The sequence below is a fragment of the Melanerpes formicivorus genome, unplaced genomic scaffold, assembly GCF_026170545.1.
Source record: "Melanerpes formicivorus ecotype bairdi unplaced genomic scaffold, bMelFor1.0.p_v2 SCAF_83, whole genome shotgun sequence".
Taxonomy (NCBI): Eukaryota; Metazoa; Chordata; class Aves; order Piciformes; family Picidae; genus Melanerpes; species Melanerpes formicivorus.
The window spans coordinates 1,886,354-2,021,879 of NW_027142435.1; the positions used below are offsets into that span (position 1 = coordinate 1,886,354).

A 135,526-nucleotide genomic window follows, 5' to 3' on the forward strand; every position below is an offset into this window, starting at 1 on the left:
CGCTGAGGGGCCTGGAGCAGCTCTGTGAGGAGGAGAGGCTGAGAGCCTCCTCCTGGGGCTGCTGAGCCTGGGGAGCAGCATTTTCACCCCTAGCAAACTCCCCACTCTCTGTGCTGCTCCTGCCTTCTGCCAGCCCCTTGGCCACAACCTCTGGAGCTGGAGTGTGCTGGGCAGACCCTGCCCCTGCCCCCAAGGCTGCAGCATCCACCTGACCTCCTGAGGAGAAGAAAAGGGACCACAACAATTGGGGTGCAGGCCTGAGCATCAGGGACACGTTTATTGCTGTTCAGGTGTAGCTGGGAGCTGTGTGCACATGGGGAGGGGGCTTGGTGCTTATCCAGGCTCCTCTCAGGCTGCTGCAGAGCTCCAGAGCAGCTCCATGGCGAGGAGAAGGCGGCCAGGGTGGGCTGGCAGCAGCTGCAGGGAGCAGCCAAGGCAGCAGCTGAAGTTCAGCTCACACCGGGTGGGAGCAGGGGAGGTTAAGACTTGGTTGCTCAGTTGGGTTTGGTTGGGGTCAGCAGGGTGTGAAGCGTGGGCTGTCCCCCAGGGAGGACTCTTTGTGGTTATTTACAGCCAAATCCAGCTCCAGCTTCCTCACTTGGCTCCTGCTGCCTGGATAGGAGACACTGACAGACAGACATGGCCCTGACAGACAACAGCACAGGACAGGAAGGGGGCAGGAGGTGCCACTACACACACACACACACACACACAGAGGCTTTTGACTTGCCATTAGCTACATGGAAGTGCCCCAGCTCCCTCAGTACCCTTGGGAAGGAGTCTCTCATGCCTTGGGACAGCAGATTCTCTGATCTGCAACTGTCCAGGAGACCCCTGGAGGAGCTCACCCCAAATACTGCATCACCAGACAGCAGGAGGACAATCCAAGCTATTTCTGCCCCAGCCTTTATTCACAGAGACATCTCTGCCCCAGGGCTTGGTTTTTGCAGTCCCTACCCCCCTCCTCCTCTGCCCCAGAGGCCACCCCAGCTTGGACCCCCCAGGGCATGGAGATCCAACCCAGCCAGGGCAGAAGCTGCCCCAGCTCAGCCCCGAAGCAGTCACCGCTGCCAGGAGGCTGTGGGAGGAGGTGAGCTGACAGCCAGGGAAAGGTCACCCTGGGCACAGCCAGCCCTGTGCCAGCCTCTCCCTGCTGCTTCCTCAGAGCCTGAGCTGTGCTGCCCTGCCTGGAGCTGGGGGGAAGTGGGCACCTTGCCCACCCTAAGGCACTGCAGTCGCACTCCCTGGCTCCAGGTGCAGCCCTGGGGGCAGCTGCTGCCACCTGCAGCATTGCAGCAGGACAGAGCCAGGACTTTACAGATCCCAGCACCAGCTGCCCTCTGCCTGGGCACCCTGGTGAGGATGGGGATGGCCCATGGGCAGCCTGGGCATCAGAGGGCAATGTGACCAGCTGCTGCTTCCTCAGGGTCCTTTGGTATCTTGAGTTGGCCTGACAGTGCCCTGGGAGCTTTTGTGGATGCACCACCAGGCTGGGAGACACTGGAGCAGGTGGGAACTGTGGTCAGGTAGCCCCAGAGCACAGAGGTGTCACTCCTGGAGCACACAGGTGTCACTCCCAGAGACATGGATGTCACCTGGAGCACACACAGATGTCACCTGGAGCACAGAGGTGTCACTCCCAGGCACAGGGCTGCCCTACTCTGCTGGGAGCAGATGGATGTGCAGCCTGGAGCCCCCTCCCCAGCTGGCTACAGGAGCCTGTCCTGTGCCCCCTGGTACGAATGATTTGGCAGGCTCAGAGCCAGGCCAAGCTGCCTTGGGGGGCTGGAGGAGGGTCAGGTGTTTCTCTTTCTTCCTGGGCACTGCTTGGTTCAGGTTTGGATCACAGTGAAGTCTGAGAAAGTGGGGAAGGAACCCAAACCACCTTCCCTGGAATAAAAATAACAAAGCCTCCTTTGCCCACCTGGCTCAGGCTGGGGAGGAGGGCAGCCCCTGCTAGCCAGGCACACCACCCCAGGGCTGCCCACGGAGGCTTCCACCACTGGGCAGCAGATGTGTGACCTTCACTCTCCAGCCAGTGGAGCAAAGCAGGCAGCCAAGCTCACCCTGCCCCACCACCTGCCCGGGCTCCCCCCAGAGCCCATCCTCAGACACAAGTAAACATAAAAGAGAAGCTAAGAGGCACTAACGACGCACAGCCAGGGGGCTCAGGCTCGTCACCGCCAAGCCCGGCCCCGGCCGGCCCCAGCCAGCCACGGGGGAGCGCAGTCCCAGGCTCAGATCTCCTGCAGCGAGTGCCCAGGGTCGCTGCGCTCTCGCTTCACCCGCGGCTCCACCTCCGCCTCGCTGCCCAGGTCGCTGATGTCATCTGCAAGGGACAGCCCCCAGCGTCAGTGCCGGCTGCGGGGCCAGAGCTGCCTGTCCCCAGCCCCCCCGGCAGCCCTTCCCCCTCCCGCAGCACCGCCCCGCGGAACCTCCCCCCGGGGAGCAGAGCTACCTTTGTCCAGCAGCGCCGGGGACAGGGACGTGAGGTCACCGAACTGCAAGAGAGAGGAGTCACAGTGAGAGAGGCTCCCTGGAGACCCGAGGGCCAGACCTGCACCTTGGCATCTACCTGAAACAGGAGCCAGGCTCTGCCCAGGGGTGCCCAGGGACAGGGCAGGGGGCACAAAGCGGAGCCCAGGAGGCTCCACCTGAGCAGGAGGAGAAAGCTTTGGTGTGAGGCTGCTGCAGGCCTGGGGCAGGCTGCCCAGAGAGGTTGTGGAGCCTCCTCCTGTGGAGAGCTTCCAACCCCCCCTGGGCACTGTGCCCCTGGGCAGGCTGCTGGGGGAGCCCTGCTGGGGCAGGGGGCTTGGGCTGGGGGAGCTCCAGAGGTCCCTTCCAGCCCCCAGCATTCTGTGACTGATTGTGACGGATTGTGATTGATTGTGATTGATTGTGTGATGGATTGTGACTGATTGTCTGTCTGACTGATGGTGTGAGTGTGTGACTGAGTGACTGATTGTGACTGACTGTGTGATTGATTGATTGGTTGTGTGACTGGTTGTGTGATTGTGTGACTGATTCTGTGGCTGTGTGATTGATTCTGTGATTGTGTGACTGATTGGGTGATTGATTGGTTGTGTGATTGATTCTGTATGTGACTGATTGTGTGATTGATTCTGTGACTGTGTGACTGACTGTGTGATTGATTGTGTGATTGATTATGTAATTGTGTGATTGATTCTGTGATTGTGTGACTGACTGTGTGATTGATTGTGTGATTGATTGATTGATTGTGTGATTGATTCTGTGATTGTGTGACTGTGTGATTGATTGAGTGATTGATTGTGTGACTGTGTGATTGATTGATTGTGTGACTGTGATTGATTGTGTGATTGATTGTGTGATTGTGTGATGGACTGTGTGATTGATTGATTGTGTGATTGATTCTGTGATTGTGTGATTGATTCTGATTGTGTGACTGTGATTGATTGTGTGATTGATTGTGTGATTGTGTGATGGACTGTGTGATTGATTGATTGTGTGATTGATTATGTAATTGTGTGATTGATTCTGTGATTGTGTGACTGACTGATTGTGTGATTGATTCTGTGATTGTGTGATTGATTGATTCTGTGGTTGTGTGACTGACTGTGTGATTGATTGATTGATTGTGTGACTGATTGATACCGTGTCTGTGTGCCTGGCCGTGTGGCTGCGAGTGGCGGCGGGCTGGGGCGGGGCTGGGGCGGGGCCCGGGTGGGGCCGGGGCGGGGCGGGGCCGGGGCGGGACCGGGCCGGGGTGGGGCCGGGGCCGGGGCAGGGCCGGGGCGGGGCCGGGGCGGGGCGCTCACCTCGCCCATGACGGCGATGGGGGTCTCGCCGGTGGCGCGCGCCACGCGGTGCTCCACCAGGTAGAACATGTACTCGTCGTAGAGCAGCCGGATGAGGTGGAAGGAGCCGAAGCTGGCGGCGCTGCGCAGGGTCAGGTCCCGGATCACCATCGAGCTGCGGGCGACAGAACCCCTGCGCTGTGGCCCACGCTGAGGGCAGAGCCCGGGGCAGGCCACACAGCCGGCCCAAGGGCTGGAGCCTGGGTCCCGGGGAGCTGGGGCTGTGCAGCCTGCGGAGGAGAAGGCTCCAGGGGCACCTCAGAGCTGCTGCCAGGGCCTGGAGGCGTCCTGCAGGAAGGCTGCTCAGGGACTTCTGCCCAGGGTGTCTGGAGCCAGGCCAAGGGGGGAGGGTTTGAAGCTGAGGCAGGGCAGGGTTGGACTGGAGCTGAGGAAGAAGTTCCTCAGTATGAGGGTGGTGAGACTCTGGCACAGGCTGCCAGGGAGGCTCTGGATGCCTCCTCCCTCCAGGGCCAGGTTGGATGAGGCCTGGAGCAGCTGAGTCTAGTTGAGAGGTGTCCCTGCCCACGGCAGGGGGGTTGGAGTAGCTGAGCTCTGAGGTCTCCTCCAACCTGAGCCATTCTGGGTTCTGATGGGATTTTGTCACCCTGAAGATGCTGTGGAGCTCAGTGCTCTGCTCCTGCCTCTAACCCATGAGTACCAAAGCACTCCAAGAAGCTGATGGAATATCCTCTCCCCATCCTGTAAGGATGCAGGAGACACAGTGCTGCCTTCTCTACCTGGGCACAGCAGCAGTTAACCAGAGCTGCATGTGGGAGTGAAGACCTTGTCCTTGGCTCCTCCAGGAAGCCCTAAGCCCAGTGCAGAAGCACTGCCAGCTGAGAGAGGAGCTGTACCTGTAGAAAGACCACTTCAGCAGGAACTGCCTGGCTGCCTTGGGGAAGCTGGGGCTGCCCTCGTGGTGCTTCAGGACTTGAGTGACGACGTTGTCCAGCCAGCTGGCCCACTGGTCCAGAGAGCTCTGCTGCTGCAGGGTGAGCTTGAAATCCTGCTCCAGCTTCTGCACCATGCCTTCCTCACACTGGCACACCCACGAGGCTTGCTCCTGCTCAGGGAGAAGGGTTGACAGTGACTCCTGCCGAGCCTGCTGCATCCCAGCCCAGCGACTCAACTTCGTTTGAGTCTAGCAGAAGGGCTCCGGACCAGCTCCGAACCACAGAATGCAGCAGGTTGGAAGGGACCCCCCAAGGGCATCTTTGTCCAAGCCCCCTGCAGTCAGCAGGGACAGCTCCAACCACAGCAGGCTGCCCAGGGCCACAGCAAGTTTGACCTTGAATGTCTTCAGGGATGGAGCCTCCACCACAGCCCTGGGCAACCCAACCCTCATGGTGCAGAACTTCCTCCTGATGCCCAACCTAAGCCTGCCCTGCTCCAGTTCCAAACCATTGCCCCTGGCCCTGTCCCCACAGGCCCTTCTGAACAGCCCCTCCCCAGCCTGCCTGCAGCTGCCCCTCAGATACTGAGGTGTGAGGTGCCCCAGGAGCAGGTCCCACAGCTACCTGCACGTTGGCGAAGTCGACGCGGTTGAGGTCGCTGAGCATCTGGTTGATCTGGGAGGTGTTCTGCAGCACGGCACGGGCAGCCTGGGCCAGGTGGTTGAGGGAGGTGTATCTCCTCAGGGTCTGTGCAAAGGCACTCACCACCCCCACCTGCAACACAGGACACCCTCAGCAGGAGGCCACCCAGCTAGAAATGCTCCCTCGGTGCTGGGCTCAGGCGCTCAGGGCTCAGCTCAGCTGGGGACAAACCTTTCAGCTCCTCCAGCCCAACCACTCTGTCTGCCAAGGCTGGGGCTAAGCCATGGCCCTCAGCACCACAGCTCTGCAGCTCTGAAACCCCTTCAGGGATGGGGATTTAACCACCCCCCTGGGCAGCCAGAGCCAGGCTTTGAGAACCCTTTCAGCGAAGAAGTTTCTTTGAATGTCCAACCTAAACCTCCCCTGGGGCAACCTGAGGCCATTTCCTCTCCTTCCTCTCCTCACCTGACACTAGTGAGCAGAGACCAACCTCCACCAGGCTCCAGCCTCCTCTCAGGGAGCTGCAGAGAGCAATGAGGTCTCCCTCAGCCTCCTCCAGGCTGAACACCCCCAGTTCCCAGTTCAGCTGCTCCTCCCCAGCCCTGTTCTCCAGACCCTTCCCCAGCTTTGTTGCCCTTCTCTGGGCCTGCTCCACCTCCTCAATGTCCTCCTTGGAGTGAGGATCCCAAAACTGAACCCAGGATTCCAGGTGTGGCCTCCAGGTGTGTCCAGTCCAGGGGGACAATCCCTGCCCTCCTCCTGCTGCCCACAGCATTGCTGCTCCAGGCCAGGCTGCTGTTGGCCACCTGGGCACCCCCTGGCTCACGTTCAGCTGCTGTCACCCAGCACCCCCAGGTCCTTTCTGCTGGGCAGCTTTCCAGCCACTCTGCCCCAAACCTGGAACACTTCATGGGGCTAAGTTCATCCCACCCCTCAGACTTCTAACCTGCTTTCAGAGCACTCCATCAGCTGCTTCTTCAGCTTACAGGTTTCCAGCTCCATCCCTCTGCCATCACTCCCACCCCTTCTGATGTGGGCTGATGCCACCCCACTAGCCCAGGGGAAGGTGGCCAGAGCCCAGCAGTGACTTCCAGTCCCTCAGGAAAGCTTCTCCATGCACAGACAGAGCCTTCAGATCCCACCCCAGAGGGTGCTGCTGCTGCTGCTTACCTTGATCTGCACGACCTGGGGTGGGAATTCGCTCATGGCATTCATCAGCCACCCCTCCAGGCTCTTGGCGAAGTTCCGGATGGCTTGGGTCAGGGTGCCTGCAACGAGGCTGCAGGTGAGCACAGCCTCTGCCACAGCACCCTGGGGCATCCCCTCCTAGCCTGGGGCTGCTGTGCACAGAGCAGGGCTGGGCTGGCTGGCTCTGAGCAGGGAGGAATCAGCTGGGCCCAGGCCTGTGCTCCAACCTTCCTTCTTTGCTGATGTTGTTACTTAAACTGTCCTTGCTCTTCCTGTTCTTCTCCCAGAAGCCCAGCATGCTGCTGGGGGTGGGAAGGGACCTCTGGAGCTCACCCACTCCAACCCCCCTGCTCCAGCAGGGCCCCCACAGCAGCTTGCCCAGCAGCACAATGCCCAGGGGGGGTTGGAAGCTCTGCAGAGGAGGAGACTCCACAACCTCTGTGGGCAGCCTGCTCCAAGCCCCCAGCAGCCTCACAGCAAAGAAGTTTCTCCTTCTGTTCAGAGGGAACCTCCTGGGTGCCAGTTTGTGCCCATTGCCCCTTGTCCTGTCCCTGGGCACCACTCAGCAGAGTCTGGCCCCAGCCTCCTGCCCCACTCCCCCCAGGCCCTTTAGCTGCAGGAGACTCACTGGGCACCGGCCTGAGCACGTCTGGGATGAGGATCTCCACCAGGGCCTGGTACAAGATGTGATCACAGCTTCTCATCCATTTGAGGATGGGTTCATACTTGCACAGAGCAATCAGCTTGTCTTTTGGGAGGGTCCCTTCGTGTTCTTCACTGCAGGAGGAGGAGGGGGGAGGCAGTGTCAGCAGCAGGTTTGCCCTCAGTGCTTTCACTCTTCCTAACCTCACTTGGCAGCAGAAGTTTCTTTCATTCATGTTTGAAAGAGACATGAAAAGCTTCCTTCCAAAGGAAACATCTGATCCTTTGGACATGTCCTGTCTGACTCTGCAAGCACCTCTCCATCCATGGAGCAGAGGTTTGACCTCTCTGGCTACCATTTTCCCACCTCCAGAAGCCGAAAATGCTTCCTGGAGCTTCAAAATCTCCCCCCCCCAACAACAACAAAGCCTTTGGAGGTGCCCAGGGCACAGCAGCTCACCTGGCTGGCAGGGCTGCAGAGCCATCACTAGATGGTGTTTTGGGATTCCAGAAGGACTGCCACAGCTTCTCAATGTAATGGAACTGGAGATTCATGACAACGTCCAAAGTCGCCTGGCAATAAAGAGCAAGGTCTGGTTAGCTGCCCTGCTGCCACCCTGAGAGAGAGACTCCAGCTGCTGCCACCCTGAGAGAGAGACTCCAGCTGCTGCCACCCTGAGAGAGAGACTCCAGCTGCTGCCACCCTGAGAGACTCCAGCTGCTGCCACCCTGAGAGGGAGACTCCAGCTGCTGCCACCCTGAGAGAGAGACTCCAGCTGCTGCCACCCTGAGAGACTCCAGCTGCTGCCACCCTGAGAGAGAGACTCCAGCTGCTGCCACCCTGAGAGACTCCAGCTGCTGCCACCCTGAGAGAGAGACTCCAGCTGCTGCCACCCTGAGACAGAGACTCCAGCTGCTGCCACCCTGAGAGAGAGACTCCAGCTGCTGCCACCCTGAGAGAGAGACTCCAGCTGCTGCCACCCTGAGAGAGAGACTCCAGCTGCTGCCACCCTGAGAGACTCCAGCTGCTGCCACCCTGAGAGGGAGACTCCAGCTGCTGCCACCCTGAGAGGGAGACTCCAGCTGCTGCCACTCTGATGAAAGAATGGAGCAGAAAGGGCCTGGAATCATGGAAATGTTTCAGTTGGAGAAGCCCTCTGAGATCACCCAGGCCAGCCAGCAACCCAACCCCACCATGGTCACCAAACCATGGCCCCAACTGCCATGGCCACACATTGCTTGAACCCCTCCAGGGCTGGGGACTCCACCACCTCCCTGGGCAGCCTCTGCCAGTCCCTGACCACTCTTGCAGCAAGGAAATTGTTCCTCATGTCCAACCTAAGCCTCCCCTGGCACAATTTCAGGCCATTTCCTCTCCTTCTATCACCTGATCCTAGGCTCCAGCCTCCTCTCAGGGAGCTGTAGAGGGCAATGAGGTCTCCCTCAGCCTCCTCTTCTGCACACTGAACCCCCCCAGCTCCCTCAGCTGCTCCTGCCCAGCCCTGTTCTCCAGACCCTTCCCCAGCTTCCCCACTGGGGACCTTGTCCTTGAAGGGGCTGAAGCACCTCCAGGTGGGCACCAAGCTGTCTCCTCTTTTCCAGGGGACCTGCAACTCCACACCTCTGGTCTGCTTTAGTCTCTAAAACCAATGCAGGAGACTCCTGCAATGTTTTTTGAGGCACAAGATCAGCTCTGTCCAACCTTCCCCTCCCCTGCTGCAACCTGAGGCCATTTCCTCTCCTTCTATCACCTGATCCTGGGGAGAGGAAACCAATCCCCACCCCACTACAAGCTCCTGCTAATCAACAAGGCCTAAAAAGCAGGTCACAGGATGCCCAAGTGGCACTGAGTGCAACCTCTGAGCTGCAGCATGCAGCTGATGGTGCTGGGTGATGGCTCACAGCCAGCCCCAAGGCCAGGAGAGGTCCTCACCTCGCAGTGCCTCCTGTAAAGCAGCTGCAGAGCCTTCACGTCGTTCATGGTGACCCCTTCCTGCACCAGGACATTCCCCAGATCAGGGGCTGGGAACTCAGGGAAGACATGGGTTACATCTGGGCACCAAAACAAAGAAGATGGGGAGAGGTGGTGAGAGTGTGGAGCACTCAGGCAGCACCAGGGGTGGTGCAAGGGGATGCAGTGCACCTCGGGCACAGCCATCCTGGGGCCAGCACTGCAGATGTGGCCTCAGGCTTCAAAAGCTGAGGAGAGCACAGGCAGCAGGATCTAAACCACAGCTCCAGCAGCTATGGATCATGCTGGAGAGCTGTCAGGACAGCCAGGGCTGGCCTGCAGCAGGAATCCTTCCTCCCTCTCAAAGCTCCAAGCCTCGACATGAGCTCCCTGAGCCACCCAAGCAGCCTCCTCACCTATGAACTGCTGGTGGTGCTGACTCTGAGCAGCCACTGATTGCTCAGGGGTAGTGTGCAGGTTGCTGTTGGAGCCACTCTCTGCCACCCCATCCATCTTCTGAGCTGGTCTGTACCTGCATGGAGAGCATGGTTGGGATTTCCCCAGGCACAAGCAAAGCCTGGTGCCCAGCAGGTGCCACGCAGGGGCTGCACTTGGAGGGCTTATTTCTGCCACTTACTCCAGCAGAGGGGGGAAAGGAGAAGCTCCTCTTGCAAAGTGCTCTCCAAGGCAGAACTTAGGGCTGAGAAGTTTGCTCAAGGTGCCAGCACAAAAAGAGAAAATGGGAATCCCAGAATGGTAGAGGTTGGAAGGGACCTCTGGACATCAGTGAGTCCAACCCTCCTGCCAAGGAAGGTCACACAGGAACACATCCAGGTGGGTTTGGAATCACCCCAGAGAGGGAGGCTCCACAGCCTCCCTGGGCAGCCTGCTCCAGGCCTCTGCCACCCTCACAGTGAAGAAGTTTTCCCTTCTGTAGCATTCTTTGGGAAAGGTCCCTTGCCCAAGGCAGCCCTGGGGGCACCAGTAGTGAGCTCCAAGGTGCTGGCAGCACCTACCTCTGCTTCTGGTGGATGGGCTGCTGCCTCATGGCCATGTACTGGGTGTCCTCCTGCAGGCGGTTCAGAGGGGACTCAGGCTTCAGACGGATCCCATAGTAATGGTATTTGGAGTTGCCCCTGGAAGCATCACCACAGAAACTGCTTCAGAGCACATTCCCCAGTGGAAAGGGCTGGGATGTATAGCTTTGCAAGTGCCTCTGGGCTTGCAGTGCACCCTGCTCCTCACAGCACACCTGGGGCTGCTGCCAAGTGCTGCGTGAAGCAAAGCATCACAGAGTGGTGGTGGTTGGAAGGGACCTCCAGAGATCTCCAGGGGCACCTCCCACCAGCCCAGCTTGCTCAAGGCCTCATCCAACCAGGCCTTGAACACCTCCAGGGAGAGGGCATCCACAACCTCCCTGGGCAGCCTCTCCTCCCCACCCTCACTGCTAACAACTTCTTCCTCACATCCCATTCAAACCTCCCCCTCCGCAAGCTTCAATCCTTTCCCTCTCACCTTATCACCTCAAACCCTAGTAAAAAGTCCCTCCCCAGGCTTCCTTGCAGGCCTCTCTCAGGCTCTCAGCAGGTGTGACAGGAGGTGCAGGAGGGGGGGTTTGCTTTGATCCCAACCTGGTTCCCAGGCGGCGAGTCCTCAGCCCCATGAACACCGACCGGATCAGCTTGCCGAAGGAGGCAGCGTTCACCGGGTCCAGTTTGTGCTCCTGGCAGTGCCTCAGGTAATGGTTGTAGAGAGAGCTCCTGGGAAGGCTGACACCTTCTGCTGTCTCATAGTTGTCCAACAACCACTGGAGCTTTAAGGGTGGAAAAAGACAAATAAACAGAGAGGAGAGAAGTCTAAAGGGGCCGGAAGGAGCTGCGGCCGAGCAGGCGGCGATGCTTCCAAGAGCTCATCTGACACTGAGAGGCCCAAGAGAGCTGGAGGCTGGGTAATTAATTGGCAGAAGTTAATTTAGAGAACTCATCTGGGTTGGACTCCAAGCTCCCCCCCAAAACTAATCAGCCAAACACAACCACTCCCAGGTTCTTGCAGGAGCGTTCAAGCAGAGTCCACCTGCTGGCCCCGAGTCCGCCGTGGGTTCAGCTGCAGTCACAGAATCAATCAGGTTGGAAGAGGCCTCAGAGATCAGCAAGTCCAAGCTGTCACCCAGCACCTCCTGACAGCTAACCCATGGCTCCAAGTGCCACATCCAGTCCTTCTTGAACACCCCCAGGGATGGGGACTCCACCACCCCCCTGGGCAGCACATCCCAATGGCCAATTACTCTCTCTGGGAAGAACTTTCTCCTCACCTCCAGCCTAAACCTCCCCTGGCACAGCTTGAGACTGTGTCCTCTTGTTCTGGTGCTTCTTGCCTGGGAGAAGAGACCAACCCCCACCTGGCTCCAACCTCCCTGCAGGGAGATGGAGAGAGAGCAAGAAGGTCTCCCCTGAGCCTCCTCTTCTCCAGGCTAAGCAACCCCAGCTCCCTCAGCCTCTCCTCACAGGGCTGTGCTCCAGACCCCTCCCCAGCTTTGTTGCCCTTCTCTGGACACCTTCCAGCACCTCAACATCTTCCTTACACTGAGGAGCCCAGAAATGGACACAGGACTCAAGGTGTGGCCTAAGCAGTGCTGAGCACAGGGCAGGATGAGCTCCCTGCTCCTGCTGGCCACACTGCTCCTGCTGCAGGCCAGGATGCCCTTGGCCTTCTTGGCCCCCTGGGCACACTGCTCCTGCAGAGCCAAACCCCCAGCTGCAGGAACTTGTGGTTTTCCAGGAAGAAAGATGTTGAGACACTGCCTTAAAGAGGAAGAAAATGGAAAGGAAACCAACCAGGTTGCAAAGTCCTCATGGCTGGGAGGATTGGCATGGCTGCAACCTTTCCCTTCCCAAGCCAGTGAAGGGTTACCAAAGCAACCTGGAAAATCAGAGGGGGTCCTTCTAGCTGTCAGGACTGGCTGCCTGAGCTGCCTCTGACATTTCTGTGGAGGCAGGTTTGCAATTAATATCAATTATTGATCCCCAGCTGGTTGGAAAGGGCAGGCCCAGCACACAACATCAGCACAGGAACTGACAGGCAGAGAGAGCAACCCCCCCAGTAACCTTCTTTTGTTGGCCAAAGGACTTCAGTGTCAATAAAATAAAGACTGAAGTGGATCTTGGAAGGGAGGAGATGGACCACTGGACTCCAACCAGTAGCCTGGGGAAGAGCACTGTGGTTGTTCTTAGGGAGCTTTGGGATGAACATCTTGAAGACCTCCCTCTCCATCCAGCCCTGCATGCACAGGAGGCACAGCTCCAGCAGCAGCAGCAGATCAGTGGCAAGGCAGAAGTGGGGTTATGGATCCCACCAGCCACCAGCCACAGCAGCTCCTCACAGCACAGATCCAAGCACAAACCTGGGCCTAGAAATCAGTGGGACCTAACCAGGCACAAGGATGGAGAGGTTGGGACATGCTTGAGTGTCCTCCACTCCTGCTCCAGGATCTGCCTCTTTTCACAGCCTCACAGATGGCAGCAGGTTGGAAGGGACCCTCCAAGGGCATCTTGTCCAACCTGCCTGCCCTCAGCAGGGACAGCTCCAGCTAGAGCAGGCTGCCCAGGACCACAGCCAGGCCAATCCTGACAGTCTCCAGGGCCTCAACCACAGCCCTGGGCAACCTGTTCCAGTGTCTCACCACCCTCATAGTGCACAGCTTCCTCCTGATGTCCAACCTAAACCTGCCCTGCTCCAGTTTCAAACAGTGCCCCTGGTCCTATCCCCACAGGCCCTTCTGAACAGTCCCTGCTGCAGGCCCCCTTCAGACACTGAAATGCAGCTCTGAGCTCTCCCTGGAGCCTTCTCTTCTGCAGGCTGAACAGCCCCAGCTCTTTCAACCCCAAAGATTCACCACTTGCACTTGGAGAACTTTTGGGGTCCCAAATCCTCCACTTCATTGCTTGTGCTCTGTCTCAGTAACTCTGAAAATACCTCCTGAGCTGTGCAGTGACACAGAACTCCTCCTGACACCTGCAGTGACACAGAACTGCTCCTGACACCTGCAGTGACACAGAACTCCTCCTGACACCTGCAGTGGTACCTCTGGCACCTCTCTCCTTTGAGTCATTGTCAGTGCAGGGATTTCCTCTCTCTCTCAGCCCAAGCCAAGACCAGCCTCACTCCAACCTCCCACTGCTTCAACAGGGCTTGAATGAGACCCTTCAACCCTCCCCCAAGCATGTGCTCACTGTTAAGTGTTACTGCATGGGAGCCACACACCAGGCTGCAGAAGGCTCAGCAGGAGAGTGGGAACTTCACACAGAGCAGGGAAATCAAGGGCAGAGTGAGGAGACAGAGGGCTAGCAAATGGATTCAGCACAGCATTGTACCAGGTGTGGTCCTCCTTGAGGCATGGAAAGAGCAGGAAAGGCTTTCAGAGGAGCAAGGCTGCTGGGATGTGCTACCTGTGGGATCTGTGCCATGGAGTCACAGACTGGGAGGGGGTGGAAGGGACCTCTGGGGATCATTTGGTCCAACCCCCCTGCCAGAGCTGGGTCACTCAGGGCAGGAATGCATCCAGGTGGGGTTGGAATCTCTGCAGGGAAGGAGGCTTCCACCACCTCTCTGGGCAGCCTGCTGCAGGGCTCACACCAAAGAAGTTGCTGCTGCTGCTGCTGCTGCTGAGGGGGAAGCTGCTGCGCTCCAGCCGGCGCCGGCTGCTCCTGGCACTGGGCTCTGGATGCCACTGGGCAAAGCAGGGGGGGGGGGAGTGGAGGGGGGAAAAAAAACCAACCCAAAACTAGAGGAAAGGTTGTAAATGGTGATGGTCACTTACATGGCTGTTGAGCAAACTGCTTTTGTGTGATGTAATGCCTTCAGTTTTTTGGAGGTTTTCAATCGCCATTTCAAGCTACAGAGAAATGTGCAGAGGAGGGGGGAGGGAACCAAAACAACAACCAAAGAGGGGAAAACAAAACAAAAAGAAAGGAAATCAGAGAGTTAGCAACAGCCAGGATTTGTTTGTTTCTTTTATTAATAGTTGAATGATTAAATGCTTTCTGTCAACAGGCAGGGGAGAGAGGCAAACAGAGGAGGCACAGCCCTCGGGGGGCGAAGCTGCGGAGGAGTTATTGGCTGGCATGCAAACATCACAGCAAGGGGCACTGCCAGGGGGCAAGAGCCAGGCCAGGGGGCTTTTGGTCTTCCACTCCATGCAGTGCCCACTTCATAGCACCACAGAATGGCTCAGCTTGGAAGGGACCTCAGAGATCAGCTACGCCAACCTCTCCCTGTCGCAGGCAGGGACAGCTCCCGACTAGACTCAGCTGCTCCAGGTCTCATCCAGCCTGGCCTTGAGCATCCCCAGGGAGGAGGCAGCCACAGCCTCCCTGGGCAGCCTGGGCCAGAGGCTCACCACCCTGGTACTGCAGAACTTCTTCCTCAGCTCCACTCTAACCCTGCTCTGCCTCAGCTTCCAACCATTCCCCCTTGGCCTGGCTCCAGACCCCCTCAGCAAAAGTCTCTCTGCAGCCTTCCTGCAGGATCCCTTCAGGCTCTGAAGGGCAGCTCTGAGGTCCCTCTGGAGCCTTCTCCTCTCCAGGCTGCACAGCTCCCTCAGCCTGTGCTCACAGCAGAGCTGCTCCAGCCCTTGGATCACCCTTGTGGCCTCCTCTGCCCTCTCTCCAACAGCTCTGTGTCCTTATGCTGGGGACAGCAGAGCTGGAGGCAGGATTGGTGCTGAGGTCTCACTGGGTTGAGGAAACAGTTCAAGCAGGAGGTGCTGCACCATGGGGAACCAAAGGCTGCTTGCTGATGCAGCCTTCAGGAAATGAGTCAGGTGGTGGAGGGAGACATCAGCTTCCTTCCTGTGCTCAAGCAGCAGCAGTGCCCCTCGAGCAATGCCCCTTCCACCAGCACAGCAACACTGCCTGGCCTCTGGGCACTTTGGGCAGTGTCCCATGCAGAAGGGACAAAGCAGCCAGCCAGCCTCACACCTCCTGCACCAACACTCCAAGGGAAAGCTTCAGAGCAGCCCCCTGAGGATCCACTCATGGAAGGTCTCCAGAAGGCAGAGCCTAGGCTGGCACTGCCATTGCATGGCTCTGCTCCAGCTGCTGTTTCAGCCCATTGGGAGGAGCAGGACAGGGCCAGCAGAGCTGGGAGCTGAGGTGCCTTAAACACTGGAAGGTTTTATTCTAGGCTTTACCAAACACCTTCAGCCTGCTGAGGCAGCTCTGACACCACTGCTAATCTTGCTTTCAAGGCCTCAGTGGCAGCTCTGCCTCAAGCCTTCCTCAGGGTGTCTGGAGCCAGGCCAAGGGGGAATGGTTTGAAGCTGAGGGAGAGCAGGGTTAGGCTGGAGCTGAGGAAGAAGCTCTTCAGTACAAGGGGGGTGGGACACTGGAACAGACATCCCTGGACTGCCTTCAGGCCCTGCTTCACCCTCCTGAGCCTCTCCACAAGAGCCACAGACATTTTGTGTTACAACCCCTGCAGAAAGTCCCTTCCTGCATGCAAGGGAATGAATTTCTGTCAGAGGCATTCTCCTGCAGGCCACTTCCTGGGATCTTTCCTTGCTCCATCTCCTGTTAAACAGCTACAAACCAAATCTGTCTGTGGGACAAGACACAAACCCTCCTCGAGCTTTTCACCTTGTGCTCATCACCATGGAAACAAAAGCCACACACAAACCACCCAAAGCCCAGAGGCAAGCTGTGCAGCTTGGCAAGGTGCAGTCCCACGTAGGGTGAGAAGATCAGCAGCTCCTTCCTTCAGCAGAACCAGCTGGAGCAGAAACTCAGATGCTCTGATGCCAGTTTCTAGCCCTGGACAGTTCAAACTCCCTCACACACAGCTCTCACAGCAGCAGTGAAGCTCCAGCTGGCATTTTCTCTTCCACCTCAAGCTAAGGACATCTGCCCCACTTCCACCTAAGGCAGAGCACCTCTACTCCAGGACTAAAGGCAACCCCAAGGCACAAAGATGCCCAAACCATCAAGGCAACCTCCTAAAAGTCTGGGGGAAAAGGAAGTCCAACCCAAGCAGCCCAGACCTCACAGCTTCACAGACTGCACTGGGTTGGAAGGGATCCTCAAAGCTCATCTTGTCCAGGCAGCAGGGACAGCTCCAAGGAGAGCAGGCTGCCCAGGGTCACAGCCAGTCTGGCCTTGAATGCCTCCAGGGATGAGGCCTCAACCTGTTCCAGTGTCTCCCCACCCTCACTGTGCAGAGCTTCCTCCTGATGCCCAACCTAAATCTCTCCTGTCCCAAACAGTTTCAAACCACTGCCTCTCATCCTCTTCCCACAGCCCCTTCTGAGCAGCCCCTCCCCAGCCTGCCTGGAGGTCCCCTTCAGATATTGAGATGCAGCTCTAAGCTCTCCCTGGAGCCTTCTCTTCTCCAGGCTGAACAGCTCCAACTCTCCCCAGCCTCTCCCCAGAGCAGAGGTTCTCCAACCCTCTAATCACCTTGGTGGCCTCCTCTGGACACCCTCCAGCAGGTTTCTCTCCCTCTTGTGTTTGGGGCCCCAGAGCTGGACACAGCACTCAGGTTGAGGTCTCACCAGAAGATCTCACCTCCAAGAGTGCTGAGCAGGGGACTTGCCCCTGTTTTTTTCTCCCTGGGTGCTGCTGTTCCCATTTTCCCATCCAGCCACACACCCTGAGTTACACCCACAAGTATCTTTACACACACAAGTCAGCCAGGAAAGGGAGGAGAGCAGGGTCCCAGAGACTGAGCTGCAGGCAGCAGCTGCTCCAAAGGCCTGGTAGGTTCTCAGGTCCAAGCCCTGGTAGGTTCTGAGACCCAAGGCCTGGTAGGTTCTGAGACCCAAGGCCTGGTAGGTTCTGAGACCCAAGCCCTGGTAGGTTCTCAGGTCCAAGCCCTGGTAGGTTCTCAGGTCCAAGCCCTGGTAGGTTCTCAGGTCCAAGGCCTGGTAGGTTCTGAGACCCAAGCCCTAGTAGGTTCTCAGGTCCAAAGCCCTGGTAGGTTCTCAGATCCAAGCCCTGGTAGGTTCTCAGGTCCAAGCCCTGGTAGCTTCTAGCTGCAGAAAGGCTTTTTTGGGTTAAGAGTTGGACCCCTCTACCTCCCCCCTCCCCAACACCCAGAGTTGCACCCTGTGCTTCTGCCAACCTGGCCACCTTGAGTGACAGGATTCAAACAATGGAGAGCTTGGAAACATTTCTGATTTGATCAACATCAGCCCTAAAATCCATTTTCTGTAGCCTGGACAGAAGAGACAATGGTGTAGGAGATGGAGACAAAGGCTCCTTGGTTGCTGTTCACTTGGCACCACCATCCTGGCATAGATTCAGGGAATGGGTTGGGTTGGAAGGGATCATTTCACTCCAACCCCCCCTGCCACACCTTAGGTGCTCATCAGCCACTGTGTCAGTAATGCATTTTGCAGGGCTCTTCCCAATCAAAAAGCTGTTTCTGAGCTTCTTCCTTGCCAAGCCCAGTGCTCAGACCTTGCACTCAGCAGGAAATGGAAGTGCAGACAACTGGGTTGAATTGCAAAAGTCAAAATGTGGCTCTTGGGGGGGATAAAACCCCCCAAAGCGTGGGGGTGGGGGGGAATAAAACCCCCAAAGGCCTGGGGATGGGGGGAATAAAACCCCCCACAGCTTGGGGATGTTCTTATCTCCAGGCTGTGACATCTCAGTGATCCCCCAAAGGAATCCAGAGCATGGGCTGGGTCAGAAGGGAGCTCCAAAGGTCACCCAGCCCAACCCCCCCGCACTCAGCAGGGACATCCTCCACTAGGGCAGGTTGCTCAGAGCCTTGTTGAGCCTCACCTTGACCACCTGGCAGGGATGGGGCCTCAACAGCCTCCCTGGGCAAGCTGCCCCAGCGTTCCACCACCCTCTGATGGTGCAGAGCTCAGCTCATGACAAACCTCTGCCCACCAGCGAGAGCGCAGCGCAGAGTCCCCTGGGCAGAGGCAAGCCAAGCCCCTGCGGTACACCAGTGTCTGTTCTGTCCCTGCTCTTTGCAAGGCAAGTTACACAGAATCACACAGAGATAACAGCCAGGGAGGTTCATTTGGGCAGGGTTTTCCCAGTTCCCTTGGGGCTGAAATGCTCAGCCCCCTGAGCCCCCAGGCCTGCAGGGCTACATACCGTTGCTGGAGAGGAGCGTGAAGTATGTGACAGAGAGTGTCTAGTGTTTTCCATCCCCCCATGAATGAGATAGGCTCCTGAGCTGGAGAGGATCTGACTTCCCCCAATGTCCATGGTGATGCCCACCATGTTGTGAGAGGGAATGGCTGTAGGAGAGGATGTCGCTGTAGTCACCTGAGCTCCTCCACCTCCCTGGGCTTCGAAGTAGGAGGCGGCGCTGCTGGGCGCGTAAAGCTGAGCCTCGCTGCTGTACGCGTAGGTGGCTCGGCTGGGAACAGCAAGAGGGCAGGGTCAGAGCAGCAACCACAGCAGCACAGGCTCATGGAATCACAGGCTCAGAGCAACAGAATCATAGAGTCAGGCAATCATCAAATCATTGAATCACAGAATCACAATCCTAGAATCACAGAGTCCTAGACATGGGATCATGGAATCACAGACTCACAGAGTCAGGGAATCATAGACTCATGGGATCATAGAATCATTGAATCATAGATTCACAGAGTCAGGGAATCAGACTCATGGGATCACAGAATCATTGAATCATAGATTCACAGAGTCATAGACTCATGGAATCATGGAATCATAGACTCACAGAGTCAGGGAATCATAGACTCATGGAATCATTGAATCATAGATTCACAGAGTCATAGACTCATGGAATCATAGATTCACAGAGTCAGGGAATCACAGACTCATGGGATCACAGAATCAGACTCAGAGAGTCATAGCATCATAGAATCATGGGATCATAACCATAGAATCATAATCACAGACTCATGGGATCGTAGAATCACAATCATTGAATCCCAGAATCAGAATCACTGCATCATAGAATCATCAAATCCCAGCATGCTGGGGGTGGGAAGGTCCCCTTCAGATGTGGAAATGCAGCTCTGGACTGGAGTCTGGCTAGAACTGCCCCCCCTGCACACAGCCTAGCCCAGGCAATGGTTGCTCCTCCTCTTCCTCCTGCTAACGTTGGCCAGTGCCAGCTGCAGTGCCAGGATGGAAGGAGCCTGGGAGGAGCAAAGGTCTGGGGTGGGAGCAGGGCCCTGTTACAGCCAACAGGAGACTCTTACATGGTTCCATTGGTATAAACAGCTTCTCCTCCTTCCACATACTGGACCTGGGATGGATAAACGTGCTGCACCGACTGCACCTGCAACGAGCACCACAGCCTGGAGTTACTGCCTCAGAGAGCCATGGAAGGGCTTGGCTTGGAAGGGACCTTCAGGATCATCCAGCTCCAACCCCCTTGCCATGGGCAGGGACACCTCCCACCAGCCCAGCTTGCTCAAGGCCTCACCCAGCCTGGCCTTGAGCACCTCCAGGGAGGAGACATCCACAACCTCCCTGTGCCAGGGTCTCCCCAGAGTCAAGAATTTCTTCCACATCCCCAGTCTCCATCTCCCTTCCTCCAGCTTCAATCCATCCCTCTCATCCTACCACTACAAGCCTCTGTCAAATTAAAAGCATCCATCAAATCCCCCAGACTAGGAAAGCCACAAAGCTCCTTCCTAAGCTTTAAATATCTTGAGAGGTTCTTTTGCCATCAGGCTAAGAAAGGGAGCCAGAGCTGGAGAAAGCTGCTTGCAGTGGTCTCCACTTCTCCAACTGCACAGAAGCCTTCAAGGGCCTGGGCTTCCCTAAGCAGCTCCCTGGCACCCTCTCAACTGCCATGTGGGGCTCCCTGTGAGGTTTCTCACCCTGGAGATATTACCTGTTGTGGAACCTGCTGCACTCTGGGGACAGAGATCTGCTGCATCTGTGCTCCTTTGGGAGCAGAGCCTGCTGCTTGCACCAAAACCCTCTGAAAGAAGAAGAGACAGTGACACACTCACTTCCAGGCTGTGGCACAGGAGGCTTTCTCTCCCAGACTCTCATAGAAACCTTTGACACCTCCAGCAGCAGCAGCTGCAGCCCTGAGCAACCCTGCAGCCCCCATCCTTCCAGTGGGATCTGCACAGGACCCCAGCCTGAGCCCAGCACCCTCTGCTCTTGGTGCCACACTCAGCACTCTGAGGTTGGACTCACATCTTGTAGAGTGCTCAGCACCTTGCAGATCATAGAATCCCAGCATGGCTCAGGTTGGAAGGGACCTCAGAGCTCAGCTATTCCAACCTCCCTGCCATGGGCAGGGACACTTCTCAACCAGACTTGGCTGCTTGAGCCCTCATCCAGCCTGGCCTTGAGCACCCCCAGGCAGGAGGCAGCCACAGCCTCCCTGGGCAGCCTGTGCCAGAGTCTCACCACTCCGATACTGAAGAACTTCTCCCCCAGCTCCAGTCCGACCCTGCTCTCCCTCAGCCTCAAGCCATTGCCCCTTGGCCTGTCTCTAGACACCCTCAGGAAATGACATCTCCTGCTTTGGCCCAGCTCAGCTCCTTGGGTCACCTCCTGCTCCTGCTGCCTCCCAGCCAAAAGAATCCCTCAGCCCCAACCTGTGAGATGAAGCCATCCTGCTCACACAGCCTTTGCTCACACTGGAAGGCAGACCAGTGACCAACACCACCAAAGCCTGCAGCCTCACAGCAGTCATGCTGCCAGCAGCTCATCCCTAGTGCTCTCTTTGTCCTGCTGGTGAGAAGGGAAGGCTCTGGACACTCCTCTTCAGCAATCTTCCACCATATTCTGGCTCTTCCTTAATCCCTGGAGTTCCACCTAAACCTCCACCTCATGCCAACAGCACTGACAATGGCTGGAGGGGGAATTTCAGCATCCAAAGCTGCTGGATCTTCTGAGCTTCTTTCAGGATGTTGTCACAGCCACATTCCCACCAGTGACTGATGGTCCCCAAGCTCCTGGACACCAGTGACCAGCAGGGTCCACACCATTCCACCACAAACAAGAAGAGGCCCCCAGGGAAACTGAAGATGGGAAGGGTGAGAGGTGACAGAGAGCTGGCCAAGCACAGAGCCAATCACACCATGGCCATGGCCACATCTCCTGGAGTGCTCCCACCAAGTCCTGGGGTTTTAACTGTTCCTTTCCCCCAGGCCTCCAATGGCAGCTGCTTCTGCTCCCTTGGGAGCTGGAGCAGGGTGTAGCTGAGTTATCCCCACCCACCCCTCCAGCTTCCTGCAACAGAAACTCCTTCTGCCAGTTCCCCAAAGGGGCTAAAAAGGAACCAGCTTTACTTAACCCTTCCTGTTTTGCACCAGGCAGCTCCCATTCATCAGCTGAAGTTCTCTCCTCTCTCCTATCAGAAGAGCTCCCAAGTGCTTCAGATTGATGTCTATGAATTATGAATCCTCCTCCTCAATTGCAGATGTCAGGATCCACCTACCAAAGGAAGAGGCCAGCACGTGGCTCCTCCAACCCTCTTCTCTGCATTAGTTCTCCCTCCACCTCTTGCTTCTGCAGCTCTCTACCTCCTCTGCAGAGCTGCTTTGCAGGACTCCTTCCTTGCCTCCTGGCTTCTTACTGCCACATCAAATAATGACAAGAGAGGTCTGCAGTGAAGCAAGCATCCCAGTGGCATGGAGGGGCTGCCCTGGGTCACCAAGCTCCAGCCTAAGTCATGTGTCTGCAGGAGATCCCCATGGCCTCCAGCAGCACACAGTCACAGCTTCACAGACTGCAGCAGGTTGCAAGGGACCCTCCAAGGGCATCTTGTTCAACCTCCCTGCACTCAGCAGGGACAGCTCCAGCTAGAGCAGGCTGCCCAAGGCCACAGCAAGTCTGATCTTGAATATCTCCAGGGATGGGACCCCAACCTGTCCCAGTGTCTCCCCAGCCTCACTGTGCAGAACTTCCTCCTGATGCCCAACCTAACTCTGCCCTGCTGCAGTTTCAAACCATTTCCCCTGGCCCTATCCCCACAGGCCCTTCTGAGCAGGCCCTCCCCAGCCTGCCTGTAGGTCCCTTCCAGATACTGAAATGCAGCTCTGAGCCCTCCCTGGAGCCTTCTCTTCTCCAGACTGAACTCTCCCAGCCTGTCCCCATAGCAGAGCTTCTCCAGCCCTCTGATCACCTTTGTGGGTCCCCTGCAGCAGGTCCATCCCAGTCTTGTGCTGGGGATCCCAGAGCTCACTACCTCAATGAGCTGATTAACAGCTCTCTCCCTCACATAAAGGCCTGGATGACAATCCCTCTGGCAGGCAAGCAGGTCCCTTCTCCATGGCAACAGCCTCCCCAGCTGCTGGTCCCTTACCTGCTGCGAGGCTGGCACCGGCTGCACCACCGGCGCCTGGGCTGCTGCTGAAGTGTGAAGTGCCACAGAAGCTGCTGAGTCTGATCCTCCCTCTGAACTCTGCATGCTCACTGCTGGAGGGGAGAGAGCAGAGGGGAGAGATCAGCAGGGGCACAGCAGAGCCACACAGCCCAGAGGATGCCCCAGGAAGCAGAGTTTGACAGGAACAAAATCCCAGTGGAAGATGCAGGGGAAGTGAGAGGAAGGGAGGTAGCTGCCTTCCTACACCCAGGGCTCCTTTTAGGCTCTGGAGCTAATTTTAATACAAGGATTGTGTTAATAAAAAAAGAAAGTTGCACAATTGTTCCCCAGAAAGGAGAGGGAAGGAGCAGAAAATGCACTTCTAAATATAACCAAAAAGTAGGGCTGGAAAACGATGGAGTCAGAGAGGGGACAGCTGGGAGGCTAAGAGCAGGTTTCAGAGGTGATTTGTTTCTCCCCCTCTGCCTTTTCAGAGCACCATGGAACGGCTCAGGTTGGAAGAGACCTCAGAGATCATCTACTCCAACCTCTGTGGAGGTTCAGAGTGGGTTGGGTTGGAAGGCACCTTCAAGATCACAGTCTCACAGTCTCACCAAGGTTGGAACAGACCTCAAAGATCATCGAGTCCAAGCTGTCACCACAGACCTCAGGACTAGACCATGGCACCAAGTGCCACATCCAATCCCCTCTGGAACACCTCCAGGGATGGGGACTCCACCACCTCCCTGGGCAGCACATCCCAATGGCCAATGACTCTCTTGGTGAAGAACTTTCTCCTCACCTCCAGCCTAAACCTCCCCTGGCACAGCTTGAGACTGTGTCCTCTTGTTCTGGTGCTGCTTGCCTGGGAGAAGAGACCAACCTCTGCCTGGCTACAACCTCCCTTCAGGGAGATGGAGAGAGCAAGAAGGTCTCCCCTGAGCCTCCTCTTCTCCAGGCTAAGCAACCCCAGCTCCCTCAGCCTCTCCTCACAGGGCTGTGCTCCAGACCCCTCCCCAGCTTCTCTGGACACCTTCAAGTCTCCCAATGTCCTTCCTAAACTGAGGGCCCCAGAACTGGGCACAGGACTCAAGGTGCAGCCTAACCAATGCAGAGTACAGTTCCAGCCCCCCCTGCCACGGGCAGGGACCCCTCCCACCAGCCCAGGTTGCTCAAGGCCTCATCCAGCCTGGCCTGGAACACCTCCAGGGAGGAGGCAGCCACAGCCTCCTTGAGCAACCTGCTCTGTGGTGAGAAGAGCCCTGATCCAGCTGCTGATGTTTCAGATAGGGCCAAGTTTAAGGCTCTGGTTGCTCCAGGTGGTAGCTGCTGGCACATGGAGCAGCACCTCCGTGGAAGGCCCTGCAGAAATCTGCGTGCCAGGTTGCATCACCACTGAATGAATCAGGCAGATAAGGAGGCTGCTGTGCTCTGGAAACCTTCTGTTTACACACAGCTCTCTTGGTATCCAAGCAAACAGTAGTGACAGGAAAGGAAATACAGAAAAGAGTCAAAAAATAAAGCCCCAAACAACTCCTAACTTCTGGGTGCTATTTCTGGTTCTGCCACCAGCTTGCTCCATGACCTTCAGCAGGATGCTTCCCTCTCCCCCTGCTTCAATTTCCCCACTCCTAAAAAAGCCACAATTGTCCCCCTAGGTGAAGAACTCCCTGCCTGATCTCAGAGGGCTGTCAAAGTCTGAATGCATGTGAGAAAGGCCAGGAGTAATCTTACAAGCCTGCAGGGCTGATAAAAACTCCACTTGTCACCGGTTCATTCAGAAGCCACCTTGCCTGCCATGTAAATAGCCTGGGCTTTGTTCATCCCTCCTGCTCAAACCAGCTCCAAAACGCTGGGGAAACAGAGATAAGAGAGGGTTTGAAAACATCCTCCAGATTCAGGCTCGCAGGGAGAGGGAGGGGGGAGGGCTGGAGAAGAGAAAAGGAGAGGGCAGCACAAGAGCAGCACACAGCCAGCTCCCCGTGAGCAGCATCCTCTGCAAGGGGTCCCTGAGCTGCCAGACAGGGCAGGAGGGATGCAAGGGAGCCCCTGGGAGCCAGAGGGGTGCCCCTGGGTGCTGGGCTCATGCCCACAGAGCTCTGCCATGCAGAGCAGAGGGAGCTGCAAGTGTTTTTCCACAGAATGTTTGAATGTAAACTCTGAGCTCCTGAGAGCTCAAACAGCAAAACGTTTGGGAGCTAAGCACCCAGCCCTCCAGCTGCCAGAGCCCAGCCAGAGCAGGGACCCTGCTTTGTTTGCCAGAAGGTCTAGGGAGCTTCTCCTGCCCCCTCTGCTCTGCCCTGGGGAGACCACCCCTGCAATACTGTGTCCAGTGTGTGGCTCAAGAGAGACAGGGATCTGCTGGAGAGAGTCCAGTGGAGGCTATGAGGATGACTGGGTGCAACTCCCCACTCCTGACCTAAAGGAGGGGTGGGACTGGCACCACCTTGGCTGTCATGGAGCACTGAGGTCTTGCATGTAAGCCTGAGGTCTGGTGTTCACCTCCCTTTACTTTTTTGAAGGTGGAAAGAAGTAAAACAGATTAATTACCTTACCAGGAACAAATTAACTGCTCCCTAGTGCACCAGAACCAGAGGGCTGGAAGCCATCCCCCGTGGGAAGAGGCTGAGAGGGTTGGGGTGGTTCAGCCTGGAGAAGAGAAGGCTCCAGGGAGACCTTAGAGCAGCCTTCAGTACAGGGAGAAGTTGTTCAGGAGGAGGCTGGTGAGACCCTGGCACAGGCTGCCCAGGGAGGCTGTGGCTGTCTCCTCCCTGGAGGTGTTCAAGGCCAGGCTGGGTGAGGCCTTGAGCTGGGCTGGTGGGAGCTGTCCCTGCCCATGGCAGGGAGGTTGGAACTGGCTGATCTTGAAGGTCCCTTCCCAGCCAACCCATCCCATGAAAACAAGCAGGGCTCACAGCCAGCCACATTTCCACCTCCAGTTTGATGACACAGCCATGGATTCTTCACAGGTACCTTGACCTTTCCTGCAATCAGTGGGAAGCCTGGAAGCTGAACTGACCCAAGGAAGCATTTCTGACCCCACAGCATTGCTCTCCAGGGCTCAAAATGCAAACCCAAGCTTTGTCTTTTCTCTCTTTCTCTCCCTTTGTGTGCTTGGGGTTTGTGCATTTCTTGCATGCTTTGGAGAGGAAGGTTTCCATATGCAAAGAGTTATTTGGCTCCTGGAACTTTCATTCAGGTTTAGCTGGCTGGGGGCTTAGATAAATAGCAAAAGCAGAACCAGCACTAAGTGAATTCAGGAGGAAGAAAAATGCAGTTTAAGCAGCACATTTTCTCTGGGCTCTGAGTGGTATTTGCTGCCCTGACTACAGCAAAAAGAACTGGGGAGGGGTTTGGACATTGAATAGATTCACCACTGAGACTCAGCACCCTCCAAAGTGCCTGGAGGTGACAAAAGGAATGCAGGGAAGAGTGGATTTGGGCTTTCTTGGCTAGCTGATGCTCACTATCCACCAGCTTCACCCACCACCCTCTCTGCCACATTTATGTGCCTGAAGAAACCCTCCTGAAATAGTTTCCATCTCATTCAACATTTTTAGCCCAGTGTTTATTTAACAGTTTGCCCTCAGCAGGCATTGGCAGTGCTTGGACCTGCAGTGTTTCATTCATGGAATGGTTTGGGTTGGAAGGGACCTTCAGCATCATCCAGCTCCAACCCCCTGCCGTGCACAGGGACAGCTCCCACCAGCCCAGGCTGCTCAGGGCCTCATCCAGCCTGGCCTTGAACACCTCCAGGGAGGAGGCAGCCACAGCCTCCCTGGGCAGCCTGTGCCAGACTCTCCCCACCCTCACTCTCAAGAGTTTCTTCCTCCTCTCCAGTCTCAATCTGCCTTCTTCCAGCTCAAAGCCACTGTCCCTCCTCCTGGCACTCCTAGCTCTTACCACAAGTCCCTCCCCAGCTCTCCTGGAGCCCCTTTCAGGTACTGGAAGGCTGCTCCGAGGTCTCCCTGGAGCCTTCTCTTCAATCCTCCATTAGCCTTGGATGCTGTCAACCAGAGACAGCTGAGAAGTGAACCTGAGGAGACAACTTCCTCGTGGTGAGGGTGGCAGAGCCCAGGAGCAGGCTGCCCAGAGAAGCTACAGAGTCTCCTCTGGAGACATTCCAAACCCACCTGGATGCATTCCTGGGTGACCCTCGCTCTGGCAGAGGGGGGGATGGCTTGGACTGGATGAGCTCTGGAGGTCCCTTCCCAACCTCTGCCACTCTGTTGATCTTCAAAAGGCAGAGAAGGCCTCACAGAGCCTGCCCCTGATTAGGTTCAATTAATTCCAAGCAGAAGCTTGGCTAAGTGCTCCAGTTACCTGGAAACACAGATAAACCCCAAACACACGTTCCAAGGGCAGCAGCAGAGCTGGGCTTGGGGTTGGTTGGATGCTGATTTATTTATCTTCTTTTATTTATCAGGTTTTTTTTCTCTCCCCTCCCTTCCCCCTGCCCCCCCAGGAACCTGTTCCTCTCATGGAAAAATACCAAATTGGAAATGGCTTTTATTAGCAAGTTAATAATACACCAAAATACAAATAGACACCCAGCCTTGGGTTAGATTTCATGGAATCAAATCAAGTTTATATATAGAGGGAGAGACAAAGGATTGCTGGGGAGCAGCAGCTCACTCATCTTTGTGGGGTCTGTAAAGGTGGCTTTGAGGCAGGCAGGAGTGAGCAGGGAGTGCTCCTGTGCTGCCTGGGACAAGTTGGAGTTTCCTCAGGAGCCAGCTGAGGTGGAAGAGCAGGAGCTAGGCTGGTTGGAATGGTGCTGGCAGCAGCCCCCAGGGGGTAAATCCCAGGTGTGAGGAGGAGCTCAGGTCTTCACCAGGGGCAAATGAACGTAGGGAAGCTCTCCCCTGTTCCCAAACCTGTCCTGGTTTCTTGCAGGGTTAATAATGTGAGTGCTCTCCAGAGTCAAAAGGCAGGGTTGGATCCCTCAGAGCTGGACACACAGTTATGGACTGCTTTGGGTTGGAAGGGACCTTCAGGATCATCCAGTTCCAACCATCTGCCATGCACAGGGACACCTCCACCAGCTCAGCTCAAGGCCTCATCCAGCCTGGCCTTGAACACCTCCAGGGAGGAGGCAGCCACAGCCTCCCTGGGCAGCCTGTGACAGGCTCTCCCCACCCTCACTCTGAAGAATTTCTCCCTCCCCTCCACTCTCAATCTCCCCTCTCCCAGCTCAAAGCCGTTGTCCCTCATCCTGTCACTCCCACCCTTGCCAAAGCCCCTCCCCAGCTCTCCTGGAGCCCCTCTCAGCTACCGGCAGGCTGCTCTGAGCTCTCCCTGGAGCCTTCTCTTCGGCAGCCTGAACTCTCCCATCCTGACCCTGACAGGGGATGTTCCCCACCCCTCCCTGCTCATCTTTGCAGCCTCCTGCGGACCCACTCCATCCTCTCCCCACGCTCCTTTTCGCCGCGGCCAGCCCCGCGGGGGAGCTCCGCGCAGCGCAGCGCAGGGCAGGGCAGGGCTGGGCAGGGCAGGGCCGGGCCGGGCAGGGGAGGGCAGCGCCGGGCAGGGCAGGGCAGTGCCGGGCAGGGGAGGGCAGGGCAGGGCAGGGCAGGGCAGGGCAGGGTAGCACAGCGCAGGGCAGGGCCGGGCAGGGCAGCGCCGGGCAGGGCAGCGCAGGGCAGCGCAGGGCAGCGCAGCGCAGGGCAGCGCAGCGCCGGGCAGGGCAGCGCAGGGCAGCGCAGCGCAGGGCAGGGCAGGGCAGCGCAGGGCAGCACAGCGCCGGGCAGGGCAGTGCAGGGCAGGGCAGCGCCGGGCAGGGCAGCGCAGGGCAGGGCAGCGCCGATCCTCTCTCCCATCCTTTTTCGCCGCATCCCGGGGCAGGGCCGGCGCCGGGGGCTGCGGGCTGCGGGCTGCGGGCGCGGGGCGGCGGGGCCGGGCCGGCGCTGTTTGGGGAGCAGCAGCGGTTGCCGAGGCGACGCCGTGCGGTCCCCTCCCGGGTCCCGGAGCGTTGCCGGGCGACGCGGGGAGCGCTTCCCAAACCAAACAGCCCCATCCCCGCCGCCAGCCAGCACTAAATATGTCAGCGGGTATTTTCAGAAGCCCGGGAGGACTGACAAATAATTTCTTTGCTATAGTAACCAGGGGGAGGCAGGGGAGGGAGCTGTGTGTGGCTGCGGAGGGGAAAGGGGGCGGGGGGGGGGGAGGGCTGCAGGGTTCTGGGGGCTTTGTTTTGGTTTCGAGTTGGGTTTGTTAATTGTTATTGCAGAATAAACGGATTACAGAGGTTGTCTTCAAAGCAGATGCCCAGGAAGGGAGAGTTCTTTGTTGGTGCTGGTGGTGGTTGGGGGTTGAAAAACAAAACATTACGAAGGAGTTGATCTCCGTTTGGAGACGCCAGGAGCTGGCTGGGAGGCAGAGCTCTGCTCCCAGCTCTTCCCAAGTTTGTAGCCCAGTGAAGCAGCACAGAGCTAGCCACAAAGATACTGATCCTCAGCATCCCCAGGCAGGAGGCAGCCACAGCCTCCCTGAGCAGCCTGTGCCGGGCTCTCACCACCCTGCCCATGGCAGGGGGGCTGGAACTGGATGATCCTTGTGGTCCCTTCCAACCCTGACTGATCCTATGATACCCTCAGACTGAAGAACTTCCTCCTCAGCTCCAGTCTAACCTGCTATGCCTCAGCTTCAAACCCTTCCCCCTTGGCCTGGCTCTAGACACCCTCAGCAAAAGTCTCTCTGCAGCCTTCCTGCAGGATCCCTTCAGGTCCTGGCAAGGCAGCTCTGAGGTCTCCCCAGAGCCTTCTCTTCTCCAGGCTGAACGACCCCAGGGGCATTGAGCAACCAAGTCCAGCTGAGAGCTGTCCCTGCCCAAGCCCCATCCCTGGAGGTGTCCAAGGCCAGGCTGGATGAGGCCTTGAGCAACCTGCTCTCTGGTGGAGGTGTCCCTACCCCTGGCAGGGGGTTGGGTTTGGATGATCTTGAAGGTCCCTTCCATCCCAACCCACTCCATGGTTCTGTGAAGAGGAGAAGCACAGCAGAGAGATGTTCCATGGGCATGGGAAACTGCTTCCAACTCTCTGCTTTGCATTTGTTTTTTCCCCATGAAAACTGGAGGCCACTGATCAGAAGCAAAGACTTACAAACACCCAGGAGGATTTTGAGGGAAATAAAAGACTAGAGGGAGGCTTTTGTTGGGCTGGTGGCCACAGATCATTGTCCAGGGCACAGTGGTGTGATCCCAACCAGAAAGGTTCTGCTGTGCTTGCTAATCACCACTAAGGCCACAGGCTGTTGTCACAGGCTCTCCCAATTCAATAGGAGCAGAATTTGGCCAGGATTTGTCCCTCCAGTGCTTAACTCTAAGCTCTGGGGTCCCATCAGTTCACCCCCACAGTGAGCAAGGACAGAGCTGCCCACTGAAGCTGCAGGCTTCCAAGAGTGAGCTGCTTTCAGTGCTTCCTGTGGTGCTCCCCTGGGGTTCATCTACTAATGGCACCAGGAGAGAAGTGCAGCCACACACCCGGGGCATGGCATGCAGAAATCACTCATCCACTGATGAAAAAAGACAGAGGCCAGGCTGGTTTGGGCTCTGAGCAACCTGACCTAGCAGGAGATATCCCTGGGCACTGCAGGGGCCTGGACTAGATGGTCCTGATGATCCTTTCCAACCCAAGCCACAGAATCAGAGCATTGTTTGGGTTGGAGAAGCCCTCTGAGATCCTCCAGTCCAGCCAGCAACCCAACCCCACCATGGCCTCCAAACCATGGCCCCAGCTGCCACGGCCACAGGGTTCTTGAACCCCTCCAGGGCTGGGGACTCCACCACCTCCCTGGGCAGCCTCTGCCAGTCCCTGACCACTCTTGCAGCAAACAAATTGTTCCTAATCTCCAACCTCACCCTCCCCTGGCACAATTTGAGGCCATTTCCTCTCCTTCTATCACCTGAGACTAGGGAGAAGAGACCAAACCCCAGCCTGGCCCCAGCCTCCTCTCAGGGAGCTGCAGAGAGCAATGAGGTCTCCCTCAGCCTCCTCTTCTCCAGGCTGAACCACCCCAGCTCCCTCAGCTGCTCCTCCCCAGCCCTCTTCCCCAACCAGAGATGAGCACAACCAACTTGTTGCTATCTCTGCTCTCCCTCCAATGCCAGCCTGCAGAGAAAGCCAAACTCTCTGGCCCAGACCCTCTCACTCCTTGGTCACTCCACCACATTTCCTCGAGTGCTATCTTTGCTGGCTGTGACCCAAGTCCTATCAGCTCGTTTCAGAGCTGCCCTGAGGCACTGTTCCTTTTGCACTCTCCTTATTGCTTCTTAAAGATGGGCAAATTAAACCCAAGATTCCTCTCATTCCACTCCTCCCTGCTAAGTGCCCCCCACTCCTGCTTTAATATGCTCAAAAATGACTGCTGGGATGGAGGGAAGAGAGGGAAATGGAGAGCTGGCCCCTCCCAAGTGGGGATGCTGGGGGGAGGGATGGGGGGCAGGGGTTCAGGGCTTTGGTTGCTGCAGTCCTGTGCTCCAAAAGAGCTGAGAAAAAGGCTCTCCAGCTTCCCAGCCTCTGCTGAGAACACACTGCAAAGAAGAACCCAGACTCAGGAAGGCCTCCTGGTTTTTAGCTCCCAGGGGTTTCATCCAAGCTGAGGCTTTAGATGCAAGCACTGAGCTGCTCAAACTCCTCCTTCCTTCATTTCTTTTTGCTTTTCCTTTCACTTCTTTCTCCTTTCTCCTCCCTTCCTCCTTTTCCTTCATTTCTTTCTCCTCCCTTCCTCCTTTTCATTCATTTCTTTCTCCTTCCTCCTTTTCCTTCATTTTCCTCCTCCCTTCCTCCTTTTCCTTCATTTCTTTCTCCTCCTTTCCTCCTTTTCCTTCATTTTTTTCTCCTTCCCTCCCCTTCCCCTCCCCAAGACTCCAACACCCATCCACTTGCAGCAGGAGCTAGGTGTGAGTGCAGCAGCTCCTTCCAGCCCCCAGAGCAGCAGAGTGCAGAGGCCCTGCAAGGCTAATGATCTCCAGGCTGTGACAGACAAACTCCTCAAGAGAAGGAAAAAGTTGCTTGGAGAGATTTATTATTTCTTTTCCCTTCCTATTCCATCTCCAGAAATCACACCACAAAAAACCCAACCCCCAACCCAACCAAAAACCCAAACCACCCAACCCCCCCAAAAAAACTTTGAACACCTCCCTGGGGCTACAGCTTTCCAAGCTGCATTTGAAAAGCCGAAGAGGAAAACCAGATGGGGGTTGGGGGTGGGTGGAAATGGCTGGAGATGACCTGACAAGAGCTTAAGTGCCCATTAGTGGGGAAATTCCAACACCTCCTCCCTCCTCTCTCTTCCTCCCCCTGCCTCCTCCCCCCCAGAAAAAGGCCTGCACCGGGTCAGATTCCACCAGCAGCCCAAGAACCCAGCTCCAACCACATTCACGCAGCTCTTTTGATTCTCTTGTCTAACTGGCTGCTAGGCAACCCAGGGAGCAGCACTGCTGCTCATATGCATTAAGTATTAACTATTATTTCATTCCTTGCCCCCCTCCCTCTCCTTCCCCAGAAAGGCAACAACCTCAACCCAGAGCAGCCTCTTCCCTTCCCTCCAGCCGGTGCTGCCTGCGCCCCAGCTGGAAACAGAGAGAGCCCTGCAAGGGTTTGGATACAGCCAGCCCAGCTTCAGGATGCTCTTGATGCAGGTGCTGTGGGATGGAGACATCTCCAGCATGAGCCACCTACCCCAAGTGTCCTCAGTAGGGGCTGGAGATCTCAGCCTGCTGCACCCAGCAGCTGCAGCTGCTCTGAGCCACCCTCCGGAGGTAACTGATCCTGGGCTGCCTGCACAGGGAGCCTCAAATCCTGACTGAAGTTTAGAGCCCAGAGTGAGCAATGGGAACATCAGAACTGCTCCTGCTGCCCCCAGCCCTCCAGCGGTGAGAGCTGTCCCTTCCTAGAATCCCAGCACGGTGGAGGTTGGAAGGGACCTCTGGAGCTCTCCCAGTCCCAGCCCCCTGCTCCAGCAGGGCAGCAGCTTGCCCAGGAGCACAGTGCCCAGGGGGGTTGGAAGCTCTGCAGAGAAGGAGACTCCACAACCTCTCTGGGCAGCCTGCTGCAGGCCTCCAGCAGCCTCACACCAAAGTTTCTCCTCCTGTTCAAGTGGAACCTCCTGGGTTCCACTGTGTGCCCCTTGCCCCTTGGCCTGGCCCTGGGCACCACTCAGCAGAGCCTGGCTCCACCTTGCCCCCCACAGCTCCTTCAGCTCTTGCTGAGCATTGCTCAGCTCCCCTCTGGAGCTCTGCTCCAGGCTCTCAGCCCCAGGGCTCTCAGCCTTTGCTGCTCCCAGAGCTGCTCCAGGCCCCTCAGCAGCTCTGCAGCCTCCCCTGGACTCTCTCCAGCAGTTCTTTATCTCCCTTGAACTGGGGAGCCCAGAACTGGACCCAGCACTGCAGATGTGGCCTCATTAGGTCAGAGCAGAGGATGAGGAAGCTGTGAGCTCTCCTGGGATAGTGATTCTGCCTGGATGAGTCACACAGCTGGTGAGATGGACAGCAGAAAGGCTGCTAAGGGCAAGCTGAGGGCAAGCTAAGGGCAAGCTAAGGTAGAATTTGAGAGCCCATCCGTGCCAGGCTTTCTGCTCCCCTCCCTCCTGTGCAGCAGCTCTGCCAGGAGCATGCCCATCACTGCCAGGGGCAACTCTTGCAGCAATTCCAGCAGGCAGTGTGCCTGAAGAAAGGAAAAGCAAATCAAACTGGGGAGAGGACAAAAGCAAGCAGCAGCTTCGGGGGGTGAGAAGTGGCAGGGATGCCATTTGGAAACGGCAACTTCAGCTCAGCACAGAAACTCGGTGACATGCTGAGCTCCCCTCCAGAGCCTGCTCCCAGCCCCTGGGGACAGCTCCTGACTCCAAAGCAATTAGCAAGAACAAACCCTGGACAACAGAGGAGGAAGCTGCTGCTCAGGATGGATGAGGCTCAGGACAAGGAATTTTTCACCTGCGGGAGGACTCCCCGGGGCTGGATGGAGGAGGCAGTGGCTGCACAGCTGCTGCCCTGGGAGGAGAGGCTGCTGCCAGGCAGAGCCCAGCACTCTTCCAGCTCAGTGACATTTCTGAGCCATTACAGAACCTCAGGATCCATTCTGATGTTAATTTGCCGGCGAGCTGTTGTGGAGCACTGTAATTAGGTGGTGTGGAGCTGCTGTGCAGACTGGGAGGAATGCTAAGAATGCCTCCACTTGCAAACTGAACCGCAGCAGGAAGGCCAGGAGCTGGAGATGAGAGGAGCATCCACACACCTCTAGAGCCAGAGAATGAAGCAGAGGATGGTGTGGGCTGGAAAGCCCTCTGAGACCACCCAGTCCAACCAGCAACCCAACCCCACCACGGTGCCATGGTCACACCTCCAGGCTGGGGACTCCACCACCCCCCTGGGCAGCCTGTGCCAACCCCAGACCACTCTTGAGGCAAAGGAACTCTTCCTGATCTCCAACCTAAGCCTCCCCTGGCACCATTTGAGGGGAAGATGTCAAAACCTGCTTCCCATCTGTGGGACAGCAGCAGACAGAACTGGTTTAGAATCCTGCAGAGAAGCAGGTGGTGCTCTGCCAACAGCCCCTGGCCACCAGCAGGGAGTTTATCACCAGAGCTAGCTCAGAGCAGCAGCAGCAGAGCTGCAAGGCAGCAGCAGGGTATTTCATTCTTAAATATTTCCAGAGAGGCTGGGGAGGCTCTGGAGCAGGCTGCCCAGGGAGGCTGTGGCTGGTCCCCTCCTGGAGGTGTTGAAGGCCAGGCTGGATGAGGGCTGGAGCAGCCTGGGCTGGTGGGAGCTGTCCCTGCCCATGGCAGGGGGGTTGGGACTGGATGAGCTTTGAGGTCCCTCCTAAGCCACCCTGTGCTGCTGGGAGCTGTGGGGTGCAGGAGTGAGGGGCACCATCTCCTAAACACAAACTCTGGGCCCTCACACGAACCTCATCTGCCTTGTTCTGCTGCTCAGGAATTGTTCAGCCCCCTGCTGCTGCCCTGGAGGGAAATGTGCTTTGTCCTCAGCTCCACAGGTCCCATCCAAGCTCTCTCTCTCTCTCTCATCACATCTCAGGGCTGCTTTCAGTGACACTCCCTCTCTCAGCACACGTCAAGAGACAATTGCTCTTGTGGGTGGGATTTTTCCAGCTGCCTTCCAACCTCAGCTCCTCCAAACTCCAGCTTCATTCTGCAATGCCCCTAAATAGCTGAACTACTACATCACCCAGTGCAGGTTGTATTCATGCTCCCTAGAGAATGACTTAATGCTTTGGTGCTGAGGCTCTTCTTAGGCTATCAAGAAGGAATCTGGGGGGGGGGTGGCTTTCATTTTGGCAGAGACTTGGTCGAATCTCTGTGATGGCTTTGGACAACAAACCCACAGTGAAGTTCTGAGTGCATCTCCTGCTTTCTAATTGCTTCCTCTCTGCATGAGGATGGAGTTCCATGACTAGCCACAGCATCCAGCCTTCAGGATTCTGGGATCCTGTAATATTTCTGCTGGAGGAAGGTCAGCTGTCTGGGGATGAATTTCTGCTTTACCTCTGGTTTACAGCATCCAAGGCTAATGGTGGTCGAAGAGAAGGCTCCAGGGAGACCTCAGAGAGACCTCCCAGTAGCTGAAGGGGGCTCCAGGAGAGCTGGGGAGGGACTTGTGACAGGGGCTGGGAGTGACAGGATGAGGGACAATGGCTTTGAGAGGGGAGAGGGGAAACTGAGACTGGAGATGAGGAAGAATTCTTGAGAGTGAGGCTGGGGGGAGACTGGCACAGGCTGCCCAGGGACAGGCAGGTTGGATGAGGCCTTGAGCAAGCTGGGCTGGTGGGAGGTGTCCCTGCCCGTGGCAGGGGGCTTGGAACTGGGTGATCTCGAAGATCCCTTCCAAGCCAAGCCTATTCCATGAGCCCATGCACCTCCACTCAGCCAAGGATCCTGCTGGAAGGCACAGGAGCTCTTCCCTAGTAACACACAGCTGTGGAGACAGCTTCCCAACAGCCCTGCCTGACGCAGCACCAGCTGATGAGGCACCACGCTGGAATGTCTTGGATGGGGACTGCAGAGGAGGTTTCTGTGATGATAAAGCACACTGCCAGCACCAAAAAATTAACCCTCATCTCTGTCAGCAGGCAGCCTCTGCTCTGCCTCTCCCATGAGGTGATTGCCCCCCTGTAGGGGGGGACAACCCCTGCAGCAGTGAGGCCACACGTCGAACGCCGGGGCTCAGTTTTGGGACCCTCTCCCCAAGGTGGTCATGGAGGGGCTGCAGCAGGTCCAGAGAAGGGCAACACAGCTGGGGAAGGGTCTGGAGAACAGGGCTGGGGAGGAGCAGCTGAGGGCAGTGGGGGTGTTTAGGCTGGAGAAGAGGAGGTTGAGCACTGCAAAGGCTTTGTTTAAACGCCGGCAGCAGCCCAGGTGCTTACTCACTGCCCCTGGTTTCACAGCCCAGGGGTGGCTTTTAGGTTGGTTTTGTTCTGACTCTGCCACCCAAAAGGGGATTTTAAGTTGCTTTCCTGAGTCTGCTACCCCAGAGGTAGATTTGAAGTTGGTTTTCTCACTCTACCACCCCAGAGGTGCATTTGAAGTTGCTTTTTCCTGACCCTGCCACCCCAGAGGTGGATTTGAAGTTGCTTTTTCCTGACCCTGCCACCCCAGAGGTGGATTTGAAGCTTTCTTCTGACTCTACCATCCAGAAGTGGATTTAAAGTTGCTGTTTTCTGACTCTACCATCCAAAAGGGGATGTTAAGTGGTTTTATTTCTGACTCCCCCATCCAAGACAGCTCAGGAGAGGAGAAAAGGAGTGCAACACCCTTGCAGAGAGCAGTGAGGTGACAACGCTGCCAAACTGCACCTCCAGCACGCTGAGAGGTTGAGCTTATCTCAGAAGTGGCTTCCTCCAGCCCTCTGCTTCATCTTATCACAGGTTCTGCAGAAATTCTCTTCACTGGCCAAATAAGAGCACAGTCTGAGCAAGAGAAGATACAGAACTGCTGCCAGCTGGTGAGGCAGGCCTGGTTTAGTAAGGCCAAGCTGCCCTCTCCACGCTTCTCAGCGCAGCCCTGCCTTGCCCACGTGGAGTCTCTGCCCTGTTCTTGGACACTGGAGAAGCCCTCTGCCAGCATGGCCATGGAGTGATGGGGGAGACCTCAGAGCTGCATTTCAGCATCTGCAGGGGACCTCCAGGAAGGCTGGGGAGGGACTGTTCAGAAGGGCTTGGGGTGATAGGCTGAGGGGCAATGGTTTGGAACTGGAGCAGGAGAGATTTAGGTTGGACATCAGGAGGAAGTTCTGCCCAGTGAGGTGGGGAGACACTGGAACAGGCTGCCCAGGGCTGTGGTTGAGGCCCTGGAGACATTCAAGATTGGGCTGGCTGTGGCCCTGGGCAGCCTGGTGCAGCCCAGGCTGTGATTTCCTCCCTACCTGGCACAGTTTGGGTACTGAGGAGCCCACAAATAATCCCCTCTCTGCTTTCTGTGCTAAGAAGTGGTAGCTACAGCCCCATAAGGAAGGACTCCTCTTTGTTCAGTGCACTAAGCTTGAGCTGAATAAATGTTTGGTCACCTGTTTATGTATCTATGACATCATTCTCAGGCTCCTTCTCATCCATTTATGGATTTATGCCATAGTTCATGTGCCACTTGGGCAGAACCAGCCCAGGGCCAGCACATTCTCAGGCAAACACACAACTGGTTTGGGTTGGAAGGAAGCTTAACAACCACCCAGTTCCAACCCCCTGCCATGGGCAGGGAGCACCTTCCACCAGACCAGGTTGCTCCAAGCCCCATTCAGCCTGGCTTTGAACACTTCCCTGCTTGGAGCCTCCCCAACAAGATGGATCTTCTCCCAAGTAACTCTGGATAGGATGAGAGGAAATGAGCTTAAGTTGTGCCAGCAGAGGTTTAGGTTGGAGAGGAGGAAAAATGTCTTTGCTGCAGGAGTGGTCAGGGATTGGCACAGGCTGCCCAGGGAGGTGGTGGAGTGCCCAGCCCTGGAGGTGTTCAAGAAGCTGGAGATGTGGTGCTTCAGGATGCAGCTCAGTGGTCATGGGAGTTGAGTTGGACTCAATGATCTCCAAGGTCTTTTCCAGCCTCAATGACTCCATGATTCCATGACCTGTGCCTGTTTGAGGGCAGGAACCAAGACCTGCCAGCCCAAGCGAGCCAGAGCAGAGCACCAGAGCCCAGATCACAGAAGGGAACCCTGCATATGTTTCAAATGTCAGAAACACAATCCAGGATCACCCAGGCACTGAGTGCTGACCAAGCCTGGGGAGCAAGGGAGGGGGAGGAGGGAGCCTGGGGTGGCTCAGCAGCACCCACAGCAAGCCCTGGCACGCTGGGCCGGGCACAGCTTTGCTCCAGCTGGCTGGCAGCCAGGCAGTAACTGCACTGGCATTTGTTTTGGAGGGAGGGAGGGAGGGAGGGAGGGATAGAAGGGGGAAAAACTGAGTTTAAGCAGAACTCAGCTGCCTCCAGCAGAAGCTTTGGCTGAGCAGGGGAGAGCTGCTGGCTGAATCAGCAGCGCCCTGCCCGCGCCGTGACTCTGCACGCCGTGGGACGCTTTCAGCTTTGGAGTACTCAAAACTCAGTAGGGGAACAAAAAACCACCACCAACAACAAAAAAAGAACCTGCTGCAGTCCCTGAAACCCAGCTCTGTTCACAGGTCCTCGTGGAAAGCAAAAAAGAACCCCACCCCCCCCCCCGCCAGAAACAACAAACCAGGTTGTGATCAAAGCCAGCAGCTGTCAGCGCTTCCGAGGTGTTACAAGCGGGAGACTATTTAAAGACAATGACTGGCGCCCGAGAATCTCTGCCACGGAGCTGCTAAAGCTGCAGTCCCTCACCAGCCAGCCAGGCTTGGCCCTGGAGAAGTTGGCACAGAGAGGGGAGCGAGCCTGGAGGTGGTTTTTAGAGGCAATGAAAGCTCTCGGCTGGAGGAATCACCCCAGCAGATAGCCCTGACCCAGGACAGCGCCGGCCTGGGCTGCTCCTGGCTTTAGCTGTGGCCTTAAATGACCACTTGGGGTTCACACAGCCCAGAGTATACAGAAAGAACGTTTGAAAACGTGCCTTCATCTGCAAAATGTGATTTAACAGCCACTCTAGACCAGGCTCAGCCTCCAGAGGGACCACCCCATCCTCCCCTCCCACCTCTGCTGAGGGACTTGTGGTGCCAAGTCCCTTGATGAAGATGAGCCTCCACTTTGCTGCACCAAACCTCCACTTTGCTGCACCAAACCTCCACTTTGCTGCACCAAACCTCCACTTTTCTGCACCAAACCTCCACTTTGCTGCACCAAACCCTCACTTTTCTGCACCTCCACTTTCCCACACCAAACCTCCTCCACTTTTCTGCACCCCCCCCCACCCCATTTTTCTAAGCTCCACCTATAAAACAGCCTTTGAGAGGGCAGATCTGATGCTAAGGGATAATTTGCTGCACTGGCCCACGGCCCCTGGCCCATTGCCTGCACCTCTCAGACCCTCTCCAGCTGCTGCAGCCCCGCGTTGGGATTCGGCGCTGGCTCGGACCCTCGCACAGCAAACAGAGCTGGCAGGAGGGGCCCCAGGACAGGGACACGGTGCTAGGAGAGGAATTCATGAGATGTAAATGGCACAGCAGGGAAATGCAAAGCAGGGACTGTCTGTGGGAGTCCCCTGTGAAGTCTGAGGGACCTGGCTGCTGCATTCCTCTCTGGTAGCTGCTGCTCCTCTCACCATCCACGGCGGCACCGGGACGGTTCCCGTTTGGCAGGGAGCAAGGGTGGACAAAGACATTCCAGCTGTCAAGCCCTCACTTGCTTTTGTGTGGGCTTCTACCCTTAAGGCCAAGATCCTGCAGTTACCTGAGAACCCAGCTTCTGCTTAAAAAGCTGAATATTTCCAAACCTCAGTGGAAGAGGAACAGCCCTGAGAGCATGAACTCCGAAGGGCTGACAAGAAGAAACCGGAGCATGCCCACGTCTGCGACGCGCCGAAAGGCAAATGCAAGCAACATCTTCTCACAGCCCTCAGAAGAAATTTCCCGTCCCTTGGGACGGCAAAACCGAGGGGTGAGAAGCAGCTGCATGTGTTGGATCGGTTTAGATAGGGACACCACGAGTTTCAAAACGAAACACTGAGGAGCAGCGTTGGAGCTGCCGCATCCCCCGCAGCGTCACGGAGCCCCCAGGTCGTGCGGCAAAAGAAGTCAAACCCTGCTCATCCTCCTCAACTCCCTCAACGGCAAAAGATCGATCCAGGAACTGGCTGAACCCATCCTGAAACAGCCGACCACGGAGAGGGGCTTCCAAGGCACCTTCCCTTTCACCACCACCACCTTCCAGGAGAGGTGGAACTTTCAACCAGAACCTGAGACAAGTCTGAATTCAACTTAAACTGAAGCAAGCTCACAGCGAAAAAGTCCAACAGCAGAGGCAAAGAGAGAATTTCAGTCTGGGAGCTTCAGGGTTCTACCTTGAGGCTGATTTCCCCCTCCCCCCCCCTCCCCCCCGCCCTCTTAATCATCCTCAAACGATTTGCAACAGAGAGGAAGAGGTGGAAAAGTTTGGGGAGAAGTGGGTGAAGAAAAAGAAAAGCTTTTGATTAACAAATGGATCTGAAGCTGAGAGTGATCAGTTTAAGGATACACCAAGCCCTTAAAAGCAGATTTAACACAGAGACTATTTATTCCCCTTTATTCTTGAATGCCGAAGATCTCCTCCTTTCTACCCCAAACAGAAAAGAAACGACTTTAGAGTGGTATCTAAGGGGGGGGGAAGGATGGAAAGATTTAATCAGGCTGCAGGAACTCACGCTTGAAATAGGCACATGGACAAAATCCTGCTCTAACAGGAGAAGAGCCTCGTTTCACAACGCGCTTTACTCCAAACAAACAGGAGAAACCAAGGCAAGAATAGATGGCAGAGGCTTAAAAATAGGTCTTATTCCAGTTTTTGCTCCTCTCTAAGACCAATGAGAAAGCGAGCGCCGGGATTTCAGAGCTCTGGCAAACTCCAGGGATGAGCTGGAGTTGAAATCACCTCCCTCCGCCCCCAGAACGCCTGGGAGGAGTGCCCGGGGGAACACGGAGACAAGCACAAGCGGGATGCCAGCTCCTCCGGGAGAAGGCTGCTGCCCTGCGTCTCCTCTTCCCGAGCTCAAGGGGAGGGTGGAAAGCGGCGCGCCGGGGTCCGCGGCAGCCCAGGTCGGTTCTTGAACGCTTGTTCCGAACCAAACCTGACGCTCCGAGCAGAGAGTTAAAGGAAACAAGGCAGCGAGCCAGGGAGAAGTTGGTTACCGCGGGAGGAAGGATGCTGGCCCCCCGCCGGGGCCGCGCCGGAGGCGGGCGGGCGCTTCGGATTCCCCTGCCCCGGGCGGGGCGCGGAGCGGGGCCGGGCGCGCACCGGGCGGTGCCCCCGGGCAGCGGCACCGGACGGGGCGGGCAGGAGGAGGGGGGAAGGGTGTCACTTCTCCCGCTCCGCCCGAGCCCGACGCCGTTCCCAACTTTCCGAGGGCGGCGCGGGGGAAGTGCCTTTCGCTCCGGGCGGTAGCGAGAGCCGGCGGGTCCCGGGGAAACGCTCCTGCGGCCGGGACTGAGCCGAGAGACGGGGACGGGAGGAGACAGCGGGGCGCCGTCTATCACCGACCCCCTCCCTCCATCCTCCCCGCCGCGGGCTCTCTCAGCAGGTGGGACCCCCCTCAGCGCACCGGAACCGCTCAGCGGACGGGAACTCCCTAAGCGGGCAGGATCCCCCTCAGCGACCCGGATCCCCCTCGGCGTCCCGGATCCCCTTCGGCGTCCCGGATCGCCCTCGGCGTCCCGGATCCCCCTCGGCGTCCCGTACCCCTGAAAGCGACCCGGACCCGTCTCAGCGGACGGGACGCCCTCTCTGCGTTCCGGACCCCCTTCAACTGGCCGGACCCGTTGCCCTCCCCCTCCCCGCTCACCTGTCCTCCCTGCCGGGCGCCGCTGGCTGCGCTGGGCTCCGGCCGCCGGGGCCGCGCGTTGCTCCCGTTGGCAAGTAACAGTCTCCAGGGCTACGGTCACTATGGCGCCTGGCGCCGGGTCTCGAGGCAACTGTTGCTACCCTCTCCCCTCACGTCACCGCCCGGCACCGCCCCCTCCGCCGCGACGGGGCTGGGCGTGCCCCACGCGGCGCCGCCGGCCATTGGCTCAAGAGCTGTCTGTCATCGCAGGGGCGAAGCGGGACCAATGGCGGCGGGGAAGGGGCGGGGCGGAGAGTTGGCGCGCGCTTTGGCGCTTCAGCGAGGGGCGGAGGAGGGGCCAGAGGGAGCGTGAAGGGGCGGGGCCAGTCCAGGAGGAGGAGGGGCTGGAGTAGGGGGCGGGGCCACGGGGCGAGGGGCGGAGGCGGGGCCGTGGGAGGAGGCGGTGGCGCCGGGGAGGCGCCACGGGGAGCGACGGGCGCGGAGCGAGGATCCGGCTTCAAATTGACCAAAAAAGTTGGTTTTTCCTTTATTAAATCATCAAAATTCTCCGGTGGCGCCCGGAAAACGGCACCAGTCCGACCCAGACACCGGCGCGCTCGGGGTTTCTCCCACTCGCTGCTGGTTTCTCCCCTACCTGAGCTCCCAGCTCTCCCATGACATCAAATGGTTTCCATAGAGACCGGCTCCGAAGTCTCCGCCAGTAAAGGGGGGGCTGGATGGCAGCTGATGGAGGCACAGGGGCCAGAGGTCCTGGCTCAGTGAAGGTTTTAGAAACCCTGCAATCACAGAACTGTTTTGGTTAGGAGAGACCTTAAGGTCCAGCTGTTACCCCAGCACTGCCAGGGCACCACTAAACCATGGCACTCAGCACCACATCTTTGAAACCCCTTCAGGGACTGGGACTCTAACACTGCCCTGGGCAGCCTGGGCCAGGCTTTGACAAACCTTCAGGGGAAGAAATATTTCCTCATGTTCAATCTAAACCTTCCCTGGAGCAACTGAATGCTGTTTCCTCTGGCCCTGTCACTTTTTCCTTGGGAGCCTTGGGACCAACCCCACCTGGCTCCAGCCTCCTTTCAGGGGGCTGTAGAGAGCAATGAGGTCTCCCTCCAGCCTCTTTGTCTCCAGACTGAGCAACCCCAGCTCCCTCAGGGTCGCTGTGACTGATTTACTTCTGGAGCTTCTCAGCCTCTCACCTGGCACATCCTTGCTGCTCAGACACACAGCTCTGGGGTTTTAATCCTTGCAGGAATGTAGCAAAAGCAGGAATCCCAACCCCAAATCCACAGACAGACCAAAAGCCAACCAGCAACTCCAGTCCCTCCAGTTTCCATGCACAGATTCACAGATTCATTGGGTTGGAAGGGACACTCAAAGCTCACCTTGTCCAACCCCCCCCGCAATCAGCAGGGAGACCTCCAGCTAGAGCAGGCTGCCCAGGGCCACATCCAGTCTGACCTTGACTGTCTGCAGGGATGAGGCCTCAACCACATCCCTGGGCAGCCTGTTCCAGTATTTTACCACTCAGCCACTTTCTCCCCACCTCTCCCTTCCCCAGGATCTCCTTTCCTGGTGTGTTAGGTAAGGAAAGCACTAAGCCAGCAGCTGCGGAGCTGGTGGTGTTGTTGGGAGTCTCCATGGGTACACATTCCACACACTTCCTCGGCTCAGGCTGGCAAATACTTTTCACAGTGTTACAGAAAAAAAAAGAAAAACACAAAAAGGAAAGAAAAATCCCTGACAAAAAAAAAAAATCCATCACAAAAAGCTTTTCCTTGCCTCTTGATAAGGTGCTCCAAGAAACCATCAAGTGCCTGGCAGGCATGCTGCAAAGCCACTTTGAAGTACAGGTGGTGATCCTGCTGGGTTTAACCGAGGGAAATCAACCCAAAGCACCACGGAGAAAAGGAGTCCATTAAAAGCTGCATAAAAAAAAGCCCTGCTGCTTTCCTTGGCAGCACCTGCCTCCAAAAGCCCTGGAGAAGCACCGAGACCAACCTAGAGCATGAGCTGCTTTTCACTGGGCAGCCCTGACTGCTGGAGTTGAGAATGGGGCATGGAGAACCTTCCTCTCCCGGGGTTAAAGGTGCCTCAGAATCACAGACTGCCTCAGGTCCCTGCCACGGGGCTGGGACACCTCTCAGCCTCACTTGAATGTCTGATTTGTGTCTGCCCCGGCTGCTTGAGCCCTCATCCAGCCTGGCCTTGAACACCTCCAGGCAGGAGGCAGCCACAGCCTCCCCGGGCAGCCTGTGCCAGAGTCTCACCTCCCTCACACTGAAGAACTTCTTCCTCAGCTCCACTCTAACCCTGCTCTGCCTCAGCTTCAAGTTGTGAGGAAAAATTCCCTCTCTAGCTAGAAGCTGCTGCTCACAAGGGAGGCAGAGGAGTTTGGCAGGGCTTTATTCCAACAAAGGGAGAGTCCACAGGACCGTTCCTGGGGGTCACTCCCCAACTGCTGGCAGACACAGCTCCCTTTCATCCTGATTTCCCGGCTGCAAATTTCCCTCTCCCTTTCCCTACAGGCTTCAGGTACTGAGGATTTGCAGTCTGTCCCCAAACAGCCTACTGCACGTCCCCCTTCACATCCAACCCCCACCCCGCTGCATGCACTGTATCTGCATTTAAATTAGGTTCCTCACGACTCTGGGTGGAGAAGTTAATATTCAGCAGTCTGTTCAGCCTGCCCATCGGTCAGGCAGTTCAAGAGTTTAGGCTGTGGTCAATGTCTTGCCATCCCCTGAAAGACTCCCACTGATTTACCTTGAATTCAAGACAAAGGTCTTTGGCAGCTGCTGCTTTGGTGTTTGTACACATAGATAAGGGAAACTGTCTGGGTCCCCTCCCTTCTTCTTCTAGCCCCCTTCAGACAATCCTTCCTTTGTGAAGACCCTGATTACTTTCGATCCCATCAAAACCATTCCCCCTGGGCCTGGCTCCAGGCACCCTCAGGAAAAGTCTCTCTGCAGCCTTCCCGCAGGATCCCTTCAGCTATTGCAAGGCAGCTCTGAGGTTTCCCTTCTCCAGGCTGCACACCCCCAGCTCCCTCAGCCTGTGCTCACAGCAGGGCTGCTCCAGCCCCTGGAGCATCTTTGTGGCCTCCTCTGGACTCACTCCAGCAGCTCTGCGTCCTTCTTGTGATGGAGGCACCAGAACTGGAGGCAGGATTGGAGGTGAGGAGCAGCCCCGGGCTGCTCAGCCAGGAGCAAGGCTTGCTGCAGCTGTAGCAGACACCCACAGGAGGGCAGGTTCCTCACACAAACTGCAGCTCAGCTCAGCTCCCCTCCCCTTCTGCTCCCTTTCGCTACAGGGGAGGTGTAGAAACACACAACCCCCCCCCCCACACCCCAGCCCTTCGACGGACCCCCACAGCCTGCAGAGGCAGTGGGGGCCTCTGAAGCGTCACTTTTGGCCATGAGAAATGCTGTGGGTTTGGTCGCTGCTGAGGAAACCCTCAGTGGAGCTCTTCCCTTGAATTGCTTTATTGGGAAAGTGAGAAAATCCCCAGAGGATTCACACCCAAAGGACAAATTACCTTGGGAGTTGGGGTTCTGGGGTGTTTGGGGTTTTTTTTTTTTGAGGTGTTTTGGTGTTGTTTGAGGTAAGAAACAATCATTTGCTTGTGTTCAGGCAGTCTGCATGTGCTGAGTGTCTGGGTTTATACTGCTGCCAACAGCACCTTCCTACCTGGCAGCTTTCTGAGGCAGGTTCCTCCCCTGTCCATGCTGAATTTCACTGCTGGAGGATCCCACCTGGGGCAAAACAGAGGGAGTGTAAACTGTGGTAGGTAGAATACAGGATGCAGGACACAGGACATAAAATACTCTGCCCCTCTGCTCTGGTGAGACCTCACCTGCAGAGCTCTGTCCACCTCTAGAGTCCCAACATAAGAGAGACAAAGACCTGCTGGAGGGGGTCCAGAGGAGGCCCCCAAGATGATCAGAGGGCTGGAGAACCTCTGCTCTGGGGACAGGCTGGGGAGAGTTGGAGCTGTTCAACCTGGAGAAGGCTCCAGGGAGAGCTTAGAGCTGCATTTCAGTATCTGAAGGGGACCTTCAGGCAGGCTGGGGAGGGGCTGTGGGGACAGTGGTTTGAAGCTGGAGCAGGGCAGAGTTAGGTTGGACATCAGGAGGAAGTTCTGCACTATGAGGGTGGTAAGACCCTGGAACAGGCTGCCCAGGGAGGTGGTTGAGACCCCAGAACATCCAAGCTGTAGCCCTGGGCAGCCTGATCTAGTGGGAACTGTCCCTGCTGATTGCAGGGGAGTTGGACAAGATGAGCTTTGAGAGTCCCTTGCAGCCTGATGCAATCTGTGGATACAAGACATAGAGTCTGACCCCAGCCTCTCCACACCTCCCTCCTGGCAGGGCAGCCTGGGCAGTCAGAGCAGCTTGTGTGCCCACTCTGCAGCCATGCCAAACCAGTCAGGAGCTCACACCACCTCTTTCTGGGGCTCCCACTGAGGCTGTTGGCCTCCCAGTCACAGACAGGCTGGGGGAAGATGACTGCCCCAGCTTGGCACCACCTTCTCCTCTGCTTTGGAGGTGCATGCTGCCAGCAGCGAGGTTGAGAAATGATCCCTGGGAGGTGAACACTGAAACTGCTGTTGGGCAAAATCAGCCACCCTGATTTGGACACCTTATTGACAAGATCTGAAGCCAGATCAGCTGCTTCTTGCCTGCAAGGATTTAGCAAACATTTGTGCAAGAGTAAATCTCCAGGGCTGATAACCAACTGGCTTGGGTGGCAGCTTGGGCTGAGAGCTTCACTCTTCATCTGCTGGATCCATGACAGTGCTGGGATCTGCTGCTTAAGACACCTCATGGCACTCAGATAGGTGGGATGAGCTGGTGGGTCCCTCTACCAGTGGCCTTCTAGAAGAAGGATGGCAGCAAACAGCTTCAGATGTATTTAAGGGAGGTGCAGCTGAGTCTTCTACGGTTTTGATGGACAGGCTGTGGACAATTTCCATGTCTCTCCTCACTTCCATTCCTCATCATCAGTACAGACTGGGGGATGATTTATGGCTGGACACAGCTTTGAAAGCTCTCCAGGAGCTTGTCTACACTGAGGAAAAGGTGACTCATACCCCAGCAACCAACCAGCTGTAACATCCCAGGCACAGACAACCAAGATGCTTCTGCCCTCCTGTCAGATGTGCTGCTGAGGGCCAAGGTTTAGTGGCAACCTGGCTATGCTGGGTTAATGTTTGGACTCAGGGAGCTTAAAGGTCTCTTGCAACCAAAATGATTCTGTGATTCCAAACACAGAGGCAGCAAAGCCAACATGTGACAAAGGGCCTGGTGGCTGTGGTGCATTTGTTGATTGAAACTCAAGAGCTCCATGTTTGTTTATCAAGGGCTGGGCTGTGCTATCACAATCAATAAGAAGGGTGCTTGTTACACCAAGGTATGAGCTGAGCCCTGCAGGCAGGGAGAAAAGGCTCTCTCCTCCCTGGGGCAGAGCTGCCAGAGAACCACCTTGCACTTACCTTTAAGTGCTGCTTCACCACCAGCCTGGTCCCCTTTGACCCCAGAAGGGGAGGGAGTTTGCCAAAACCCTTGGCTTCTACCTTGGCAGTGATGCAACCTCAGCTTGATAGACAAGGACAGAAAAAGCAGCTTGGCCAAAGTAATTTGTTGGCTCAGAGCATGGCCAGAAATAGAGCTGGAGGCTTTTGCCACTTCAGTCAACCTTTGGGAGTGCCTTCAGTTAACCTTTGGGACGAGCCACTGAATATTGGGGGTGGTTTTTTTTACAGTTCTCTGAGAATTTCCCTTGCCAGCAGGGCAGGAAGCAGCCAATGGCCAGGACATGGCCAGAGGGAGAGGGGCGAGTGGTCTGCTGAGTTTGCAGACCTCACCAACGTTCTGCCTGCTCGCTGGGGCACGGAGTAAGAGAACCGTTTGGCTTGGAAAAGCCTTCAAAGGTCATGGAGTCCAACCTCCAACCCAACCCCACCACCAGGGCCACTAAACCATATCCCTCAGGTACCATGGCCACACACCTATGGCTCACCTCCTGGCATGGGGACACCAAGAACCCAGCACTGAGTTTTTCCCCTGCAAAATCTTCTCTTCTTCAGCTTCCCCCACCCCAAGCTACTCCCTGCTACTCAGTGCGGGGGGGGAGGAGAGTACAGCTCAAGTCACTTAGCTGATGAGCAGACCGGACTCGGTACTTGGCCGAGAGGCAGCACCGCCGGGGCCAGCGCTTCGCTGCGGCTTGGCCGCGCCCGGCAGGGCAACGACCGCAGGTGCCCTCCGCGCCGGCGGAGGCGTGGCCTGGTCGCCTTCCGACCGCCGCCTCGACCAATGGCGTGGCCGCGCGAGCCTGCGGGGCGGGCCGCTCCCCTCGGCCCCGCCCTCCCCTTCCTCCACGAGCGCTCTAAAGGGCGGCCGCGTGGCCGCGCGCGGCATCTGCTTCTCGCGCCGCCTGGGGGTCGTCGCGCGCCTGCTGCTTCCTGAGGTAACGGCGCATGCGCGGCCCGCGCGCCGTCCCGCCCTTCTGTGCTGGCGGCGCGTGGCGGGAGGCGGGGGGTGTCGCGGTCCGCTCCGGCGGCGCGGGAAAACCGCCGCTGCCCGCGGGAGTCGTGACCGGGCTGGGGCTGGGGGGATGCCAGCGGCTTACAGCAGGTTGTGCACCGCAGCCTGGCCCTGTCCATCCCGCAGCCCTTCGGGTGGGCGGCTCCGGTGTCCCGGGTGGGCGGCTCCGTGTCCAAGCCAGCGTCCCTCCCGGTGTCCCGGGTGGGCGGCTCCGTGTCCAAGCCAGCGTCGCTCCCGGTGTCCCGGGTGGGCGGCTCCGTGTCCAAGCCAGCGTCCCTCCCGGTGTCCCGGGTGGGCGGCTCCGTGTCCAGCGTCCCTCCCGGTGTCCCGGGTGGGCGGCAGTGTTTCCCTGGGCTGGATGCTGAACTTGAGCCCGTGTGCTGCGGGGGTTTTCAGGCTTTTACACCGCTACTTGTCGCAGCTGCTGAGCCAGCTTCTCCTGCCCACCCTTTCACGGGTGGGCTGGGCTGGGCAGCAGAGCCGAAGCACTTCGGCTTTCTGGTTGAATAACTCACAGTCGGTTTGGGGCTGACCCGTCCACCGTGGGCTGAGGCTGGCGAATGATGCCAGAAGGAGGCTCAGCCCTTGCCCGTGGGTGGCTGTCACCAGCCCTGCCCTGCATGGTGGAATGATGTGAAGTGACCTGAGCCACCGGGGATGCTCTGGCACTGACGGGTGGGCATCAAGGGGAGATGAAGTCTTGGGTGGTGGGAGCTGGCAGGGACATGGGTGCTGTGTCTCTGGACACCACCCCCCATCCCCCCCAGGCTTTGGTGCCCTGCAGGAGGGGATTTCCGCCCGCGGGCAGACAGGGGATGTGTGGTGAAAGCAGAGCTGCAAAGAGGAACTCGGAGGCTCCTTGTGAGTCACTGTGCTGAGGATTCACCTGAACCAGCCCCACGTCTGCTGAGGCAACTTGCATGACGTTCAGAATGAGTTGTGAGGCTGAGGAGGGAGCTGTGTGGTGCTGATGCCCTCAGCTCACAGTGCCTTGGTGCCTCCCAGCTCTTGGAGCAGGGCAAGCCCTTGCTCTGGATGATGCCCTGTGGTCAGCTCTGCTCAGCCAAACTTCAGCTCTGACTCTGGTGGAGACCAAGGTCCACCTGCAACGCTGTCCACTGAAGATCTCAGGTCCATGGGATGCCCAGGTGGCTGCTGAGCACACAATGGTCTGGTTTGAGCTGAGGCTTTTGGAGCTCTGTGTCCCTCAAGCCTGCCCACATCCTGCTGGCTGTCACCAGCCTGCACCTCCTCAGTCTTGGCCTTTGTTTTGTTGGTGAAGCTCTGCAGCTCTTTCAGTCTTTGTTCCACCACCTTCCAGTTCTCCCAGGACATGACTCTCCCTCGCAGCAGCAGGCACTTCGTATTTAAATGACTTCAGTTGTTCCACAGCCTTAATTAAAGGGAGGTTCCTCTCTGCAGCCTTTCCTTTGGGTGTGTTCTTTGTGTTCCTGAAGCTCCCTTGGTGCTCCACAGTCTCTTTGTCTCCTCTAGAGATAGGGCAGGGCAGGAGAGGATCATTTGTGATCCTGTTCACCCCCCCGGGGATCTATCAGGAGGTTAAGCCTGGCTCTGAGTGTGCTACAAAATCTGTCCCCATCTCTCTCAGAGCTGTCATGAGGCTACCTCCAGCCTTTGTCTCCAAACCTCCTTGCTGCAGGGAAGAGCAGGTGGCAGGAGGAATGCTCTGATTAGTGCAGAGGGAAAAGCAGGGGCTCAGAGCAGCCTCCAGCTCCTTGCTGGGGCTCTGGGGAGGATTGGGGGTGCAGGATTGCACAAGGGGCTCAGGCTGCTGCAGTGAGATCCTCCTCACCTAGTGCCTTGGACTGTCCTTGAGCAAGAGAGGTGATGGTGACACCCCCAGCAGGCACCAGGCAGTCTGGTGACCTCTGTGTTCTTCTAGACGTGGGTTTGAGTGTCCCCAGGCTGGGGAGGGAACCAAACTCAGGTTTCACAGGTCTGGGTGGCTGCTCCCAGCACTGTGCTGCTCTGGAGAGATGATGTCCCTTTCATGGAACCCCAGCATGCTGGGGATGGGAAGGGAGCTCTGGAGCTCCTCCACTCAACCCCCCTGCTCCAGCAGGGCTCCCACAGCAGCCTGCCCAGCAGCACAGTACCCAGGGGGGGTTTGGAAGCTCTGCAGAGTAGGAGACTCCACAACCTCTCTGGGCAGCCTGCTGCAGGCCTCCAGCAGCCTCACAGCAATGAATTTTCTCCTCCTGTTCAGATGAAACCTCCTGGCTGCCAGTCTGTGCCCCTTGCTCTTTTGTCCTGTCCCTGGGCACCACTGAGCAGAGCCTGGCCCCAGCCTCTTGCCCCTCGCAGCTCCTTCAGCTCTTGCTGAGCATTGCTCCGTTGCCCTCTGGGGCTGCTCTGCTCCAGGCTCTCAGCCCCAGGGCTCTCAGCCTTTGCTGCTCCCAGAGCTGCTCCAGGCCCCTCAGCATCCTGGTGACCCTCTGCTGGACTCCCTGCAGCAGTTCTGTCTCTCCTGAGCTGGGGGAGCCCAGGACTGGATGCAGCACTGCGGCTGGGAGCTCACCAGAGCAGGGTGGGAGGAGAACCTCTCTGTGTTTCCTCAGCTGGCTGCTTAAAAACCCAACCCCAGGACCAGCCCCTGTGGCCTGCCGGCTCCTCCCGAGCTGGGCATTTCTGGAGCCATCCCTTCCTCTCTCAGCTGCTGCTCCTGGGTTAACTCTTTGCTGTGCTGGGAGCTGCAGCCCCGTGGCAGAGCCTGGGGGAGCAGTGAGGTGTGGGTGAGTCAGGGCAGGTGGGGGGCAGGGGGTGGGGATGCTCTCCTGAGCTGCTGCTGTGAGCTGGGGCTGGTTGTGGCTTTTCCCTCCCACCCCTCAGATGACAGCAGGGTTGGAGTCACAGGATGGAAAGGTTGCTTTTAGCTTTCTTTAGCTGCTCTCTGGCGTCAGGCAGGCTTCTCACGCTGCCGGCTTCAAATGACGTCTGTGTGATGCAGGTGCGGGGGGGGGAAGAGCCCAGCCCCCAAAATCCACCTCCTGAAAGGATGAGAGCCAAGCTCCCATCAGCCAGAAACCCTCTGGAGCAATTAAAGCTCAGCCTGCCCCAAACCGAGCTGAGCCCCCCAAAGGCTTTGGGTGGAAGGGACCCTTGAATAAAATCCCCTTGGGAGAGCACCTGGGCGGCAAAATCCCTTCAGGATGAGGTCTGGGAGCCCCCAGACCCCAGCAGGACTCTGTGTGTGTGTGTGGGGGGGGGGGGGGTGTACCCATGGCTGTGTGTCTGTCCCCCCCGCTAAGCTGTGACGTGTCAGAGGCAGGGATGGGGCCAGGGCTGCCTTAAGAGGCAGGCGTGTGGGGTGAGGAGCTGCTTCCAATTGCGAGGCAGCAGCACATGACATAAGAGCGCTTCCGAGCTGCCTCCGGGGCGCTAGTTTAAACGTAAAAGGGCTGTAGAGACCGGTGCCGAGCCGCCGGGGCCGAGCCGCCCGGTGCCGAGCCGCCCGGTGCCGAGCCGCCGGTGCCGAGCCGCCGGTGCCGAGCCGCCCGGTGCCGAGCCGCCCGTGCCGAGCCGCCGGGGCCGAGCCGCCCGGTGCCGAGCCGCCCGGTGCCGAGCCGCCCGGTGCCGAGCCGCCCGTGCCGAGCCGCCCGTGCCGAGCCGCCGCAGCCGGCGGGGGGCTGAGGGCTGAAGCGGGACCCGCAGCCCGCACCCGGTGGGTTTTGGGGCAGGGGGAGAAGGTGGCTTGGGAGCTGAGCTGGGAGGGGGAGGGATAAAAAGGAGGCGAGGTGATGCTTGTCTGGGTTTGTGGAGCTCTTCCTGAGCCGGGGTTGGGTTTTGTGGCTGTGGATTGCTGCAGCTGCTGAGCTTTTGGGGCACGAATCCTGCTCCCCCCTTAGCACCCCGCAGCCGGAGCGGGCTGGGGGTGGTGCTGCTGTGGGGCAGCCTCACTCAGAGCTCCCTCAGCAGCTCCAGGTTGATTTCCTTCTCTCTCTTTGTGTTTTCCCCCCTCTGTGCCTGGCTGGCTTTGCCTCTGCACCTCCTCTGCTGCCAGGGACGAGGCTGGGCGAGGTGGGGGCAGGCATGGCGCTGGTGGAACCGCTCCCCTCGGCTTACTTCCATCCAGCTGCTCCCGGGAAGCTCGGGGAGGTGTCACTGGAGGATGTGCTGCTTGGATCTCCAGCCAGGTTTGTCTCCTTCAAGGTTCTCTTTTCCCCTCTGTGGTGTCTGTTTCCTCTGCCCCCCGAGCACAGGATGTGGTTGGTGTTGCCCTGGTTACTGCTGATGCTTTGGGGCTTGGGTGAAGCTTCAAAGGTAGATTCGTGGAGTGGGTCGGGTGGGAAGGGACCCCTGGAGTTCATCCAGTCCCAACCCCCCCTGCAGGCAGCAGGGACACCACCTCTGTGCAGCTGCCCTCCATCGGCCTGAGGGCTTCATCCTGCCCATGCCACCATCCCTCCCACCGGCTCCTGGCAGGGGCTGCCCCTCAGGCTGGCCCCTGGGCAGCTCCCCTGGGTGCTAGGTACCTCCACCCCCACCCAACACATCCTCAGTGCAGCCTGGGAGGGTCCCAGTGGCTCTGATGAGCAACACTGCTCTGCCTGGTGAGGCAACAAACCTGAGCCACAGCAGCCCAGCACGGGGGTGGGGAATCAGAAGGGGGATTTGGAGGTCACCCAGGACACCCCCACTGCTAAAACACTCCCTCAGGCTGGCCCCTGGGCAGTTCCCCTGCAGCCAGCCAGGGGCTTCAGGGCAGATGATGTCCTCCTGTGTCTTCCCTCCCCCTCTGTTGGGCTCTGGAGGAGTTGAGTTTGCAGCCACAGCTCTTGGTGCACCCAGAGCCAGTGGTGCAGGAGTGCTGTGGAGCTGGGGATGTCCAGCAAGCCAGGCTGGAGCTGTGGAGCATCCTACTGAAATGGAGAGGCCCTTCCCCCCCCCAGCTGTGAGGGATGGAGGGGAGAGGATGAGAGTGAGAGCTGAGCATGGTGACAGTGGCAGAGAGCCTGCAGCCACTGCAGGCTTTGGATCACCTCCTTGTGGCTGCCTACATCTGGGGCTGAATCACAGCATCCCAGCATGGAGGGGTGGGAAGGGACCTCTGGAGCTCCTCCACTCCAACCCCCTGCTCCAGCAGGGCTCCCACAGCAGCTTGCCCAGCAGCACAGTGCCCGGGGGGGGTTGGAAGCTCTCCATCCACACCAGGAGACTCCACAACCTCTCTGGGCAGCCTGCCCCAGGCCTCCAGCAGCCTCAGACCAAAGAATTTTCTCCTGCTGTTCAGGTGGAGCCTCCTGGGGTCCACTTTGTGCCCCTTGTGCTGTCCCTGGGCACCACTGAGCAGAGTCTGGCCCCAGCCTCTTGCCCCCCACAGCTCCTTTAGCTCCAGGCTGGGCTCAGCCTCTGCTCCAGCGCTGGGGCTCAGCCTCTGCTCCAGGCTGGGCTCAGCCTCTGCTCCAGGCTGGGCTCAGCCTCTGCTCCAGGGCTGGGGCTCAGCCTCTGCTCCAGGGCTGGGGCTCAGCCTCTGCTCCAGGGCTGCTGCTCAGCCTCTGCTCCAGGGCTGCTGCTCAGCCTCTGCTCAGCACTGCTGTGGACAGAGCCACATCTGCAGAGGGGACACTGTGTGTGCCAGCTCTGCTGAGCTTCACAGCCCCCCTGGGATGCTCTCTGTTAGTCCAAGCAGCCTCTTGCTGGGGAGCAGATCACTCTCCAGGCTCTCTGTCCCCCCCAGCCCTGGCACTGAGCTCCTTCCCTCATTTGTTGTGCAGGCTGCATTTGAGCTCTGTGTCACAAGAGGAAGGAAGAGATGATTCAGGTCAGGGGAAGGGGAATTGCTGGGGAATTTCTGCTGCTCTTCCTGGGCCCTGGGCCTGCTCTGCTCATGCAAAGCTGGTGGAGAAACAGTGCAGGGCTGAGGACTGGGCTGTGCTGGGAAATGTTCTCCATCCTCAGGAGGAAATCTGTGGTGGGGAACATCTTGTGAGCCCTTGATTGGGACAGGGGGGGGAAATAAAGGAGCCTTGACTCATCTCTGCTGCTGCACAGTGCATGGGAGTGGTCACAGCAGATCCTCTCTGTGCCTTAAACCTTCAGCTGCCCAAGGAAGCAGGAGCTGAGTGTCCCTGGGGACTGAGAGCATCAGCCAGAAGGCAGCCCCTGCCCCTGCCCAGGCTGCCTGCTGCTGCCTTGGCTCCTCTCTGGCAGAAAATAGGAGCCTGGGGGTGGGTGGACCCTGCCTGCTTTAGGCTGGGGGCTTTCCCTGGGCCCCCTGGCAGCTCCTGCCTGTGCTCTGGTCATGCCAGGCAGAGATCCTGGGGCTGAAGCTTGCCCCAGAGCTGCCCCTGCAGAGGGTTGGGGCTGTTGTGATGTCAGAGCCCTGCAGCCCTTCTAGAAGCACCAGGGGGTGGTGCCAGGGACAGAGCTGCCCCCAGACAGGGTCCTGGGGAAGGGTCAGCACCTGGCACTGGCCTGAAGAGCAAAGCCCCAGGGGTGGCCTGCAGCAGGGGGCTCCAGGGGGCTGCTGGAGAAGGCAAGGTGGAAGCTTTGGTTCCCTGCCCTACAGTCTTGGGCTGACTAAAGCCTGGGCCAGTGGTCCATGGGGAGGCCTTGCCCAGAGCAAGGGAGCAAACATCTCCTGCCTGGGGAGCAGGGCACAGGGGCTTGGGTGCCCAATCTCCCAGGGTCTGGCTCCCAAGCCCTGGTCTGGAGTGGGCTGTGTGGCTTGGCTGATCCTCATCCTCATCACCTAGGGCTGTGAGGAGAGGGAGGGAGGCAGAGCTCTGTTCTGCAGCTGTGGGCAGCTTCCACCACCCCACAGAGGGCTGGAGAGGGCAGCTGCAGCTGGCAGGGCAGGGCAGGCTGCTGGGGAGGAGCATGGCTGGAGCAGATGCTGTCCTTGGCTCCAGCTCCTCACAAGCACTTGGGGGGAGCCTGTTGTGCTCAGGAGCCTCCAAGGGAAAGGCTTCCTGTGAGATCAGCTTCCTGCTCCCCAGCTGGCCTGGCCTCCTGCAGGATGTTCTGCAGGACCCCACTGGGGATGTGCCCACAGGGGGCTGAGCTGTGGGCCTGCCCCCTCCCCCTTCAGTAGTACTGGAGGCAGGAGATAAGCCCCAGATCCAAGTGTCCCTTCCTGCCCCCCTCCTGCTCCCCCTGCAAGGCTTCAGGCACCTGCAGCAGGGCTCTGGGCCTCAGCTGTTGTTTCCTGGGTGGTTTTTATGGATCCCTCTGAAATGGTAGCTCCTGGGCTCTGGGGAGGCCACAGCTTGAGCACTGGGCTCAGTTTTGGGTCCCTCACTCTGAGGAGGACACTGAGAGGCTGGAGCAGGTCCAGAGGAGGGCAAGAAAGCTGAGGAGGGGTCTGGAGAGCAGGGCTGGGGAGGAGATGCTGAGGGAGACCTCAGTGCTCTCTGCAGCTCCCTGAGAGGAGGCTGCAGCCAGGAGGGGGTTGGGCTCTGCTCCCCAGGGACAGGATGAGAGGAAGTGGCTTCATGTTTGCCCCAGGGGAGGTTTAGGTTGGCCATGAGGAACAATTTCTTCCCCCAAAAGGCTGCCCAGGGCAGTGGTGGAGTCTCCATCCCTGGAGGGGTTTCAGAGCTGTGGTGCTGAGGGCCATGGTTCAGTGGGGCCCTGGCAGTGCTGAGCTGATGCTTGGAGTGGATGATCTGCAAGGTCTCTGCCAAGCAAAAGGCTTCCCTGACCCTCTGCAGGGGCCTGAAAGCAGCCCAGGCCCAGGCTGTGCAGGCTGCCAGGGGCAGCAGCTCCACTGCTGTGGCCTTGGAGGATGGGCAAAGGAATAAATTGCCCTGCAGGAGGCCAGGAGCCACCTTGAGGTCCCAGGGGGGCCAGCCCTGATGGGGCAAGCCCAGGGTGCTCTCCAGCCCCCAGCCCAGGGCTGATTGCTGCTGTCTTGCAGAGCTGCTGGAGCAGATGAGGACAGCAAGGCAGAGGGGCTGCAGATGGCCACAGCTGCTTGCAAAGGTAAGTGCCCAGAACTTGGAGTCACTGTGCTGCACCTGAACTGAGTCCTGAAGTGAGAGAGGAGCTGAGCAAACCACAGCAAGGGAAGCAGAGACTCAGCCTGCAGCATGGCCTCCCCAGGAGGGTCTGGGCTCTGGCTTCAAAGCATGGAGGTGCTCCAAGGAGCAGGCTGGGTGCTGCCACTGGCCCATGCCTGTGGCCCAGGTGGTGCCAGGCTGCTCTCAGACCTCCCTCACACACCAACACAGCTCAGGGGATGTGGTGGTGGCAGGAGGCTGGCTCCAGTGCAGGAGGCTGAAGGCAGCAAAGCAGCTTAGAGGTTGGTGCAGAAGTGGCTGAGGGGCAGAGGAGGCCACAAGGAGGATCCAGGGGCTAAGAGGAGGAGCTGGGGGAGCTGGGGGGTGTTCAGCCTGGAGAAGAGAAGACTCCAGGGGGACCTCAGAGCTGCCTTCCAGTACCTGGAGGGATCCTGCAGGGAGGCTGCAGAGAGACTTCTCCTGAGGGGGTCTGGAGCCAGGCCAAGGGGGAATGGTTTGGAGCTGAGGGGGTTGGACTTGGATGATCTCCAGAGGTCCCTTCCAGCCATCCCTCCCCATGCTGGGCTCCTGGGGTGAATGGGAAGCTGTTTGACAGCCTCTGGGGTGTGCTGGAGAGGTTGCATCTCTTAGTCCTGCTCCAAACAGGAGCTGCTTGGCAAAGCTGCCAGGAATAAAAGGGTCAGAGAAGGGAGGTGGGAGGAGGCAGCCCAAGGCTTGCTCTGAGGTGTGATGCTGGTATGTATAGCTGGGGGATGGCAGCAAGCCAGCTCCAGCTCCTCAGCACTTCTCTGCTTCCCCCCCAGCCTCCTCAGCACCTGCCCCCAGCCTGTGGACAACACAACGAGATGGAGAAGTCAGGCTGAGGCTGGAGGAGCAGGGCATAGGCAGTGAGGCACCAAGGACTGTCCATCAGCTCTTCCAGGAGGCTGCTGCAAAGTATGGGGACTGCTGGGCCCTTGCATCCAAAAAGGGAGGCCAGTGGGTAAAGCTCACCTACAGGAGGTACTATGAGGAGTGCTGGAAGGCAGCAAAAAGCTTTCTGAAGGTGAGCTCTGGCTGAGTTCTTCTCCTGGTCCCAGTTGCTTCCATGCTCAGTGATCAGAGTGCACAAGGCAGTGGCTGCAGCCGAGTGGCTCAGGCTGTGGGAGGGCTCTGGAGACCAAGTCCAATCCCCCCTGCCAGGGCAGGGCACCCAGGAACACATCCAGGTGGGCCTTGGAAGTCCCACAGCCTCTCTGGGCAGCCTGCTGCAGGCTGCTGCTGACTTCCTGGGCTGCAGTTTTGAGGCAGGGTCCCAGGGCAGAGCTGAGCTGCCCCTTTGCTCCTTCCTCCTGCTGGGGCTGGGCAGTGTCTGCTGGGAAGCTGAACTGGCTCTGCAGTAGCTGTGGGGAGGCATAGCCATACCCTGCAGGATGAACCTTTGCCTGCAGCAGAGCTCTCTGAAGAACTCTTTGAGAGTTAACTTCAGAGGAGTTCAGAGCTCCAGGAGAGGAGACTCAGCCTGGAGAGGAGGAAGAGACCCTGGAGAGTGAGGCTGGGGAGGCTCTGGCACAGGGGGGCTGTGGCTGTCCCCTCCCTGGATGAGGCCTTGAGCAGCCTGGGCTGGTGGGAGGTGTCCCTGTGCATGGCAGGGGGTTGGAACTGGCTGAGCTTGGAGGTGCCTTCCCCCCAGCCCCCTGTGTGCTGCCCTGAGGCTGGGAGCCAAGCTTGCTGTGCCCTCTCTCCTTGGCAGCTGGGGCTGGAGCGCTTCCACGGCGTCTGCATCCTGGGCTTCAACTCTGCAGAGTGGTTCATTGCTGACATTGCAGCGATCCTGGCAGGGTAAGAGAGGGCTGCTGCCTCTTGCTGGGCATCTTGCTGCAGCATGCAGCTCGTGGCAGGAGCTCTTTGGGGCAGAACTGCCAACAAACCCCCGACCCAAACCGCACAGCCCAGGGCTCAGCCCCTGGGGCAGCCTGGTCCAGGTGGTGGTGACCCTGCTGCCTGCAGGGGGGTTGGGCACGATGCCCTTGGAGGCTCCCTCTCCAACCCAGAGCCTTCTGTCACTCTGTTCCTCCCCAGGCTTCTCCTCCCCGAGCAGCTGCAGCGGCTGGGGGTCCCCGGGGGCTTTGCTCAGGCTCTGATCCTGGCTCTTGCTGTTGTTTTGGGCTGGGTTTGTCTCTCTTGCAGAGGATTTGCTGTGGGGATCTACACCACGAACTCTCCTGAGGCCTGCCACTACGTAGCAGAGAACTGCAGTGCCAACATTCTGGTGGTGGAAAACCACAAACAGCTGCAGAAGATCTTGGAAGTAAATACCCTGCCTGGGGGCTGGGGGGTCCAGCCCCCTCCCCCCTGCCAGCTGGGGGAGGGGGAAGCCCTCAGGGCAGTGCTGAGGTCCTCAAGGTGAACAAAGAGGTCTTCAAGGCCAGGCTGGATGAGGCCTGGGTTCAGTGGGAGGTGTCCCTGCCCGTGGCAGGGGTTGGAGCTGGCTGAGCTCTAAGGCTCCTTCCAACCCAAAGCATTTTATGCTGCTCTGGTGGAGCCTGCTCCATGTGCTGAGGAGTCAGTGGTGCTCAGCCTCAGCAGAGGCTCAGTGGTGGTTCCACAGCTCAGCAGAGCCCCAAAGGCAAGAGGGAGAGCTGAGCACCCCCATGGCTGGCTGCAGCACCCCAGGGTCCAGGGAGGCAGCTGGGACCCGACAGGGGGCTGTGGAGGGGCTGCTGCTGCTCTCTTCTCCCAGGTACTTAGTGGCAGAACAGGAGGGAATGGCCTCAGGCTGCCACTGGGGAGGCTTAGGCTGGACATGAGGGAAATATCTTCCCCAGCAGGAGTGGTGAGGGATGGGAATGTGCTGCCAGGGAGGTGGTGGAGTCACCATAAAGGTGGCTGGGGCTGTGCTTTAGGGCTGAGCCTTGTAGGGAAGGGTCCTGGGCTGGCCCTGGTGATCCTGAGGGGCTTCTCCACCCTGAGTGTTTGTGATTCCCGTGGCAAGCAGCAGCAGATGTCAGCTGCTGGGGCCCGTGGGCTGCAGAGGACCAAGCAGAGCTGGCTGCTCCTCACACAGCTCCATTTGTCACCCAGATTCAGCACAAGCTGCCTCACCTGAAAGCCATTGTGCAGTATGGGGAGGAGCTGAAAGAGAAGAGGCCCAACCTCTACTCTGTAAGTCCTTGGGCACCTCTGTGGCCTGCCCTGTGTTCAGCTCCTGGCTTGCAAGTGACCCTCCCCTGCCCCAGGGCTCTCAGCACCTTGGCTTCCCTGAGGCCCTGCTTGCCTCACTGCAGCAGCAGTTGCTGATCCCTGCTGCAGGGGAGGGCTGGGGGCAGCAGGGGAGGGCTGGGGGCAGCAGGGGAGGGCTGGGGGCAGCAGGGGAGGGCAGCAGGGGAGGGCTGGGGGCAGCAGGGGAGGGCTGGGGGCAGCAGGGGAGGGCAGCAGCGGAGGGCTGGGGGCAGCAGGGAGGGCAGCAGGGGAGGGCTGGGGGGCAGCAGGGGAGGGGAGGGCTGGGGGGCAGCAGGGGAGGGCAGCAGGGGAGGGCTGGGGGCAGCAGGGAGGGCAGCAGGGGAGGGCTGGGGGCAGGAGGGGAGGGGAGGGCTGGGGGGCAGCAGGGGAGGGCAGCAGGGGAGGGCTGGGGGCAGCAGGGAGGGCAGCAGGGGAGGGCTGGGGGCAGCAGGGGAGGGCTGGGGGCAGCAGGGGAGGGCAGCAGGGGAGGGCTGGGGGCAGCAGGGAGGGCAGCAGGGGAGGGCTGGGGGCAGCAGGGAGGGCAGCAGGGGAGGGCTGGGGGCAGCAGGGGAGGGCTGGGGGCAGCAGGGGAGGGCAGCAGGGGAGGGCTGGGGGCAGCAGGGAGGGCAGCAGGGGAGGGCTGGGGGCAGCAGGGGAGGGCTGGGGGCAGGAGGGCAGGCAGCAGGGGAGGGCTGGGGGCAGCAGGGGAGGGCAGCAGGGGAGGGCTGGGGGCAGCAGGGGAGGGCAGCAGGGGAGGGCTGGGGGCAGCAGGGAGAGCAGCAGGGGAGGGCTGGGGGCAGCAGGGAGAGCAGCAGGGGAGGGCTGGGGGCAGCAGGGGAGGGCTGGGGGCAGGAGGGCAGGCAGCAGGGGAGGGCTGGGGGCAGCAGGGGAGGGCAGCAGGGGAGGGCAGCAGGGGAGGGCAGCAGGGGAGGGCTGGGGGCAGCAGGGGAGGGCAGCAGGGGAGGGCTGGGGGCAGCAGGGAGAGCAGCAGGGGAGGGCTGGGGGAGGGCTGGGGGGCAGCAGGGGAGGGAGCAGGGGAGGGCTGGGGGCAGCAGGGAGAGCAGCAGGGAAGGGAACAGGGGAGGGCTGGGGGGCAGCAGGGGAGGGCGGCAGGGGAGGGCTGGGGGGCAGCAGGGGAGGGGGCTGGCAGCACTGGAGGGTGGCAGCAGGCTGCCCTCTGCCAGGCAGCCTCAGGCCCCAGTTAATCCACCTTGCCAAGCCCAGTGGCCTCCCAGGCTTGCAGCAGGGCCAGGAACCTTCCCCAGGCTTGGCTCCAGCTCCCTTCCTGCTGCTCCCCACGGCAGCCGCAGAGGCTCTGAGGCTGAGCCTGCAAATGTCCAACCCCCTCTGGGTGCCGCCGGGGGTGGGAGGCAGCTTCCCTCTCTCGGCCTGTAGCAGGGGGTTTGGTTTCCCAGGTGGGGGATGGTCCCCAGGGTGCCTGAGCTCCTCTCCTGTGCGCAGTGGGAGGAGCTGCTGGAGCTGGGCAGGGACGTGGCCGACGCCGAGCTGCAGGAGGTCATCGCGGCGCAGAAGCCCAACCAGTGCTGCACTCTCATCTACACCTCGGGCACCACAGGGCAGCCCAAGGGGGTGATGCTCAGCCACGACAATGTGAGTCCCTGCTCCCACTGCTGGCCTCCCTCTGGCCTCAGCTGGCTGCTGAGGCAGGGCACAGAGCAGCTGAAGAGTGTGGGTTTCCTCCAGGGGAAGTGGCCTCAAGTTGGGGCAGGGATGGTTTAGGATCAAGTCACGGAGTGGGGTGGAAGGGACCTTCAAGATCAGCCAGTGCCTACCCCCTGCCATGGGCAGGGACACCTCCACCAGCCCAGGCTGCTCAAGGCCTCATCCAGCCTGGCCTTGATGGCACCCACAGCCTCCCTGGGCAGCCTGTGCCAGGCTCTCCCCACCCTCACTGCAAAGAATTCCTTCCTCCTCTCCCTCTGCCCTCTCCCAGCTCACAGCCATTGTTCCTCATCCTGCCACTCCCCAGCTCTCCTCTAGCCCCCTTCAGGTACTGAGAGGCTGCTCTGAGCTCTCCCCAGAGCTTTCAGGCTGGACATGAGGAGCAGTTTTTCTCCCAAAGGGACCTCAAGGCCTGGCCCAGGCTGCCCAGGGCAGTGGTGGAGTCTTCAGCCCTGCAGGGGTTCAAAGCCCTGGTGCTGAGGGCCATGGTTTAGTGGTGCCCTGGCAGTGCTGGGGGAAGGGTTGGACTCAATGATCTTCAAGGCCTCTTCCAAGCCAAACCAAGTCTGTGCCTGAAGACCTCAGGGTGCTGTAGTCCTGCTGTGGGAGCTGTGCCCTGAGCCCTGCTGCTGGAGGGGCTGTGGCTGAGCGCTGCTGTGGGTTCCTCTTGCAGCTGACGTGGACAGCAGCAGCTGCAGGACGCTTCCTCATGCTGACAGATGCCAAGGAGAAGCAGGAGGTGGTGATCAGCTACCTGCCCCTCAGCCACATTGCTGCACAGATGTCAGACATTTGGTCAGCCATGGCCTTTGGGGCTCAAGTCTTCTTCGCTCAGCCAGATGCACTGAAGGTAAAACAGGAGGTGGAGGTCCTGCACCCACCCCAGCCTGGCCTGCTTCAAAGGCTGCCTTGAGCCCAGCCTCTTGGGCCTGGCTTGGCCTTGGCTTGGCCCCCAGCCTCTCAGGCCTGGCTTGATCAACCTCCTGGGTCTGGGAGCTGTGATAACTCTGTTTGTGCAGTCCCCAACTGCTCCTCTGTAAGGCTCTGTTGGCTCTGGCCTGAGCTTTGCCTTTTGTCTCCCTGTTGCAAGCTCCAGTGAGCTGGCCAAGCACTTCACAGCTTCTTGGTGTCTCACCTGGCCACCAGATCCCTGCCCCAGCAGCCTGCTTGAGCAATGGCCTTGTTTGCTCTGCCCCCGTTGCACAATGTCACCACCACCAGCACTGCTAAATCTGTGTCCTGAGAACAATTCTGCTGCTGGTGCTGTGCCAGCCTTGGCCCTGAAGGCATCAACCTTTTGCTGCCTTCTCAGAAGCACTGTTGCCTTGCTCACTGTGGTGCCCCAGAGGTTCCTTGCCCTTGTGGGGGGAGCTGGCCTTGCCCAGTGCTGCTCTGTTGGCAGCCAGCGGCGCTGGCTTGGCAGCTCCTCACAACTGATCCCTGGGTCTGTGAGCAGTGCTGACCTGCAGCCTACAGTGAAGCACTTCTGAAAGCTGCATTGTTCTTCTCCTTCCCTCAGGGCAGCTTGGTGGACACCCTGAAGGAAGTGAGGCCAACTGCTTTCCTGGCAGTTCCTCGGGTCTGGGAGAAGATAGAGGAGAAAATGAAGTCCATAGGAGCCAAGTCCTCGACGCTGCGGAGGAAGGTGGCGACGTGGGCCAAGGGGGTTGGGCTGCAGACAAACCTCAAGTGGATGAATGGGTAGGTGTGAGCCTGAGGGGTGCCAGGAAGGGCAGGAGAGCTTCACTGCCAGCTCAGGGATTGCATCCTGTGTCACAGGGCAGATTGGTGGACAGTGAAAGCTGGGGGGGGTTGAACCAGAGGGTGAGCAGCAGGGGCTGGGGGTGGAAATAGAAGCACAGAAGCCTCTGGGCTGGGGAAGACCTTTAAGATTCATAGAATGGGTTAGAAGGGACCTTAAAGATCCTCCAGATCCAACCCCCCTCCCTTTAGAGCAGATGGCTCAAGGCCTCATCCAGCCTGGCCTTGAGCACCTCCAGGGAGGAGGCATCCACAGCCCCCCTGGGCAGCCTGTGCTGGGGTCTCCCCACCCTCACCCTCAAGAATTTCTCCCTCACCTCCAGTCTCAATCTGCCCTGCTCAAGCTCAAAGCCATTGCCCCTGATCCTGGCCCTCCCAGCCCTTGTCACAAGCCCCCTCCTAGCTCAGAGCACAGGATTAACCAGGCTGGAAGAGCTCCTGCAGTGCAGCCATGCTCTCGCCCTCCCCAGGCTGCTGCTGAGCCACGTCCCTCAGCACCACACCTCTGTGGCCTTCCAGCCCCTCCAGGGCTGGGGATTCCTGCACCCAGGCAGCCCAGATAATGCCTTGATTTGCTGAGCAGCCTAAGGCAGGATGAAGCTGAGGAGGGGGAGGGAGCTGAGTGTGTGACCGAGGCCTCTGTCCCCGCAGCTCTCCGGAGGTGCCGCTGAACTTCCGCCTGGCCAAGCACTTGGTGTACAGGAGGGTGCGGAGAGCCCTGGGGCTGGACAGGTGCACCAAGTGCTACACAGGGGCTGCCCCCATCACCAGGGAGACCCTGGAGTTCTTCCTCAGCCTGGACATCCCTGTCCTGGAGCTCTATGGCATGAGTGAGAGCTCTGGGCCTCACACCATCTCCCTGCCGCACGCCTTCAGGCTCACCAGGTAAAGGCCTTGCTGGGAGGTTTCTCCTCCCTCTGCCATCTCCATCTCACCTGAGGCTGCTCAGCCCCAGAGTCTTTGCTGCCAGGAAGCAGCAGTTCCTCTGGCAGCATCTTGCAGCTGAGGAGCTCTGCTGGGGGGTTGGGACTGGAGGACCTTTGAGGCTCCTTCCAACCCAAACCGCTCTGAATTCTGTGTCCTTGGCCTGGGGCTGTGCAGCAAACAGCTCCAGCAGCCAACCCTTGCTGCCAGGGGCACCCCCAGCTTCCAATTCCAAGCTGAGGTGATGGAGAGCAATGGGTGGAAGACAGCAGATGTGTGAGCATTGCTCTCTGCAGCCACAGCTGCTTCTGGAGCTCCCTTTCCACGAGCTTTGCCCTTGCTTGCTGGAGCTGCTGTGTGCAGAGCTGCCTGGCTTCCTTCAGCCCCTGCAGCCTGAGGGGCTCTGCTCTAACCTCAGCTGCTCCTCAGCCTGGTGGGAGCTGGGGTCCTGATGCCCTGGGGGTTGTCTCTCTGCTCTCTTGGAAGCTGTGGGAAGGAGGTGGCAGGCTGCAGGACCCTGATTGACAAACCAGACCGAGATGGCAATGGGGAGATCTGCTTCTCAGGGAGGCACATCTTCATGGGCTACCTCAACATGGAGGAGAAGACCAAGGAGGCAATAGATGAAGATGGCTGGCTGCACTCAGGAGACATTGGCAGGCATGACAAGGATGGATTCCTCTACATCACAGGCAGGATTAAAGGTATTCACTTCTTCAGTCTCCTGGGTTGGTTGCCCTGGGCTTGCACAGCACCAGGACATGAAGCCCCCAGCCCCTTCAGAAGAGTGTTTAAATGCTGCTCCTGAGTGTGGCTGCAGAGGGTCCTGGGGCAGGGCTGGTGCTGGGACCTGACCTCTGAAACCTCTGCTTGCAGAGGGAGGGAGGGAGGGAGCCTCTGCAAGCTGCTTTCAGAAGCAGCTGCTAATGCTTTGTTTGGTGGTGCTGGACCTGCCCAGGCTGTCCTGCCAGGTCCCTCCAGCCTCAGCCAGCTCTGCTGGTTCCCCTCTGAGGGACAGCAGCAGCTCAGCACTGCTGTGAGAAGGGCTTGCAGCAACCTCCTGCTTGGGACACCTCTGACCAAGCCCAGCCAAATCCAGCTTAGTGCCAGGCTTCAGCCAGCTCAAAGGGCAGCAGAGAGCTGCTGGAGGACATCTCTGGGAGGGGCAGGCTCTCCTCTGCCCTGCAGCAGGCTGGGGGATGGCACAATCACCCAGTCCCAGCATTGGGAGGGGCTGGCTGGGACCTTTGGGGACCATCCAAACCTTCTCCAGGCTGAGCAGCCCCAACCTTTGGTGCCTGCCCCACAGGTGCTGGGGCACAGCCTTACCACTTGACCTGGCAGACCCAAAGGAGCTCTGAACTCCTTTCAGGCTGTGAAGGAGCTGAGGGTAAAGCTCTCGAATGTTAACCAGGATCTGCCTTTCCCCACCCTTCCAGAGCTGATCATCACTGCTGGGGGTGAGAATGTTCCTCCTGTTCCCATTGAGGAAGCTGTGAAGGATGCTGTGCCCATCATCAGCAATGCCATGCTGGTGGGAGACAAAGCCAAGTTCCTTTCTATGCTGCTAACCTTGAAGGTAAAGGGGATGGGAATCCAGCTGTGGTGCTGAGGGGCTTTGGTTCCACTGAGGAAGGGAAGTGCTGCACTTCTGTAGTGCCTGCTAGAGCCTGGAGGCAGTGGGGAGTAGGAGCTGCTGTAGCTGAGGTGTAGCTGGACAGAGCAAGGAGCAGGGAAGGGCCAGGAGGATGAGCAGGGGGCTGGAGCACCTCTCCTGTGGGGGCAGAGTTGGGGCTGTTCAGCCTGGAGGAGAGAAGGCTCCAGGGAGACCTCAGAGCTGCCTTCCAGGAGCTGAAGGGGCTCCAGGAGAGCTGGGGAGGGACTCTGGGCAAGGGCTGGGAGTGCCAGGGTGAGGGACAAGGGCTTGGAGGTGTGGAGGCTGGAGAGGAGGGAGAAATTCCTTCCAGTGAGGGTAGGGAGAGACTGGCACAGGTTGCCCAGGGAGGGGCAGCAAAAGCAGAGATCATCTTGGGGTAGCAAAGCAGAGGTCTGGGAGATGAGCTCTGGAGCCAGCTTGCTCCTTGGTATTGAGTAAGGAGAGATCTGAAGGAGTTCCCCTGCAGGAAGCTCTGGTGTGGTGTGGTGGCTGGCATCAAAAGGATGAACACTGCAGTGGCTGATCCCTTGGACAGGGGGAGCTGGGGTGGGGAGGAGCTGGGGTGGGGGGAGCTGGGGGGTGGGGGGAGCTGGGGTGGCTTCCCCTGGCTGTGAGGCTCCTTGCTGTGAAGTCCTCAGCAGCTGAAGTGACCTCTGGGGGTTTGCCTTGCAGTGCACTGTGGACAGAGAGACTGGGGAGCCAGGGGATGACCTCACCCCAGAGGCCATTGAGTACTGCCAGAAGCTGGGCAGCAAGGCCACCAAGGTCTCTGAGATCCTCAGCAGCAAGGACAAAGCCATCTATGGAGCCATCCAGAAGGGGATTGCAGCTGTCAATGAGAGAGCTGTCTCCAATGCCCAGAAAGTCCAGAAGTGGATCCTGCTGGAGAAGGACTTTTCTCTTGTTGGTGGAGAGCTTGGTGAGTGGGGGGCAGGGAGGGGACTGGGGGCTCCCTTGGCAGCCCTCAAAGCCTCTGCTCTGCCCTGGGGAGACCCCACCTGCAGCACTGTGTCCAGCTCTGGGGACAGGCTGGGGGAGCTGGGGCTCTTTGGCCTGGAGAAGGCTCCAGGGAGGCCTTAGAGCTGCATTTCAGTATCTGCAGGGGACCTCCAGGCAGGCTGGGGAGGGGCTGTGCAGAAGGGGCTGTGGGGGCAGGATGAGGGACAAGGGTTTGAAACTCTGTGACCTCAAAAGGTTGGAGCAGATCATAGAATCAATAAGGTTGGAAGAGACCTCAGAGGTCATCAAGTCCAAGCTGTCACCCAGCACCTCCTGACAACTCAACCATGGCTCCAAGTGCCACATCCAGTCCCCTCCTGAACACCTCCAGGGATGGGGACTCCACCACCTCCCTGGGCAGCACATCCCAGTGGCCAATTCCTCTTTCTGGGAAGAACTTTCTCCTCACCTCCAGCTTAAACCTCCCCTGGCACAGCTTGAGACTGTGTCCTCTTGTTCTGGTGCTGGGTGCCTGGGAGAAGAGACCAATCCTTGAGGTCCCTGCCAAGCTGGCATTCTGTGATTCTACCCCCCCCCCCTTCTTTACCTCCCCAGGCCCCACCATGAAGCTGAAGAGGTCAGTGGTGGCACAGAAGTACAGAGACCAAATCGCTCAGTTCTACGCCGAGCTGGAGACCCCCACGGGCACGGAGAGCCCCCTCCAGCAGCAGCACTGAGCACAAGGCCCTGCTGCCACCAGGGCTCCTCACAGGAAGGAGAAAGGAAACCTTCTGACTTCTCCTGAAATAAATGGAGGCTTGGGCAGCAGCAGCAGCCCTTCCCCAGGCACCCAGCTGGCCGTGGCGTGGCCCTGGTCCCGCAGCCTGCTGACTGCTTGTGCCCTGTGCTTCCTGTGGCTGTGCTCTGAGAGGCTCCTGGGGGGCTCCACTCCATGGCCTTTGGTCTGTCAGGGCTGGGGTTGGTTGGTTGTTGTTTTTATACCATCTTTACCTCTTCTGTTCTCAACCAAAGCTTTCTCCTCCCCAGCTGAAGGGCAAAGCAAGCAGCAGCTGCCCCTCCCTGCTGAGGGAGGAGGACAGAGGTCTTGTTCCAGTGGTGGTCTTCAACCCTTCCCTCCCCATCCCTCCCCCAAGTGCATGTTCAGCTGCATGCTGCTGACTTCAGAGCTCTTTAACCTCCCCCCAGACTGTCTCCAGGATGAGAGCTCCTGAGTGCCTGCCCAGCCTGGCTCCTGGGCCATGGGCAGCCTCTTCCTTGCTGGCTTTGTGCAATATTTTGGGGTCTGGTTTGTTTAGCTCTGTTTTTGTTGTTCCATAACTGGAGAGCTTCACCCAGCATCTACCTGGCCTGTCTCCTGGGAAGGCTTTTCCACACAGGGACTGTTGTGTTTGGCTGTGGTCTGCACCACCCACAGCCATGGTGGCTGTGGAGTGTCCTGGAGCTCCAGAGCTGGGAGGATTGAGGCTGCTTGAAGCTCTGTGGCTGTGCTGGTAGAGAGGAGGTGTGGTAGGAGCCCAGGAGCTCAGGGGCTGCTGCTTCTGAGGGTCAGTGAGCAACCACTCCAGCAGATGTGAAGCTGCTTTGCACTGAATGTTGGACACAGGGCACAGCCTCCTGCAGGGCTGGGGGGGAATCAGCTCCCAGGGCTGGCTGGGGGCTCTTGAAGGTCTCTTCTAAATGGTTCTGCAAGGAGGATTCCTTCATCCCAACACCTAATGAAGTACTTTGAACCAAGCCAGGTTGAAAGCAAAGCAGGACCCATGGGGCTGAAAAAGGAGAAGCCCTTGGTTTGGAGAAGACCTTCAGCAGCCTCCAGCCCAACCATTCTCTAACTCTCCCAAGGCTGGGGCTGAACCATGGCCCTCAGCACCACAGCTCTGAAGCACCTCCAGGGCTGGGGCTTCAGCCACCTCCCTGGGCAGCCTCTGCCAGTGTCTGAGGACCCTTGCAGTGAAGAAGTTTCTTCTGATGTCCAACCTCAACCTCCCCTGGGGCAATTCGAGGCCATTTCCTCCCATGGAACAGCTGCACCCCTGGGGTCTGAGTAATGGTTCTCAGAGGCAGAGGACCAGGAGCTGGTGGTGGGGGCAGAGGGATCAACATTGCAAGAAGCTGGAGGTGGCTGCAGCTCAGAGCAGCTCTGTCCCTCCACCACTGCCTGCTGGTGGAACCTTGCTGTGAGTGGGCAGCAGCAGCACCTGGACCTGGGCAGCTAAAAACCTTCTCTCTGCTCAGGGCTGAGTGAAATTCCCCTTGCAGGAGTGGCCTCAGCACCTGGCTGAAGGGAGGACAAAGCTTCCCTGCTGCTGGGCTGCTGCCCAGGGTTGTGTTCTGAGCTGGGTGCAGCTGGGAGGGTTCCAGGGCCCAGGAGAATGCTGAATAAAAACTCTGCAGTTTGTGTCCCAACACTTCAGTGACTCCTGCTGAGTACCTTGGAGCTGAGGGCAGGCTCCAGGGGGAGCAGGAAGGTTCAGTTCTCTTGGCACAGGCAGCTCCTTCAGCACCACTGATCCATGGAAGGGGTTGGGGTGGAAGGGAGCTTCAAGATCATCCAGTTCCAACCACCCTGCCAGGGGCAGGGACACCTCCCACCTGCCCAGGCTGCTCCAGGCCTGGAAACCTCCAGGGAGGAGGCAGCCACAGCCTCCCTGGGCAGCCTGTGCCAGGCTCTCCCTTCCCTCACTGGAAAAAAAATTCTTCCTCTTCAGTCTGCTTCCCCTCTCCCAGCTCCAAGCCCTTGTTCCTCATCCTGGCACTCCCAGCCCTTGTCCAGAGTCCCTCCCCAGCTCTCCTGGAGCCCTTTCAGCTCCTGGAAGGCAGCTCTGAGGTCTCCCTGGAGCCTTCTCTCCTCCAGGCTGAACAGCCCCAACTCTGCCCCCACAGGAGAGGTGCTCCAGCCCCCTGCTCATCCTCCTGGCCCTTCCCTGCTCCTGGCTCTGTCCAGCTACACCTCAGCTACAGCAGCTCCCACTCCCCACTGCCTCCAGGCTCTAGCAGGCACTACAGAAGTGCAGCACTTCCCTTCCTCAGTGGAACCAAAGCCCCTCAGCAGCACAGCTGGATTCCCATCCCCTTTACCTTGAAGGTAAGCAGCAGAGGAAGGGATTTGGCTTTGTCTCCCACCAGCTACCTCTCCCCACAAGTTTTCTTTGCCTGTGAAGTGGAAAAAGTGAAGCAATTCATAAAATCAGTCAGGGTTGGGACTCCAAGAATCATCTAGCTCCAAACCCCCTGCCCTGGGCAGGGACACCCCACACTAGATCATGCTGCCCAGAACCTCATCCAGCCTGGGCTTAAACATCTCCAGGGAGGAGGCAGCCACAGCCTCCCTGGGCAGCCTGTGCCAGGCTCTCCACAGCCTCCCTGGGCAGCCTGTGCCAGGCTCTCCCCACCCTCACTCTCAAGGATTTCTTCCTCCTCTCCAGTCTCAATCTGCCCTCTCCCCTCCCAAAGCCATTGCTCCTCATCCTGCCCCAATGACCAGGAGATCACAGAATCAGTCAGGTTGGAAGGGACCACAAGGATCATCATGGGCAGGGACACCTCACACTAGATCACACTAGATCATGCTGCCCAGAGCCTCATCCAGCCTGGGCTGGGGCCCCAACCCCCTCCCTGGACAACCCATTCCAGGGCTTCACCACTCTCATGGGGAAGAACTTCCTCTTCCCCTCCAGCCTGAATCTCCCCACCTCCAGCTCCATTCCATTCCCCCTAGTCCTATCACTCCCTGAGATCCTGAGCAGTCCCTCCCCAGCCTTCCTGGAGCCCCCTTCAGATCCTGGAAGGCCACAATGAGGTCACCTCAGAGCCTTCCTCTCTCCAGACTGCACAACCCCTCGGGGGGGGGGGGGGGGCGAGGAACCCAAACCCAATTTCCTTTTCCCTCCCTTTTTGTTTTTCCCTCTTAGCCAGAGCCAGAAGCAGCTCCTTGGGGGAGGCAGCAGCAGCAGCACAGCAGCACCCCCACCAGCCCAAACCACCACTTCACCTTCAGTGTTTTGTTGGGTTTGGTTTTCACTTTTCCAACTTTATTTCATTTTTTTTTCTCATTTTTTTTCTTCTTTTTTTTTTCTTCTTCTTTTTTCCTTTTTTTTTTTCTCCTTTTTTTTTTCTTCTTTTTTTTTTTTTATTCCTTTTTTTTTCTTTTTTTTTTTCTTCTTTTTTCTTTTTTTTTCTTTTTTCCTTCTTTTTTTTCTTCCTTTTTCCTTTTTTTTCTTCCTTTTTCCTTCTTTTTTTTCTTCCTTTTTTTTCCCTTCCTTTTTCTTTTTTTTTCTTTCTATTTTCTTTTTTCCTTTTTTTCTTCTTTTTTCTTTTTTTTTTCCTTTTTTTTCTTCTTTTTTTGTTTTTTTTTCCTTCTTTTTTCTTTTTTTTTTCTTTTTTTTCTTCTTTTTCTCTTCTTTTTTCTCTTTTTTTCCCCTCTTCTTTTTTTCTCTTTTTTCTCTTCTTTTTTTCTCTTTTTTTCCTTTTTTTTTCCTCCTTTTTTATTTTTTTCTTTTTTCTTTTTCTTTTTTTTTCCTTTTTTTTTCCCCTAGAAAATTCCTCCAAAAGTTCCAAAAAAAAAAAACCAGGGAAAAAGAGTAAAAAGAAACTAAAAGGAGGAGGAAAAAAAAAAGAAAACCCAAGCTTTAAAATTCAGGACAAACAATCCTGGAAGTTATTTTTTTTATTATTATTAATAATTATTATTACAAAGATTTTTTTGTTTGGTTTTTTAATCTTTTTTTTTTCTTTTTTTTTCTCCTTTCTCTCTTTCCTTGAAGTTATTCAAAGCCTTGAGGCCAGCTGAAAGTTTTAGTTCTTTCTTTCTCTAGTTCTTTCTTTTTTTTCCTCTCCTCTCCACCACAGCTGAGGGAAGAATTCCTGCTCCCAGCACCAACCCCCCCCCCAACCCCTCCCCTTCCAAGGCAGGAGGTATTTAATACCTCAGGCCCCAGGCAGCAATGCAGTTAAAAACAACAGCTAGGAGGTGAAGGAGTCCTTGAATTGTTCTTTAAGGAGTGCAAACTCAGCTGAAGTCAGGTTGTGAGGGCTCCTTTCAGGCCCACCCCCCCCTCAAGAAAGCAACACCAACAGGTTTGGGGTTTTAGGATTAATACTTGATTCAAAAAGGTGCTCAGGGGCTTGGCTCCAGCAGCAACACACAGCAGGCACCTGGGGGAGGAACACTCAAGAGGTTCAGCAGGGAGTTGGGAGGGACCTTAAAGGTCCTCCAGTTGCAACCCCTCCACACCTCCCACTGGAGAAGATCTCCACTCATCCAAGGTGCTCAGGGCTTGGCTAAAGCATCACCACCAGCAGACACCTGGGGGAGGAACACTCAGGAGGTTCAGCAATGACTTGGGTTGGAAGGGACCTCAGAGATCATCCAGGTCCAACCCTGCCCCTGCCATGGAACACCTCCCATCAGAGCAGACCTGCACTCATCCAAGGTGCTCAGGGCTTGGCTAAAGCATCACCACCAGCAGGCACCTGGGGGAGGAACACTCAGGAGAGTCATCAATGGGTTGGGGTGGAAGGGATCTTGAAGATCATCCAGTTCCAACCCCTCTAACACCTCCCACCAGGGCAGACCTCCTGCTCTCCACGCAGCTGCTCAAAGGGTGTCCCAAGCTTTGCCACCCCTGGGCTAGCAGAGATCCTTCCTCCGAGCAGCCTGACCCTGCTGCAGCCTCAGGGAGGGCTGACACCTGCAGAGCCAGAAGTGCCTCAGGTCTCTGCTGGAAGGGAGCCTCAGCCCTCCCTGCCCATCACAAGACAGTCCCAGCTCTGACAAAAAGCAAACCCCAAATCCCCCTCCCCCCAGCTGCTTCTGGATCTCTGCTTCAAGCCCTTCGCTGCTCCTGCTGCTACCACCTCGGGTGGCAGCACAGGCAGCAGCTGGTGGCCACCAACCAGGGCAGGGCCAGGGGCTGAGCCTGCCCACAGCAGGGCCAGGAGCTGAACCTGCCCACAGCAGGGCCAGGAGCTCAGCCTGCCCACAGCAGGGCCAGGAGCTGAACCTGCCCACAGCAGGGCCAGGGGCTGAGCCTGCCCACAGCAGGGCCAGGAGCTGAACCTGCCCACAGCAGGGCCAGGGGCTCAGCCTGCCCACAGCAGGGCCAGGAGCTGAACCTGCCCACAGCAGGGCCAGGAGCTCAGCCTGCCCACAGCAGGGCCAGGAGCTGAACCTGCCCACAGCAGGGCCAGGAGCTGAACCTGCCCACAGCAGGGCCAGGAGCTCAGCCTGCCCAGGGCCAGCTGCTCCCCTCCCTGCCCAGTGGTCCCCAGCTGGAGCTCTGGAGCCAGCCTGCCTCTTGTTTCTCTTTTGCTTCTCCTTTGAACAGCAACTGGCAGCAACCAAAGCCCTAAGGCTGGCCCCGAGACGCAGGCCAAGACATCACCAAGCTCCTCCTGGCCCCTTCTGCTCCTCACCCCCCAGCCCAAGGCTGAGGCCGAAGCTGCCTCCTGAGCTCAGGCTCCTCCACCACCACTCCCCTCCAAAGCAGCTCTGAAAGCCTTCAGCCTGGCAGGGCTTGGAAGGGACCCTCCAGAAGTCAAAGCAGGGCCCCTTAGGGCAGGTCACTGAGGAGCAAGAGAGTTAAACCCCAAACCACCCTGGGCTATGAGAATCAAAGTTTGGTTTCCCTTTTTATTTGCCCTTTTTTTCCCCCCTCTTTTTTTCCTTTTTTTTTTTTTCCCTCTTTTTTCACTTTTTTTCCCCCTTTTTTCCTTTTTCCTTTTTTTTCCCCTTTTTGCCTTTTTTTTGCCTTTTTTACTTTTTTTTCCCCTTTTTCCTTTTCCTTTTTTCCCCCCTTTTTTCCTTTTTTTTCCCTTTTTCCTTTTTTTTCCTTTTTCCTTTTTCCCCCCTTTTTTTCCTTTTTTTTGCCTTTTTCCCTTTTTTTTCCCCTTTTTCCCTTTTCCTTTTTTCCCCCCTTTTTTCATTTTTTTTCTTTTTTCCTTTTTTTTTGCCTTTTTTCCTTTTTTCTTTTTCCTTTTTTTTTTTCCTTTTTTCCCCCTCTTTTTTTCCTTGTTTTTGCCTTTTTCCCTTTTTTTTTTCCTTTTTCCTTTTTTCTTTTTCCTTTTTTCCCCACTCTTTTTTTCCTTTTTTTTTTTTCTTTTTTCCTTTTTTCCTTTTTCCATTTTTTCCCTCTTTTTTCCTTTTTTTTTTGCCTTTTTTCCTTTTTTTCTTTTTCCTTTTTTTTTTCTTTTTCCATTTTTCCTCTTTTTTTTCCCCTTTTTTCCCCCTCTTTTTTTCCTTTTTTTTTCCTTTTTTTTTCTCCACCATTTTTTTTTTCTTTTGCCTTTTATTACATTTTCCTTTAAACACTGCAAGCTACTACACATCCTGAAGACCTTCCTAGAGTACAACAAATCCATCCATGCTCTCCAGAGTGACACCAAAAAAAACCAAACCAACCCCCAGTTAGCCACCAAATAAACGAAATAAAAATATATATATATATCCCCCTCAAAAAAACCCCAACCCCAACCCCCCCCCTCCCCCCAACCTCCCCTGCCCAGGAGGAGCAGCTCCAGCAGAGCACTCAGCCAGCCCCTAGAGAACCTACACCGCAGGGAACCGTTCAACAGGGACCTAAAAAAGGAAGGGGGGAAGGGGGAAGGGGGGAAGGGGGGAAGGGGGAAGGGGGGAAGGGGAGAGGGTGGAAGGGGGGAGGGGGACACACACACACACACACAACATAAAGATTTGAGGGTCCCCAAAATGGGACCAAACCTTCTGTTTGTTTGCTTCCTCCTGCGGTCTCCCCTCCCTCTCCCCCCTTTCCCAACCCCTCTCCCCCCCCCCCCCCCCCCCCCGAGCCCCCCAAAGCCCTCCCCCTGCTACCACCACACCAAGGCCAAAGAACAACAACTCTAAGTACTTGCAAGAAACCTTTGTTTTGTGTCTTTGAAGTAACAAATCAGCAATGGTGCACACGAAGGGGGGGGAGTGGGGAGGGAAACTATTGCTGGGGACAAGAGGAACAAGGGACAATCCTATTTCAAAGGGGGGGTTTTATCCCCCTTCCCCCCCCCCCCCTCCCCCGCTTTTCCCTCCCCTCCCTCCCTCCCTCCCCCCCCAAGGAGATTATAAACAGTCTAAAAAAATCTGTCTGGAAAATACTTCTTATAAAAAGGGGGAAAAAAAAACCCAACCCCAAGCCCCAAACCACCCCCAAAATCCTCAGCAATGCTCAGCAGACTTCAAAGCCAGGGCCAGGCCCAAGCCACCCCCAGCAGGAGCCCCCTCCCCCCCCCCACTGTTGGGGTCGTTCTCCCCCTGAGGGGCTGCCAGGACACAAGGAAGGGGAGAGGGAAGGAAGGAGGTGGCAGCTCCAGACCCTCCCGAGGCTGCTGCTGGTCCCAGGACAAAAGCTGGGGGGGTGGGGGGTTGGGGGGGGTGGGATGGCTGTGGGAGGAAGGTGAGGAAGGTGAGGGGTGGCAAAGAGGAGGCTGAAGGCCTCTGGGGATTCCAGGCCTGGCTACAGCATTGCTGCTCCTCTGGCTTCGGGGAGCAGGAGAGCATCCCCGAGCCCCCCCTCGGCTGGGGGCGCAGCAGGGAGGAGGCTGCTGGCAGCTGCTCCACACCCCCAGCCTCAGGCCACTGCCCCAACCCTGCCTCCTCCACACCACAGCAGCCCCAAAGGAGCCATCCAGACCTACCCACAGCACCCACCCTGCCCCCCAGGAGCGGAGGGGGTGGTGCTGGCTTCCCCCTGCTGCCAGCCCCCTGCCCACCACCCCCAGCAGCAGGCAGCTCCTCCTCTTCCAGCCCCCTGGGGGTGGGGGGGCTGCAGGGTTCCTACTCCAGGTTTGGCATCACCCAGCAAGAAAGGGGAGGGAAAAAAGGGGCTGGGGGGGAAGAAAAGAGCTGAGATCACTGTGGTGACCACAGGGTTTGCACCTGGCATGAGCTTGGTTTGGTTTTATATATATACACACAGAGACACACAGAGGAGAGACACATGGAAGGGGGTGCTACAAGGGGGGGGGGGGGGGGAGGGGAGGGGAGGAAAGAAGAGAGGGAGGGGGAAGGGATAAAAATTCATGGGAATCAGGTCAACATGACCCAACTCAAACAAGCTTATCATCATATTGCCACTTTCACTTGATTAGTTGCAACATTTCCATGATAAAAAAAGGAGGGGGGAGAAAGGAGGGGGGGTGGGGGATAAAAAACCATCCCAAACCCACCCCAAAACCCCCCAAAACCCCCAACCCCAACCCAAGGGATTTGCAGTTTCAATCACAGAGGGAGGAGGACAGAAGCAAAACCCCTGGGGGAGGGGAGGTGCAGCCCCCCCCCCCCCAAGCCAGGCTCACCACCACCACCACAGCTACAGGAGGTGGCAATGGTGGAGGTCCTCTGCTCCTCCTCCTCCTCCTCCTCCTCCTCACTTAACATTTGGCAAGAAGCTTCCACACTGCTTGGGATACCTCAAAAAACAAACACTTGGAGCAACTCCTCCAGCAAAATACTGCCTGTAGGGAAGCAGGGGAGGGAGGGAGGGAGGGAGATGGAGGCTTGAGGAGGGCTCCCAGGCTTCCCTCACCACACCACCCTCCCCCCCCCACTGAAAAAGCTCTGGGTACAGCCCCTGGGAGTCAACACTAGTTTCACTAGGAAGAGGAGAGGAGGGTCTGGGGTTAGTGTTTTACTCTTCCTCTTGAGAGAGAGAGGGAGGGGAAAAAAAACCCCAACAAATAAAAAGGCAGGAGAGAAAAAGGGAGGAAGAACCAAACCTGACTTCAGCTGGGCTCGAGGTCAGCATTTGGCCAGGTGGATCTCCCCCACCCCCCCTCCAAGCACAGCCACTACTGTAGGGGCCACTGTAGGGGGGGGGGGGTGAGGGGGGAGAGGAAAGACTCCTCTTGGAGAGCACAGAACAAACCCAATCAAAAGTCAGATGAGAAGATGAGGGAGGAGGTGGGGGGGTGCTGAACCCCTGAGGGGAGTTTTCCTTGGTGGGGTGTGTGTGTGTGGTGGTGGGGGGAGCACAGAAGCTTCCTCTTCAGCTTCCATCCACTTAAACAAAAAAAAACCCACCAAGAGAGAGCCACAGCTGTCCAGGAGAGGGCATTTTGGAACCACAAAAGAGGGGGGGGGGGGGGGGAATAAAAAAAGCCCCTCAAGCCCTCCAGGAAGGAAATCTGAAGCCCCCTTCCCCAAGCATTAAAAAAGAAACCAAACATCAAAACAAGGAGGGGAGGGAGAGGAGAGGGGGAACAACACATCCCCCCCCCCTCCCCCAACACAAAAACATCCACACCCTTAAGATCATAAAGAGCCAACCAGGCCCTTCTTATACATACAGTACATACATATATATAATATATATATATAAAATATACAGCTTACAGGTTTGGAGTCCCTCTTACAGTTTAAAGCAGGCTGGAGAGAGGAGGAAAAAAAACAACAGAACCAACAAACACTAAAAAAAAACTCCAAAGCAGGAGGGAGACCTCGGGGGGGGGGTTTGCTGTTTTGTTTTCTTGCTCTTCCTTTCCTTATTGGTTTTGTTTTCTTTCTTTTTTAGGAGCTCAGATCGTCAAAACCCAGCTCCCAAGCAGCCCTCCCCTCCCCCCCCTCCCCACGACCTTCCCCCTCTCCACCACCCCTCAGGCAGCAGGGGGGACACACACAAGCAGAGTCTAGAGGCCTCTCTTCCAAGAGCCACAGGAACTGGCTCCCTGCAGGGAGCTCGAAGGGGGAGCCTGCAGGAACTGGGGGGGAGCCAGGAGGGAGAGCAGAGCTTTGAGGCTTGCAAGTTGGTCCAGAGTGGAGTCTGCTCACTGGTTGCAGGCTCTCCCCTTATCCCCTATTCCTTCTTTTTTTGTTTCCCCCTGGGAAGCCTCCTCTGGCAGCAGTCTCTCTCTGTCTGGCTTTGTAAAAGCCAATCTTACCTACACAGCACCAACACAGCAGAGCTGGGGGGGTGGGGGGGTCAGAGCTCTCTGTAGGCAGGCTGGTCCCTAGAGTTTGGTGAAGACAATTAGAACCCATGATCCAACACTTCTGCAGATCTCACAGAAGCCTGACAACATCCTCTTGGTGGGGGTGGGGTGGGGGGGGAAAAAACCCCAAACAACCAAACCACAGTTCCTTGGAAGCCAAAATCCAAACCAGCCCAGAAGGGAAGTCGAGGCCAAGGCTGTCGCCAAGCCCAGCGCATCTTCTGCTCCGCTCAGGACCTGCGCCCCAAGCGCGCTCAGCAAGCTTCTGAGGGAGGACAAACCTCAGCAACTGGAGGGTTGGTGCTTGGAGGGAGGGGGGGGGGGAGCTTGAAGGAAGAGGAGGAGGAGGTGGAGGGGTTTGAAGCCTACAAGAAAAGTGCAGCTGGCTGTGCATTCCTAGAGCGTTGGCTGGTCTCTAAGGCAGTGCTTCGGGTGAGTCAAAGAGGATTAAAGAAAGGCCTAGTCCCATGGTGGGAGGTGGTGGCAAGGTGGTAAGGTGGTGGTAGTAGGGGGTGGTGGTGGTGGTGGTGGTTTGAATTTCCTGGTACCAATCAAAAAGGGAGGAGGAGGAGGTTGGGTTTCCAAAGCAGCCCTGCTCGCGGCGGCCAAGCGTCATGTGGCGACGGCCTCCAGGTAGCTCTGCAGCTTCCGGACGGTTGTCTCGTCCAGGGAGAAGAGGTCAAAGTCAAAGGTTGTGTTGGTGACATTGAAATGCCCAGTCTCCTCAATCAGGTTGACAATCTGTACACAGAAAGGAGACAGCCAAGGATGGAGAGACCCCACACCTCCCCACCCCCACCCCGCCCCTAGAATCAAGGGGGAAGGTCACAGAGCAAGGACAGCCCCAGGCAGCGCCACAGGCTGGGGGCAGAGTGGCTGAGAGCAGCCAGGCAGAGAGGGACCTGGGGGTGCTGGGGGACAGCAGCTGAACAGCAGCCAGCAGTGTGCCCAGGTGGCCAAGAAGGCAAATGGCATTCTGGCCTGTATCAGGAATAATGTGGCCAGCAGGAGCAGGGAGGTCATTCAGGAGCAGGGAGGTCATCCTGCCCTGTGCTCAGCACTGCTGAGGCCACACCGTGAGTCCGGTGTCCAGTTCTGGGCTCCTCAGTTTAGGAAGGACATTGAGAGACTTGAAGGTGTCCAGAGAAGGGCAACAAAGCTGGGGAGGGGTCTGGAGCACAGCCCTGGGAGGAGAGGCTGAGGGAGCTGGGGTTGCTTAGCCTGGAGAAGAGGAGGCTCAGGGGAGACCTTCTTGCTCTCTCCATCTCCCTGAAGGGAGGTTGGAGCCAGGTGGGGGTTGGTCTCTTCTCCCAGGCAAGCAGCACCAGAACAAGAGGACACAGTCTTGAGCTGTGCCAGGGGAAGTTTAGGCTGGAAGTGAGGAGAAAGTTCTTCCCAGAAAGAGGAATTGGCCACTGGAATGTGCTGCCCAGGGAGGTGGTGGAGTCCCCATCCCTGGGGGTGTTCAAGAAGCTGGAGATGTGGTGCTTCAGGATACAGTTTAGTGGTCATGGGAGCTGGGTTATGGTTGGACTGGATGATCTTAAAGGTCTTTTCCAACCTTGGTCTATGAGCCTGTGAGAAGTGCAAAAGGAATCCTCTCTCCAAAAGGCAAACCAGCTCCTCCTGTGTGCCTGACTGGCTCAGGCTGGCAAGGGACCTGGGCACAGACTGGGAAGGGACCTGGGCAGGGACTGGGAAGGGACTTGGGCACACCTGAGCAAGGACCTGGGCACACTTCTTTCCTTTGCCATTGGCACCAAAGAGCCCAGCTCTGGGAGCACTGCTGGGATGTGCCAGAGGGAAGCTGCCCAAACCACACCTCTGCCTCTTTGCCTCCCTGCACACACCTCTGAGTTCATTTGACCTACACAAGTGACCCAGACCCTCTGGCTGAAGGGGAGGAGAGTGAAAGGTCTCAAGCATCACAGGGGTCCAGCTGAGACCCTTGGACACAAAGCTTAGCAGAGGACAAGAGCTTGCCAGAGAGCAGAGAGCTGATCTCTACCTGCTGCAGCACGTTGCGCTCTCGTAGTGCCATCAGCCGCCTGTGGAGCTCCACTAATTCATCAGTGTAGGCCTGCAGGGGAGGCAGGAACAGCACCAGGGTCACACGTGGCCAAAGTCAGCTTCCCAGGGAGCAGCAGAACCACCTGAGGCTCTTTCAGGCATGGCTCTAAGTCCTAGTTCTTTTCCCCCTCAATTTTTACTGCCTCCTTCCATTCTAATCAGGTACTGGAGATGAAGAGTTTCCATCAGTATGGATGGGCTGAAGACCTGGAGACCTTTTCCTTCCCAACCTTTCTTCTTCCCAACCTCCACTTTCCCTTCCCAACCTTTCTTGTTCCTTCCTAAACTCTTTCTCCTTCCAAACCTTTTCCTTCCCAACCTCCATTTTTCTTCCAACCTCTTTTCCCAACTTTGTTTTCTTCCCAGCCTTTTTCTTTCTCTTCCCAACTTCCCCTTCTCTTCCCAAGCTCTTTTCAGATTCCCAACCTCCTTTTTTCCTCCTCCCAACTTCCTTTTTTTCCTCTCCCAACCTTTTCTCTTCCCAACTTCCATTTTTCCTTCCAACCTCTTTTTTTTCCTCCCAACCTCTTTTTTCCTTCCTAACCCTTTTTCCTTTTAAACTCCTTTTTCCTTTCCAACCTTTTCTCTTCCCAACTTCCACTTTTCTTTCCCCATGTTTTTCTTTCCCCATTTTTTCCTCTTCACAGCCTCCTTTTTTACTTCCCCTCCCAACCTCTTTTTTTGCCTTCCCAGCCTCCATTTACCCCCTCCCACCATCCTTTTTCTCTCCCCAACCTTTCTTCCCCCCACCTTCCTTTTTCCTCCCAGCCTTCATTTTTCTCCTTCATCATTTGGATCTCAACCCCAACATTGCTCTTTCCCCTTCTTTCCTTTCTGAAGCTCTTCAGCCCCATCCCTATTCATGCAAACTCTGGAGGATCATTTCCTGACTCAGCCAGATGGCAGCAAGCCTTTAACCCACACCACTGGGGCAGGAAAAGGGGCAACCACCAAACCCATTTTAATGCCCTGTTGGGGGGGGGGGGGTTGGGTCCATCCTCTTTGCTATCCATCACTCCCTGCAGTGTGACTCCCCCTAAATCTGTCCCTTCAATCTCTCTTACTTCATTCCACTCCAGTTTGGAACCTGCTGAGACAGAGCAATGTGACCAGCCTGGGCTGTTTCAAGTGGGGTTTTTCTTTCCCACCCAGAGACCTTGGGGAGGATCCCACAGGTGTGTGACAAACCAACCCTCAAACCAACCTTGTCATAGGTTCCCTTCTTCAGGATCTTCTCTGGCTTGTTACAGGACTCTGGGCTTTTCCTTCCAGATGCCTGCAGGTTAAAGAAAAATCAATCAATCAACCAACATCAGGGCCCAAAATTAGCTCAGAGAAGGTGGTGGCTTAATGGTTTGCAAGCCCAGCACCGACCAGAGAAATGAATTGCCTGATGGGAGATGGTGGAAGAAGGAAGACCTGGTGCAAGGCTGCACTAAGAGCAGGGATGGAGCTGCAGAGACCCCAAGTGCTGGGAAGCAGCATTTCAGGCCAGGGAAGATTGACTGCACCCTCAGTGGGTCTGCAGATGGCATCAAGCTGGGTGGCTGTGTCCATCTGCTGGAGGGTAGGGAAGCTTTCCAGAGGGATCTGGGCAGGTGAGAGCCATGGGTCAGGGCTCAACAAGGTTCACCAAGGCCAAGGGCCAGGTCCTGCACCTGGGTCACAACCACCCCATGGGGAGCTACAGACTTGGGGATGTGTGGTTGGAAAGCTGCAACCTGGAGAGGGACCTGGGGGTGTTGGTTGACAGTCACTGAACACGAGCCAGCAGTGCCCAGGGGGCCAAGGAAGCCAAAGGCATCCTGGCCAGGGTCAGAAGCAGGGTGGGCAGCAGGGACAGGAGGTGACCACCCCCTGTGCTGAGCACTGGGGAGGCCACACCTCAAGTGCTGTGTTCAGCTCTGGGCCCTCACTGCAGGAAGGACATTGAGAGGCTGGAGCCTGTGCAGAGCAGGACAGCAAGGCTGGAGAAGGGCCTGGAGCCCCTGGGCTGTGAGGAGGGGCTGAGGGAGCTGGGGGTGTTCAGGCTGGAGAGGAGGAGGCTGAGGGAGACCTCATTGCTCTCTGCAGCTCCCTGAAGGGAGGTTGGAGCAAGGAGGGGCTCAGCCTCTTCTCCTTGATGACAAGCAACAGGACCAGAGGAAACAGTTCCAAGCTGTGCCAGGGGAGGTCCAGGCTGGATCTCAGGAAATACTTCTTCACTGGAAGGGTTCCCAAACACTGGAACAGGCTGCCCAGGGCAGTGCTGGAGTCACCATCCCCGGGGGTGTTCAAGCACCATGCGGAGCTGGCGCTTAGGGACGTGGTTTAGTGTTGCCCCTTCAGGTGCTGGGTCAGGGTTTGGACTGGATGAGCTTGGAGGTCTCCTCCAAGCAGGCACATTCTGCCATGCCTCACCTTGTTGTTTGCAGGGGGCAGCTTCTGCCCAGGAGGAGGCTCTCGACTGGGCAGGCAGGAATCGGCGCTGTTGTCGCTGTCGCTGTCGCTAAGGCTCAGCCTGCAAAGCAAGCAGCAGGGAATGAGCACCCCCAGGGCACCAGGGAGCTGCTCAGCTGGCAGCTGCAGCAGGCAGGGTGAAGTGACAACTCTCTCCTTGAACCTGGGCTGTGAAATTGTCTGGGAGAATTGCTCTCCCTCCCAGGACTCTCTGTTTTCCCTTGCCACCTTCCATTCCCTGAGCAAGCAGAGCGGGGACTTGCAGTTCACACACTGGAGCAGCTCAGCCCTTTCAGACACAAAGCCCCTGGGAGCCACTGAGTAAGAGCCACCTGATGTGCACACACAGCAGCTGCCCAGCTGGGGGGATTCATTGCAAGACCCCCCAGGTACCTGCCTGGGAGAGCTGTCAACACCTCCACTGAGACCACAGCCAAAGCCAGAAGCATTTGGTGCTTCTGCTGCCACCTTTGAGACCTCCTATTTATTCTCATCCTCCTTGTGGCCCTGCAGATGGATTACAGCAGGTATCCTGCTTTTGATGAGCTTGACAAACTCCTCATTACCTCTCCTTTAAACAAAGCCAACCAACAGAACCCAACCAATCTCTTGCTTGCCTCTCCCTCCCTGCTCACTTGGTTCTGGGGCACCCCGGGCGAACAACGGAGGCTTTGTTGGGTTTGGTGAGCAGAAGCAGCTGGGCCAAGCAGTTGGGTTTCAAATCCTCAGCCTGAGACACCAAGCTGTGGCTACAAGAGCATTTCCTGAGGGCTGAAAGATGAAATCCAACCATCTCCAAGGCCCACAGCAGGAAGCAGCTGTCAGCCACGGCCCAGGGGAGTCGAGTGAGCAACTGGCAGCCTGAACTCGGGGTGCAGGCCAAGAGTGCTCAGTGCTGGGAGCTGCTGGGTGTGCTGTGCCAGCCCTCAGCAGAAGCTGGCAGCCTCCACAGCACCCCTCTAGTCTCTGCAGATCAAAGGTGTCCCCCAGCATCCAGCCCAGCAGAGATCTGAAGGTGGCAGGTAGGTGACTGTCTGAAGGAGCTCCCTCACAGACACCTGCAAGCTCAGCAGACACCACCTGCCCCTGGCCTCCCCTTCAGCTCTGCTGCTCTCTCCTCAGCCAGTTCTCTTCTCACCCTGCCTGTTTTCATCTGCTCCACATCCTCACCCCTCCACACATCTGCCCTTTCTCCTCCTCTCACACCTTCCTCTCAGCTGTAGCCCCTTTGCTTTGATTCCTCCCTCCAAATGGAGGCAACACAACCCCCCTCACCCCCCAGGGCAGCAAGACAAACCAACATCTTTCTTCTGTGGTTGTTACCACCTGGAATCCCGGCTGACTGGGTTTGCTTTGACTGCTGCCTCTTCTCCAGAGGAGCTGTCATCATCATCTGACTCCTCTGACTGCAGATCTTCCACCATGGAGCGCAGAGGACCTGGGATCAGAGGGGAGAAGGCAGTTCAGCACCCCCAGGAGATGTGCAGCACAACTCCCTCACCCCACTGCTGGGCCCAGCTGCTAAGCTCCCTCAGGATTCCCCACTGCCCTTCTCATGCTGTGCAGAGACTCTGCTGAAGGACCTTTCATTATGCACAGCTTTCAGAACCACAAAGAGAGCTGACAAAGTGTACAGCTGCCATAAGGCCACCCCCAGCTCCCCTCAGACCCTCCTCACTCCCTCCTGAAAGGAGAACAGGACCCATCTTTCATCTCTTTGGGGCTTAGCTGGCACTCAGGGCACAGCACTGGCGGCAACCCAGCAGCTGCTAAGCCTTTACTACTGCCACACTTTGGCTCATTGGGTGGAGGAACCTCCAAGAGAAGCTAGGAGCTGACTGTCCCATTTCTACTTGTCAATAAAACATGCAGGAGCTTTGGAGCAGGAACATTCTGCTGCCACTGGAGACCAAGCAGCAGCAACCACATTTAGAAAGTGAAGCCAAAAACCCCAAAGCCAACAGAGGGAAAGAACCAAATCCAGAGAGAAGCTCAAGTGTCCCAACAAGCAAAACTCCTGCTCAGGATTAGGCTGTGCCACTACTGCCTGCACAGCTTCAGCAGGCAAGAACACTGTGCAGGATGGCTCAGATAGGAGATCAGAGGTCTGCTTCTTCAAGGAACCCCCATGAGGCTCTGCAAGGAAGAGCTGAGGGAATGTGGATGCCTTTGCAACACACCTTGGCTGTGGTTCTGAGACGGCTCGAAGTCAGAGTCAGAGCTGGAGTCGGAGCTGGAGCTGGAGTTGGAAGGGCTGGACTGGACAGACTTAACCCCCCATAAAAGGGGAAAATAAACACACACAAAAACAAGAGAAGGAAAAAAAGAATCTTAACCTTTCCAATCCAGAACAGCAGCACACAGCAGAGTGAGGCAGCTCCCCACCCCTGAGGGCAGCTCAGCAGCAGCAGCACAAGGAAACCCCAGGGCGACCCAAAGGGAGCCTCCCCAGCTTCCACCCAACCCCTCTGCAGCACCAGCTACAAAGAGCCCCAGGGAGGGAACACTGCAGCTGGAAACTGTCCAGGTGGGAAACCTCACTATGAAGTGTGACAGGTGATGAGCAAACAAGCCAGAGCCTCCTTGGGAAGGGTTTATGGTAACCCACAGCCACCAGGGTGCTGAGGCACTGCAACAGCTGGTCCAGAGAAGCTGCGGTGGCTCCAAGCCTGCAGGTGCTCAAGGCCAGGCTGGATGAGGCCCTGAGGAACCTGGGCTGGTGGGAGGTGTCCCTGCCCATGGCAGGGGCTTGGAACTGGATGATCTTGAAGATCCCTTCCAACCCAACCCATTCCATGAGCTTTCTCCCTCTCTCCTCCTGCAGGAGATTCAGGCTGGACATCAGGAGGAAGCTCTGCACAGTGAGGGTGGGGAGAGCCTGGAAAAGGCTGGGGAGGGACTGCTCAGGTTATCAGGGAGTGATAGGACTGGGGGGAATGGAATGAAGGTGGAGGGGGGAGATTCAGGCTGGAGGTGAAGAGGAAGTTCTTCCCCTTGAGAGTGGTGAAGCCCTGGAATGGGTTGTGCAGGGAGGTGGTTGGGGCCCTGTCCCTGGAGGTGTTTAAGGCCAGGCTGGATGAGGCTCTGGCCAGGCTGATCTAGTGTGGGGTGTCCCTGCTCATGGCAGGGGGGTTGGAGCTAGATGATCCTTGTGGTCCCTTCCAACCCTGACTGATACTATGAAGGTTGCCCAAGAATGTGGTTGAGGGTCCCTGGAGACATTCAAGATCAGACTGGATGCAGCCCTGGGCAGCCTGATGGAGCTGGAGGTGTCCCTGCTGAGTGCAGGGGGTTGGACAAGATGCCCTTTGGTGATCCCTCTCAGCCGATGCTCTCTGTGCCATGCTGTAGCTGCAAGCCCCACGAGGTGGCAGTGAAGGCTAAAGGAACCCTTCCAGCCCCAGGAGCTGCAGTGCCTTCTGCAATCACCTTCCAGGGATGGCTTTTGCTGCTCAGTAGGATCCAGATCAAAGATTCTCACTGCTCTGTACCCTCTCTCTACCCTTCTCACAGCGATTTAGCATTGCAGCCTCATTCTGCCATCCAGAACCCACTGACTGCTTCCCACCACCTGATGCTGGGAAATTCACACAGTGATCAACTCTCTGTAAGGAAGAGGTAAGGGACTGCCCCCTGTGCTCTGCACTGCCGAGCCCACAGCCTGAGTATTGGCTTCAGCTTTGGGCCCCTCACTCCATGAAGGACACTGGGGAGCTGGAGCAGGGCCACAGAAGGGCAAGAAAGGTGGGGAAGGGTCTGGAGAAGAGGGCTGGGGAGGAGCAGCTGAGGGAGCTGGGGGTGTTCAGTGTGGAGGAGGCTGAGGGGAGAGCTCATTGCTCTCTACAGCTCCCTGAGAGGAGGTTGGAGCCAGGTTGGGGTTTTGGTCTCTTCTCCCCAGTCTCAGGTGATAGAAGGAGAGGAAATGGTCTCAAATTGTGCCAGGGGAAGGTGAGGTTGGAGATGAGGAACAATTTGTTTGCTGCCAGAGTGGTCAGGGATGGACACAGGCTGCCCAGGGAGGTGGTGGAGTCCCCAGCCCTGGAGGTGCTGAAGCAATGTGTGGCCATGGCTCTTGGGGCCATGGTTTAGTGGCCAGAGTGGTGTTGGGTCACTGCTTGGACTCAATGCTCTCAGAGACCTTTTCCACCCTTAATGATTTTATGACTCAAGGAATCTTTTCCGGATCAGGGAGGGCAGCTCTTGTGTCCCCCCGAGGGAACTCATCCTAACCTCCTTCCTTCCCCAGCAGGTCTCCCCTGAAAATGACTCCACAGCACCCAAGCAGCAGAAGTTTGAAGCTGTGCAGGCCTCCATCCCTCCCTGTGGGCTGCAGCCTCTGCTCTGCTGCAGCTGGGCACGCTCTGCACGCTCCGGCGGCTGTCACCCCAGGGGACAAAAGCAGAAGCCGACAAAGGAGCAGAGGGATCCTGCCCTCACATCTCAGCCTCTCCCTTTTGTCACCTCCAGGCAGCCAAGCATGAGGCCAGCTCCGGGAACTGGGCTGGAGGGGGGAAGGAGAAGAAGAGAGGGAGGAAAGGGGGCAAGGGGGAAGAAAGGGGGCAGGGAAAAGGAGGGAGAAAGGGGGGCAAGGAAAAAAGAGAGGAGAAAGGGAGGCATGGAAAAAAAAGAGAAGAAAAAGGGAAAGAAAAAAAGAGAAGGGAAAGGGAAAAAAGAGAAAAGGAGAGGGAAAGGGAAAAAAGAGAAAAGGAGAGGGAAAGGGAAAAAAGAGAAAAGGAGAGGGAAAGGGAAAAAAGAGAAAAAGAGAGGGAAAGGGAAAGAAATAGAGAAAGGGAAAGAGAGAGGAAGGGAAAGAGAAAAAGAGAGAGGAAGGGAAAGAGAAAAAGAGAGAGAAAGGGAAAGAGAAAAAGAGAGGGAAAGGGAAAGAGAAAAAGAGAGGGAAAGGGAAAGAGAAAAGAGAGGGAAAGGGAAAGAGAAAAGAGAGGGAAAGGGAAAGAGAAAAGAGAGGGAAAGGGAAAGAGAAAAAGAGAGGGAAAGGGAAAGAGAAAAAGAGAGGGAAAGGGAAAGAGAAAAGAGAGGGAAAGGGAAAGAGAAAAAGAGAGGGAAAGGGAAAGAGAAAAAGAGAGGGACAGGGAAAGAGAAAAAGAGAGAGGAAGGGAAAGAGAAAAAGAGAGGGAAAGGGAAAGAGAAAAAGAGAGGGAAAGGGAAAGAGAAAAAGAGAGAGGAAGGGAAAGAGAAACAGAGAGGGAAAGGGCAAGAAAAGACCAAGCAACATTCAGCAGGAGCAGAAATGGAAGAGAAGCTCCTCCAGCCCACTGCAGTCACAGCAGCCCTGCTGCCAGCAGCACAAAGCAGAGCAAGACTGTTGCTTTCCACAGCAGCCTGCAAAGATGTCAGCTGGGAGCCGTGGTGGAGCTGCAGCCCCAGAGCCTGTTGCACAACCCTGCTGGCTGCAGCGGCAGAGCTGATTTAAGAGTTTCCGGGCCCCGCTCCACCTCCAGCTGCTCCTTCGCTCCAGTGATGTGGCTTTACCACACAGATCCACACAGCTGCACCAGCAGGGCCCAGGCAGCAGCGAGCTGCAGTGCTGGCAGCACAGAGAAAAGAACAAGAAACCTCCCCCCAAGGGTGGGAGAGCAACTCAACCAACCTCCTCTGCTGCCTTCTGCGCTCAGATCCCTCAGCGCCGAGGGCCAGAGGAAGCTGAGCTGAGCTAAGTGGCAGCTGCCAGGGTTCCCCCTTCATCACACTGAGCACTGCCTACCCTCCTCCTGGGCTAGCACTCAAATCCCTCTGTCAAGCATCCAAGAGACACAAGAGCTGGTGCAAGAGAGGACACAGCAGCACAGCGAGCTTGGGGTGGGGGTGGGGGGCAGGACAGGGCTGCAGCAGTCGCTGGGGACACAGCAGCAGGGCCTGAACTCAAGGCCTCATCCAGCCTGGCCTTGAACACCTCCAGGGAGGGGACATCCACAGCCTGCTTTGGGTTGGAAGGGACCTTAAGGATCATCCAGTTCCAAACCCCTGCCATGGGCAGGGACACCTCCCACCAGCCCAGGCTGCTCAGGGCCTCATCCAGCCTGGCCCTGAACAGCTGCAGGCAGGAGGCAGCCACAGCCTCCCTGGGCAGCCTGTGCCAGAGTCTCCCCAGCCTCACTCTGAAGAATTTCTCCCTCCTCTCCAGCCTCAGTCTCCCCTCTCCCAGCTCAAAGCTCGTTGTCCCTCATCCTGGCACTCCCACCCTTGTCACAAGTCCCTCCCCAGCTCTCCTGCAGCCCCTTTCAGCTACTGGAAGGCTGCTCTCAAGCTCCTCCTGGAGCCTTCTCCTCTCCAGGCTGAACAACCCCAGCCTGTCCCCGCAGGGGAGGTTCTCCACCCCTCTGATCATCCTCATGACCTTCCTTTGAACCTAAGAGGTTGCTCCAGGCCTCATCCAGCCTGACCCTTGAACACCATCCACAACCTCCCTGGGCCACCTGTGCCAGGGTCTCCCCAGCCTCGCTGGCAAGAAGTGAAACATCTTCCCAGCACACACACACAACACAGGAGCCAAGAGCTGTCAGAGTCTGGGTTTCAGTTGTGTCTTTCTCCTCCTGCTTTGTTTTCTTGCCTTCTTTTGGAAAAAGCTTTTCAGAAGACAGAGGGTGAGGAATGTTCTTAGTTGTTAAAAAATGCAAAGGGGTGGGGGGGGGAAAGAAAGAAATATTTAGACAGCTCTTAAAAATAGCAGCAGAGGAACATCCTTTGGTTTATGTTTCACCACACAGCCTGGGGAAGGTTTTTCAGGGGCAGGGGGTTGGATTCTGAGCTGTAAGCCAACAGCAGATTTCTTCCAGGCCAGGTCAGAGATGGGGGCTGGGTTGCTGGGGTGGAGGGGGTTTGGGTTGGTTCCATTTTGATACTGGGTTTGGGGCTTTGGTTGGTTGGTTGGTTGCTTTTCAGAACCAAAACTGAAACCATTTCCTCCTCCTCTGCACTAAGGTCAGGCTCACCAATGTGTCAGCACAAGTAGGTACAAAGTGTGCCAGTGCCTGGGGGTTAGCTGCTTCCAAATCACAGCATGGGAAGGGACCTCCAGAGATCATCCATCCCAACCCCCCTGCAGAGCAGGACCACTCAGGAACACATCCAGCTGGGGTTGGAAGCTCTCCAAAGGAGGAGACTCCACAGCCTCTCTGGGCAGCCTGCTGCAGGCCTGCAGCAGCCTCACACCAAGCAAGTTCCTCCTCCTGCTGAGGTGGAATTTCCTGTGACTGAGTTCAGCCCATTGCCTCTCCTCCTGCCCCTGGGTGTCCCTGCACAGAGCCTGGCTCCATCCTCCTCACCCCCACCCCTCAGATGTTCACAAGATCCCCTCTCAGCCCTCTCCTCTGCAGACTGAACAGCCCCAGGGCTCTGAGCCTTTCCTCCTCACACAGATGCTGCAGTCCCTTCATCATCCTCATAGCCTCTGCTGGACTCTCTCCAGCAGCTCCCTGTCCCTCTTGAACTGGGGAGCCCAGAAGTGGACACAATGCTGCAGGTGTAGCCTCCCCAGGGCAGAGCAGAGGGGCAGGAGAACTTCCCTAGACCTGGCCACACTCCTCTTGATGCACCCCAGGACACCAGTGGCCTTCTTGGCCACCAGGGCACATTGCAGCCCCGTGGGCATCTTCTTAGCAGCCAGGACTCTCAAGGTCCTTCCCTGCAAGGGATGAACCAGAGGCCATAACCTCAGGCTCTGCCTTTCAGCTAAGTCTGCCTGCAGCTAAACCTGACCAAGAAGTTCCCAACTGAGGCAGGAGGTGCCCCAGGGAGCAGGAACAGTTAATAGCCAGGGGATTGGAGTTAATACTGAGGTATTAATTAAAGGATTAATACTGAAGGTTTCAAAGAGGACTTGAGGGACAAGCCTAACCCTTTCCCAGCCTGGTCCTGCCCCTCTGAGGGACTGTTTGTGATCAGCTTTCTGCAGGCAGAGATTTAAACAGCACCAAACCTCTGGCCAAGGCCAGATGCCCTAACTCACCTCTGACTTGAAGGAAGTTTCATCCTCTGAGTTGGATTCCTCCATCTCCACAGGCTTTTTGATCTCCTTGGCCTCGCTCTCAGGCTTCACCTTCTCCACTTTGGCATTCATCTTCTCCTTGGTTTGCTTCTTCTCTGGGTACGAGGAAGACGAGGTCCTGGGAGAGGTCCCCAGGATGTTCTTCACCCCTTTGGAGCTGCTCTTCTTCTGCTTTTTGGCACTAGGCTTTGGTGACTCCACGTTGGAAGGCCTCTTGCTGGAAGACTTCAGCTCCGGCTGGGGCCCGCCCTTCGGGGAAGTGTTCTCCAGTTTGGTCTCCTTCACCGCCAGTTTTGGTTCCTTGAAAGCAGCTTTTGGAGGTGCCTTCTCCTCCTTAGGCAGTTTATTCTCAGTTGGTTTCCTGGAGGAGTCCTTCAAGGGCTTGTTTTGCTCTCTTTCCAGGTCTTTGGAGGAGTTTTTGCTCTCTGAGTCTTTCCTGGGCCTCTCTCTGTGCTCCTTGGTGACTTTGTGCGGCTTGGAGGCTTTGCTGCTCTCCTTGTTTGCATCCTGCAATTCAGCAAGAGACAGAGGCAAGGCAGGGATCAGCCTGGGGGCTCTGCAGAGCATCACAAACCACCTGCTCACAAATCAGCCTGAAAGCCCTTTGGTTGAGGCAGACATCCACCCACGGATGCCTCCTGCCCTGACCTGCCCCTGAGGTCAACTCCAAGCTCTCCCTAAAGCTGATGGACAGAAACTGACAGCAGGCACCTGAACATCCACACCAGGACAGGATGAAACAGGTCTCACCAAGGCCTCTTCCTTCTCCCAGGCTCTATAAAAGGAGCTCTATAAATATCTGGAGATGTTTAGTCCAGGTTCAATCTCCAGGGTCAACAACTGAAGCTAGAGGCTTCCAGGATTGGAAGCAGCCAGAACCCAGCTGCTGAGCAGTCAGGAAGAGGCCTCCTGAGTGATGCCAACTTCCAGACCATCAGCTGCTGGGCTCCAGAACACAAGGAAGAGGCTTCCAGGATTGGAAGCTGCCAGAACCCAGCTGCTAAGCAATCAGAGAGAGGCCTCCTGAGTGATGCCAACTTCCAGACCATCAGCTACAGGGCTCCAGAGCACAAGGAAGAGGCTTCCAGGATTGGAAGCAGCCAGAACCCAGCTGCTGAGCAGTCAGGAAGAGGCCTCCTGAGTGATGCCAACTTCCAGACCATCAGCTGCTGGGCTCCAGAGCACAAGGAAGAGGCTTTCAGGATTGGAAGCTGCCAGAACCCAGCTGCTAAGCAATCAGAGAGAGGCCTCCAACTTCCAGACCATCAGCTACAGGGCTCCAGAGCACAAGGAAGAGGCTTCCAGGATTGGAAGCAGCCAGATCCCAGCTGCTGAACAATCAGGGAGAGGCCTCCTGAGTGATGCCAACTTCCAGACCATCAGCTACTGGGCTCCAGAACACAAGGAAGAGGCTTCCAGGATTGGAAGCAGCCAGAACCCAGCTGCTGAGCAGTCAGGAAGAGGCCTCCTGAGTGATGCCAACTTCCAGACCATCAGCTACAGGGCTCCAGAGCACAAGGAAGAGGCTTCCAGGATTGGAAGCAGCCACAACCCAGCTGCTGAGCAGTCAGGAAGAGGCCTCCTGAGTGATGCCAACTTCCAGACCATCAGACTGAGCTCCACAGCACAAGGAAGAGGCTTCCAGGATTGGAAGCAGCCAGATCCCAGCTGCTGAACAATCAGGGAGAGGCCTCCTGAGTGATGCTAACTTCCAGACCATCAGACTGAGCTCCAGAGCACAAGGAAGAGGCTTCCAGGATTGGAAGCAGCCACAACCCAGCTGCTGAACAAGCTCTTAGCAGCAAGTCCTGAATGATTTCTTCACCTCAGGCTGACCTAAAAGTGTGCTTGACTGACCTTTGACCCATGGGATGGTTTGGTCTTCTTGGGGTCAGAGAAGGCAGAGAGTGGGATTGTAGGTAACATTGGATAGTCAGGGCTTGGTCTTGAGACAGCTTCTGCTCCTTCTGGCATTACCATCACCTAGCAATGAAGGGGAGAAAAATGATGGCTGAGCAAAGCCTCCTGGAGTGTTAACACAGGAGCAGGCTAAGCCACTTGCTCCATTAACACACAGCCAGAACCACAGAATGGTTTGGCTTGGAAGGGACCTCCAAAGGTCATCCAGCCCAACCCCCCCTGCACTGAGCAGGGACATCCTCAACTAGAGCAGCTTGCTCAGAGCCTTGTCCAGCCTGACCTTGATGAGGCCTCCCTGAGCAACCTGTTGCAGGGTCCCACCACCCTCAGGGGGCAGAACTTGTTCCTCACATCCAATCTAAATCTGCTCTGCTCTCATTTCATTACAGAAAAAAAGGGGAAGAGCAAACCTTGGAGCTCTCCCTTGCCAAGGTCCTACCTGAAGGGATCCTCCAGGAAGGCTGCCCAGGGACCTTTGCTGAGGGTGTCCAGAGCCAGGCCAAGGGGGAATGGTTTGAAGCTGAGGCAGAGCAGGGTTGGACTGGAGCTGAGGAAGAAGTTCTTCAGTAGGAGGGTGCTGAGAGCCTGGCCCAGGCTGCCCAGGGAGGCTGTGGCTGCCTCCTCCCTGGGGGTGCTCCAGGCCAGGCTGGATGAGGATCACTCCTTTAGTCAATCACTGCATCTGACATCTCCAGAAGTAAGATTCCATCCACTGCACCAAGCCCTCCCTTGCTGAGCCTTCAGGAGTCGATTTTCCCCTCCCACACCCACTTCCACTCTATATTCTAACTCTTTCCCTGAAGTTCTTTGTGTTCCCTAAGCCATAAGCAGCCAACCTCAGCTTGAGAGGACACCTGAGTGTCTGGGAAGCACTGAGGATTAAGCTTTCCTGAGGCAAAAATGAATAAGGAATAGAGTGGAAAGCTCTTCCTTCTCTTAAAGCAGGTCACAGATAACTGGAACTGCCTGCTGGACACTCTGCAGCAGCCACACATCCCCATGTCCTGGGGGGGGAGGGAGGGAGTTAGTGCTTTGATATTACTGGTGACATTTAAATGGCAAATGAAGCACCACCAATCACATCAGCAATGCTTCAGTTCTGCTTCAGGTGCTGCAGTTGCTCACACACACAGGAGTGAAGGGAAGAAACCTGCCTGGGTCAGCCTTTGGAGGAAGGTGGAGAGCTGTGGCCTGCTGGGCTGGGGTCAGAGTGGCTGAGAGCAGCCAGGCAGAAAGGGACCTGGGGGTGCTGGGGGACAGCAGCTGAACAGCAGCCAGCAGTGTGCCCAGGTGGGCAAGAAGGCAAATGGCATCCTGGCCTGCATCAGCAGGAGCAGGGAGGTCATTCTGCCCTGTGCTCAGCACTGGTTAGGCCACACCTGGAGTCCTGTGTCCAGTTCTGAGCTCCTCAGGTCAAGAAGGACATTGAGAGACTTGAAGGTGTCCAGAGAAGGGCAAGAAAGCTGGGGAGGGGTCTGGAGCACAGCCCTGGGAGGAGAGGCTGAGGGAGCTGGGGTTGCTTAGCCTGAAGAAGAGGAGGCTCAGGGGAGACCTTCTTGCTCTCTGCAACTCCCTGAAGGGAGGTTGGAGCCAGCTGGGGGTTGGTCTCTTCTCCCAGGCAGCCAGCACCAGAACAAGAGGACACAGTCTCAAGCTGTGCCAGGGGAGGTTTAGGCTGGAGGTGAGGAGAAAGTTCTTCCCAGAAAGAGAGATTGGCCATTGGGATGTGCTGCCCAGGGAGGTGGTGGAGTCCCCATCCCTGGAGGTGTTCAGGAGGGGACTGGATGTGGCACTTGGAGCCATGGGTTAGTTGTCAGGAGGTGCTGGGTGATAGGTTGAACTTGGTGATCTCTGAGGTCTTTTCCAACCTCATTGGTTCTGTGACTCTAAAGAAGAAACACCAAGCCAAGCCAAGCCTGGGGCAAGAGGAGGTCACTGCAGGCTTGAGCAGAAGCTCTTCAGCTCTCCAGAGCCCCTGGCACTTACCCCTCCAGCCTTGATCAGCTTGCGCCTGAACTCCTTGGTGGGGTTGTTGAAGGTCAGCTTCTCGCAGCGCAGGTGGTTCACAGGGGGGTTGCCCTCCAAGTTTAAGAAGAGGTCATACGTGAAACAAACCTTCTTGGGCTCCTCCTGCAAAGAGAAGGGGGAAAATAAAGACTGCTGGGGAAAGGGAAGAGGTTTGGCAAGCACAGGGAGCCAGGGGATCCTGAGAAGCCCAAGCCAGCCACGGCAGTCCTGCAGGCAGAGAGGGTTTTCAGCATGAGATCAGAGGGCTGGAAGTTGAAACTCTCTGTGCCTGAGGGGCTGGAGGCAGCAGAGGGAGGGTCAGGAGCTCAGATGTGGCTTTCACTGCAAAAGGGCAAAGGGATAACTCCTAATTCACAGAAGGTCTGGGGTTGGAAGGGACCCTCCAAGGGCATCTTGTCCAACCCCCTTGCAGGCAGCAGGGACAGCTCCAAGTGGAGCAGGCTGCCCAGGGCCACATCCAGTCTGATGCTGAATGTCTCCAGGGATGAGGCCTCAACCATAACCCTGGGCAGCCTGTCCTAGTGTCCCATCCTCATTGTGGAGAACTTCCTAATGCCCAACCTACATCTGCCCTGCTCCAGTTCCAAACCATTGTCCCCTGTCCTGTCCCCACAGGCCCCTCTCAGCAGCCCCTGCCCAGCTCTCCTGTAGGTCCCCTTCAGATACTGAAATGCAGCTCTGAAGTCTCCCTGGAGCTTCCTCTTCTCCAGGCTCCACAACCCCCAAGACTTTCAGCCTCTCTTGTCTGTTGAAAGCCCTTCAAGCCCCCCAAGGAAAGCAGATTGCCCAGCTTTAGCCACTGCTCTCTTCTCCCTGAAATTCAGATCCTGTCTCCTCTGGGAAGCAACTGAACTCTTCAGCATCAATACTAAGAGAAGCAAAATCCTTTCTTGAGAGAAGCAGCAACTTCTGACCTGGCAGCAGGCTCTGAGGCTACTGAGAGAAGATTAAGTGGCAGGGCAGAAGGCAGCCCTGGGTTTGCAAAGCCCCTGTTCAATATGCAGATTGCAGAGGCTGGATGGGAAGAGAGAGCCCAGGCTTTGTTGGTTGGAACTTTCCAAGGGCACTTTGGCTGAAGAAATCCCTGCACACTGAGGGGGAGATCATCTGTGCCTCACTGCTTCCCTTCCACCTGCAGACACCCAGCACAGAGGGGGAGAAATCTCCTCCTCCTGCTGCTGCTCCTTTAACTCCCCCACCTGCAAACACTGCACACTGCTTCCTACAGACAGCATCACCACAGCTCCTGGGCTGCCCTCCTGCTGGGCATTTCCAGCTGAAAAACCCAAACAGAAGCAGAGAAAGCCAGCTTGGAAGGGACCTGGAGGATTCATAGAGCCATGGAATGGGTTGGGTTGGAAGGGACCTCCAGCATCATCCAGTTCCATCCTCCCTGCCATGGGCACTTTCCAGCAGCCCAGGCTGCTCAAGGCCTCATCCAGCCTGGCCTTGAACACCTCCAGGGAGGGGACAGCCACAGCCTCCCTGGGCAGCCTGTGCCAGTGCCTCCCCACCCTCACTGCAGAGAATTTCTTCCTCACCTCCAGTCTCAATCTCCCCTCTTCCATTTCCCCCTTCCCCTGTCACTCCCTGCCCCTGTCACAAGTCCCTCCCCAGCTCTCCTGGAGCCCTTCAGGCGCTGGGAGGCTGCTCTGAGGTCTCCCTGGAGCCTTCTCTTCTCCAGGCTGAGCAGCCTCGACTCTCTCAACCTGTGCCCACAGGGGAGGTTCCCCAGGCTCTGATCCCAGCCAGGCAGGTGCCAAAGCAGAGCTCTGAGTGGGAGAGGGCTGCTACCAGCCTTCCACCGCAGCCTGCTGCTGCTGGCACCTCCCAGATCGATTTATTCCACCTTGGAAACCAGGGAAAGCATTTCAGAGACAATTCTCAGGCCACATTCAGCTTCCTCTTCATCCTTCATTGAAGTTTATTGGACTTGGAGGGACCCTCTGCAGCTGCTGCTGGCGCTCCAGTCGCCAGCACTCACAGGCAGAGCTCACTAATGAGTTGGTTAATGGCAGCGCAGGGGGGGAGGGGAGGGAAGGCTCTGCTGGGAGGTGTCCCTGCCCATGGCAGGGGGGTTGCAACTGGATGATCTTGAAGGTCTCTCCCAACCCAACACCCATTCCATGAAGACTCTTTTATCTTGGCTGTCCCACCCCCTCCACCCCCCTTGTTTTTTAGAGAGAGAGAGAGAGACTCCAGAGCATCAAAGCAGCTCCCACATATTTATTGTACCTCTGGTGAGCAGCTTCCACTTGCTGTAAAATTAAGACAGTTTCTCACTGTGAGCTTTCTCCAACTCAGAGATCACAACCACCCTGGGAACCAAGCCCCAGCCCAGTCCCATCACCATTAAAACCTCTTTTGTATCAGCTCAGGCCATCAGGAGCACTCCCCCCCCCCCCAAGTGAACAGTTAAGATGACAGCACTGCTAAAAGAACTCAGCACACACAGAAAAGAACTCTCAGGGCAAAAAGCTGCAGCTAAACATTCTTGGCTTTACTGCCTTCCCCAACAGCTAAATGATTACAGCTCGAGACACTCTAAACCTTCACCCATCTGGCCCTCCCTCAGAGGTTCTTCCCTCCAAACAACCTTCAAGGGGTGGAGGGGGGGAAAGGAGAGGGAGAAAAAGGGGGGCAAAGGAGAGGGAGAAGAGGGGGGCAAAGGAGAGGGAGAAGAGGGGGGGCAAAGGAGAGGGAGAAGAGGGGGGGGCAAAGGAGAGGGAGAAGAGGGGGGGCAAAGGAGAGGGAGAAGAGGGGGGGCAAAGGAGAGGGAGAAGAGGGGGGGCAAAGGAGAGGGAGAAGAGGGGGGGCAAAGGAGAGGGAGAAGAGGGGGGGCAAAGGAGAGGGAGAAGAGGGGGGGCAAAGGAGAGGGAGAAGAGGGGGGGCAAAGGAGAGGGAGAAGAGGGGGGGCAAAGGAGAGGGAGAAGGGGGGGGGGGGCAAAGGAGAGGGAGAGGAGGAGAAAGAATGAAAGCAAACCAACAAACCACCAAAAAAAAGAGAGAGAAAGCCAAGGAGAAAGAACAAAATCTCTCTCCATTAGCCTGGACCTCCACATCCTGCAGCTGGGAAGGGGAAGCCAGACCCAATCCACACTTCAAAGCCTTTCCAAACCACACCTTGGGATCTCCTCCTGCTTGGAGCTGCAAGAGTGGAGGAGCTTTTGCAAGCCACAAAGCAAATCTGTGAGAGGCTGCAGCACCACTGAGCTCCATGGCATGGGCTGGGCTGGGAGGCACCTCCAAGAGCAGCCAGCTCCAAGCCCCCTGCCATGGGCAGGGACCCCTCCCACCAGCCCAGGCTGCTCAAGACCTCATCCAGCCTGGCCTGGAACACCTCCAGTGGGGGCATCCCTGACTTCCCCCTGAGCAGCAGCTCTGTGTGCAGGCTGAGCTTTAGGCTGAGCTTTACTCTTAGCCTGATTCTGTGATTCCACCTTCTGATACCCAGCTCCTGCTGGCAGCAAGCCCAAGGGAATGGCAGGGGCTGGGAGGGGCCTCTGGAGATCAGGTCCAGCACCCAGAGCAGGGGCACAGAGGGAACCCAGGTGGGTTTGGAAGGTCTCCAGAGATGGAGACTGCACAACCTCCCTGGGCAGCCTGCTCCAGGGCTCCAGCAGCCTCACATGACAAGAGTTCCTCCTCCTGCTCAGCAGGGATTTCTGATGGCCAAGCTTGTGCCCACTGCCCCTTGGCCTGGAAACAGGCTCAGACCTCTGTGGAGATTTTGGTGATCTCCAAGCCCCAAAGGTTTTTCTAGAGGGCCTTGCTCCCAGGAAGGGAAGGTTTGGGGTGGAGGATTTGGATCACCTCCATTTCTAACTGGGAGGCTCCAGCAGAAAATCTCTCACCAAGAGACCAGCTGGACATTGGAACTCTCTCCCCCCAGGGGAAGCAGTGGAGTTTCCTCCATTGGACACTTTGAAGCTTGCCAGGGTGCTGGGCCAGCTCATTTCAACTCCCCTGTGACCTACCAAGGTTGCACCAGGTGATCCTTGGGGTCCTTTCCAGCCTGGCCTTCAGATCACAGTAGTATCAGTCAGGGTTGGAAGGCACCACAAGGATCATCCAGTTCCAACCCCCAGCAGGTTAACCATTACAACTCAGTGGTCAGTTTGGACAGGAAATGGTTAACCTCTCAGCAAGCCAGCCCAGAGCATTGCTTTATCTGTCCCTCAGATCTCACCATGCCAGAGAAGTAAACTCCAAGGGTGTACCACAGAGCCAGGGCCAAGCTTTTATCTGCAGCTGCTGTAAATTGCCCTCAGCCAGTGGATCTCCACCTCCAGCTCCCCAGGCTGAGGCCATCTCACTTTATTGTTACTGCCTCCCAGCTTCCTGTCTGCACCTCTGCTGGGACAGACACCCAAGCTGCTTTCTTCTTCCTCTTCTGATCTTCAAAAGTCCTTTTCTGATGAGGGCACTGCAACAGCTCTGAGAGAACTGGGGCTTTCTGAGGCTGGGGAAGAGCAGACAGAGTGGGGATCTCACCCATGCTGAGCAATGCTTCAAGGGTGGGAGGGAGGAGGATTCAGAAGTTGCAGCAAGTTGGAAGGGACCTTCAAAGGTCATCCTGCCCAACCCCCCTGCAGGCAGCAGGGACACCTCCAGCCAGAGCAGGCTGCCCAGAGCCACATCTCATGGGACCAACCTTTAGTCAGGGTGCCCAGGGCCAGGCCAGGGGGCAGTGGGCACAAAGTGGAAGCCAGGAGGTTCCATCTGAGCAGGAGGAGAAACTCCTTTGGTGTGAGGCTGCTGGAGGCCTGCAGCAGGCTGCCCAGAGAGGTTGTGGAGTCTCCTTCTCTGCAGAGCTTCCAACCCGCCCTGGGCACTGTGCTGCTGGGCAGGCTGCTGTGGGAGCCCTGCTGGATGCTTTCTGGAGGTCCCTCCCAACCCCTAGTAAGAAGTTTCATCTAAGCATGAGGCTGAAGGAGCCCTGGAGCAGGCTGCCCAGAGAGGCTGGGGAGCCTCCACCTCTGCAGACATTCCCAGCCCACCTGGCTGCAGCCCTGTGTGACCTCCTCCAGGTGCCTTGGCATGGAGGGGGTGTGAGGGGGTCAGCCTCAATCCCCCTCAAGCCTCTGCCCCTCTGGGCCTGTGTGTGGCTGCAGGCTGAGCAGGGCAGGCTGAGCAGGGCAGGCTGGGGTTAAAGCTCTTTTTGGCACTTTGCACTCAGAGGAGGGCCTTTCATTTTCTTCTTCCCTCTCCCCCCCACCCCCTTCCCCCCTCCCTCCTCCCCCAGGTCTTTTGTTCCAGCTTCCTCGTGGTGGTGTTTTGGAGGCAGGGTGTGCCCTCTGCCACTTACCACAAATCAAAGAGCACCTCACTTGGTGGCGTGCTGCAGGGAGCTCGTAAATCACTTGGGAGAGAAAGCCATAAACCAAACTTATCTGGGGAGAAAATCTAGCACACCAAGGAAGCAGCCTCATGGTTATTCAGTAACTCCCAGCACCACTTCCCCTCCACCACACAGCCCCAGCCTGACACACTCACTCAGCCCTCACAGGTCCATAAATGAACACACACCCCCACCCCCCTGCCCCCCACCCCCTTTATTCCAGGCTGGTCCAACTGGTTTGACTGCTCCTCAGCCCTGCTCCCAGACAGGAGGTTTCCAACTCGGCAGCCCAAGAGCCGTTTCTGGGAGCAACCTCCAATCCTGCCTCCAGTTTTGGTGCCCCCCAGCCCCAAGGAGGACACAGAGCTGTTGGAGTGAGGCCAGAGGAGGCCACAGAGATGCTGCCAGGGCTGGAGCAGCTCTGCCCTGAGCACAGGCTGAGGGAGCTGGGGCTGAGCAGCCTGCAGAAGGCTCCAGGGGGACCTCAGAGCTGCCTGCCAGGGCCTGAGGGGATCCTGCAGGAAGGCTGCAGAGAGACTTTTGCTGAGGGGGTCTGGAGCCAGGCCAAGGGGGAAGGGTTTGGAGCTGAGGCAGAGCAGGGCTGGACTGGAGCTGAGGAGTTCTCACTTCTATAAATACTGAAGGAGAGGTCAAAATATTTGGGTTTATTTTGACCCTAAACCCTACACACACACACACAACCCCCCCAAAACCAATTCCAGCTGACTCCTCTGCTCCCTCTGCCTCTCCTCCTCTCCCCTGATGGAAGCAGCCCAAGTTACACAGATCCATTATGTAAATACCAGAGGCCTTTTATCTCCAGCGCTGAAATTGGGAGGCAGGAGCTTTAAAGAGACTTTAATACAACATCTTAGCCATGCTGCATTAATATCAGCTGCCTGACATCAGAACAGCACCAAAGTACAACCAGGCCTTCAGCTTCTGTGGAGGGGGGGAGGAGGGGGGTCCTGGGGGTGGGGAGGAATTGATCTCATTTGATTAGGATGCAAACCAAAAAGCTGTGAAGGGGCTGAATCCCAAAGCCCTACCTGTCCTGACAGCATCCCCCCACCTCCCAGAGATGGAGCTGGAGACAAAGAGGTTGGGAATAAAGTCTCAAGATTGTTGAAATGGAGTGGGGGGAGGTAGGGGGGGGAGAGGGAAGGGAAGGGAAGGGAAGAGCAGCACAGAAACAGCAACCCATTTATTGTAGCCTGGGTTGTATTGATTGGAGCTCCATGGAGCTGCTAGCAGCAGCCCTCCCTACAGGAAGGAACACAAAGGACTGGGGAATAAAAATAGCACACTAAGAGTTGCAGCCCAAGAAGCCCAAATCAGCCACTGGCAGCAGGCAGCAGGGCTGGCAGAAGCTGCAGCACTCCACCTCCTGAGCCCCCTGCAGTGGCTCCTCAGGTTCAGCTACACAGGAGAAGGCTCCAGCAGGCCACCAGCATCCAAGGGGGGCTAGGAAGGCAGGCTGAAGGAATTGGGGGTGCTGAGCCTGCAGGAGTGAAGGCTCCAGGGAGACCTTGGAGCTGCACTTCAGTACCTGGAGGGGAGACCTACAGGAAGGCTGGGGAGGGACTGTGGTGACAGGATGAGAGGCAATGGCTTTGGGCTGGAAGAGAGGGCTGCCCAGGGAGGTGGTGGAGTCCCCAGCCCTGGAGGGGACTGGATGTGGCACTTGGAGCCATGGTTTAGCTGTCAGGAGGTGCTGGGTGACAGCTTGGACTTGATGATCTCTGAGGTCTTTTCCAGCCTTATTGATTCTATGAGAGGAGATTGAGGCTGGAGATGAGGAAGAAATTCTTGACAGTGAGGGTGGGGAGACACTGGAAGGCCACTCTGAGGTCTCCCCAGAGCTTTTAGGTTGGCCATGAGGAACAGTTTCTGCCCTCAGAAGGGTTGCCAAGGCCTGGCCCAGGCTGCTCAGGGCAGTGGTGGAGTCTCCAGCCCTGGAGGGGTTTCAAGGCTGTGGAGATGTGGTGCTGAGGTTTGGTGGTGCCCTTGGCAGTGCTGGGGTAAGGGCTGGGCTGGATGATCCAGAAGGCTTCTTCCAACCCAAGATTCAATTCTGTGTTCCAAGAACAGCCTCTTGCCTCTTATCCAACCCTCTGCAGACACATCCCTGCCTGCCAGAAAGGCACCAAAAGCCCCGGCAGGGCCCACAGCACCAACTGTGCCACTCCAAACAGGCAGCCAGCAGCAGGAGGAGGCTGCCCCAGCCCCAGGGGTTAATGGGCAGCTGGGTGCCAAGCTGCCTAAGAAAATATCCCTGCTGAAGTTCATTAAAACCATTCTTAAGCCACTCTCAGGCAAACCCTTGCTAGCAGTGCACAGCCCTGGGGTTCCTCAGCCAAAGCAAAGAGTACCCTGGCTCTGACCACTGCTATTTATCATCCTGCTAACAAATTAGAGCAAGGAAAGGAAACAGCTCAGAAAGGAGGCTTCAGCTGTGGAAAAAACAATTTTCAGCCAAGCATGGCAGAGCTCAACCCCTACAGCTTAGTTCACTCTTTAAATCCCTTTCTCTTCTCACCTAAACATGCAGCCATAAAAAACAGCCACAGTAATCCCAAAGCCTCTGCAGCTCCTGGGTTCAGCTCAGAGGAGCAGCAAGAAAGCTGCCAGAATGTGGGGAGCAGAGGGCCAAGAGGAGCCCCCCAGCCCCCCACAAACAGCATGTGCCCCCCAACCCCAGAATCAGTCTGTTCAGATGGAAGCTGCTGAGACCCAGTTTGTGCCCCCTGCCCCTTGGCCTGTCCCTGGGCACCACTCAGCAGAGTCAGGCCCCAGCCTCTTGCCCCCTACCCTTTAGCTCTTGCTGAGCATTGCTCAGCTCCCCTCTGGGGCTGCTCTTCCCCAGGCTCTCAGCCTTTGCTCCTCACAGAGCTGCTCCAGGCCCCTCAGCAGCTTTGGAGCCTCTGCTGGACTCTCCTCCTTCCACTCCACCTCCTGGCAGCAATCACAGCTCACTTCAAGGCAACACTGAGCAGGCAATAGCAGGCAGAGGAGCCAAGCTCCTCGTGTCAGGCACCTTCTAAGCTTCCAGCACTCCTAAGCACCAAGCTTAACTTCCAACCATGCAGAGAGGGAGACCTCAGAGCTGCATTTCCATATCTGAGGGGGACCTCCAGGAAGGCTGGGGAGGGGCTGTGGGGATAGGATGAGAGGCAATGGTTTGGAACTGGAGCAGGGGAGGTTTAGGTTGGACATCAGGAGGAAGTTCTGCCCAGTGAGGGTTGGGAGACCCTGGAGCAGGCTGCCCAGGGAGGTGGTGGAGGCTCCATCCCTGAAGACACTCAAGATCAGCCTTGCTGTGGCCCTGGGCAGCCTGCTGTGGTTGGAGCTGTCCCTGCTGAGCCCAGTGGGGGTGGACAAGATGCCCTTGGGGGGTCCCTTCCAAGCTGCTGCAAGCTGTGGCTCTGTGACAGGTGATGCTGGGAGGATTGAAGGGGCTGAGCTGGACAACACATCCACAGTGCCAGCTTCAGCCTCCCCAGGTTCCCTCTCCAGCAGAAGCAGCAGAATGGGCTCCTTTCCTTCCCTCCCTTATTTAAGCACTAATCAAACCCACAAACATTCAGTGCTCCACAAAACCCAAGTTCAGAGGCCCAGGAGTGCCCAGGGCCCCTGTGTCCACAACCTTCAGCCAGCCATGGGAGCCCTGGGGGAAGGCTTCAAGCAAGCAAGGAAGCCCCAAGCCTGCCTTGCAGGATGCTTGCTGGCAGCACAACTTCCAAACACAGCCAACCAACTGCTCAGCAGCTTGAAGAGGACTGAAGCAGAACCACCACAGCACTCTGCACACAACTGCTGCAGGCTCTCTGCTTTGGGCCTGGGGAGATTTGAGACCCCCACCCAAAACCTGAATGGATTTGAAACACCCCCCCCCCCCCAAAACCTGAATAGATTTGAGACTCCCCCAAACCTGAAGAGATTTGAGACACCCCCCACCAAAACCTGAATGGATTTGAGACCCCTCCCGAACCTGAATAGATTTGAGACCCTCCCCAAACCTGAAGAGATTTGAGCCACCCCCCAAAACCTGAAGAGATTTGACACCCCCCCCAAACCTGAATGGATTTGAGACTCCCCCCAAAACCTGAATAGATTTGAGACCCCCCCCAAAACCTGAATAGATTTGAGACCCCTCAACCCTGAATAGATTTGAGATGCCCCCAAAACCTGAATAGATTTGAGACCCCCCAACCCTGAATAGATTTGAGACCCCCCCAAAACCTGAATGGATTTGAGACTCCCCCCAAATCTGAATGGACTTGAGACCCCCCCAACCTGAATAGATTTGAGACCCCCCCAAAACCTGAATAGATTTGAGACCCCCCCCAAACCTGAATAGATTTGAGACCCCCCCAAAACCTGAACAGATTTGAGACCCCTTCCCAAAACCTGAACGGATTTGAGACCCCCCCCCAAATCTGAATGGACTTGAGACTCCCCCCAACCTGAATAGATTTGAGACCCCCCCAAAACCTGAATAGATTTGAGACCCCCCCCCCCCAACCTGAATAGATTTGAGAAACCCCAACCTGGATAAATTTGATCCCACCCCCAAAGCTGGACAAATTTGAGACCCCCCCAGACCTGGCCAAATCTGATCTCTCCCCCAAACCCTGGATATATTTGATTCCCCCCAAACCTTGGACATATTTGATCCCCCCCACAAACCCCTGGTTAAGTTTGATCCCTGTCCAGCTAACTTGCCTGCAAGTAGAATGATTTCCTTCCCCTCCCCTCCATCTCTTGCCAGGCAGAGGATTTACAAAGCTTCCCCAACATCACTCTCGCTATTTATTCGCTTCTCAGTGCGTGCAGAGGCAAACTGCTCCTGGGTTCCCCAACCTCTGTTGGGATCTCCAGGCCACATCACCCTGTCCTGGGATCACCTTTCAACACAACTCCCATTTCTGCCAGACAGCCAAAAAAAAACAGGGGGGAAAAAAAACAACAACCCAAACCCCAACAGCTTCCTTTTGAAGTCCTGGCAGGAGCTTCCAGCTCCCCAGTTCCATTTCTCTTTATTGGGCTAATAAAAACCACACACACAGAGCAGTCACAGCATCTCAAGTCCTTCTGTCAGGCACTTCCAGGCTCTGGCACAGCTCAAAAACAATTAGAAAGAGCAGAAAGCAGATTCTACCTTATTTTTGAAGTGCACTTCAATGGGCATGATGAAGCCTGCATAGCCAGACTCCTCCACTTTGTAGGGGGGCTCCTTGCACACTGAAAAGAGAACACAAAGAGAGGTTAAAGTCAGCCCAAGGGGGAGCTGCGAGGTGAGAGCTGTGCCTCTGACAGCTCAGGATGCACTTGAGGCATTGATCTTTGTGGGAAGAGCAGAGGAGGGCGGTGGTGCCAGGCTTGGTTGTGAAGGTGGAAATCTCTTCTGAGCTCCTGCCATGGAGAGGAGACAGAAAGCACTGCAGGACAGAGGCTCTGTGAGGCTCTTGGGAGGCCAGGGAGGGAGCCCCGCAGCCGGGCGGCCGACGGGGAGGGAGCCCCAGCGCCGGGCAGCCACCGGGGAGAGAGCCCCAGCGCCGGGCAGCCACCGGGGAGGGAGCCCCAGAGCCGGGCAGCCACCGGGGAGGGAGCCCCAGCGCCGGGCGGCCAGGGAGGGAGCCCCGCAGCCGGGCAGCCAGGGAGGGAGGGAGCCCCAGCGCCGGGCAGCCAGGGAGGGAGGGAGCCCCAGCGCCGGGCAGCCGGGGAGGCAGGGAGCCCCAGCGCCGGGCAGCCGGGGAGGCAGGGAGCCCCAGCGCCGGGCAGCCGGGGAGGCAGGGAGCCCCAGCGCCGGGCAGCCGGGGAGGCAGGGAGCCCCAGCGCCGGGCAGCCGGGGAGGCAGGGAGCCCCAGTGCCGGGCAGCCAGGGAGGGAGAGAGCCCCAGCGCCGGGCAGCCGGGGAGGGAGAGAGCCCCAGCGCCAGGCAGCCAGGGAGGGAGGGAGCCCCAGCGCCGGGCAGCCAGGGAGGGAGGGAGCCCCAGCGCCGGGCAGCCAGGGAGGGAGGGAGCCCCAGCGCCGGGCAGCAGCCGGGGAGGGAAGGAGGGAGCCCCAGCGCCGGGCGGCCAGGGAGGGAGGGAGCCCCAGCGCCGGGCGGCCACCGGGGAGGGAGGGAAGGAAGGAGCCCTCTCGCCGCTGTGCTGTTCCACAAACTGCCACCCACAGCTGCCTGCAAAACCAAGGTGGGAACTGCAACAGGACAGGAAGGTAAACTTCACCTTGATGGCCACCAAAGACCATTCCGGGTGAGTGGAGCTTAGTTTCATAGGGACAAAGAATGGGTTGGCTTGGAAGGGACCTCAGAGATCATCTCCTCCAACCTCCCTGCCATGGGCAGGGACAGCTCTCACCTAGACTCAGCTGCTCCAGGCCTCATCCAGCCTGGCCTTGAACACCCCCAGGGAGGAGGTGTCCACAACCCCCCTGGGCAGCCTGTACCAGAGTCTCACCACCCTCCTCCTGGAGGACTTCATCCCAAGATCCACTCCCTTGAAACTCTGCTGCAATGCTCAAGCTTCAGCATGAGCCAAGGGCCACACCAGAGGCTGCTTCCCCTGGGTGCTGAAGCAGAGCTGGAGGGCAGCTCCCTGCTGCTGCTCACTGCATGTAGAAGGAAGCAGAGGGAGGTGAAGCTGCTGCTGAGGGCAGGGTGCTGCTGGCTGCAGACACATCCAAAGTTCATTGCTTCTGAGAAATGAGTTTGCATGCTTCCTGCCTCAGCTCCTCCTGTCCCACTCCCTGTGGTGTCTGCATGCTGCTGAATCCTTCCTGTCACCTGCCACCATGCCTCAGGATGGTGACAGCCCACTCAGAGGGCTCTAGGGCCCTTCCTTTGGCCATGCCACAGCCCTACAGAGCAGAAGAAATGAGAGCCCAACACAGGAACCTACCCAGCAGGATGAGGGAGGTGGTTCTGCCCCTCTGCTCTGCTGAGACCCCACCTGGAGTGCAGTTCTGGTGCTCCCAACACAGGAGGGGCATGGAACTGTGGAGAGGCTCCAGAGGAGGTCACAAAGATGATCAGAGGGCTGGAGAAGCTCCCCTGTGGGGACAGGCTGGGAGAACTGGGGCTGCTCAGCCTGGGGAAGAGAAGGCTCCAGGGAGACCTTAGAACAGCCTTCCAGTGCCTGAAAGGGGCTTCAGGAGAGCTGGGGAGGGGCTGCTTAGAGGGGGCTGTGGGGCAATGGCTTTGAGCTGGGAGAGGGGAGATGGAGACTGGAGATGGGGAAGAAATTCTTGAGTGAGGGTGGGAGACACAGGCTGCCCAGGGAGGCTGTGGCTGCCTCCTCCCTGGAGGTGTCCCAGGCCAGGCTGGATGAGGCCTTGAGCAGCCTGGGCTGGTGGGAGCTGTCCCTGCCCAGGGCAAGGGTTTGGAACTGGATGATCCTTAAGGTCTCCCTTCCAACCCAACCCATTCCATGAGCCTCCCTCCTGGGAGCTGTTGTGTGTCATTTCTGCCCTACAATCCATGTAAATAAAGCCAATTAAGTAAGGAAGGGGAACTCAGGGCAGATCTTTCTGCTTTCTCTGAAGAGTTCTGAGTGACTCCAATGATGAAACAGTTCCCCACACCCAAAAGAGCAGCCACATTAATTCCCTTTCAGGCAGGTGTATTCTCTGCAGCTCCAGACAACTCTCCCACCATTAAGGTGTTAGGAAGCAGCACTCCAAATCCAACTGGGGAAAAGAAAAGGTCTCTAAAACTAAGCAGAATCTTTAGACCTGCTTCAGTTTCCCCTGGATGGAAGAAGCCTTTCACCCAGGGGGGAAAGCCCTGAGCCAAAGCACAGTCCCGAGGTGGCAGGAAGAACCTGAGGGCTTTCTCCAAGTGGCTTTGGCTCCTCTGCTGCTTCCTTCAGACAGCTCACATAGGCAACCTGCTAGCAGCACACCATGGGCCCTGCACCAGGAGGTTCTGCTCCAAGGGAGAGCAAAGCAGATGAGGAAGCCCTCCAGAGCAACCTAGCATTGGTCTGCAAGTGCCACACTGCTCATCCACAGCCCAGACACCTGGGTCAAACCAAGCTGCCTGAGGCAAGTGGGGTGGTTCAGCCTGGAGAAGAGGAGGCTGAGGAGAGACTTCCTGGCTCTCTACAGCTCCCTGACAGGAGGCTGGAGCCAGCTGGGGCTTGGACTCTTCTCCCAAGGAAGTAGCAACATGGCAAGAGGGAATGGCCTGAAGGGATCCTACAGGAAGGCTGCAGAGGGATTTTTCCTGAGGGTGTCTGGAGCCAGGCCAAGGGGGAAGGGTTTGAAGCCATTAGGGAGAGCAGGGTTGGACTGCAGCTGAGGAAGAAGTTCTGCAGTACAAGGGTGGTGAGACTCTGGCACAGGCTGCCCAGGGAGGTGGTGGAGGTCTCCTCCTTCCAAGGCCAGGCTGGGTGAGGCCTGGGGCAGCTGAGTCTAGCTGAGAGGTGTCCCTGCCCATGGTGGGGAGGTTGGAGTAGCTGAGCTCTGAGGTCCCCTCCAGCCTGAGCCATTCTAGGCTGCTATGAAACACAGTGCAGTGCAGTGGGTAAGCCTCCAGCACCCTGTGTGCCCAGCAGCCTTCCAAGGAGGTATTTCAAAGGAGGCACATTCAGGAGTCCCTGCCAGCAGCCTTCCTCAGCAGCCAGCCTCAGTCCTAGCACCACAGAAGAGGAAGCCTGCAGATGCAGCTCCACCATCTGAAAGAGATCTAAGCCTGAGCTGCTTCTGAACAGGGCAATTCCTGCTCCTCCACCTCAACCATGTGTCCTGCTCCCTCTGCCAACAATAAGGTTCCTGTTGCTGCACAGGCAGAAAGAGCAAAGAACAGATCCAGCAGAAAATAACCTTCCAACTGGGAAGCTCTCCCCAGCTGTGCTTGCAGCTGTATGCACAGCTGGAACACACAGCCAGGGGCACCACGGTGTCTGCTGGGTCTAATGCCCTGAGCTGGCACTTGAGGCTGCAATGCTTTAGGCTGAAGGGACCTCTAAAGCTCACCCAGCCCAACCCCCCTGCACTCAGCAGGGACAGCCCCAACCAGAGCAGGCTGCTCAGAGCCCCAAACAACCTGAGCTGGGATGGAGCCAGGGCTGGGGCAGCTCCCACCCCTCTGGGCAGCCTGGGCCAGGCTCTCTCCACCCTCAGTGTCAAACATTTCTCCTTTCTTTCCAGCCTGAATCTCCCTCTTTCAGTTTCAAACCATCCCCCCCTTGTCCTGTCCCAACAGGCCCTGCTCAGATGTCTGGCCCCAGCTTTCTTCTCTGCCCCTTCAAGCACTGCAAGGCCACCAGAAGGTCTCCCTGGAGCCTTCTCTTCTCCAGGCTGCCCAACCCCAACTCCCTCTGCCTGGCCTCACAGCAGAGGGCTTCCAGCCCTGCCAGCACTGCTGTGGCCTCCTCTGGGCCTGCTCCAGCAGGTCCCTGTCATGCTCATGCACCTCCCACCTTTCCAGGCAAGCTGGGTCAGTGTCTCCCCAGCCTTGCAGGCATCCTGATGGCTCCTCAGTGACCAATGCAAAGCCTACAAGCTCCAGCTCATCAGCCCTGCTGGTACTCCAGCAGCTCTCACTGATCACAGAGTCCCAGCTTGCCTTGGTGAGCACCAACAAACCCAACCCAGGTTTCCCCTTTTGTGACCTGAATTATCTTCTGCTGTCACTGTCCTGACAAGCTAAATGCTACTAATGCTTACATGAGAGGAGAAAGCACTTCACCTCCAGCCCTTTCACCAGAAGCAAGGTCCCCTTCTCCCTGACCTTCCTCAAACACAGACAGTGAAGGTCAGAGCTGAAGTGCAGGCAATGGAGGTTTTGCTTCTCTTTAAGAAGGTATTTCACAGGCAAGTGGCAGTTGAAGACAACCCTGAGTCCCACAAAGCTCTTCCACACCCAGAAGACCTCAATCTGAAGAGGGTACAGAAAGCTCCTAACCTGGAAAGGGTTCAGCAAAGGGCTACAAAGGTGCCGAGGGGGGTGGAACATCTCCCTTGGGAGGTAACACTGAGGGAATTTGGGCTTTGGGGGCTGGGAAAGAGAAGCCTGAGGGATCTCTCCACTTCAGGGGTGGGTGACAGGAGGATTCACAGGTTAGAAGGGACCCTCAAAGGTCATCTTGTCCAACCCCCCTGCAGGCAGCAGGGACACCTCCAACTCGATCAGGCTGCCCAAGGTCACGTCTCATGGGGACAGCCTTTTGTCAGCGGTGCCCAGTGACAGGACAAGGGGCAAGAGGCACAAACTTGACCATCAGAAGCTCCATCTAAGCAAGAGGAGGAACTTCCTTAACTGAAGGGTGCTGGAGCCCTGGAGCAGGCTGCCCAGAGAGGTGGGGAAGCCTCCAGCTCTGGAGACATCCAAACCCCGCCTGGACGTGCTCCTGTGTGACCTTGTCTAGGGGAGAAGGGGGGCTGGGACTTGATCTCCAGAGGTCCCTTCTGGGATAACTGCTCCTTCCAAAGCCCACTCACCTCTCTTGGGCTTTGGGAAGCTCTCATGCAGCCTGAAGACCACCCTCTCCACGAAGTGCTGGATGTCACACTGCTCCGGGCCGCGGACGAACACCATCCAGTCATGAGTGAAGCCCTCGGTGGTTGGCTTCTTCCTCAGTTGGGCTCGGTGCCCCAGCTCCAGTTTGACTTGAACTGTGCACTGTGGTAAGACAGAGGGAAAACCATCAGGAAAACCAGAAAATGAAATCAAACTGAGTCCCCACCACCACCACCAAAATCATCCCTGCGCCCCAGGCAGCCTCCCTGCGCAGCCGCACGGCCCCCGGCACCAACCCTGCCTTGTTCTTCCCTCCCAGGGGAGGGACTCAGCCATTCAGATTTTCCCTTCCACAGCTACCTAAACCCCAGGAGAAGAGTTTGCACCAAAAAAAAAAGCCCCAACAAACACCCAGCAAGATGCTGCTGCCTTGGGTTTGAGAGGCTTGTCCCAGACTGAGTGTGGCAGGTTGGAAGGGAACCTCAGAGCTGCCTCCCAGTAGCTGAAGAGATCCTCCAGGAAGGCTGCAGAGGGATTGGAGAGCAATGAAAGGGGGGGGGGGGGGGATGGAAAGCAAATAGAAGTGGGGAGATTGAGATTGGATGTTAGGAAGAAGTTGTTGCCCATGAGGGTGGTGAGAGCCTGGCACAGGTTGCCCTGGGAGGTGGTGGAAGCCTCCTGCCTGGAGGTGTTTGCAGCCAGGCTGGAGGTGGCTGTGAGCAACCTGCTGTGGTGTGAGGTGTCCCTGCCCATGGCAGGGGGTTGGAGCTGGCTGAGCCTTGAGGTCCTTTCCAACCCTAACAATTCCATGACAGAAGCTGCAGGATCTCAGCAGGGGAGGAACAGAAGAGCCTCCTTAGAGAGAGGAGTTTCATCCTGCAAACTCTGTGCTGACAGCAGAAAAGGTGCAATAAAAATAGCTCCTAGCACCATTCCATACCTATTTTCTCCCTGATAGTAGCAGAGGAAAGAGCCTTGGAAGAGGGATAAGGTTTATCTGCCTGGCTTCTCATCCCAATTGTCAGCAAAGTCCTAATTGTGGAATCTTTATTTCTAGAAAGCCTCAGAGGCAGAACTTGATGTTCACAGCTTCCAGGATTCACAGCACTGACAGAAAACCGATCTTAAAGTAAGAAAAACCCCAGCAGGAACTGGGGGGTTACCATCTTTTCAGTTCCAAAGGAAGGTCATGGAGAGGATCAGGGGGTTGGAACAAGTCTCCTACAGGGACAGGGCTGGGAGAGTCAGGGCTGCTCAGCCTGGAGGAGAGAAGGCTCCAGGGAGACCTCAGAGCAGCCTGCCAGTGCCTGAAGGGAGCTACAGGAGAGCTGGGGAGGGACTTGTGACAAGGGCTGGGGGTGACAGGACAATGGCAAGAGGGGAGGTGGAGACTGGAGATGAGGAAGAAATTCTTGATAGTGAAGGTGGAGAAACACTGGAAGGGGTTGCCCAGGGAGGCTGTGGCTGCCCCCTCCCTAGAGGTGTTCAAACCCAGGCTGGATGAGGCCTGGAGCAACCTGGGCTGGTGGGAGGTGTCCCTGCCCATGGCAGGGGGGGTTGGAACTGGCTGATCTCTAAGGTCCCTTTCAACCCAACCCATTCCACAACTCTATGAGATTCCTAGCAGCAGCCTTTGCTCCTCCAGCACTTCCCAGCCCTGAGCAGTTTCCAGCTGAAGGACTGATGGAGCTCACCCCCACCCAAGCCAAATCACAGCCAAGGGTAGAATCCAGTCTCCAAACCTATGAATATGCAAATCACTGGAACAAAACTGGGATGCTCTTCCTATTCTTTTAGAGGTATTCCATTAACACACTTCCAAAGCATTCCTGCACAACACCCACCCCTACAATGACCCAAATCCTGCTTTGCACTTCTGAATCCTCCTCTAATCGCCGAGTAGCAGGGGAAGGTGCATTCAATGCCTCACTCAAAGCCCCCCAAATCCCATTAAATGTCTTCAAAACCCAGCTTAAATTAACTGTGAGGATCCAGATATGGTGGGGGCTTCCCAGCCAGGAGGAAGCAAATGGCCTGAGCAGATGTAAGAGAGGAAAGGCAAACGTGATTCAGGCACGAGCTGAAGCAGGAAAACCTTCGGGCAGGGCTTGTGAAGAAGGAGCAAGGCTGAAGGATTCAGGCTGCTCACTGCTTTGGTGCACAGATGTTACACAAACCACCCCAGCAGCAATCTCAAGCCCATCAAATTCCAGCTTTGGCCACAGGAAGCTCATACAAAAGGGGGCAGTTTGTAGTCCTCACCCTCAGCTTCACCTAAGACCTGAAAATGAAGCATGTGGTTTTTCCCTGGCAGCTCTCAGTTACCATCGGGAGAGGAAATGGTTTGTCATTATCAGCAGTGCAGGTAGCCACAGAGCTAAGCTGAGGGCATGATCCAGTGCCTGAAAGGGGACTAAGAGAAAGCCAGGAAGGGACTTTTGACAAGGGCTTGTAGTGCCAGGATGAGGGGCAATGGCTTTGAGCTGGGAGTGGGGAGACTGAGACTGGAGAAGAGGAAGAGTGAGGGTGGGGAGACACTGGCACAGGCTGCCCAGGGAGGCTGTGGCTGCCTCCTCCCTGGGGGTGTTCAAGGCTCTGAGCAACCTGGGCTAGCAGAAGGTCCCTGCCCGTGGCAGGGGGTTGGAACCAGATGATCTTTAAGGTCCCTTTCCAACCCAAACCACTCCATGAATGCAAGATGTCAGACAATAACCATGGGCAAGAGGAAGCTCCCTGAGCTCTAGGCAAAGCATTATCCTCCTTTTCCCACCATGGCTGGGGCTTGGGAAAAAACCAACCCAGCAATGTTTTGCACACCCCACCTGGCCCTGGGTGGGAAGAGGATTTTCAGAGCGTGGTTAATGCTCTCTGAGGCAGCCTAAGTCACTCCAGCTCAGGATTCCTTCCTTTGTAAAGAGATCACACAGGAGGTCTGCAGAGCACCAGGCATCAAAGCTCGACCTCCCAAACTGCAGTCCGGTTCTAATTTCCACTCTAAGCCTCAGCTCACTCTCTCAGGCACTTTATCTGCACAGCCAAATACCTTCAGCTGCCATCCAGCACCGAGGCCCAGGGACAAGCTCATCCCACAGCACCTCAGGACACGGTTTCACGGCCGTGGTGGTCTCAGGTTGAAGGTTGGACTCAATGACCTTAAAGGTCTCTTCCAGTCCAAACAATTCTCTGATTCCTTACTTGCCTCACCAGTGCTACAACCTTTCTCCAGGTCACCTTCCCCTGCACCATTCTCCTGGCAGGCCTTTTTTTACCTCCCTCTGTGCTTTTGAGGGCTTAGCTGCACCAGCTCCATGTGGCTTCTGAGCGAAGAAGGAAGGGTCACAGCCTGTCTGCTCCTTCCTCTCCTGTTAAGGAGTGAGGGCTTGGGGTGCTTCCTTCAGAGCACAGCAGCTCTCCTTCAGGGCAAGAGCGTTTGGCACATGGTTTCATGGCCATGGTGGGGTTAGGTTGATGGTTGGACTCGATGATCTTGGAGATCATTTCCAACCCAAACAATTGCAGGAGTTTGTGATGCCGTGGAGAGCAGCTGCCTGAACCTTAAGCTTACAGGAGAGCATCTGCCTGAAGCCCAAGCTCACTGAAGAGCATCTGCCTGAACACCGAGCTCACTGAAGAGCTTGAACCCTAACTCGCAGAAGAGCGTCCATCCAAGCCCTAAGCTCACTGAAGAGCCTGGACTCTAACTCACAGAAGAGCATCTGCCTGAATACCAAACTCACTGAAGAGCTTGAACCCTAACTCACAGAAGAGCATCCATCCAAGCCCTAAGATCACTGAAGAGCTTGAACCATAAGATGAGCATCTGCCTGAACCCCGAGCTCACTGCAGAGCATCCATCCAAACCCTAAGTTTACAGAAGAACTTGAACCATAAGATGAGCATCTGCTTGAACCCCAAGCTCACAGAACAGCATCTGCCTGAACCCCAAGCTCACAGAACAGCATCCATCCAAACCCTATGCTTACAGAAGAGCTTGAACCATAAGAAGAGCATCTGCCTGAACCCCGAGCTCACAGAACAGCATCTGCCTGAACCCCGAGCTCACTGCAGAGCATCTGCCTGAACCCCAAGCTCACTGCAGAGCTTGAACCATAACTCACAGAACAGCATCTGCCTGAACCCCAAGCTCACTGCAGAGCATCTGCCTGAACCCCAAGCTCACAGAACAGCATCCATCCAAACCCTAAGCTTACAGAAGAGCTTGAACCATAAGATGAGCATCTGCCTGAACCCCGAGCTGACTGAAGAGGAGCCTGCTCCCAGCCCTGCTCTAGCTGGGATCCTTCCCGCCGCGCTCACAGCAGCGCTACCATCCCGCCAGGCAGCCTGCTCGGCAGCCTCACGTTATCGATTCCATCATTACCCTTTTAAATCCCGCTACTGTTGCCAGTTACTGCCCCACTCCAGAGCAGCACAAACGACTCTCAAGTCGCCAGAATTTTATATATATATATAATTTTTCTTTCTTTCTTTTTTTTTTTTTGCCTTTGGAGTTGGAAACGGCTGAGAAATTTTAGCTGAGGAACAGATGGGGACTGTGTGGATGAGAAGAAAATCCAACAGAAGAGGGGAGGGGGGGGGGGGAAAAAAGAGAGAGAGAGAGAAGTGTTTGAACTGAGAGGGAAAGTTGTGCTTTGCTACACTCCTCACATACCGCTCCAATTAACAATCGCTACAAATTAAGCCAGAAATTGAAACACATTTGAAAATAAACCTCTCCCAACATCACCAGCATCCAAAAGTTGCTCTGCTGAAAAGGGGGAAAGGGCTTTGGCTTTTCCTTCATTTTATTCTTTCTTTCTTTCATCTCTCTCCTTTCCACCCCCACCCCCCTCAACCTCCTTCCACCTCCCTCCCCACTTCCATCTCCCCACCACCACCACCACCCAACCCCAAGCGTGTCTCTCAACAAAGGGAAATCAGGATCCTATTCAAACAATTTGTAGCAATACAAAGGACTCTGCTTTGAAACTTCTCAATAAACATTCTGAAGGCTGCTCGGCTTTTTTTTTTTCCCCCTTGCCTTCCCCCCCCCCCCCCCCCCCTTTTTTTTTTCCCCCCCTCCCTCCCTCCTCCCTCCTTTCCCTCCCCGTTTGATGTGCTAATTGCCTCCAAAGCCAGCAGCGGCTTCCATCCGCTCTGCCCTTCGGCCGATTATTCACAGGGAGGCTAGCGGGGCTCAGCCTCCCGCACCTCGCAGCCTGGGAGCTAACCTGTTAGCAGCCCTCCCTCGCACACAAAAGGCCTGAGCCAGCCCCGCTCCGGATCACCTCAGGTAAACTTCCAGCATCCATCCCCGCCCGCCGCGGCGCCGCAGACCGCCCGGCCGCCGAGCAGGAGGCTTCCCACCGCCTCCCCGGAGCGGTAATAACTCTCCCGGTGGCATTAACCCTTCGCGCGGCGGCTGACGGCGGTGGAAGGGGGGGTAAGGAAGGCAGGCACCACCCCTCCCCGTAAATAAGCCCGGGCAGGAATTTGCGGGAAATGCTGCTGCCACCCCCCCGCCGCGGGCGAGGCTGCAGCGCGGCCGCCCATGAAGGGGCGAGGACTGAGAAACCTCTCCCCACGCCCCCCCAAAAAGGGGCTACGGGGAGGGGGTGTTGCCTCCTCGACTGGGGAGGCGATGCCTCCAACCCCGCCGGCAGGAATCAAACCCTCCCTCCTCCAGGAGCGGGGTGGCCCCCTCCTCCGGTGCAGGATCCCCCTCCTCCGGTGCAGGATCCCCCCCTCCGGTGCAGGATCCCCCTCCTCCGGTGCAACGGGAGGGGACTGGGGGGGCGCAGCACCCCCACGCCTGTCCCCCTGACTACAGGGCTTGCACCGAGGGATCCCACCCCCGCGGCGATGCGGAGGGGCCGCTCCCCTCACCTGATTGTCCATGGCTGGGCGCAGTGCCGCGGGCCCCGCTCGCTCGCTCGCTCCCGCCGCGGCGGTTTCGCTGGCCGGTCGGCGGGGGGGGATCTCTTCCCTCCCCTTTCTCTTCCCCCCCACCCCTCTAGGAGCGAAGTCGCTCTCTGGTCCCCCCCCCACCCCCCTCCCCGCCGCCTCGGCCGCCGCCGCCGCCTCCTCGGTCGCGGCCCCTTACGGCCCCGCCGCCGCTGCTCGCCTCATTGTGTGTCACTCACAGGCAGCAGCCCCGCCACCCCCCCCGGCGCCCGCCCCGCGGAACCGGAAACCGACGCCAGCAGAGAGGCACCCGCCCGCCGCCAATAGCGGCGCCGCCTCACGCCTGTAGGCGGGGCTTCCGCCCGGGCGCCGACGGCTCGCCCCGCCTCCATCTGATGGACAGCGGCTGCTCCCAATAGACGCAGGGCGGGCTGCCGAGGGGGCGGGAGCAGGGGCGGGGCCGGCGCTGGGTCAAGCGGGGAGTGGGAGGGAGCGGGGCTTCGCTACCTCCCCTCTTCTCCCCCCCGTTCGCCACGGCGGGCGCGGTGCTGCGCAGCGCCGGGCTCCGGCCTTGCGGCCTGGCCGGGCTCGGGGCCTGCGCCCCGTTTCCCGGTGCCCTTCCCGGGCCTCGCCTCTCCAGTCGCCGGCCCCCCTAGGTTGGCGCAGCACGGCTGCCTAAGCGGCACCGGGGTCGAGCGCTTGGGCCTTGTGCGCTGCGGCCGCGCCAGCCCGCCCCTTTTCCCTCCTTCGGCCCACGCTTCCCCGCCGCTGGCGGCTGCGAATCTCACCCGTTTATTAATCTCTTACACAAATGAGCTGAGAACGAGGGAAACCACAGCTCCCAGCACCGCGGACACGGCAGCCCGGGCTGGCTGGGCAGGGCTGAGGCTTGGCTGGCGAGGAGGCTGCCGGCTCTGCTCGCCCGCGGCTCTCCTTGTTCTCTCTCAGCCTTTCCCCTTCACATTTTCCCTCCATCTCTGCCCCCACCGTTTCCCCTCCATCTCTGCCCCCACCGTTTCCCCTCCATCTCTGCCCCCACCGTTTCCCCTCCATCTCTGCCCCCACCGTTTCCCCTCCGTCTCTGCCCCCACCGTTTCCCCTCCATCTCTGCCCCCACCGTTTCCCCTCCGTCTCTGCCCCCATCGTTTTTCCTCGATGTTACTTTCCCCCCACCTCAAGATTTTTCATTTCCCCTCGATGCTCTCTGCTTCTCCCTCTTTATCCCTAATTTCTCCTCAGTTTATTTTCTCCACTTCTCCCCCATTTATTTTCCTTGCTCTCCCTCATTTCCTCTCGCCTTCTCCTCAGTTTCCCGTTTTCCCCTCGGTCTCCCACATTTTTGTCTCCCATTTCTCATTTCTCCCATGGTCACCCACGTTCCCCTTAGCTTCTCTCCTTTTCCCTTTGGCCTCCCTTAGTTCTTCCTCATTTTCTCTGCCCAGTTTGGTCTCCAACCTTACCCCCGGCCCGGCCCCAGTTTCTCTCCTTTCCCCCGCAGGTTTCTCTCCTTCACCCCCTCTCCCAGGTTCTCTCCTTTTCCCCTCTGTGTCCCACGTTTTCTATCCCAATTTTCCTCTCCCCTCTCCCCGCACCCTCTCCCCGCACCCGCTGCGGCCGCCGCAATCCCTCCGGCCGGGGCTCTGCCGGCTCCATCCCTGCCCCAGCGCCCGGGCGCCCGCGAGTGCTCGTCGGCGGCAGGGCAAACAATATCTCTGGTTCTCCGGTCTGTAGCGAGGGTTTATTTGCAATGCAAATAGACCCAGGGATTCCTTCAGTGAAGCGGTGGTTATCAGCCGCAGGCTCAGCTGGGTGACGAGCCCGGAGGTCACTGTCCTGGCTGAGAAAGGAGCTGCCGGCTGCGGCTGAGGCATCATTAAAAGCCTCCCGCCCTCCGAACGCGGTTTTCTCAGCCCTGCCGCTGACTCCGAGCGTGACATTTGCATCTGAAAAGTGGGGTTTTGTTTACCTTTTCTTAAGAGCTCTAAATGACAACTTCTTGGGCCGGGTTTTGGGAGCGGGACCGGTCGCTGCGAGTGCAGCTTGCGGCTGTTTCTCAGCGGGTTGCGGCCGCAAGCAAGGAGGAATTTTATTGATCGATTGGCTGATCGATTCCTTCGTGCAACCTCCTTGTTCGGAATAGTTTTCATCTCTCGTTAAGGCAGCAGGGGGAAGAAAAAAGAAAAATCGCCCTGTTAGCCAATAACGCTGTGTGTGTTTCTAACCCATAGCCACAGGCAAGGATTAATCGGTTCCCAAATGGTTCTAAAGAGCCACTTTACCTCATCAACCTGATAGAGGATATTAGTGAAGCAAAATGCTTAATCGCTTCACTTAACAACAACAACAACAACAACAAAAGAGCCTGATTTGGATTCTTTTAAGTGCTCTGCTTTTAATTTTCTATGTTTCTGTCTGATGCAGTCCCAAGACACATCTCCTCCTGGACAGCCTTTTCATCCCTCTTCACACAGGGCCTCTTTCTCTGGGGGTTCTCATTGATATCTTTAATTGTGGACATTATTCCCATTTCTCCCATTATTCCCTGTTATTTAGACTCTGAGGTCTACATCTTTTTATTTCCTAACTCCCAGTGCTGGCCATTCACTCGCAGCCTCATCACACTCCTTGCTCCTTCTTGGGCTTCCAGGTCTGAATCCTTGCCTGGAAACGTCTTCTTCTCTCCCAGGCACGGCTCTGCTCTTGCTCTGTTGGATTTCATACATTCATAGAATGGTTTAGGTGGGAAGGGACCTCCGAGGTCATTCAGTTCCAACACTCCTGCCACAGGCAGGGACACCTCCTACCAGCCCAGGTTGCTCAAGGCCTCATCCAGCCTGGCTTTGAACACCTCCGGGGAGAGGGCATCCCCAGCCTCCCTGGGCAACGTGGTCTCATGGAAGGAGGCTTGGACTACATCATCTTGAAGGTCCCTTCCAACCTAAGCCACTCCATGAATCTGTGAAATTCCTCCAAGCAGCCTTTGCTCTTCCAACCTTTCCCACTTCTAAGCAGTTTCCAGCTTGGGGACTGATCAGGCTCACCCCCAACTCTGTTTGATTTTCCGGCTCCGTTCCCCCAAATAAATCACAACCAAGGGCAGAAATTCTGCCAGGCTCCACGGGAGGGCTCGGGGAGCTTCAGGTGCACGGCGGAGCTGGGCAAGGTGGAGCCGGCAGCCAGCAGGGCTCCTCGGAAGTCGCATTCTCGCAGGGCTATCTGAAGCGCAGGAGCTGTCAGCCGAGCGCCTTCACACCCAAGGCAGCCGGGGGCTGAGCTCCTCTTGCTTTCGCTTCTCTTCCAGCAACTTCTGGGTTTTGCAATCAGCGTCTGCAAATCCAATTAGCGGCTTTCTTTGTGGCGCTGGGTGCTGGCAGAGCTCTGCTGTGCTGCTGCCATCTACAGTAGGGCCGCTGCCAATGGAGAAGAAACGGCGCTCATTTGCATATTTGAATATGCAAATGACGCATGACAACTCTCCCTAATTTTTCGATGGGGGGCTTGTTATTTCCCCCGCCTCGAGGTCTCCCTGGAGCCTTCTCTTCTCCCGGCTGAGCAACCCCAACTCTCTCAGCCTGGCCTCTCAGCAGAGGGCTTCCAGCCCTCCCAGTTTTACTGTGGTCTCTTCTGGCCCCAGTCCAACAGCAGGACTCCAGAGCTGCCCCAGCAGTGCAGGGGGGCTCTCAGCAGAGCACAGAGAGGGGCAGAATCCCCTCCCTGCCCACACTGCTGGGGGTCAGCCCAGCACAGGGCTGGGAGCTCACCCAGTGCCAGCTCTCGGCCAGGATGGATGTCAGGAAGATTGGGCCAGGCTTTGTTCAGTGGTTCCCAGTGACAGGACAAGGGGGAAGGGGCACAAACTTGACCAGCAGAAGTTCCATCTAAACATGAAGAGGAACTTCTTTAATTGAAGGGTGCTGGAGCCCTGGAGCAGGCTGCCCAGAGAGGTGGTGGAGTCTCCTCCATCTCTGGAGACAATCAAAGCCCTCCTGGACATGTTCCTGTGTGACCCTCCTGAGGTGCCCCTGCCTTGGCAAGGAGCTTGGACACGGTGCTCTCCAGAGGTCCTTCCCCACCCCTGCCATGCTGTGACAGCTTCCATTCAGCTCTTCATCCAGCAGCATTTAGCCTTCTCCAATCCATTTGGCTTTTGCCCACTCTCTGCCTTCCCCTCACTTCTCCAGCTCACACTCTGGGATTCACAGCACATATTTAGCACCAGGCTAGTGCAGAGAAGGTCCAGATTGTTAATAGCCCAAAACTCTGATTGCCAAAAAGATACTGCTAGCAACTACCAGGCTGCAGCTGGGAGAAATTGGAGACAGCTTGGAAATTCTTCAGCTCCCTATTAATGAAGGACTTAGCAGAAGAGAAAATCCCCCTCCCTGTCATACAGTTTAGCTTAACTAGGTCCTTTTGTGCCTGAGGAAAACCTAAATTATAGCAGAGTGGGGCTCCTGAAAAATGCAAAAGGCTTTTCTCTTTCTTTTTCTTAACCTTCCAGAGCTGAGGAGGGAGGAGGGGGAAAAAATTAAAGAGGGAATTTTTTTTCTTCAGAGAAAGTGAGGAAGACAATGAGAGTTTATTTTGTTCTTCTCTGGCTCTGCAGCACTGGAGCAAAGAGCCTCAGCTGGGCAGTCACAGCCAGGGGGAGGCCCTTGCAAGGTGCAGTGAGGGCAGAGCAGGCATCCTCCAGCTGCCCTACCCCAGCTCTGAATGAGGAGCCCTGGCCTCCTGGAGCACAGGATGCTAGGGGCTGGAAGGGACCTCTGGAGATCCTCCAGTCCAACCCCCCTGCCAGAGCAGGGCCATGGAATCCAGCTCAGGTCACACAGGAACACACCCAGAGGGGTTTTGAAAGTCTCCAGAGAAGGAGACTCCACAACCTCCCTGGGCAGCCTGCTCCAGGGCTCTGTGAGCCTCACAGTGCAGAAGTTCCTCCTCCTGTTGAGGTGGAGCCTCCTGTGCTGGAGTTTCCATCCATTGCCCCTGGTCCTGTCACAGGGTGCAGCTGAGCAGAGCCTGTCCCTGGCCCCTCCCTCCTGGCCCCCAGCCCTCAGCTACTGATAAACATTTATCAAATCCCCTCTCAGCCTTCTTCTCTCCAGACTGATCCCCCCCAGGCCCCTCAGCCTCTCCTCAGGGCACTGCTGCAGTCCCTTCAGCATCCTCAGAGACCTCCTTTGGACTCTCCCTGTCCTTCTTTTGGGGAACCCAAAACTGGATGCAATATTCCAGGTGGAGTCTCACCAGGGCAGAGCAGAGGGAGAGGAGAACCCCTTGTCTCTTTCCAGCCCCTGACCCCTCTGCTGGAGGCTGCTAATGAAGAAGCCTCATTAACACCCAAGGAGAGGCTGCCATTGCAGTGGAGCTACTGGTCCCCCCCAGGCTGAAATCATAGAATGGGTTGGGTTGGAAAGAACCTTCAAGGTCATCCAGTTCCAACCCCCCTGGTGTGCAAGGCCAGGTTGGATGAGGCTTGGAGCAACCTGGGCTGGTGGGAGGTGTCCCTGCCCATGGCAGGGGGTTTGGAGCTGGATGTTGGGCAGTGATAGGACTGGAGGGGATGGAGCAAAGCTAGAAGTGGGGAGATTGAGATTGGATGTGAGGAAGAAGTTGTTCCCCATGAGGGTGGTGAGAGCCTGGCACAGGCTGCCCAGGGAGGTGGTGGAAGCCTCCTGCCTGGAGGTGTTTGCAGCCAGGCTGGATGTGGCTCTGGTGTGAGGTGTCCCTGCCTGTGGCAGGGGTATGGAACTGGCTGAGCCTTGAGGTCCCTTCCAGCCCTGAGAGTTCTGTGATTCTCTTAACTGGATGATCTTGAAGGCCCTTCCCAAGCAGAAACCATTCAGTGAGTCTGGGCCCCACCTTGTGTTCCCCTGTGCTGTTATCACCCCAGAAACAGCTATAAATCCACATTTCAGTGCTTGCTGGTTTCAAGCTGTTCCTGAGCGACCTCATCCACTGCCCAGACGGCACAGGAATATGTTCTCCACATATGTCAGATGTTTCATGACACATTTCACACAGAGATTGGAAATAGACTTGAGAGCATCTAAAAATGCACAGGCAAGGGACAAAAAAACCCCACCAAAAAAAAAAACCCAACCCACCCTCACCCCCCTCCCCCCCCCCAAAAAGGGCTTGCAGCTGCAGTGCCCACAGAGGGCATCTCCAAACTGCATGAGATGCCTCCAGACCCTGCACCTATCCTCATCCCCCTCAAACACTGATGGCAGACAAAGGTTTGTGTGGTGGATTCCCTCCCCAGCCCGTGTCCCATGCCCTCTCTGGGTGCCTGAGTGACAAAATGTCAAGGCTGATGCAGTGCTGTTTGCTCCAAGAGGCACCTGAGGTGCCTGTGCCCCATCTCCTCCAGCCTGTGCCCCTGCCAGCAGCTTGCATTTGGTGCTGGGCAAACCCAGCCTGGGAAGAGCTCTTGCTCATGGCCAACCCAGACCTGCCCTGGTGCAACTTGAGGCCATTTCCTCTTGTTCCTTGGCAGAAGAGAGCAGACCTCACCTTGCTCCAGTCTCTGTGGTGCTTTGATCACTGAAAGCCAGCTTTGCTCAAGGCAGTTTGCTGCTGCTCAGAGCAAGTCCTCTTCTCCCTTTCAAGCCCTGACTCCAGACTGGACCAGCTCCCTGGGCTGAGCAGTTAGCAGACACTGGGGGTGGTGCAGATGGGGTCAGAGCCTGTCTCTAATCTATACATATGTCTTGCTGCAAGGCTGGGAAATGTGTTTTGAAGCCTGATGGCTGATTCATGCTGAATAACAAACTCAACTTGTTGCCATTTTTGTTCTTCTTTCACAGATTTTGGGGTTGATTTCACTTGGCAGGGCTCTGCTGGGTGTTAATACTTGGCAGTAGTGGGATAGTAAACAGCAAAGTCTCACTTGCAGGGATTTGTGCAGCTTCACATTGCAGCTCTTCATTGATTCCCTTTCAAAATGGTCCCAGGAAGCACTGCAGAGCAACCCTGCAGTTTGCACTGTGCTGGCATTTCGTGGCCCTAGCCTGGCTCCAGCCCAGAGCTTGCTCTTGGGTGCAGGCAAGAGGCACTGATGTGCAGCAGGGGCAGGGAGGTGACTGCCCCTTGCTTCTGGCCACTGCTGAGGCCACAGCTCGAATGTTGGGTTCAGTTTTGCAGCCCTCACTCCAAGGAGGGCATTGAGGAGCTGGAGCAGGTCCAGAGGAGGACAACAAAGCTGGGGAAGGGTCTGGAGAACAGGGCTGGTGAAGACAGGCTGAGGGAGCTGGGGGTGTTCATCCTGGAGCAGAGGAGGCTGGGGGGAGACCTCATTGCTCTCTGCAGCTCTCTGAGAAGAGGCTGGAGCCAGAGGGGGGGTTGGACTCTTCTCCCAAGTAGCAAATGACAGGACAAGAGGAACTGTTGACTTGAAGGGTCCCAGATCCCTGCAGCAGGCTGCCCAGAGAGGTTGTGGAGTCTCCTATGGAGAGCTTCCAACCCCCCCTGGCCACTGTGCCCCTGGGCAAGCTGCTGTGGGAGCCCTGCTGGAGCAGGGGAGTTGGACTGGGTGAGCTCCAGAGGTCCCTTCCAACCCCCACCACGCTGGGACTGGGAGATTTCCTGGCAGTTGTGAGCTGTGTGTAACAGAGCTGCCAGGCCCTGGGCTGCAGATCCTGTGTCACACCTCTGAAGGAGCACTTGGAGCTGAAAGGACAAGATTGGGAGGCACAATAATCCTTGGAGCTTATCTGTTTCCTCCCTGGGTTTCTCAGCCCTTTGTGTTGGTGGTTTCCAACTTCTTGGCTGCAAACCCAGGAGATTAAAATGACAAGAAAAATCAAAGCTGCATCCAGGTTGGTTTAACACAGGCTCCAGCAGAGGGTTCTTGAGATTCATCTTAAAGGTCACCAGGCTGGCAATAAAAACCCCAGGACCCAGCACCATCCCTTCTGTGTTTCCAAGCCCATTCTTCCTCCTCCTCCTTGAGACAGTTAACAAACAAAAAAAGGATCTTTAGCAGAAGGCACCAGAGCCACACTCCAGTGAAGCAATTTCTCCTCCTGGCATTGTGCAGGGCAGGGACAGGGCTGTTATTAGTAATTGCTTTGGCATTATTCATGCAGGTCTGTGAATGTCTCTTACTTATAAATCACTCTGCCTCCAGAAGTTCCCAGCCTGTGAGCCACCTCCTGCAGCCTGAGCCTCCAGCAGCAGGAGGCAATTGGGTGCAGCAGAAGAGCTAAGTGCTCATCCTGGGTGCCTTATCAGCATCCTGAGGTCACCCCTGCTGCAGCTGCACCAGGCAGGCTCCCCTTTTGCCCTGGTTTCACAAGCCCTTTAGTCTGGCAGCAGTTGAAAGGAGCAGCCTCTTGCCTCTTCCTCATTCCTGCTCCTTCTTTTGCCTCTTTTCTTGTGGTTTAGGCAGCCACATGGGGAATCAAGTCAGGGAAATGATCTGGGTTGAGGCTCATCTGGCAAAAATAAGGGAAGGTTTCCTTTTGGCCAGCCCTAGCTCAGATCCCTCTGCCTGGCTTTGCAGCTCTTCCTGCCCTGCCTGCTTTCCTCCTGAGCAAGCTGCTGCTTACACCCAGAGAGGCTCTCACAGCGCCTGGGGCTGGGGCAGGAGGTACCTCAGAACCCCCCATGGCTGGGGGGGGTGGATTTAGAAGGGGCCATTGTTGCCTTTCAACCTCTGAGGACTCCCAGCCTCACTCATTCAGCATTCAGCTGCTGCAGGACCCCTTCCAGCTCATGGCAAAAGCGCCCTGGCTGGTGCCACTGCCAGCCCTGCTCATGCTCCCACATCACAGACTGCACTGGGCTGGAAGGGACCCTCCAAGGGCACCTTGTCCAAGCCCCCTGCAGCCAGCAGGGACAGCTCCAACCACAGCAGGCTGCCCAGGGCCACATTGAGTCTGACCTTGAATGTCTCCAGGGATGGAGCCTCCACCACCTCCCTGGGCAACCTGTTCTAGTGTCCCCCCACCCTCGTTGTGCAGAACTGCCTCCTGATGCCCAGCCTAAACCTGCCCTGCTCCAGTTCCAAACCATTGCCTCTCATGGGGATGTCCTTGCCCCTTATGGGGATGTCCTTGCCCCTCATGGGGTGTCCTTGCCCCTCATGGATGTCCTTGCCCCTGCTGGGGTGTCCTTGCCCCTGCTGGGGTGTCCTTGCCCCTCGTGGGGATGTCCTTGCCCCTCATGGATGTCCTTGCCCCTCATGGGGATGTCCTTGCCCCTGCTGGGGTGTCCTTGCCCCTTATGGATGTCCTTGCCCCTCCTGGGGTGTCCTTGCCCCTCCTGGGATGTCCTTGCCCCTCATGGGGATGTCTTTGTCCCTCCTTGGGTGTCCTTGCCCCTCCTGGGGTGTCCTTGCCCCTCCTGGGGTGTCTTTGCCCCTCCTGGGGTGTCTGCCAGCTTTGTGGTGCGGGCTGGAGCTGTGGCTCCTGGCAGGAAGGATAAAGCATCCCCAGCAACTCAGGGACCTTGTGGAGGTGCAGCCCCAAGCCCCAGGTGCCCCTGGGGAGCCCCGGGGGTGCCCAGAGCGGAGCCTCCCGCTGGTGTCCAGGGTTGCTTTGCTTTCTCAGGCTGCAGCCCCTCCGGGAGCAGGAGGCCCTGCCCGGGGTGCTGCCGTCCTTTTGAAGCTGCTTTGTGGGTTTCTTTTCTTTTCTTTTCTTTCCTTTGCTTTCTTTGATTTTTTTTTTTCTCCCCCCCCCCCCCCCCCCCCCCCAGGTTCCCAGGGCTGGGGATTCAGCTTCTGGCTTCATCCAGAAATCCCTGAGGGTTTCAGATCCCCACGAGGCCTCTCAATGTCTTGATCTGCTTGAATAGGCATTTTTAACGCGGTCCCGGCTGTCACCGGCGCTGGTTACAGTCACTCAACTGCGGCAACATTGTTCTCGGGGCACCTCTCTTGTTCCCATCCCGCCCGGCGGGGAGGGGGGGACGGCGACTTCGCTGCCGGCTTTCTCTGCCGAGCATCTCCCCGGCTCGGCGGCCAGAGGTGGCCAATTAGCCCTTCTCACCCGCGGCCCTGCCTCCATCCCTCTCCGCATCTCCGAGCCGCGGGGCTGCTGGCTCCTGTCCCATCTCCTCCGGTCCTGGGTGGAGGTGAAGGTGACCCCCTTTTTCCTGTGCCAGGCTCCCTGGCAACGCAGCCCTTTCTTTGCGAGCAGCCTCCTCCACCCCCTGACGGGGAGAGAGGCTGTGAAAGCCTTGCTGCACTTTTGAACTTGCTGCCGACGCTCAGGGGCTGCGGCAGGGGCGGCCTCGACCGAGGGGCTGAGCCCAGCGGGGACCACGGTGCAATTGCCCAGAAGTTATTAATAGGCTGCAGAAGAATGTGATGGGCTGGGGAAGGGGTGAGCAGGGGGGAGAGCAAAAGGGAGGGTCAGTGAAAGAGAGGTTGGGGTGGTGAGGGGAGAGGCAAGAGTGGTGGCGTGGGGCAGAGACAAAGAAGCAGAGAGCTGTTTGGGTTGGAGGAGCCCTCTGAGATCCTCCAGCCCAACCAGCAACCCAACCCCACCACGGCCACCAAACCATGGCCACAAGTGCCGGGGTAAGGGGAGGAGATGGGCACCTCCATGGGCAGGCAGAGGCTGGAGCCCAAAGTCTTGTCCTGCATCTTGTGCAGGTGTCTCATGAATGCCTGCAGTGCAGGGGAGGTGCCTGCCCCCAGTGCTGGGGCTTGGAGAGAATCAGAGAGTTGTTTGGGTTGGAGAAGCCCTCTGAGATCCTCCAGTCCAACCCTCAACCCAACCCCACCCTGGCCACCAAACCCTGGCCCCAGGTGCCACGGCCACAGGGTTCCTGAGCACCTCCAGGGCTGGGGGCTCCACCACCTCCCTGGGCAGCCTCTGCCACTCCCTGACCACTCTGGCAGCAAACAAATTGTTCCTCATCTCCAACCTCACCCTCCCATGGCACAATTTCAGAGCATTTCCTCCCCTTCTATCACCTGAGACTAGGGGGAAGAGACCAAAGCCCTGCCTGGCTCCAGCCTGCTCTCAGGGGGCTGTAGGGAGCAGTGGGAGTTCAGTCACTGCGCCAAGACCTCCCTGTCCCACGGTGAAATATCGCCGGGGCTACACGAGCCAAATTTGCCATCTAGTGGCTCCGGGAACCATTGCAGAGGGACCCAGGAGGTGGCAGCAGCCACAGGAGGGCCCTGGTGCAGGTGCTGCATGCTGCGAGGCGCAGGTGCTGCGTGCTGCAAGGCGCAGGTGCTGCATGCTGCCAGGCACAGGTGCTGCATGCTGCGAGGCGCACGTGCTGCGTGCTGCAGGGCGCAGGTGCCGCATGCTGCAAGGGGCAGGTGCTGCATACTGCGAGGCGCAGGTGCTGCATGTTGCCAGGCGCAGGTGCCGCGTGCTGCGAGGCGCAGGTGCTGTGTGCTGCCAGGCGCAGGTGCTGCATGCTGCGAGGCGCAGGTGCTGCGTGCTGCAAGGGGCAGGTGCTGCATGTTGCCAGGCGCAGGTGCTGCATGCTGCAAGGGGCAGGTGCTGCATGCTGCCAGGCGCAGGTGCTGCGTGCTGCAAGGCGCAGGTGCCGCATGCTGCGAGGCGCAGGTGCTGCATGCTGCGGGGCGCAGGTGCCGCATGCTGCAAGGGGCAGGTGCTGCATGCTGCCAGGCACAGGTGCTGCATGCTGCGAGGCGCAGGTGCCGCATGCTGCAAGGCGCAGGTGCTGCATGCTGCCAGGCGCAGGTGCTGCATGCTGCGAGGTGCAGGTGCTGCATGCTGCAAGGCGCAGGTGCTGCGTGCTGCGAGGCGCAGGTGCTGCATACTGCCAGGCGCAGGTGCTGCGTGCTGCCAGGCGCAGGTGCTGCGTGCTGCAAGGCGCAGGTGCTGCATGCTGCGAGGCGCAGGTGCTGCATGCTGCGAGGCGCAGGTGCTGCGTGCTGCGAGGGGCAGGTGCTGCATGCTGTGAGGTGCAGGTGCCGCATGCTGCGAGGTGCAGCAGGTGCTGCATGCTGCAAGGCGCAGGTGCTGCGTGCTGCGAGGTGCAGGTGCTGCATGCTGCGAGGCGCAGGTGCTGCATGCTGCCAGGCGCAGGTGCTGCATGCTGCGAGGTGCAGGTGCTGCATGCTGCGAGGCGCAGGTGCTGCGTGCTGCCAGGCGCAGGTGCCGCATGCTGCAAGGTGCAGGTGCCGCATGCTGCGGGGTGCAGGTGCTGCATGCTGCGGGGCGCAGGTGCCGCATACTGCGAGGCGCAGGTGCTGCATGCTGCGGGGTGCAGGTGCCGCATACTGCGAGGCGCAGGTGCTGCATGCTGTGAGGCACAGGTGCTGCGTGCTGCGAGGCGCAGGTGCTGCGTGCTGCGAGGCGCAGGTGCTGCATGCTGCTAGGTGCAGGTGCTGCGTGCTGCAGGGTGCAGTGCCTCCTGCCTCAGAGCTGCAGTCCAGAGCCCTTCTCCTTCTGCTCTGCTCTCAAGGACCCAACAAGCCTCTGGTCCTCAGGTTGATGTCACCTTGTTCCAGCTGCATCACAGGGGTCCAACTACAGCCACCCTGCCAGTGCCCCCTGGCTGTGTGAGGACCCAGCCCCACGGCATGGTCACTCTTGGTGTGTCCCATGGCCGCCAGAGTGACTTCTTCACTGCTGGGAGGGCCTGGGAGTCATCACCTGTGGCACTGTGGTGGCCTTCTTCTGAGCTCTACATCTGCTCTTTGTTGTGGCAAAGACACTGCCTTGGCTGATGTCCTGGCTCCTTACCTCTCTCCCTGCCACCAGAGGGGTCTCCACGTTACACATGGCCACTGGAGGCTGCCACAGCTGGGGAGGCAGCACCCCAGGACCCGGGCCAGGGCAGCCTCTTTGGGGCTGTCTCTCAGGAGGATTTCTCTTTGTCAACAGCTCTCCCTCAGTCAGAGAAAGCTTTGGCCACCCTGCCTGTGGGAGTGCCTGACACACAATGAAGGAACATGGAATGGGCTGGGTTGGAAGAGACCTTCGAGATCATCCAGTTCCAAGCCCCCTGCCACGGGCAGGGACACCTTCCACCAGCCCAGGTTGCTCAAAGCCTCATCCAGCCTGGCCTTGAAGACTCCCAGGGGAAAGGAAAGGGCTGAGTGCAAGGCAGTGTCCACAGCTTTAATGCACAGCCCTCCGGAGCGACACCACATCCATCAATAAATAAAATCAATAGTAATCATCAGAGCAGCCCCAACAAGCCCAGCTGTCCCCAGTTTGGCTCCTGTGCTCTCCACTCTGCTCCTGGCAGCGAGGGGTGCCACCAGAAGGCACAGGAGAAGCAGCACCTCCCTCCCTCCCCTTCTCGCTGGAGTTCTGCTGGAGGAGGAGATCTTCGCTTCCCCTGCCTGCCAGCCTGGGCAGAGTCTCCTAAGGCACCTGTGGGCTCCCACCCTGCTTCATGCCTGGCACCACGAGGCCTCAGCTGCTCCCTGCCCCATCCACCAGCCAGGCTGCCCTTGCCTGAGCAGCAGGCACGCAGCTGAGGTGCCCCCCACGCGAGGGGCACCCAGGTGCCTCGGGCACCCCGTGCCCGAGGGATGCCTGCAGGCAGCTGCCTCTAGCACTGCTTGTGGGGCTCCTCCAGGGTGATGTAGGGCACCACCACGGGCCAGGAGTCGCTGGGCCAGTAGCCAAGCTTTGGCCTGAAGGCTGGCATCTCGTAGCTGACATCAAAGTAGATGACCAGTGGGCAGAGGTAGAGCAGGGAGAGGGCGATCAGCACGTGCCTGGCAAGGGAACCAGAGAGAGGTCTGTGGGCTGGGGGCAACTCCAGCTGCTCCTCCTGCCCCTTCCAGTGGTGTGGCTGGCACTGCCACCGTGGGGCTAGAGCCAAGGGGTAGGACAATGGAGGGAAAGGTCCCAGGCCCATAGATTCATAGAATGGTTTGGGTTGGAAGAGACCTTGAGGACCATCTAGTCCCAACCCCCCTGCCATTGGCAGGGACACTTCCACCAGACCAGGCTGCTCAAGGGCTGCAGGTCCTGCAGGGTTTGTGCCTAGGAGGGCATCCTAGAGCTCTAGGAGCTGGGGTGGGGGCAATGCTTCCCTCAGAGGGGGTGAGGTGAGGTAAGGGTCTCAAGCCCCAAACCAAGCCACCCATTCCACCTTGCAGTGCTGGGTGTCTGTCTCACTCATCCCAGGGATGTGTGAGGATGAATCTGAGTTGTTTCACTGCAGGCAGCACTGTCAGCCACCCTTGGCCAGGCACTGAAACCTCTTGGCCAAGCAAGATGTGGCCAAGACAGTGACTGTCCTTCAGTTCAGCTCTGAAGTGTCTCCAAGAACACTTCACACAGCTCCCAGGAGCAGATGGCAGGGTCCTGCAGAGCAATCTCCCTTGCAAAGCACCTTCTGCCTGGGGGTGCCAAAGGTAAAGCACAGGAAGCAGGGATAGGACCAAGCCCCTGGGCTGGGGCCAGGCTGAGAAGCAGCACCAAGAGCAAGAGAAGAAACAGGGAGAAGGTTGGGCAGGGTTGGGGTTAGGGTTAGGGTTAGGGTTGGGGTTGGGGTTGGGTTTAAGGTTAGGGTTAGGGTTAGGGTTAGGTTAGGGTTAGGGTTGGGGTTAGGGTTGGGGTTAGGGTTGGGGTTAGGGTTGGGGTTGGGGTTGGGTTTAAGGTTAGGGTTAGGGTTAGGGTTAGGTTAGGGTTAGGGTTAGGGTTGGGGTTGGGTTTAGGGTTAGGGTTAGGTTAGGCTGCTCCTGGGTTGAGTGGCAGAGTCCTGCTGCCATTCCTTCCCTTCAGCCCCTGAAATGCTTGGGCTGGGGTCTCTGCCTGCAGGCTGGAGCCCTTACCAGAAGCTGTGGAAGTAGGGGAAGTTGATGGCCTGCCAGAGCCCACAGAGCCAGCGGTCACTTATCCAGCTGCTGATGGCCAGCACCCACCACATCACCATCACCGCCGCCATCCGGTGAACCCTCCTGTCCTTGCACCTGCAGGCAAAGGGAGGCAGAGCGGGGGAAGTGAGTGCCAGAGAGGGCTGGTTCCTGTCAGGGTGAAAATCCAGAGGGTTTCTTCTGCAGAGTGCTCATCAGCCCCCAAGAGCTGGAGGAGTATGGCTCTGTGGAGAGGGTTTGTGCCCGGCGCTGGGTGAGGATGATGCTGGCAGCTGCCAAGGCACTGCTGCCTTCCTCCTCAGAGCCTGGAGGGTTCTCCCAGCCCCACTCTCATGCCCTGATTCCTCACAAAGGGGAAAGAGCTGCAGAGATAGCAGCTGGGGAGGAGAAAACACACTAAACCCATGGCCTATCCCCTCCCTGGTGGCCTTCCTGTACCCCACTGCCCCCAGCCCTCCCTGAGCCCTTTCCCCCCAGGCTCCCCCAGTTCTTCGCAGAGCTGAGCCCAGCCTGTGGGTGAGGAAGGCTTGGGCTCAGTTCCCTGCTGTGCACAGAGCCACTGCCAGGTGTGAACCTGCCAGGAGCATGCCCTGGACCTGCAGGTAACCTTCTGAGCCCTCTCCTTACTTCTTCAGCTCACGCCAGGTCAGGTAGAGCAGGTGGAAGGCGATGCAGTTGAGGGCGTAGGCGTTGACAGCTGGCTTGATGAAGGACATCAAGGTACTGATGATGGTGGTGACACCACTCAGCCAGTAGAAATGCTTCCTAAAGGCAGTTGGGAGCTCAGTGTCAGTGCCCACAAGTTTCACAGGATGGAAGGTTAGGGATGGGAGGAGGTCCTGCTCAGGGCCCGGGGATGGAAGCCCTTCTCCAGCACCTCCAGTCTGCTTGCACACAGAATCAGGATTTCAGCTGGAGAAGACCTTTAAGATCATCAGGTCCAGCCATGAACCCAGCACTGCCAAGTCCACTCTGCATGGCCTTCTGGCAGGGGACTGAGGTATCCCTCTGTGGTATAAAGCCCCCCAGTTAGCCCAGGACAGAGCAGGGAGCACAGCCCAGAGGTAACTTGAGCACTTTGATGGTGATGCCAGAGGAGAGCATCAAGAAGCAAAGGCATGCAGAGCCTTGCACAGGGCAGGGCTGCAGTGCAGGAGTCCCAGCAGGGCAGGGGCCTGAGCCCTGCAAGCAGGCAGGTCTGGGTCGGCTGAACAATAGGGCTCGGAGGAGCCTTTCACATGCAAATCCCTGCCAAGTGCCTTCCCCTCTCCCCCAGCCACGTCTCCAGAGTGAACTCCTGGTGACCTCCTCTTTGGCATGGGAAGAGCAGGCTTGGAGCAAGGCTTCTAGCTGGGCTGGCACAGCAGGCTCCAGGCTGCCAGGATGGCACTGCCATAGGTGGGACTTGATGATCCCTGAGGTCTTTTCCAACCTGGTTGATCCTGTGGTCGATACCCTTGGAGCAAAGCCCTGCTGGGTTCCTCTCTCTGCTGCTCCATGCTCACCCAGTGCCCCCCAGCCCTTCTGCTGGGCTCCTCTAGCTTAGCCAGCTCCCTGCAGACAGCCTTTGGAACCAGGAGTGCTAACTTGGTCCCGCAGGAAAGGCCATCAGCCTTCAGGGAAAGCTCTCAGTGGCAGCAGGGGATGCTGAGGCAGTTTGGGTAGCTGAGAGGCAGTGCTCAGCACCCCTGGCTTGCTGAATTCATCCTGAAATTCTCCATGCAAGCTTTCCTTGGCAGCTTCCCAAGGACAAACAGCTCCAGCTGACAGGAGCCCAGCACCATCCTTCCCCCTGGGAGAGTTCCTCACCCTTCCTTTGTCTCTCTGAGTGCTGGGGGAGGGCTTCCACTGAGCGCTGGAGGTCTGGTCCCACAGCAGGGACCTCAGTGCTGGCCCCTTGCATCAGATGTCAATGACCCCCCATCGATATCCATGTCCCTCCATCACTGTCAATGCCCCCCCATCACTGTCAATGCCCCCCCCACTGTCAATGCCCCCCCATCACTGTCAATGCCCCCCCATCACTGTCAGTGCCCCCCCATCAGTGTCAGTGTCCCCCCATCCGTGTCCCACCCCTCCCCTCAGAGCCTGTGTCCCTCTGAGCCATACCTGCTCTTGATGAACCTGGGGAAGTAAACCTTTGGGTACCAAAAGGAATAAGCCACAGCCAGGGACCAGAGGATGGAGAGCTCATCCAGGAGCTGTCCCACGTAGCTCAGGGTCATGTGGAAGTACATGGAGAAGATCCCTGCAAGGAGGAGGCAGAGCTTGTGTCAGCGAAGCTCTGTCCTGGCTGGCCTGAGGAGTTCTTGGAGGGCCATGCACAGAATCACAGAATCATTAACCAGCTTGGAAAAGAGCTTTGAGATCATCAAGTCCAACCTATCACCCAGCACCATCTCATCAGCTGAGTGCCTCAACCAGTCTGATTTCAAACACCTCCAGGGATGGGGACTCCACCACCTCCCTGGGCAGCACATCCCCAGGGACAATCTCTCTTGCTGGGAAGAATTTCTTCCTCACATCCTGCCCAAACCTGCCCTGGCACAGCCTGAGACTGTGTCCTCTCCTGTCACTGGGTGCCTGGGAGAAGAGACCAACCCCCACCTGGCTGCAACCTCCCTTCAGGTAGCTGGAGAGAGCAAGAAGGTCTCCCCTGAGCCTCCTCTTCTCCAGGCTGAGCAACCCCAGCTCCCTCAGCCTCTCCTCACAGGGCTGTGCTCCAGACCCCTCCCCAGCTTTGTTGCCCTTCTCCCAAAGGAGCATTCCTGAAGAGCAGGGCATGGCCCTTGGTGTTGCTGGAGGGCAGAGGGAGTCAGTCCACACAGCACCAGGGCAGCTACCTGGGCTGGGAGCTCTGCCCCCCACAGCCAGCAGGAGCCAGGAGCTGCAGGGCTTCAGGCAGACCCTTCGGTTTCCTACCCCAGCTGGCCCCCTGGGCTTCTGGCCACCAAAGGCCAGGCTCCAAAGGTGGCATGCCTGAAGAGCTGAGCTCTCTGGCAGCCTCCTTGGTACTCTCAGCACCTTGGCACCCACCTACACAGACGAGCAGGGCAGCGACGAAGTACATGGGCAAGGCGCGCTGCCGGCGGTACTGCCGGTTCAGGTAGAGCAGGGCAGGGGAGAGCAGGAAGAAGCTGACATTGCTGATCTGCAAAACAAGAGGCACCTGCAGCTTATTGCACCATCCTGGGCAGGAACCCATGCCAGCCCCTGCCTCCCTGTGGGACAGGGATGCTGAAGCCCAGCGGGAAGCCATGGACAGGAGCAGGCAGCGCTCCGGGCAGGAGGGCAGAGGCAGGGGGAGGGCAGAGGCAGGGGGAGGGCAGAGGCAGGGGGAGGGCAGAGGCAGGGGGAGGGCAGAGGTGTTTCTGAAGTCAGGCTGGCACCAGGAGGGCAGCTGCTGGGACAGCCACATCTGCAGGCATCTGGGCTCTCCCTGTGGGCACCTCTGCGTCCAGCAAGCCCAGGGTGAGCTGCCCCCTCCCTGGTGCTGTTTGAGGCTGGGCTGGATGAGGCCTCGAGCAGTCTGGGCTGGTGAAAGGTGTCCCTGCCCAGGCCAGGGGGGTTGGAAATGCCACTTGGCAGAGCCACCAAGGAGTGGCTTTCATCCCACCCTGCCAGTCCTTTTCCTTTCATCTTCCAGCTGGGTGCTGACCCAGAGCTCGAGCCTGGAGCCCCACCTGCAGCAGGGAAGCTGCCAGATCCAGGCCTGGCTTGGGATTCCCCTTGGCATCAGGTTATGGCACCAGGGCTGCAAATCATGGGGATGTGGTCATGAGCCTGAAACACCTCCTCACAACTTCCAGAGGGAAGCACAGTGGAAGGCTTCTGCTCCCTGTGACAGCTGGGATGTCACTGAGGCTTTCATCAGAGGATTTGATGCTCCAGGTGATGGCAATGCTCAGGCCAAGTGGTTGGGGGTTCTGCAGGTGCCCAGAGCTCAATCCAGGCCTGTTCCCATGCCAGCTGTGAACAGGGAAGCTCTGCTCCCTCTTGCACACTTTGGAAATGATGGCGAAAGCAAACCCTGCGTTGGGTCCCTGACAGCTGCGTGCTGAAGGCTCCTTCCCTTCCCCTGGCTTTGAAGAGGCTTTTGGAAGCCGAGCAGGGGGAGCCCGGGAGGTGAGGCTCGCAGGGGAGGCAGCAGTGCAAGTGCCAGCATGCAGCTGGGCGTGAGGCTCGGCTGGAGCTGGGGGGTGCGAGGAGGGGAGCCCTGGCTGCCGCCGCGGCCGCGCTCGGGCGTTGCGACAGCGCCGCTGATGACAGGAGAGCAGCCAGCAGCCTTATCGCTGCCTGCCTGCAGCGGGGGGTGTGCAAGATCAGATAGCAGAGGGGAGGGACCAGCAGGGGATGGTCCAACGCAGCCGAAAAGATAAGAGTGGCTCCTTGCAGAGCAGCCAGACCTGGGGCTTTGCAGCAGGCAATTGGTTTGCTTGCAAGAGACCTCCAAGCCCAACCAGCAACCCAACCCCACCCTGGCCGCCAAACCCTGGCCCCAGGAGCCTTGGCCACAGGTTTCTTGGACACCTCCAGGGCTGGGGAACTCCACCACCTCCCTGGGCAGCCTGTGCCAATCCCTAATCACTCTTGCAGCCAAGAAATTTTGCCTCATCTCCAACCTAAGCCTCCCCTGGCACAATTTCAAGCACAGGGGAGAGCTGCCACAAGCCTACATCTGGGAAGGACACAGGATCTCCATCACTCATCAGAGCCAAGCCCTGCTTGGTCTTCTATCTTCCCCCTGAGATGTGGCAAGCTCCATCTCACGTGGGGTTAGGAGAGGCTTGCTCCCAGTACTCCCATTAGGAGCTACTTACACCTGGCTGGGTCCTACTGGCCAGGGCTTATACCTAGCCAGGAGAGCTGTACTGGCCAGGAAGCACCCAGGATGCCAGGCAGAGAGGAGAGTGGTGATGGAGCCAAGAGGTGATCTGAGCTGTGAGAGTGACTCAGCTCTGTGGCTTTCCACTCTGTGAGCTCCCACTGCTGTGCCACTTCCTACCAAGGCTGTTCCAGCTCCACCTGCCTGAGCCAAGCCTGTGCTGGGCATTTCCCTCTTTCACTAGGAGGAAAACGAAACTGGGATCAGCCACGGGGCTCTAATCCTGGTGCTTTAGCTGGATCATGGGAAAGGCCCCAGGGCTTCTCCAGCTTGGCACTGTGCAGCCCAGGGTGGAAGGAGAGACCTGCAGAGAACCTGCTGAGAGCTCTGATAGGGATGGGGACAGGAGCTGCTGGGTGGCAGAGCCCTGCCTGGCTCTGGGAGTGCAGCAGGGGGGCAGCAGCAGCCCCGGCGCTGGTTGCTCAGGAGAGTTCCTGTCTGCAGGGCAAGGAGATTCCTGCAAGGCTCCCTGGAGCACATTCACCCTCTCAAAGGCCAGAGGACCAGCTTCAGCTGAGAGAAGAGACCACGGGGGGGCAAAGACAGAAGCATCCTGGGCTGGTCCCCAGCAGGGGGAGGGAGTGGATTTTGCTCCTCTGCTCTGCTGAGACCTCACCTGGAGTGCTGGGGCCAGCTCTGGAGCCCCCAACACAAGAAGGGCTTGGAGCTGTTAGAGCAGGTCCAGAGGAGGCCACAAGGATGATGAGAAGGTTGGAGCACCTCTGCTAGGCTGGAGAAGAGAAGGCTT

The 135,526-nt window shown here is 57.5% G+C and overlaps 4 protein-coding genes across 11 annotated transcripts in view; 1 reads left to right on the forward strand and 3 right to left on the reverse strand.

Moving 5' to 3' along the window:
* Positions 1-252: 252 nt before the first annotated feature.
* RFX2 (regulatory factor X2) lies at positions 253-41,468 on the reverse strand. Of its 6 annotated transcripts, none has more exons than XM_068165081.1 (18): positions 41,296-41,468; positions 22,410-22,519; positions 19,977-20,066; positions 19,336-19,415; positions 18,254-18,521; positions 13,969-14,043; positions 10,784-10,965; positions 10,169-10,288; positions 9,569-9,684; positions 9,135-9,253; positions 7,662-7,774; positions 7,188-7,336; positions 6,542-6,639; positions 5,354-5,503; positions 4,691-4,899; positions 3,798-3,951; positions 2,459-2,501; positions 253-2,329 (listed from the first exon to the last, which is right to left on the reverse strand). In XM_068165081.1, the coding sequence occupies exons 2-18, from the start codon at positions 22,512-22,514 to the stop codon at positions 2,238-2,240; spliced, it is 2,163 nt and encodes a 720-aa protein (XP_068021182.1). In that variant the 5' UTR covers positions 22,515-22,519; positions 41,296-41,468; the 3' UTR covers positions 253-2,237. The 6 variants fall into 6 exon arrangements, with proteins under 6 accessions (XP_068021182.1, XP_068021184.1, XP_068021181.1 ...); XM_068165083.1 differs by having other exon boundaries at positions 18,428-18,521; positions 22,410-22,522; XM_068165080.1 differs by having other exon boundaries at positions 22,410-22,522.
* A 6,261-nt stretch (positions 41,469-47,729) lies between these two features.
* Positions 47,730-68,416, forward strand: ACSBG2 (acyl-CoA synthetase bubblegum family member 2). Of its 2 annotated transcripts, none has more exons than XM_068164976.1 (15): positions 47,730-47,763; positions 51,862-51,994; positions 55,720-55,784; positions 56,626-56,867; positions 57,555-57,643; positions 57,992-58,112; positions 58,886-58,966; positions 60,485-60,634; positions 61,380-61,556; positions 62,226-62,407; positions 63,119-63,352; positions 63,878-64,095; positions 64,831-64,970; positions 65,721-65,967; positions 66,603-68,416. In XM_068164976.1, the coding sequence occupies exons 2-15, from the start codon at positions 51,891-51,893 to the stop codon at positions 66,722-66,724; spliced, it is 2,172 nt and encodes a 723-aa protein (XP_068021077.1). In that variant the 5' UTR covers positions 47,730-47,763; positions 51,862-51,890; the 3' UTR covers positions 66,725-68,416. The 2 variants fall into 2 exon arrangements, with proteins under 2 accessions (XP_068021077.1, XP_068021078.1); XM_068164977.1 differs by lacking the exon at positions 47,730-47,763 and adding an exon at positions 51,441-51,522.
* Positions 68,417-73,870: 5,454 nt separating this feature from the next.
* On the reverse strand, positions 73,871-115,242 carry MLLT1 (MLLT1 super elongation complex subunit). Its single transcript, XM_068164818.1, has 12 exons — positions 115,103-115,242; positions 109,198-109,378; positions 103,911-103,993; positions 93,367-93,510; positions 91,318-91,443; positions 89,422-89,967; positions 83,636-83,723; positions 82,782-82,893; positions 81,417-81,516; positions 80,221-80,292; positions 78,955-79,026; positions 73,871-77,687 (listed from the first exon to the last, which is right to left on the reverse strand). The coding sequence occupies exons 1-12, from the start codon at positions 115,112-115,114 to the stop codon at positions 77,559-77,561; spliced, it is 1,665 nt and encodes a 554-aa protein (XP_068020919.1). The 5' UTR covers positions 115,115-115,242; the 3' UTR covers positions 73,871-77,558.
* Positions 115,243-128,164: 12,922 nt separating this feature from the next.
* ACER1 (alkaline ceramidase 1) overlaps positions 128,165-135,526 on the reverse strand; it is a 13,338-nt gene continuing 5,976 nt past the window's right edge. For both annotated transcript variants that reach the window (XM_068164819.1, XM_068164820.1), the window contains exons 3-7: positions 132,930-133,044; positions 132,003-132,141; positions 130,521-130,658; positions 129,852-129,989; positions 128,165-128,786 (exon numbers count right to left, since the gene is read on the reverse strand). In XM_068164819.1, coding sequence (XP_068020920.1) covers positions 128,618-128,786; positions 129,852-129,989; positions 130,521-130,658; positions 132,003-132,141; positions 132,930-133,044 — 699 coding nt within the window. In that variant the 3' untranslated portion in view covers positions 128,165-128,617. The remainder of the gene's footprint in view (positions 128,787-129,851; positions 129,990-130,520; positions 130,659-132,002; positions 132,142-132,929; positions 133,045-135,526) is intronic.

Coding starts and splice junctions, on each gene's coding strand:
- RFX2 (XM_068165079.1), bottom strand. CDS start 20,811: ATGAGCTGCTGGCAGCATGACTGCTGTGAGGCTGCAGGCTTTGGTGGT. Junction 9,254..9,568: donor GCACCACCAGCAGTTCATAG/GTGAGGAGGCTG, acceptor TTTGGTGCCCAG/ATGTAACCCATGTCTTCCCT. Junction 4,900..5,353: donor TCGACTTCGCCAACGTGCAG/GTAGCTGTGGGA, acceptor CTCCCTGAGCAG/GAGCAAGCCTCGTGGGTGTG.
- ACSBG2 (XM_068164976.1), top strand. CDS start 51,891: ATGGCGCTGGTGGAACCGCTCCCCTCGGCTTACTTCCATCCAGCTGCT. Junction 51,995..55,719: donor CTGCTTGGATCTCCAGCCAG/GTTTGTCTCCTT, acceptor GCTGTCTTGCAG/AGCTGCTGGAGCAGATGAGG. Junction 63,353..63,877: donor CACGCCTTCAGGCTCACCAG/GTAAAGGCCTTG, acceptor CTCTCTTGGAAG/CTGTGGGAAGGAGGTGGCAG.
- MLLT1 (XM_068164818.1), bottom strand. Junction 103,994..109,197: donor CTTCCCAAAGCCCAAGAGAG/GTGAGTGGGCTT, acceptor TTCTCTTTTCAG/TGTGCAAGGAGCCCCCCTAC. Junction 81,517..82,781: donor CCAGTCAGCCGGGATTCCAG/GTGGTAACAACC, acceptor CTTGCTTTGCAG/GCTGAGCCTTAGCGACAGCG.